Source organism: Aotus nancymaae, unplaced genomic scaffold (assembly GCF_030222135.1).
Source record: "Aotus nancymaae isolate 86718 unplaced genomic scaffold, 86718_ANA_hifiasm-v0.15.2.pri h1tg000014l, whole genome shotgun sequence".
Lineage (NCBI taxonomy): Eukaryota > Metazoa > Chordata > Mammalia > Primates > Aotidae > Aotus > Aotus nancymaae.
This window is the reverse complement of record NW_026988425.1, coordinates 107485616-107629794: the sequence shown is the minus strand read 5'-3', so window position 1 is coordinate 107629794 and position 144179 is coordinate 107485616. Positions and strand designations below refer to the sequence as shown.

Sequence of the window (144179 nt, the reverse complement as noted above, 5' to 3'; positions counted from 1 at the left end):
GCAGATGAGGAGCAGATGAGGTGGGACCCTTTGGGCACCTGGGACTTCCAAGTACTCAGGTAAGTGAGGGGTAACCTCCTTCACCCTGCTCACCTGGATACCACTTCCATTTTCTCAACAAGACTTTCATGTCATTGCAGCCAAAAGGATAATGGTTTTGTGCCTCCTAAGATCAGAGAAAAAATAACAGTCAACAGGGCTTGGTGCAGGAGCTTCTTAAATATGAGCTCTTCAGGGGCCTCCATGGGAGGGACATGGTGAGAGCAGGTGGAACTGACTCCTTCCCTCCTTTATTCTTCAAAGAAATTCCTTGCTTTTCCTTTTTTTCAGTGTAAAATGTTTGACAAGAGGTTTTGGTCACAAGAAAGGTGAAAAATGATGGAGGAGCTAAAGCTCTCTGAAGTGGAAAGAATCTGGGTTGTAATCCCTGCTTCCTGGAGCTGAAGTAAGTTCAATATGCAGTGGCTAGAGTAAGCTTCAATGCTACATTTGGCCAGAGAAGATTGTATCCTATAGCTGCCTCCCAGCTCAGCCTACACATTTGTAAGAGCAGGAACGTGTCCTTTCCATCTTCAAGACAGGAAAGATAATATAGATGGGAAAGACTCTTTCAGTGAACATGGAAGATGACTGTTGTAAATGACGTTATATTTCAACTAACTTCTCAGTCCTCAGTTTCCTCATCTGTAAAATGGTAATGCTGAAAGTGACTTCACAGAGTTGTGAGGATTGAGTAACATCTGCAAAACCCTCTGCCCAGTGTTTGGCCCACAATCAATGTGCCTAAGTGTCAGGCATTGTCATTAAGTATATGCCTTTCTGTGTCACTCTCCAGTCTCTTCATGAATGATCCGCTCCTCCCAGCTAGACAGGAAGAGCTTGGGTCACATTATATTTCTTATCCTAAATCTTTAAACTCCCATCTCCCCACAGCACCCACTACAGTGTCTGGCACAGAGTGGTTTCTCAACAAATACTTGTCAGTTGAGTCATGGATATTGCAGTTGATCATGGACTCTTTTCTTCTGCAGTCCATGAAATAGTGTCACCCGTTGTCCTAGTTTCTGTTTGCTCTTTATATATAGAATCCTACCTTTATTTCTAAGCACTTTCTGACTTTAAAAAAAAAACTTCCTGCAATTTGATCTTTTGATCTACCTACATACAATACAAAGGAAAAGAAGAGACAAAAATCAAGTTCTTCTGGGGCTTTTAAATTTTACTTTGAGCCAACACAATAAGAGCTTACATTTTCTGCTCTTAAACTATAGAATATTGGAAGAATCTTTTGGCTTTACTTTATTTATATTCTACATTTATGAAAAGAGGAGAAAATCACATTATGTATACCCTTGGAATGCTACAGTTTTTTTATAAGATTAAAGAGGTAAACATCAATAAAGATCAACTACATAAAGTATATTCAATAGCAGAAGAACACTAAAAATATTACATTCTCTTCCTCTATTGGGTTGATTTTGAATTAAAAATAAATCTAAGACTAATTTTTTAATTTACCAAGTGGTAAAATAAACAATTTGATTGAATTGTAAAATATGCATGATAAATATTGCAGTTAATATTGAATAACAAAAGTATTTTCTTATTTAACATATACTTTAGAAAATAAATAGAAATAAAATGGTACAGTCACTCTGGAGTACAATTTGGCAGTTTCTTTCAAACTAAACATGCATATACTGTGTGCTGTGGTTTGAATGTATCCTCCAAATTCCATGTACTGGAAACTTAATCCCCAAGTTTATATGGTGATTAGAAGTGGGCCTTGGGGAGGTGATTAGAATTAGATAAGGTCATCAGGATGGGGCCTTCATGATGGGACTGGTGGCTTTATAAGAACAGGAAGAGAAATAACAAAAAAAGAAAAGAGAGAGAAACAAATAATAATTAGAAAAAGAACAGGAAGAGAAACCTGGGCTACCAGACACACATGCTCTTGCCCTCTTGCTATGTGATGCTTTCCACCATGTTGTGACACAGCAAGCAGGCCCTCACCAGATGCCAGTGCCATGATCTTGGACTTCTCAGCCTCCAGAACTACAGGAAATAAATTTCTTTTCTTTATAAATTACCCAGTCTTAATTTTCCTGCTGTAGCAACAGAAAACAAACTAAGACACCATACAGCTCAATAATTGCACTTTTGGACATTTATCTCAGAGAAATGAAAACTTATGCTCACACAAGAACCTGTACATAAATATTCATAGCAGCTTTACTCATAACACCTGTAAATAACCCTAACATCCTTCAGTGGATGAATGGTTAAACAAACTGTAGTACATCCATACCATGGAATACTACTCAGCAATAAAAAGGACAAACTATTGATACATGCAACAAGATAGATACACGCATGGATCTAACAGAAATTATGCTGAGTGAAAAATGCCAATCTTGAAAGGTTACGTAAAGTGTGACACCGTTTGTGTAACATTCTTAAAATTACAAAATTATAGAAATGAAGAACACATTAACAGTTGCCAGATTAGTGTTTAGGGAGGAGGGACATAACTATTAAAGGATAGCATGAGGGACTTGTGTAGATGAAACAGTTTTGTGTCTTGATTATGGTCACAGTTACACTAATCTACACATGTGATAAAATTGCATAGGACTATGTAGGCACACACACACATACACACACACATATGTGCAATTAAGGACATATAAAACTGGTAAAATCTGAATAAGCTCTATGTGTTTTACCATTGTCCCTTTCTTGGTTTTGATGTTGAACTACAGTTATGCAAGAAAATACAAATGGAAGAATCTGGATGAAGGGTACTCAGGACATCCCTGTCTACACACTTTTGTAACTCCTCATAAATCTATAATCATTCACAATAGTTATAATAAGTATAATTAATTCAAAGCAAAAACAAAAATAAATAAATAAAATAGAAGTTCTGCACAAAATATATTTCCATTGCACACAATAGTGTTTTTTTCAAGAGACATATATAAAAAGAGAGCCCTATGGCAGTACAAATGATGTATAGAGAGTGAGCATTGAGGAAACTTTAGATTCAAAAAGTAATCCAAAGGACCTCCTCTTTGACTTAGCTTCTTAACACAGATGAAGTAGATCTTATCATAAAATGTATGCTCTCTAAAATAATGTTAAACTTTAACTCCAAATATTATTATTAATCTTTCAAATATCAAAGAGTTCCTGGCATGGCTATAAAAGAACACATAGTTATCCATATTTTTAGAGAAAGTGAAGCATAAAGGTTCTCACTATATGCATACAACATGCTTCAGAATTTCTGTTATCACAGGAATTCTTAATTCTCTACAATTCTCTGCATTTCTTTCCCTTGTATTTGGTCCTCAAAATAACTGCATGAAGTATACAGAAGAAAAAACATAAGCAGAAAAACCCAGGCTGAAAATACCACCATTCTTCTAGGAACTGCCAAGGCCAACACATAAACCTAGTCACAGGTGTTTCCTGTAGCCCAGAGACTTCAGATATTTCCTCAACTATTATACCAAAAGGACACACAAATGCGGAGTGACTTGACAACTCCTCCAAAGCATTGTGCTGATACAATTGTGCTGTCGGTTCATTTCATTCCCCAGCATTTTATTCACCAACAATCCTATGAGGTAAGCATCTTACAATGTGTCAATGAAGTCTACGGGTGACTAAGCATGGGTTTGCCCTGGCCCAGCCACATTCACAGTGAGTCAGTGCTTGGCTTCTAGTGTCACACTGTGTGAGTGTGAAACTCAGCTCTACAATGTCTAAGCTACACTGTCTGGGGCCAGTTACATGATCTCTCTCAGCCACAGGTTCTTAACCTTAAATTAAAAATAATAATAACAATCAGGGTGTTTTGAGGATTAAATAAGTTCATATATGTCAGTCATGTAGATCAGGGGTCATCAAACTATGTCCTGTGAGTCAAATCCCACAAATCCCACCATCTGTTTTGGGAAATAAAGTTTTATTGGAACACAAACACCCTCATTCCTTACATAGTATCTGTAGCTGCTTTCTCATTACAACAGAGCTGAGTACTTGTGACAGAGATCATATGGCCCACAACACTGAAAATATTTACTATCTGGTCTTTACAGGAGAAGTTTGCTGACACCTGATTAGATGATGGCTTGGCAAAAGCTAAATGCTCAGTGTTGACTATTGTTCTTACTGTTATTATAAAAGTTCACCTGATGTCTTGGAGAACAAATCTGTCCCATATTAACAGCCTGGTACAGTCATACTCCAAATAGTTTATCCTTCCATCATAATTCTGAAGTCTCTCTCAGAAAATCCATACATGTTTTAGGCCTGTACCATGAAGGCAATAGCTTGGTATAATAAGGCTTCTACTTTCAGGGAAAACTACAGAGTCACTTCAATTAATCATCAGAAGGTCTTGGTTTTTGGCATAGCTGCAGCATGGCTTTTCTAGGTCAGACAAACAAATATGTTTGGTAGTAATGCATGAAGCAATGGGCTGATTTTTCCCCTATCCTAGGTCATTCTGGGCATGTTGCCTGAGGTTTGGAAAACTTATTACCTAAAAAAGCCCTGCTATTTCAGGAGGTCAAGTGTAAAGATGAGAAAGAATAATGAGAGAGATCATAAACTACCCTGGATTTGTAATAAAATAGAAATAATAATTCTTTTACTGACCCAGGTAAAACTACCAGTTTAATTGGTGTCAGTGCAAAGTACAAGGCTAAAATGGATCTGTTCTCCATACAGTATGCAGAGTAATCTTTGAAAACACAAATCAGATTGAAAACACAAATCAGATTAGGTACCTCCCTTGACTAAAATCTTCCAGCAGCTTCTTATTTTAGCATAAGGTCCAAATTCCATGATCCTGCTCTGTCTCCTTCTCTGACCTTAATCTGCCACCCTTCTCCTCTCACTCATTTGAGCCAAGCTCATCAGCTTTCTTTGATTTCTAGCACGTGCCAAGCATGCTCTGCCTTCAGATGTTTGCACCTGCTTTCGTCTCTTCTCTCTGCCTCGAAGAGCGTGTCCCTGCATCTTCACAGGGCTGACTCCTGCTCACATGCTAGGTCTTGGCTCAAATGGCACTTCCCCAACCAGCCTTCTCTCAAGATGACCCATTCACATTCTCCATCACATCTTCTCATTTTATTTAATCACAGCCCTCATCACTAAGTGAAATTATCTTGTTTCTTCATTTGCCTCCTTAATCTTTGTTCATCTCCCTCCACTAGTACATAACCTTTCTGACTACCTGGATTATCTTCCTGTACCTAATAGGTAGTTAATTGTTCAATGAATGGATGAATGAAACAGCAGGATTTTTACTCTAAAACTAAAAAAAAAAAAAATGTCAGAAGTAGAAAATAAGAAAATTTTAGGGAAAATTAAATCAAAGAGTAGTATACAGTCAGAATACAAAAAATAAGTGTCTAGTAGTAGAACTATTCAAAATGTGCTTTTGAAATGCATTCTACATGGGCCCTATCTCCTGCCATTTAGGCAACATACTTGGAAAGTCTATGGGAGGTATATTTTAACTAACAATTACATTGTTTCTTGTCAATCTTCATCAACCTGTCTTTAAGGCCAAAAAATGAAATTCTCAAGTGCTGAGCTCACTTAAACACCTGGGGGTAATTTTTCATTTCAGTTTCTCTGGGATCGTGGTTAAAAAGTCAAGTATTTCTTTCAGAAGAGAACAAAAATCACTGGTAAACACTCTTTGAACTTTTTGTTTATGGTTCCCGTTGTAGTTTTTTTTTTTTTTTAATACATGAGAAGCTATTAACATACAAAGCCTAGTAGGGAAAATAGCCTTGCACCTAAAACTAGTTCTCCAATATTTTCACAAAAAATAAAAATAGACTTGTCACATGGAAGAAATGATGTCATTTGTCCTTCAGAAGACCTCTAACAGACATTCATTTGTACTGTTACTAAACTTAGACAAACACTCCACAAAAGAATGATAGACCTAAACAGCCCCTTAAGTTACCTGCACACAGATGAACTAAGGCTGCTGTTCAGCAGACATCATACTCTTCAGGTTCCACTCCTAGGACAAAACATTTCATGCATTAGGCAGTAGCACATGGATATTATCATTAAAAATGTACTTATATGTACATAAAATGTAAATGTACATAGTTCATGCATGTAAAAGATTCTAGATTTAACTTTAGAGATGAAAAAGGGAGGAAAGTTAAAATACTTTATTGAATTTAGAGAAAAACTCTTATTACATTTAAATGAAAGACACTTAACCTGAATGCAAACCTTATTTTCTAGCTCAGACATTATTTTCTTAGTTGAGTAGTAAAAACCTTTTTATTCAACGATATCTTATTAAGAACCTATTATGTACTAAGTGAAATTCCAAGACTGCACAGAGCTTATGTACTAGTGGATGCAAAGAGACAATTATAAAATAAGCGACTAAATTTAATTCCATATTTAAATCTGGAAGTTCTGAATGTCAAGCAAGATCTCTGAAATAATATCTTGACCAATCCTTACTATTCTTCACGTAGATTATTTTATACCTATGACAGATCTAGGAAACATTAACTCTAGCAAGAATTCAGAATCTCATTAAGACACAGATCTGAGTGAGATATGTAGAGCAGATGAAAAGTATGTCTTCCAGTAGGATTATATTTTTATTGAACTGAAAGAGGATTGTGCCCAGATTTTACTGAAATAAATTAAATATTGGACATTTGTTCTAATCATGTAACAAAATGCATTTTCTAAATGGAGTTTGTGAAATAAAATAGCTTTTACCTATTTGGTGGATTAGAAAGATTAGTGTTCACGGAGCAACACATTTTGTTGTTCACATGGAGAGCATGCCCTGAGACCATCTCTGAACACACACATACATAGGAAAACTCTGGGCTCTACCTACTGACTACACAATATCTCCCTAGTGCCAGGAACTATTACTTCATTTAAGCCTTGCAAACAACCTGACGAGGCAGGTAAGAAAACAGAAACTCAGAGAGTTAAGTAATATGCTGAAGATTCACACAGCTAGCAGGTCAGTGGGAAAGCCTAGATGTTAATGTAGGTCTGACTTTAGAGTCCATAAACATTCAATGACTTCACTGGGGCCTCTCAGTTGAGAAATGTTGTTTAAATATGAATCTGAATCTGGGAGGTATTATGGTCCACTTGACTGTTTTCCTAAAGTGAAGTGCCTAGATCCACTGGACAAACTCCAGAGCATTTGAGGAACTCATTTTGACAATGCCCAGCAAAGATATTTGATCTTAGCGCTTCTGTTTTTCACTCTGAACATGATTTCTGTATCACAGGAGGGATCCTGGACAGTTAGGAGCCATTTACACTAAAGAGACTTCTAATTTAAATTTTTAACTAGGAAATATTTCAAACAAACAGAAAAGTAAAGAAAAGTAATATAACAGATCCATATGTAACCACCTCCAAGATTAGGGAAATGCTAACTGTTGGGGTGGAGATGGGGTGCATTTTAATGTACTGTAATGTTTGGGAGCAGGAACTACTCATATCTCTTGATGTTTCCTTCCTTTTGAGAGCATGCTTGCCCACAGGGTACATAGGCTCTTGATTGCTTTCTGCCATGTGACAAGCTACATTTCAAAGGCGCCTGTGTAGGAGGGCTAACCCTGTTGGTGACTGGAGAAGCACTCCTGTCTGTTTCTATGGGTTCAATATTTTGAATTCCAGATCCAAGCCACATTTGCATCATGTATTTAACTAGTAATAAATGTGGCATTTTGTTGTACACCTATCTGACTTCAACTTCCTTCTATTTGGTCCAGAACTTAGGTGGGAAGAAGAGTGCTATTTTCAGGGACTCCTCAAATCCCAAAATTAAAGTTTGACCATACCCAAAGCCTTCCTTTTAAAAATGCATAAATGTTAACATCATAGCTAAAAATTTCCTCCATCCCAAACCTTATTTTCTTCTTCTTCCTTCCCTAGGGCTACCCACTAACCTGAATGTATCCTCCCTATACATGTTTTGATCATTTTACTGTATAGTTATATCTATAAACAATCTTATATTGTTTTGTATGTTTGAAAATTTTGTAAAATGGCATCATCCTTCTCACATCCTTTTGAAACCCACCTTTTACATTCCATGTTATTGTTCAGATTTTTCCATACTGATGCCTATGTAGATCTAGTCATCTTAACTACCATATAGTACCTCATCTTATGAATAACCCACAGTTATTCTTTCCTATTTTATCCTCAGAGTGAACTATACTATAGTTAATTTTATTGTATGTTTCCTTGTATCTGAATTTTTCAGTGGTAGATATCTAGATGAGTTAAGTCTAGCTGATGTGGTAAATAAACTCTGAAACGTCAGTGGTTTAACATAATGAAAATTTATTTCTTACTTATGTAAAGCCCAGGTTGATGTGGGGAACAAAGAGAGAGCTATCCACAGATCCAGTCTGAAGGATGTTCTGCCCCTTTTCAAAATCAGCCTGTTTATCAACATCCAGCCAGAAGATAGAGAAAGAAAAAGTGAAGCTATACTAGCCCTTTAATCTCTCTGGCTCAGAAATTTCACGCATTACTTCCACTTACCTTCTATTGGTATGTGGAAACAGTAGTACAGTTAAATCCTATCCAGCTAAAAAATATTGACCCTGATTGTGCAGCCTTATTCCCAAGACTACTCTACCATGGAAAGGGAACATAAATGTTTACAGGATAGCTGACCATCTCTGCCATAACACCTAAAAGTGGTATTGCTGATTCTTTCAAAGAAGAGTTATTCACTATAAGGTTTTTATTCTCTGGCCCTTTCCTTGTACGAAAGTGTGTTGTTATAGACTTGTGAGGTTTGTTGATAGCAGAAATAGGTGGAATACTACTAGCTTCTCTTTCTTCTCATCAGATCTGGTGGCAAGAGGGAAGAGAGCCATTGTTGGCTGTTAATTGGTGGTGGGGGCGTGAGGGAAGCGTAACACAGCAGACTCCTTTCGCTGTCACTTTCCCAGACTTTGACAGAGCCTTTAATTACTGCAATGCCTATGACCTCATTAGAAAAATTGTATTAAATCTAAAGGAATAGACTAGAAGAATCAGATTGGTTTTGCCAAAACATTATACCAACAGAAATTCCAAGGGCAGATTTTCTGAGGCCAAAACAGCTAAAAAACTTCTTGGGCTAGGATAGAGATGTCGTTTGGATTCTTGCCTTATCCTTGTGAAACTCTGGCCTGCCTTCAGACCGCTGTGTACTGTCTGGTCATCTAACTCTGAGTGAAAACAGGAAACACAATCCTACTAAAACGTCTTGGGAATAACATAAAACCAATCCTACACATATTCAGATGAAGTAATAATTGGTGCCAAGAGGACGGAAGGTATTTGGGAAAAAATGGAGTTTTAAGTCTCTCTTTTAAAAAGAGGCTTTAAAAATATGGGGAAAACTAAAAAATATCCCACTTTTAGCAAAGTACCTTCCAATCATCTGTAAAAAGGCATTTTCTATAGAAAATCCCTCTTCCCACCTAAATTCTAGACCAAATAAAAGGAAATCAGAGTCAGACAGATGGACAACAAAATGCTTTTGTACAGGTGATTACTATTTGACTAACTGCAAATGCTGCCACAATCTCTAATTCTGGGTTGACATAATTAGAGTTGACAATTACATGAGACTAAGGAAAAAGTAATCATAATGACAGTTTAGCTAAGAGATTGTCAGGTTCTCTCTTACAATCAAATATTTTGCAGCCATCAAAAAGGATAATCATGTGCTGATACAGAATCATCTCTAAGATATTTAAAAAGCATGTATAAACAGTGTATGTATTATGTAAATATTTGTGTAAAAACAAGATATATGTATATATAAATGCATACACATGTATTTGCTTATGTAGGAAACAATATCTCTAGAATTATTTTTAAAGAGAAACCTGTAACAATAGTTACTTCTAGAGAGGGGAGTGGATGTCAAGGCAGGGAGGTCAACTAACTCATCACCATACACTCTGTTATGTTTGAAAGTACTGTATAAATATGTGTATGTGTATGTGAATGTGTTTGTGCTTGTGTATTTGTGTGGAAGCATAGAGAGGTACAGTAGTCAATTCCACACCCCACTGAGAATAGAGTTTCAAATTAAGGATTAAAGTCTAGTGAAAGTAGACATAGTAGTTATCATTTGAAATTAAAAGGGAAGGAAAGCCAAATATTATAAGACCTAGCCTCAATAGTTTTTAAGTTTATGCTCCTCAATCTGATTTTGACCCAAAACACATTGAGGGATCCATGTTGTTCAAGAACAGCCACCTCCTCTTAAAGGTGAGTCTCAGTTTAGGGCCACATACTTCGTAGGACTAGGACAAGTAGCCTTAAACTTGTTCCAGGGGCCATTGGCAGGGATGGGAGGAGCAGAGTATTCCCAAAAATGTAATAACAGAATAATTTGCTTTAAAGGAACATATCCTTATAAAACTATTAAACATGCTTTTGAACCATGATTGTTTTCTATTCCCCTATAATAACCAAGATAGAATATATGTTCTGCTTAGGGCCATCTTGCCAGCTCATGCATTTTACATTAAAACGCTTCTGATCAGCCTCACCTAAACCCAATACTGGATCCAGTTTCTTACCCCTCTTAATCGAAAGGGTAGCATATGAAAACCTTGGGGAAGAACAGGGGAAGTACTATCCTTTGGCGATTCTGATACCAAGTCCAATTTAACATCTATACTTACTCAGGCAGCCATTCTTGGTAAATAAATTGTTCAAAATCAAATATCAAACTGGTGGCCCATTGGGTCATTATAACCTTCTACTGGAAGGGGAAATTAAACTAAATCAAAGGAAAGTTTCACCAGATTTTTCTCAATATGCTAAAAGGAACAAAAACTACCTTAATAATTCTAAGAATTTGTGATCCTAGCATAATACAGCCATGACTTATTGGGACATAAGTGAACATTTTATGGAGTGACACTTTCCAAAGATTTCTGTGAGCTTTTAATTTTTTTTCCTATAAATTCACTAATCACCCTTATCAAAAGGAAATTATGACATAGCTCAATACTAAGAGTCCAGGGAACAAAGTAAGGGCTGGAAATACTGACCTTGTTTCACTGAAAATTGCAGGAAAGTACTGGTTTATAGGTCACTGGTTTGTGTGTGTGTGTGTGCCAGAAATGTCTGACTAAATTAGGTTACATCCTGCAGGCCCTTCACCTGTCTCTCACGTAAATAACATTTCCCAAGGGTGTCCTTTCAGCCCTACTCACGACTGGCATAAAAACATTTCAGCCCACATAAATTACCTTTTTTCTGGTTGTGTGAGAAACTTGGCTCCCTCAAATGGCTGTGATAATGAAAATTCACTCAAAACTAAAGGTGAATGATAAAATAGGCTCTAAAAGGATACTTATAACTCTAAAATTCAAGAATTCTATGATTCTAGGATATGGTATAAAAATTAATGGAATCTGTTTCACATAAGCAAGCAGATTTAGGATTAAAAGTATGTCATAACTTGAAGGCAATCCAAAATTTATTTTTAGGCTACATGAATCTTTCAGAGTTCCTGATTTCAGACAATAAAACTCACTCTAGCTAGTTTAGGCAGAAAAAGGAATTTTATTAAAGATTTTAACCAGTTCTCGGAATCTCAGCGAGGGCTAGAGAATAAACTATTGCTCTGAGACTGGGAGCCATATGCAAGTTACACAGCAGGATGGCTCCAGGGGGCACTCTATTGCTGCCGTGCCTGGGCACAGACAAACCAGCTTTTGCCCCCAGTGGTGAACACTGGAAACTCTGGCTAGAACCTCTGGCAACATATCTGGAAGGTGGAGCTTCTCCTCTATCTGCCATGATGGATTCTGTGAGGTGCCTCACTTCTGCATGGAGGTCTCAATCAGATGGGTCTAATAGGCAGAACCTAGACCCTAGATCCTCAAATCTAAGATGTCAAGAGTTTCTGACTTCATCTTTGAAGAACAAACTCTCAGAAATTAGGACGCTCTCCAAATATAAAATGGGCTCAAAGGTAATGGGTAGCAATGCCCACTTCAAATGGTATAACCTTAGCTTCCCCTAGCCACCTGGAAAGCCTGGGTCACATCATCCCAGGGAGTTAATGCCATGGACAGACTCCTGACCAGAGGCATATGTAGAATGAAATGGACTGGCAGATAAATTCTTTTCCCTTCCTCTCCCATGATGGGCTGCCTTGAGTTGTAGAGTTCATTTGGCCTTACTGAACACATCCCATGAGATGGAACATTAACTATACTTGTTGCCAACAAGAGGCTGACTTAAGCTTTCCTCATGTTTTCCCCTTTTCCCTCACTTTTGTTTCCCTGGGAACGTACCTCCCAAAAAAGATGGCAACACATATATAAGCCTTTCCTTTAGGCAATGGTTTCTAAGGGTACAAAAGCATCTTATTGCAGATGCAAAGTATTCTTATTAGAGCCTTTGCCTGGTCTCTATGACAAGCTTCAATTATTTTTCCTAGAAAACTAGTAATAGAAGCTCATGCCAATTTGTAAGCCTGAATTTGACATAACTGTCATTCATGCTAAAAAATTCTTTTCTGCTATCTCTAATTTTGCCTTACGTGCAAAAAAAGAATTATTCATTGGGGGTTCAGGTTGTGAGTGAGGGATAGATGAATTAACTGGTCAGTTCTCTCAAATTGACTGAGTCTCCTAGCTGGTACATCAAATGGCATCATGCTTTGTTACAGCCATGCTGAATTTCTTCTAGCTCCCTAAACAAACCATTGTGTCTAGTTGCCCTGTGTTCTCTCTCAGCTTATTTTATCTCCTAAGAAGCTACCTTCCGTTCCACTATTACTACAGCTAACTGCATCTAGTCCTTGAAAACTAAGCTTGGGTGTCACTTCTTTAAAGAAGCTCTCCCAAAGAAGCCCTCCCACAATTCTGATTTATACCAAACTGTATATTCCTATAATACCCTGTGCATTTATGTGGGCCAAACTGGACTTGAGCTATTGGTCTATTGACCTGTCTTCCTTAACAAGACAACTGCTTGAGAGCAAGGATCATGCCTCATTTGGTTTTGTAGCCCTAGCAGCAAGCACTGTAATTGGCACATAATTGATCCACAATAATGATCATCTAATTAAAAGCTGTTTGAATGAATGAATGAATAATGTTTATGGAATAACTGAACTGTGCCAGTCAGGGTCCCTATGCCATGTTGTGGTAGTGGCTAAAAAACAAAAATCTATCCAAGCCCCTCCCTGGGTTGAAGAGCTGCTTCATCCTTCCACCCACCTGTGAGATACAGTCAATAAATGCACTGAGCCATCCCTGTTGAAAAATCGTATAATTTCCCTAGGAAAGAACACCCCATGAAAGGGCTCAACATCATGTTTTTGGTTAATTCCTGAGTGAGTGAGTGAGTATGATAAAAAGAAAATTACTATTGAAAAAAAATAAGTGAAATGTATCCACCTAGGACTTGTCTTATAGATGACCAGTGTTTTCGTCATCTCCTTCTCACTTCATCAGTGAAACAAAAATAGTTGTTAAGAAATGACTTTTAACTGCCCCCATATTTAGAAGTTGTCTGTCCCATATATCTGAAGCTGATCCTCATTTCAAATACTTGTCCAAATATGTCCTAATTTTTAGTTTAGAAAATACATATTTATTCATGAATCCATCTAACAAATTCCAATTGATGCCTAAGATGGGCTATCTCAGCTATAGATATTCGATAGTAAATGGAACAAAGATCATCTCTTGTGGAGTTTGCATTCGAATAGGGGTGGAGTATAAACATTATAATCTGTATTCAGGAAGTCGTTCCTTCAACAAATATTTATTAAGTGCTCCTATGGATTCAGTGCTGAATAGCAGAAATACAGGGGTGCCCATGCAGATTGTTTTCTAGAAGGGAAAGGGTATTAATCAAATCATCACACAAATAGATAATGAATTATGACAACTGTCATAAAGGAAAAAAATCAGATTAGAGGGGATGCAAATCTAGATGTAGGTGGAGGTGGCCAAAAAAAGGCTTCCCTAGGAACCAACGTTCAAATTGTGTTGGGAAAGATTGTGACTAATAAGATAAAGGGAGGGTTAGAGGCTCCCTCCAGACGGAACCACTAATACAGGCTAAGGGATGCTGGCATGTTATGAGAGCTAAAAAAGCCCAGAGCAGCTAAAAAAAAACAGGAAAGATGGAGAGTGAAGCAGGAAAAGTGGTCAGGGACCAGATCATGCCGAGTTTTACAGGTCATTTAAGAAGTCTGTTCAAATGTTTTAGGGAATAACTAATTACAGAAGACTGAATGAGATTGTTGGTAAAAATTAGTTCATGAACTTCAAATTTGCTAGTTCTATTCTTTTGATTTATATTCTGGTATAAGTAACTGAGGTTTTTTTTAATAAACTATTTGTGTCACATAAAAATTGGGTGGCATTAAAGACTATTCTAACCATTTTTACTAAAAATAATTATTAGCTGTAGTATAAAATTTTGGGAACAATCTATTTAAGAAACTAAACATCAGTTGACCATATTTGTGAGTCTTAATATGAAAGTAAATGCTGTTATTTATCTGCCAGGATTTCAACTGGTTTGCTCTTACTTCTATTACTGATCTATTTTAACAAGTATATTCTAATTTTCACACATAAAAGATGAAAATATTTTTTTCTTTTGTAAAGAATCAAATATGAACTGTATGTTTTCTACTGTTGCTCAGGTGACATCTGGTGGATAAAAACTGATATGCAGTTTTATGTAGTTTAAGATAAAGGTAAGCTTCTCAAATTCCATTGGAAGGAAGTCGTTAAAGAAGTTGAGCTTAATTGATAATTAATTTTGCTTATATTTTTGGCATCCTATTATTCACAGTAAGTAGAAATTGTGACATGAGATTTGATGGAAAGAACATTTCAGTGCTCTAGTAGATTTGGTAGGCTTTGGGTCCTGCTCAAACCTCTGGCAATAAGTAGCTAAATGGCCTGACTTAATTTTGTTTTTTAAAGAGTTTTCAAAGTGAATAAACAGATTAGCTACAGATGGAACAAGAGTCAGATTAATATCTGACCTCTCAGTGACAATAGTAAATAGAAGAAACAAGAGAACAATATCTTAAATATTCTGAAGGATATTTTTACTCTGTCTAGAGTTCTCTGCTGAGCCAAACTCTCCAACAGATGTGAGTAAAATAAAGGCATTTTCAGATATGCATGGGTATGAAAGTTAACCTTGCATGAGTTCTCTTTGAAAGTTACTATTTAAAATGCTATCTTTATCATATACTCAATTGTCAAATGCTTCTACTTAGCGAAAGTATCCACTAAGTATTTATTAGAGCATGTCTCTCACTGTTGTTTATTTTTGCTGAAATTTTCTGGATTTTTTTAAAACTTTTTATTATAAGCTATAGACCAGCTTGTCTACTTAAAATATTTATATTTTTGTTGTATTCTTTCACATATTCAGAAAACATAACAGTGAGCAGGCAGGCAAAGTCCTTTCCAAAATGGAGCTTACGTTTCAGTTTATTTTTAGTTTCAGTTTTGTTTTGTTTTACTATTTCAAACTGGGTCTTTATTTCCATTATGTTTTCAAACTGCTTCTTGTTTGTATGGATGGTGATTCATTTTTGCACACTAATTTTGTGCCCATCCATTCCACAAGTTTTCATATTGTTCACAACAGAGGTATAATTGAGTTTCTTGGGACTTCCAGGTATACAATGATCTGTAAATAGTGATATTGTACCTCTCTTCCAATGTTTGTAACATGTATGTCTTTGTCTTGTCTAATTGCATTGATTAAACCTCCAGAACTACACCAAGTACTAGTGACAACTGCAGACACAATTGTCTTGCTGTCTATTTTAATGGCAATACTTTTAGTGTTTCCTCATTGAGCAGATGGCTGGCTTTTGGAAAATATCCATCTTTCATCTTTTATGGGGATTTTTTAAAAAATCAAGTATGGATATTGAAATCTATTGGATGCCTTTTCAGCATATTTGGAGAAAATCATACATAATTTTTTTCTCTGTTAATCACTTTTATCAGGCAAAGTTCCGGCACAGAAAACAGAAAAGGGTTTAATACAGGGAATTGGCTGCATATAAATCAGTAGAAAGCTGGAAGAGCAGGCTGTCTAGTAGTAGCTCCCAGAACTATATTGCGAAACTGGCCCACCCAGGGATCTGCCCGCTCTGTCACAGTCAGGAAGTCATGCTCCCATCCTATAGCTCTTGAGCATGTCATCTGAAGGTGATCTGGGAATGAGAGCCTGCCACCACAATTCTTAGCTCCAGGAACACACCTTCTTATCTTTCACCTCTGGATCAGAAAACCAATTTTGTCAGCTCCAGAGTCTCACTATGTCTGCTACAAGCTACCCCAGCAAAATGGCTGCCTCAGGTGCCACCAATTGTATTCTGAAATCAAGTTTCACACAAGTGCATCTATCTGATTGTCAAATATAATTCACATTGAAGACCCTGGCTGCAAGGGAGCCAGAGAAATGAAGATTCTGGACTTTCCAGCCTTTATGGTATAGGATGGCATACTAAAGAGAGATTGGGGTAGATGCTGAATGAACCAGCTGACTGTACCTGACCACTTATAATAGTGAATAATATTAAATCATTCTTGAGACCGTAGGGAAAATATTCTTTTTCCCTTAATTATTCTAAGATACTGCTTGAGTCTGTTTGCTAAAACTTTGGTGAACATTTTAAAATCAGTATTCATAAGTGATTTTTGTGCTGTCAGTTTTTGGTAACAAGCGTATGCTTTTCACTATTAGAATTTGGAAGCTTTCCTCTTTTGCCTCTGCTCTGGAACAATTTGAAAGCATTAGATGCCAGTCACGGTGGCTCATGCCTATAATCCTGGCACTTTAGGAGGCTGAGACAGGTGAATTGCTTGAGGCCAAGACTTTGAGACCAGCCTGGGCAACATAACCAGACCCCATCTTTGAAAAAAAAATTTTTAAATAACAGGGCAGAGCTGTAGTCCTAGCTACTCAGGAAGCCGAGGTGGGAGGATCGCTTGAGCCTAGGAGTTCAAGGCTGCAGTGAGCTGTGATCATGTCATTGCACTCTAGCCTGGGTGACAGAACAAGACCCTGTCTCAAAAACAAACAAACAAAAAAAGCAGTAGAGCCTATTTATTTCTTCCGTAAAGATTTTCTAAGATTAGGCTGTGAAGCCCTCTGGGCCTGGTACTCTCTGGGAGTCTACTTCCTTGACATCTGTTCCCTTTTTATTTTTCTTGGACTTTTAATATTTAATGTTTAGATTTTTAATTCACCAATTTCAGTTAATGGTATTTTCTTTGCAAAAGGATTCATTGAATCTAAATGTTCAAATTTATTTGCAGGCAGTTGAGGGAAATAGGTTTTATGATTATTTTATTTTCCTTTATATCTTTTTATTATGTATTTGTGTGCCACCTTAATTTTATTCTTGATCAGGTTAGCTAGTAGTTTATCCATCTTAATTTATTAAATGTATTCATTGGGATTACCATTTTTCTTAGTTTTATTTTATTATTTTCTTTCATAATTCATTTTTCCCAATCTCCTTTTTGGTATCCGCTTTTTTTCCTCTATATTTTTTAGCTGGGTAGTTAATTTATTTACTCCATTCTTTTGTATTTATCAATATAATTATTGAAAACCACTGTTTCTTCTGAGGGTTACTTTAATTGTATTCCATGGATGTATGTAGTGTTATCAATGTTTTCTAATTTAGTTTTGACATCATCTTTCATTCTAGAGTTTTAAGAGAGTTTTAGAATTCCATGTAATAGGGTCTTTTTGTCTTCTCAGTCGATTTCCTTTGTGATCAATGAAATATATCTGCATTATTTCTGTTTTTTGGCATTTACCGAGGATTTGGGGCCTAAATTTTTGTGAATGTTACATAAGTGTTAAAAAAAAGAAGGTATTATCCTTGTTTTTGATGCATAGAATCAATATGTGTCAATTAGACCTACCCTATAAAATATATCATTTAGTCTGCTCTATATTGAAACCCCACTCTTCATACCCTTCCTCAGTTGGTCTCTGCACGGTAGCCTTAAAGAAGATCAGCAATTTTGTGACAGGTGTCTTATAACAGTTACAGCTTCAACCTCTGCCAAGGGAGTGAACACTCCTGCCTCCAATATTAAGAACCAAACCTTACAGAAATATTGGTAGGAAGAGAAAAAAAAATCAACAAGTCATTATCTCTCATTCATTTGCACTCACTGGCAGCCAGGTCAAACGCATGCTTGGATTTACATATTATACAAAACAAAACCTCTCCCACTACACACACTTTTTTTGCTTTCTCTTTTGATTCCACCAAGGTTTCTACTAGGCACTTTCCTCAGACTGACCTGTAATACCCTAAGTAGTCTCTCAGCATGGCCTGCTTCCACACCCAAATCAGGGTGGGATGTCCACTTCCTTGTATTTCTCTGTCGTAGGCAAACTGGTTTGATATCTGCAGTCGTAATCCTTGATAACAGTCTAATGTTAGTTGATTTTCTTTCCAATATGAACAATCTGTAAGACGTTTCTGTGCTCCAAATTGCACCCATCACTAGACATTTCCTTCTTGTTACATTTTATAGGTCCCAGTTAATGTTAAACTATCAGTTGGGATTATTATATCTCAGACTATGTGTAACAAAAATCCAAAAGCAGTAGTTTAAAAAATAGTTGATTGCCTTTCTCACATAAAAAGTACATTAGAAGTAGCCAGTACAGTTGTTAAAATTAATACATGATAATTGTGAAAAATTCCCAACATTACCAAACTCCCAACCATCCACTGACATTTTATCATTTCTTGAGGTATAATTTCTTACCTTCTGTATTTATATATATGGGCCTCGTTTTTATTTAAAATTCTCAAGCAAGAGTAAATAATTTAAAATTTATTTTGTACCTATGAGATAGAAGTTTCTGAGAATTTTCCTGTCATCCAAAGAAATATGTAGAGAGATGATCTACTATATGCATTTGATTTTGTAACTGTAAAATAAATGACTCTATAATAACTTTTCTGGATCTTTTAGGCCCATCCTCGGGGAACTATAGTTTGTTAGAGAAAGTCTGGTTAGGGAACTCTAACATTACCAAGGAACTGTAAAATAGAAGCTAAATGACTGGGAATTCTTTAAATAACTTTCTCTTTTTCATATCCAGAAATATAGTTTAGTTTAAATAACAGAATATTTTATATGGAAATAGTGAAAACTTGATAGAAGTTCAATTGTTTTTAACTGCGAGTGCAAATTGTGGAGGGAGCTATCGCCCTATATGTAATATTGCTTAGCTTGCGTTGTGATTTCACTAGCAAGCGTATTTCCTGCCCTGTCTATTTATACTGGTAAATTCTAGCGGGCACTGTAAAATCATCCATTTGTTGGTGTGTTTGAAAGATTAATACAAATATTTTGTTATAAATAAGCCTTATTTTAAAATCCAGTGCCCAGGCATTTGAAGACATTTGATTTTGGCATAACTCTCTGGAGCAATGCCACCCATTTTCAGCATATTATTCTGTGACCTTAGGATAAGTCATAACTGTCTTACCATCTGTTCAATTTGCAATAGTGATTCTTATGTAAAACATTTGAAAATCACTAGTTGCAACACCCGGCAACAAGTTCATTAATTGGGTTGAACTCCTTTGGTTATAATTGGAAAATAGCTTCTTTTTTTCTCTTACTGATTGCTTTAAAACTTAATCTGCTGGATATCTCTTCCTTCTCTCAGATATCTTAGGAGCCCATACATTTTCTGATCACTTTGAGTATTACCCATTTTCAGATATTGAAAAGTCAGTGTTACCTAAATAGCAACCATCATATATATCATGTCGATCATAAAGCTTTTATTTATTCCTGACCCAGAATCAGAAACCAGCAGTGGATAAGAGAGGTATAGTCTCTTCTTTCACTCTCCTTGACCTACCCGCTTTCTGCATTCAACACACTGCTACTTCAACACACTGATACTTCAAGGTCAAGAAAGGTTTGAGGAGCTAATGAAAAGTCAGGAATTGGTGACAGTTAATATAAAGTATTTATTTAAAAAAACTAACAATGAAATAGAAGGAATAGAATAAAATAGAAGGCTGTGACTTTACTCACATAGTGGTCATGGAACAATGTTCAATTATATGGTGCAGATTAGAGCCAGGCCTAAACAAAGTGATTGTAAAATGTTGTAACTACAAGGCTGGGCAAAGGCATACTAGAAAAACTGCAAACAAAAAGAAATCACCAGACAGTGACTTAAATATAAGATAGAATTCAGGGCAAAAATCATTAAACAGGAAGTATACTTTACCGTAATAACAGGTGTAATACACAATGAAAATCTAAGTTATATATTCTATACCCTAAATAACACAGCATCAACATTCATTAGAAGGACTACAGGAGATACAAGAAGAAGAAGAGAAACATAAGTATCAGGAGACTAAGAATTCAAAAAATTAAGTGAAGATTTGTAGGAAATACAATAGTGTGCAGTAAAACTGACTATAAAATATTTTCAAATAGTACTTTAATATTAAGTAGACTTAGAGGAAAAATAGGCTTGGACCCAAATCTATTTTTATGAACCCTATGAACCAAGAAACAAGAACAATTGAAGACTGGCTGGAGTGACAGGCAGTTTTAGCAACTAACCCACTCATCTTCATAACAACCCCAATAAAGCACATTTTCAGGATGCCTTGTAGCTAGGGGTGGCTGTGTGATTCAGTTATAGTGAATGATACATAAATGGAAGGACTCATAGAAAAGCTTTTTTAAAATGTGACAGGTCCGCTGTCATCTTCCTTTTGCTCTTTGCCTTTGTAGCAACACACTGTAGACGTCCTGCCTCTGAGTTCACCCATCCACACTGACCACCTCCACCTGTGTCCATGCTGCTCCGCTTCTTGACCTAATAGCTTTCTCTAGAAGCTTGTTTAGTCATTGTATGGGCAGCCTATAAATGCTGGTGTTTAATGTCCCCACGGCAACCCTCAACCAATGAGGTTTGGGATTTGGTAGATAGATAACTCAGCTTTCCCATCCCTTAGTGGGGAAACTCTGAGGAATGTCCTATAAGATTCCTCGGAAGGTCCCGAGCTGGAATGAGGCCAGTTGCCCACAGCAGTAACCACTAAAACCCTCTCTACTGGCTTTTCTCCCTTTCCTATCTCACTTTCTCCACACCTTCACTTGGCTTCCTGAGATCACCTACCAAACAACCTACCTCCTGTACCCAAGTCATTGTCTCATGATCTAATTTCAGGGGAACCCACACTACGACAGACCTTTTCCTTCTTCCTACCTAGAATCTAAGTCTGAGGACTGGATAGAAAGAAATAGCATGATACCTATTTTCAGATGGTATATACTATAAATGGAAACCCTAAGATAATCATTCTAAAAATAATACCAAAATTTTAAAAAGTGATCAAAATAGCAATAAAGAAAAGCAATTATCTTTATATATTCAAACAATAATAAGCTAGAAGATATAAAGGGGAAATCCAACTTACAGTTGCAATAAAAATATTGTTAAACTCAAGAATGAACTTAAAAGAATATGTTTATACTTCAAAGATGCAAAAGTGGACTTGAACAAATGTAAACAAATGTAAATATGCTATGTTCGTGGGTAGGACAACTGCACCTCATACACATGTTAATTCTTTCCAAGTTAATACATTTAATGTGATTCCAGTAAAAATGCTAAGCTTTTTTTCCCCAAAGTAGACTATTGATTCAAAGTTTCTATGGAAAATGAGCAAGCAGGGAAAGCTAAGAAAACTCCAGAAAAGAACAATGAAAGGAACTAGTCCAATAAGCTATTAAAACATTTCATAAAGTCCCTATAATTTAAAAAGTATTCATTAATACGTAAGTAGACAAATACAATGATAGAATAGAAAATTCAGAAGAAATGGGACAATCATACATGAAAAGTTAACTGACACCAAAAATTACCACTGAACATATACTTTTTAAGAATAATGTTGGAATAACTAGATAGTCATTTGGGTAAAAGTAAAAACTGGATCCATATCTTACACTGAATATCAGAATGAAATCCAAATAACCCAGATATCTAAATGTGAAATGGGAAACCGCAGAAGAAAACAGGAATTTACTTCATTATAAACATGGAGTAAGAAATGCCTTTCTAGAGATGATTACAAATCCAAAAGCGTAAAAAAAAAATAAAAGACTGACAAATTTTACTACATAAAAATAAAAAGAACTTGTTCAAAGCAAAAAAAGTCATAAAACAAATTTAAAACCTGAAAGAAAATATTTGCAATTTATTTCACAAAGTATATCACAATCTTCTAATTAATAAACAGCTCTTAAAAACTGGGAAGAAAGATACCAGATATCAGTTGGGGAAAGGTGTAAAGAAACAATTCATTAAAAAATGATAAAAAAAAACAAGCAATTGTCCTTAAACTTATGAAAAAGGCTGACCTTCCTCATAATAACATAAAGGCATACAGACATCCCTCAGAAATGTTGCAGGAAATATTACACACAAATTTGAGGTTTCCAAGTGCATATAAAAGTTATGTTTACACTATACTGTAGTCTATTAAGTGTGCAATAACATTACATCTAAAAAAGCAATGTACATACCTTAATTTTAAAATACTTTATTGCTAAAGATGCTAACAATCATCAGAGGCTTCAATGAATTGTAATCTTTTTGCTGGTGGTCTTGCCTCTATTTTGATGGTGGCTGCTGAAGATTGGGGAGACTGTGACAATTTTTTGAAATAAGAAAATGGAAGTTTACCACCTCAATTGATTCTTCCTTTCGCAAAAGATTTCTCAAACAGCATTCTATGCTGTTTGATAGTTTTACTCACAGTAAAACTTCTTTCAAAATTAAACATGGAAGAATGGCCAATTGGTAGAGTATTCAGAATATACACATTTATTGAGTTCAAGGTCTTATATGGGCATGCTTCATTATGTCCTAAAACAATTAAAATAGTAATGTCAAAGATCATTGGTCATAGATCACCATAACAGATATAATACTAGGAAACAAGTTTAAAATATTGTAAGAATATTTTGAGAAATACCATCACATTAGCAAAATGTGACACAAAGATGTAGCGAGCACATGCTGTTGGAAAAATGGTGCCAATAGATTTGCTTGACACAGGATTGCCACAAACCTTCAATCTGTAAAAACTGTAGTGCCTGCAAAGCACAATAAACTGGAGCACAATAAAAAAAGGTATGCCCATATTAAAATTACTGAGAGATACCATTTTTTATCTCTTTAGATTTTCAAAAATCCAAAAACTTAAATACTAAGATGGCAAGTAATAAAGAAGCAAGCACCCTCACACATTGTTAGTGGGAGTGCAATATGGTACAACTCCCATGAAGAGGAATTTAGCAATATCTAACTAGGTTGCATTTGCATTTAACCTTTGACCTAGCTATTCTATTGAAGATAATCACTTTCCCAAATATGAAATACTTATAAATCATTACTTGCAACAGCAAAGGATTAGAAATTACCTAAATAAAATAATGGAGAATTATGCATTTATTTTTTAAACTTTAGGAAAATTTCTGTGAACTGACATGAAGCAAATTCCAGTATATGTTAAGCAAAAATTTCAAGGTGCAGAGTGTTATATATGTGTTGTCAGTTGAATTGTGTCCTCAAAAGAGTTATGCTGAAGTCCTAATCCCTGGTACCTATGAATGTGACCTGATTCGGAAATGGGGTCTTTGCAGATGTAATCAAGTTAAAATAGGGTCATACTGCGTTAGAATAGGCCCTAAACCAATGACTGGTATTCTTATAAGGGAAATATTTGGACACAGAGACACAGATACATGTCGTGTAAAGATGGAGGTAGAAATTGGAGTAATGCTTCTATGAGTCAAGGAGTGTCAAGATTGCTGGCAATCATCAGAAGCTAGGAGAGAGGCATGGAACAGATTTTCCCACTAAGACCCCAAGAAGAAACCAGACCTGCCAATACCTTGGTTTTGAACTCTGGCCTCCTACACCGTGAGAGAAAAAAATTCTGTTGTTATAAACTACCTAGTTTATGGCATTTTGTTATGCAGCCCTAGAACACTAATATGCTATATGTTTTTATAAGAAAAAATAAAAATAAAAATTTGTGCATTTACCCTTTTTTTTGCAAATGAAACATAAAAGAACCAGAAATGAATACAATTGTTTACCACAGAGGATTAGTTGAAAGGGCACGGAGAGGATATGTTGAGGAGTAAAACTTCTTTAAATATACCTTGCCATAGAGTTTTGACTTTACACATGTTATATATAATTTACATATTCTTTAAAAGGTAAAATGAAAGAAAACAGAACAAAAAATGAAACAAATTGCACACAAATGTAATCAAAAGAACTGAAATATATATCAAATTGATTCCATAGCACATAAAGAAATGGGTGATTTCAGAAAACTTTTGAACACAGTACTCTGGATATCCTATATAAGATATACTCTAAGGACAATAGGAATTGCAAAATGATCTTAGACTACATTTTATTTTTAGTGATAGTATTAAAATTGTAAAAGACCACTCAACTCAGATTGTTAGTTGACTTATTTTTTTCCAAGGCTGCAAGATAATCTGGACTAACAATTACATGAATTCAGACAGTGCTACAGTAACAGTGCTCATTTGGATAAAAGGTTAATACATAAATTAGGAAAGCTTTACCTTCTCAATACACCCAAGCGTCTTACTTCCTCCTACTTCACAAAAGGGTGCGGAGGTGAAGGCAGCTGTCTCCTCCCTCCAAATCTCCCAACCACCTCGTGCTGCAACCCATGTGTGCAGGACTCTTTGGCCTCCCCACACTCCCCACCCATTACCTCCCTGTGTCAGAAGAGTCTGTGCTTCTATCAAAGACCTCCCACCTGTGCCCTGGACTCCATCAGTCTTACTTTCAAGAGGGTTTGACTACCTATCTCCTTCAGCATCAAACTTCTGTCTTCAAAATATACTACAAGGCTATGGTAATCAAAACAGCATGATACTGGTACCAAAACAGAGCTATAGACCAATGGAACAGAACAGAGGCCTCAGAGGCAATGCCACATATCTATAACCATCTGATCTTTGACAAACCTGACAAAAACAAGCAATGGGGAAAGGATTCCCTGTTTAATAAATGATGTTGGGAAAACTGGCTAGCCATATGCAGAAAACAGAAACTTGGACCCCTTCCTGACACCTCACACCAAAATTAACTCCAGACAGATTAAAGACTTAAACATAAGACCTAACACCATAAAAACCCTAGAAGAAAACCTAAGCAACACCATTCGGGACATAGGCATAGGCAAGGACTTCATGACTAAAACACCAAAAGCATTGGCAACAAAAGCCAAAATAGACAAATGGGATCTAATTAAACTCCAGAGCTTCTGTACAGCAAAAGAAATGATCATTAGAGTGAACTGGCAACCAACAGAATGGGAAAAAAATTTGGCACTCTACCCATCTGACAAAGGGCTAATATCCAGAATCTACAAAGAACTAAAACAGATTTACAAGAAAAAACAAACAAACCCAGTCAAAAGTGGGTGAAGGACATGAACAGACACTTTTCAAAAGAAGACATATACGAGGCCAACAAACATGAAAAAATGCTCATCATCATTGGTCATTAAAGAAATGCAAATCAAAACCACATTGAGATACCATCTCACCCCAGTTAGAATGGCAATCATTAAAAAATCTGGAGACAACAGATGCTAGAGAGGATGTGGGGAAATAGGAACACTTTTACACTGTTGGTGGGAGTGTGGAAGACAGTGTGGCGATTCCTCAAGGACCTAGAAATAGAAATTCCATTTGACCCAGCAATCCCATTACTGGGTATCTAGCCAAAGGATTATAAATCATTCTATTATAAAGACACATGAACACGCGTGTTCACTGCGGCACTGTTTACAATAGCAAAGACCTGGAACCAACCCAAATGCCCATTGATGATAGATTAGACAAGGAAAATGTGACACATATACACCATGGAATACTATGCAGCCATCAAAAACGATGAGTTCATGTCCTTTGTAGGGACATGGATGAATCTGGAAACCATCATTTTCAGCAAACTGACACAAGAACAGAAAATAAAACATCGCATGTTCTCACTCACAGGCAGATGTTGAACAATGAGAACACATGGACACGGAGGGGAGCTTCACACACTGAGGTCTGTTGGGGAGGACTAGAGGAGGAACAGCGGGAGGGTAGGGAGGTTGGGGAGGGATAACATGGGGAGAAATGCCAGGTATAGGTGACAGGAGGGATGGAGGCAGCAAACCACGTTGCCATGTATGTATGTATGCAACAGTCCTTCATGATCTGCACATGTACCCCAGAACCTAAAGTACAATAAAATAAATAAAAAATTTCTGTCTTTTGTCTCCACTAGATCATTCCCAGCAGCATGATAAACTCCTTCTACTAGTCCCCACCTTGAAACACAACTACAAAGATTCTCTTTGATCACACATCTTTCTCCAGCTACCATTTCATTTCTCTGATCACCTGCACCACAAAATCAATCAAAATCGTGGTGAAAAGATACTGTTTTTACCTCATCACCTCCATTATCTCCTCAATGCAGTCAGCCAGGCTTTGGTCTCCCCACCCCATCAGCACTGCTCTTGCCAGGGTGGCCCATGGCCTCTCTGTTGCCAAATGCAACCATCATTTCTCCCTTCTCACTCAGCCTCTGGGCAGTGAACCACACAGCTGACCATTCTCTTCTTGAAAATCTTCGTCCCTCCACAGACTTCTGGTTTTCCTCCCTTCTCGCAGATCTCTCCATCTCGGTCCTCTTCTCCTCTTGTCTGTGGTCACCATCTTGAGGGCCCTAGGCTTAGTTCTCAGACTTCAATTTATATTCTCCCTGGGTGAGCTCATTCAGTCTTATTTCAAATATTTTCTATATGAAGGCCAAATTCATATCTTTAGCTGGCTCTCTCCTGGGCTCCAGAGGCATTTATCCAGCTGCCTGTTTTATGTCTCCACCAGGATGGTCTCTGGAGTCAGCCTGCCTAGATAGGTATCCTACCCTCTAACTGTGTGGCCTTGTGATCCTTAACTTTATCACTGAAATGGAGATGATAATAGTACCTACTTCACTAAGTTATTTGTGAGAATTAAATTCGAAAGTGCACATAAAGTACTTATAACAGCACTGGCACAAAGGAATTGCTCAATAAATACCTATTTGTTTACTTGTTTAAACTCCCTACTAGAAGTAATAGAAGGAACCTTACCTGTGTGTCTAATTCAACAATGAATTCCCGAGGCCTAGAACACTGCCTGACATATGTTAAGAGCTCCATACTGATTGAATGAATGAACTGATTCCTGTAAAGCGGGGAAAAGGTAGTACCTACAGAAATCAACTCAATTGTCACAGGTTGCCTTGACTGAGGAGTCATCTGTGGCTTTTTTTTCCCCAACTTCTCAGCACTGTATTTTTGGAATCTGTCCTCTCATTGACCAAGTCCTAGGAATGCATCTGTGGCATTCCTGCCTCTGATATCTGGTTCTGTGGAGCATGCTGGGTTTTATTTAAAAATGTAAAATAAGATTTATTGTTAGAATCTATTGATAATTTTTTTTGTAATAAAATTTGCTGATTTATTATTAACTTTTAACCCAGAGTCAGTCCTTCATACAGGGAAGATCCTCATTCTCCAATAGGATAAATGTTTCCTGAGTTGAACTTTTAAAGAAACAAGCTAGTGCTCCCTGATTTGTATTTAACTGACACATGCCTGGTAGGCAATTGATGAGTGCTCCTTGAACGAATAATCATTTAACTTATTCACTCTTTGTTTGGTTCCCCATGTATCCATCCATGTTCTATGAATTCTTGGAGTTGGTACTATACATTATATCACAGCAGTGAGGAAATTCAGGCCAACCTCACAATACATGAACTCTACTTCTTGGCTGCTGCAAGTCATACAAATTTTGTGGCCTGTGCCTTCTCAGAAGTTGAGCAAGAATATCATTATAACTGTATTATTTATACATTGAAAAGTATTAGTAGGTAAGGGGGAATTGGGCATGATCAGATTAACTTACTGAATTTGCTTCACTGATGAGCTACTGGGCATTGCTAGTCCACTGTGGAATTTTCCAGTCTTTAGAATCTATTTTATTCACTTATCTATCACAGTAAAACAAATACTTAGAACTGTGGCTGTCTTTCATTTCTACACCTCTGTTTAAAACTGGTTTTAAAAATTTGAAGAATTACTGTTATAGGAAATTGAATTTTGTTAATATCCAAGTTGATGAATAAAGGATCAAAAAATTACCTAACATGTATATCAAGCACCAGTATAAGATGCATCTTTTCGTGGCATTTGATTTGGAGTTGTATTGTTAAGTGAAAATATCACCTTTTAATTTTATAGTTAAACTGATTTAATTTTACACAGTGCATTATTTCTAAAACATTGGTTCACAGCATGTTTCTAAACTCTCCAGTCTATTAGTTTTGTTTACTTCTTTCAATTTCCTAAATGTTTAACTATTGACTGTTTCTGGACAAGTGTGAAGCTTATGAATCATTGATCCTTTAATGAATAGGTTAGCAACAATTATGGTCATAAAAGTGGTTTCTGCATCAAACCTCAAAGTACATTCAATAGCAAGAGTGCCTTTATAGAAGGAAGACGTCATCATTCTCAGGTTCATTTGAAAAAGACACACAATCCTGATACCATTAGGCTAAGCACAACAAAAAAGTTAAACTTAACTTTGAAAGTATAACTAGTTGGCCGGACGCGATGTCTCACGCCTGTAATCCGAGCACTTTGGGAGGCAGAGGCTGGCAGATCATGAGGTCAGGAGATTGAGACCATCCTGGCCAACATGGTGAAACCCCGACTCTTCCAAAAATACAAAAAATTAGCTGAGCGTGGTGGAGAGTGCCTGTAATCCCAGTTATTCGGGAGGCTGAGGCAGGAGAATCACTTGAACCAGGGAATCAGAGGTTGCAGTGAGCCCAGAACACGCCACTGCACTCCACCCTGGGCGACGGAGAGAGGCACCGAGACAGACTCCATCTCAGGGAAAAAAAAAGAAAGAAAGAAAGTATAACTAGAAGTGTAACGAATAACCTCAGTGAGCTGCTCACAGAGATAAAAAATGTGTGTAAGGAGGCCTGGGGTAGAGAGATGGGAAAAGAGTAGGAAAGGATACCTTAAAAACAAACAAACAAACAAAAAGCTATTTTAAGGTATTAGCACGAGACTGCTATGGGATAGTTCTTGCTATTTTTGAGTTTGTGCTTTTCTTTAATCATGCAGGTGTTATGATGACTTGGCTTAATGAATGGCCAAAGTAAAAATTCAGCAGAAATGTATTTAGCACAATACCTATTGATAATTTTTTCATTTAGACTCAGTCTCAGCAGCGCTACGTAGAAACCTAGAAAGCGGATGTATATTGGGTAAAAAAAATAGATAGAGAGAGACTATAACACAAATAAAATTTAAGGACAATGTAAGACTGAATTTTCTTGACAGGTTTGGGACTGGGCTGACAGAGCGGATTAAGTGCCCGAAGGTTCTACAAACCCGCGACAGGGCAGAACGAAGCCCCCGCCCCGGCCCCCTCCCTCACAGCCGTCCGCCCCTGAATCCCAACCCTGCCCCTTTCCTGCAAGCACCCAGTCTTTTCCCCACCCCTTCCCTCCCAGCTGGAATCCCGGCCACCGCCTCGCATCTCGGCCCCGCCTGGCACCCCGGTCCCGCCCCTCCCGCAGCCCCACACCCCGCACCCCCCCGCCCCGCATCTCGGCCCCGCCCTGCATCCCGGCCCCGCCCTGCATCCCGGCACCGCCCTGCATCTCGGCCCCGCCCTGCTTCCCGGCCAAGCCCGCAGCGCTGGGAGCTGTCTGCAGAGGCCGTGGTGCGCCGGGCACTAATCCCCCAGGGACTGGTGGCCGCCGGCCCCAGCTGCTCGGCGGGTAAACATGGCTGCCCTGACGACGGTTGTGGTAGCGGCGGCGGCCACCGCGGTAGCCGGGGCTGTAGCAGGGGCGGGTGCAGCCACCGGGACCGGCGTGGGAGCAACGCCGGCGCCTCAACAGGTAAATCTGGGAGAGCTGAGAGCCGCTCTGGCGGCGGGCATGGGGCCGAGCGGCTGCAGGCCCTGGCTGAACAGGTGCCCTCTGTGGGCCAACGGGAGGCGGGAGGCGCGGCGTTCGCCTCCCCTGCCCGGGGCCTGGCACGCGCCGGGCGTTGCTCTTTGTTGGCTGTGCGTTTAACAGCTTTTGCAGAGCCGCCTCCATGTGGTTTCGGAGTCGAGGAAGACCTGGGTGGGAACCCGGCTCTGCCTCTTCCTGGCCGCGTGATAAGAACATATGCTGTCGGCGACTCACTTTCTTCTCTAAAAATTGGGAAGAGTAACATGCACATCCCGAGCTTTGGACTAACGTTATGTCTGGGGAGCCCCTGGCACAGTACTTGGTTGGAGAGGGACTCGGTGCTCAGTAATTGGTGGCAGCTCTGTTACTGTACCGGCGCTGGGAACACAAGGAGAAAAACAATATGGGATGGTCCGAGGCAGAGGTGTTTCCAAAGATCGGCTTAGGACCCCTTTCTCGGTAGTGAGGACCAGGTATCTTTGTTCAGGTGTTACCAGCTCAACGAGACTTTCCATTATCTCTCTAAACTGAATCCGTTTACGCGGCACACCCAGTCCTTGTTTCTGGTTTTATTTTTCTCCACAGCGCTTAGTACCATTTATTATATTACATATTTTATTTTTATTGTTTGTGTTTTTCCTCACATCCCTCACCCTCCCTTGCACCCTCATGAGAATGTAAGCTCCATGAGGGCAGAAAGCGTTGGAAGTTTTATTCTTTATTGTATTTCCAGCACCAAGAACTATGCCTGTTGTGTAGTGCCTGGAACATAGTAGGCATTTACTGAATATTTGTGGATCAATATAAACCTGAAGGAAGGCTGTTGTGAGCTGAGGACAGGTTCCATCTTTTTCCTCCTTTAAGAAATGTCTTTACTCGTAGACCTTCAGGAAATTCCACCTAAAGCAAGTTTTCTCACACATCCTCTGTAATTCTCTTTATTATTCTAACTCTGCCCAAGTATCTCAGGAAAAAATATAAAATATATAAAAATACATAATACATAAAATATTTTTAATTACGATGCTTAAAAAAGTGTGTGACCCCATGTTGCTGGCTTTATATCTCCAAAACATTGCTAGATGTCCTCTAGGGGACTAATAAAATGTCTGAAAGAGGCTGCTGGCATCTAATGGGTAGAGGTCAGAGAATAGCCCTCCCCAACAAAGAATCATCTGGTCCAAAAGTCAGTAGTGCTGAGATGGAGAACCATGCTGTATACTTTCTACCTCAGCATAATGAGGTAGAATTCTTCACGTTGTGTTCGGGCTTTATTAAAAAAAATTAGTTACTGCATGCAATATTATGATAATGTTTAGGAGTTTACATGTTATCCATCTTTGTACTTCCCCCCAGCATATGGCACACACATACCTATACACACAAATTCTACATCCTAACACTGAACTTGAACATTTGTCATATGATTAAGTGAGCAAATACTCCTACTGACTTTCCACCTGATTCTCAATAGAAGCAAAACATTAAAGTCTGAAGGACACATAGGTTTTTTTGTTTTTGTTTTTGTTTTTACCAGTTACTCATAAACATTTATGCTGAAACCAACTAGTATTTTCTTGAGAAGAGGTAATTTTCCAGATAGCAATCTCATGATACTAGAGATGTCCACCAAAATATCTCAAGTTACTGTCAGCTAGGGCTTCTGGAACAAAACACTACAGATTTGGTGGCTAAGACAACAAAAGTTTATTTTCGTACAGTTCTAGAAGATAGAAGTTCACAAGTTGCCCTTAGGGTTGGTTTCTGGTGAGTCTTCTCTTCCTGGTTTGTAGACAGCCACCTTCTTACTGTGTCCTCACATAGTCTCTCTTCTGTGTACAAGAGGACAGAAAGAGATCTCTGGCGTCTCTTGTAGGGACGCAAGTTCTATCAAATTAGGTCCTCACCTTAATGACCTCATTTAATCCACTTTGGGGGTCAGGCCTTCTACATAGGAATTTTGAGGGTACACAATTCAGTCCATCACAGTTTCTTTAAATTACTTTGGAGTAATTATCTCTGAAGTTTTAGAACTCTTTTATATTGTATTTTATTTTACAATTCCTCGGGGCATGGAATCTCATAAATTCCTCTCTTGTTATGAAAAGTAACAATGTACCCTATCTATGCTTTTTAATATTTGTATATTATTTGTTCATAACCCCTATTAGCTATTGCCTTTCAAAACTGAAGACCACAAATCTCTATCCTCCTCTCCAATGTCATTTCCCCTTTGTTCTCAGCTATTCTCTTGTTCATTTTAGTTGTTGAATTATGACATTTTTGAATTATCTCTAACACATCACATTAGTGTGATGCTGGCTTGGTACTAGCATAAGGCTCTGTCTTCTGTTTCGTTTTAAGGACCTTCCCTCTGATGACCGGAATTTTATGTTCCTTGGCTGCCTGAAATAGCCCTTCAGTAATAACTATTTTCACCTGTTACTGTGTAACCTTACATAGTATGTGATTAAATTAAATTCAATATCTTAATTATCTGAGTAGACCTGGAATAATCACAAAGGCCCTTATAAGAAAGAGGTGGGAGGATCAGAGTTGGAAGTAGGAGATATGATGATGGGAGGAAGAGGATGGAGTGATGTGAGAAGGGGCCGTTAGCTAAGGAATGAAGGTGGCTGTAGATGCTGGAATAAAGGTAAGGGGATGGATTCTTCCCTGAAGCTTCTACAAGGAATGCAGCCCTACTAACACCTTTGTTTTAATTAATATTATTTTTAATGTACAAATCATAATTATATACATTTATGGGGTACAATGTGATGTTTTGATATATGTATACAATGTGGAATGATTAAACCAGGCTAATAACATATCTATCACCTCACTTATTTTTTGTGGTGAACCATTTGAAATTTACTCTGTTGTTTTGAAATATACAATACATTCTTATTGACTTTAGTCAACCTACTGTGTAGTAGATCTCAAAACATTCCTTCTGTCTATCTGAAACTTTGCACTGTTTGACTAACAACTCCCTATTTCCTTGCTCGCCCTCCCCACCAGCCTCTGGCAACTATTGTTCTACTCTGAATTAGATTCCACTTGCAGTCTAAGTGAGATTATATGGGATTTGCATCTCTGTGTCTGGCTTTTTTCACTTAGCATAATGTCCTCCAGGTTCACACTTTGATTTTAGACTAGACCTCCAGAACTATAAGGGAATAAATTTGTGTTGTTTAAGCTACTACATTTGTGGTAAACTAACTTGTGGTGAGTTTGTTACAGGAGCAATAGGAAACAGCAGGAAAGACCTAAGAAGGCTCTCAGTCCTCATCCTTGTTTAACTTTGACGCACTATGATGGCAGAGAGTAAAGACTAAGGTAGGGTTTTAAACTGCCTGCTTACATGTTGGAGGCATGCTTCAGCATGCATATAGACACCCTTTCCCAAAGGAAGCACAGGCTAGGACACATAGTGGTTCAAAGCATCTAAGGAATTCTCTCACCAATTACTAGCTGACAACTGAGCTAACCAGAGATTTCACTGCCACACCTGACCAAGACTACAGACTTTTCAGAATTAATTCAGGAAAGTCATTATGCAAACAGCAATGAAACAAACCCTGAGAAGGGGAGAGAATTTCATTTTTAGAGTTGTCACGTTATATTATTTTAAATGTCCAGTCTTTAACAAAATTATGAGACATGGCAAGAAAGTATGGTTCATACATGGGGAAAACACTAAAAAGCAGCTGTCTCTAAGGAGTACTGGCTATTGGACGTACTAGACAAAGACTTCAAAACAGTTATTTAAATATGTTCAAAGAACTAAAGGAAACCATTGCTAAGGAACTAAGAGAAAGTGTGGGAATTATGTCTCATCAAATAGAAATCTATAAAGAAATTAAACATATAAAAAAGAATCAAATAGAAATTATGGAGTTAAAAAATGCAAGAACTCAAATGAAAACATCACTAGAGATACTCAACACCAGATTTGAGCTGGCAGAAGAAAGTATCAGCAAACTTGATAGGTCAATTCAGATTATCCAGACTGAAGAACAGGGAGAAGAAAAATGACAGAGTCTGAGATCTCTGCAACACTATTATGCATGCTACCATGTGCATAATGAGAGTCCCAGAAAGCAAGGAGAGAGAGAAAAAAGGGAGGAAATGGATATTTGAAGAAGTAATGGCAGAAGACTTCCCAAATTTGATGAAAAACATTAGCCTACGTAGGGATGGAACTCAATGAATTCTAAGTAGAATAAACTCATAGAAATTTATATCTCGACACATCATAATAAACCTCCCAATAAATATAGGCAAAAAGCCTTGAAAGCACCAAGAGAGAAGCAATTCATTACATATAAGGAATCCTCAGTAAAATTAACAGCTGATTTCACATCAGAAACCATGGACAACAAAAGGCAGAGGGATGACATAAAATAGAAAAAGACTGCCAGCCAGTTATTCTTTTTGTGCAGCAAAATTATTCTGTAAGAATGAAGGAGAATTTAAGACATACTGAGGTAAACAAAAGCCAAAAGAATTTGTCATTAGCATAATTGCCCTACATTAAAAGGAGTCCTTCAAGCTTAAATAAGAGGACACTAGACAGTAAGTAGAATCTACATGAAGAATAATGTGAATAGAGTACTGTAAATATATAGGTAAATATGAAAGCATAAATGTATTTTTGTTTGTAACAAATGTTTTTCAGAAAATAGAGGAGGAAGGAACATTTTTAATGAACATTCCTTATTCTGTAAGGCGATTATTACCCTGATACCAAAATCAAAAGAAAACATCACAAGAAAGAAAAATACAAACTAGTATCTGTTATAAATACAGATGTAAAAATCCTCAACAAAATGCTAGCCAACATATCTAAAAACATGAAAAGGATTATACACCATGATCAATTGGAATTTATTCCAGACATGCAATGTTGGTTTACTATATGAAAATCAGTTAATATAATACAATATATTAATAAAATGAAGGGCAAAACCACATAATCATCCCAGTAGAAACAAAAAAGCAGTTGACAAAATCCAGCACCCTTTCATGATAAAAACAGTCAACAAACTATCAATAGAAGAGAACTTTCTCAACGTGACAGAGGCATCATTAAGTAATGTATTACTTTTTTTTTTTGAGACAAAGTCTTGCTCTTGTTGCCCAAACTGGAGTGATCTCGGCTCACTGCAACCTCCACCTCCCAGGTTCAAGTGATTCTCCTGCCTTAGCCTCCCAAGTAGCTAAGATTACAGGCGTGCACCACCATGTACAGCTAATTTGTTGTATTTTTAATAGAAACAGGGTTTCACCATGTTAGTCAGTCTGGTTTCAAACTCCTAATCTCAGGTGATCCGCCTGCCTCGGTCTCCCAAAGTGCGGGATTACAGGCTTGCACCACCACTCCCAGCTGTAACATATTACTTGATGATAAAATATGGAAAGCTGTCTCCATATGATCAGGAACAAGATAAGGTTGTCCACTCTTAACACTTTGCTCACTGAAAGTTCTAATTAGGGCCATTAGGCAAGAAACGTTAATAAAAAGCATTCATATTGGAAAGAAAGAAGTAATGTGATACTTATTCACAGATGACATAATATATATTAAAAATTCTAAGGAATCCACACAGACACAAAAAAAACTTACTAGAAAACTAATAAGTACAGCAAGGTTGCAGGATACAAGATAAATATACAGAAGTCAATTGTATTTCTATACACTAGCAATGGACAATTCAAAAATAAACTTCAAAGCCACAGTAATCAAACTGTGGTACAGGCATAGGGATAGATAATGGACAAATAGATCAATGAGAGTCAAGACATAAACCTACACATTTATGGGCAGTTGATTTTCAAAAGGGTGCCAAGACAATTACATAAGAAAAGAATAGTCTTTTCAACAAATGTTTGGACAATTGAATAACCACATACAGAAGCTGAACTACCTTATACTATATTTGAAAAATCTCTGATCTGATCAAAGACCTAAATGTAGGTCTAAAAAACTCTTAGAGTATAAAACTCTTAGAATAAAACACAGGCCTGAGTCTTCATGACCTTTGGTCAGTCAGCAGTAGTTTCTCCTGCATGACACCTAAAGCACAAGCAGCCAAAGACCAAATAGATACGTTGGAGTTCATCAAAATTAAAAGCTTTTGTGCTTCAGGCCAGGTGCAGTGGCTCATGCCTGTAATTCCAGCACTTTGGGAGGCCCAGGCTGGCAGATGACTTGAGGCCAGGAGTTTGAGGCCAGCCAGGACAACATTGTAAAACCCCATCCCTACTAAAAATAAAAAAATTAGCCCTGCATGGTGGTGTGCATCTGTGGTCCCACCTACTCAGGAGGCTGAGGCAGGAGAATCACTTGAACGGGGGTGGTGGAAGTGGAGGTTTCAGTGAGCCGCGATTATGCTGCTGCAAAAGAACATTATTAAGAAAGTAAAGAGGTAAGTCAGAGAATGGGAGAAAATGCTTGCAAATTATACGTTGATAAGGGTCTTACATCTAAAATACATGTCGAACAAAGTCACAACAAATTTAGTTCAATATAGATCGAATAGGCTTGTATTTGCAATTCATGAATCAGGGTAGCTTCCTATTCTATAAAATAGAATAAGAATTACCATAGGGCATGACAGAACAGTGGATTCTGTAAAGTAGGAACAGAAAACCCAGAAACAATAGAAAAAAATGGGGATCTCAGCAGCTGGGGTGGCAGGAGGAGCAGCAATAGCCAGGCATCCCAGCTCCAGAGGCTCACACACCAGGGCTTGCAAGCACAGCACTGGGTAGGTACCTTTCCTGCTGCCAAGAAGCCCAAGAGGAAGGTCAGTTCAGCAGAAGGGACAGTGAAGGAAGAGCCCAAGAGGAGATTCATGTAGTTGTCATCTAAACTTGCTCCTACAAAAGCAGAAATGAAGCCAAAAAAGGCAACATGAAAGGATAAATCTTCAGACACAAAGTGCAAACCAAAGGAAAAAGGGGAGTAAAAGGAAAACTGGCTGAAGTGGCTAAACAAGAAACTAAAGACTTACTTGCAGAAAACAAACTAAAAACCAAGGAGAGCTTTGATGAAAGCTGAGGGAAAGAAACCAAGTCTGTCTGGCAATAAAATGAGTTTGATTTAAAAAAAAAAGGAAGCCAAGTCTGATTAATATCATTTACTGTGTCTTAGTAGTCCCTGTCTCCCTCCTTGTACAATCCAGAGGCATATTTTTATCAACTATCTTGTAAATGCAAGTTTTTTAGTCACTCTGAGAACATTTTTAAGAAAGAATCCTACCTCATCCTATTTTTTAAGTGTAAATGTTTTAAGAGGTGAAATCATTTGCAGGTTGTTTGTTTTTTCGTACAACTACAAAATAGTGTGGAATATTAAATTACAGGAGGCTTTGACTGTCTTGCGTGTCAGCTTAACATTCCATATTTAGGGGGTTAGTTCTTATATCCTCTAATACTAAGCAAACCAAATGACAATATGGAGTCACGGTCCTGCATTTAATGTCTTGAACATTTTAAATTACTTCCATTCATGTGTTATTATTTAGTAGAAATGTTTCCTTATAAAAACTACTCTTTGATCATGGCTTTCCCTGTCAGCATTGTGTGCACTCTGTGACGTCTTTGGTTATGGTAATCCTATATTTTCCTAATAACGTTGTTAGTGTGTTGTGAAAGATTGAAAATTAGAAGTATATAGTGTATGTGGTATTAAATTATGAGTTGCTGGGATGTGTGTAACAACTTATCAACATGTGAAGATACTGGTACTTGATCGCCTCTTAAGGAAAAATTCTCTCCAAATTTAAGCTAGAAAGTCACTGGAATAACTTTTAAAAGTACATGGCAGCCAGGTGTGGTGGTTCATGCCTGTAATCCCAGCACTTTGGGCGGCCGAGGCGGTTGGATCGCCTGAGGTCAGGAATTCGAGACCAGCCTGGCTAACATGATGAAACCCTGTCTCTACTAAAAATACAAAAATTAGCTGGGCATGGTGGTGGGTGCCTGTAATCCCAACTACTCAGGAGGCTGAGGCAGGAGAATCACTTGAACTCGGGAGGCAGAGGTTGTAGTGAGCAGAGATCGCAGCAATGCACTCCAGTCTGGATGACAAGAGTGAAACTTCGTCTCAAGAAAAAAAAATATACATGGCATTTTAGATTTTTGGTACCTATGTTAAAAATTGTGTGCAAATTGAAATGTGTGTGTACTGATCTTCAACACAACCAATACAATCTCAATTATGAAAGAATGTTTTGAAGCTAAAAGAGCAAAGCAGATTGGAGTTGAGCACAGTAGCATGTGCCTGTAGTCCCAGGTACGCAGGAGGCTGAGATGAGAGGATCACTTGAGCCCAGGAGTCCAACCTGGGCAACATAAGACCTTCACCACTTCAATTAAACAAAGAAAGAGGATTGGTTAACATCAGTTTACTTCAGGTAACTTACGAGGGTAAAAGTAAAGAGGCTTTCCTTATTACTCGGACTCAGGTTAACTGGACCCTTTCTGATTGGTTGCTGTGCATCTCTTCAGGAAAAAAATGATCAATTGGGGAAATTTACCTATTTCCTTAAAGTTTCATTTTGATCATGTGGCACTTAGCATGAATGACTCTTTTTATTTTGTCTGGTGTGTAAGGGCCTACTGCTGGACCTCTGTCCAAAACAATAGCCTCCCATAAAAGTTGAGTAACATATGTAAATGTTACAATTCAACAATAAATAACCAAATTTTTTAAAAGAGAAAGGATTTAAGTAGACATTCCTTAGAAGTGGCCAATAAGCACATGAAAAAATGCTCACCATCAATAGTCATTATGGACTAATCAGAACCACTGTGAGAAATCACTTCATATACGTTTAGATGACTGTAATAAAAAGACAGACAATAACAGTTATTGGTGAATTTGTGGAGAAATAGAAATCCCTATACATTTCTAGTGAGAATGTAAAACGGTGCAGCCACTGTGGAAAACAGTTTGGTAGTTCTTTAAAAAGTTAAAAACTTTTGGGCTTAAAAGGCATTATCAAGAAAGTGAAAAGAAAACTCAGAGAATGGGGGGAAATATTTGCAAATCGTATGTCTAATAAGGGACTTTTACATTCAGTATATAAGGAATGCTTTTAACTTCACAATAAAAGGGCAACCACCCAACTTTTTTTTGAGACAGTGTGTTGCTCTGTCCCCACAGGCTGGAGTGCAGTTGTGTGGTCATGGCTTACTGCAGGCTTGATCTCCTGGACTCAAGAAATCCTTCCACCTCAGCCTCCTGAGGTGGCCTCCTGGTAGCATCATGCCACCATGCCTGGCTATTTTTTTTTTTAACTTATTTTTATACAGACAGGATCTTGCTATGTTGCCCAGGCCGGTCTCAAACTCCTGCGCTCAAGCTGTTCTCCCACCTTGGCCTCTCAAAGTGCTGGAATTAGAGGCATGAGCCACCAGGCCTTGCTATGCCACCCAATTTCTTTAAATGGGAAAGTAAAAAGATAGTTACTTTATGATCCAGAAATTCTGCTGCTAGGTGTAAAATGAAGAGAATTGAAAACATATATTCCCATTAAAACATGTACACAAATATTCATAGTAACTTGGCCAAATAGTTGCACCCCAATTGTCCATCAGCTAATGACTGATTAGTGGATAAACAAAATGTGGTAGATCCATATAATGAAGTATTATTCAGCCGTAAGAAGAAATGGAGTATTGATTCATGGTACAACACAGATGAATCTTGAAAACATAATGCGAAGTGTAAGAAGTCAGACAGACAAGGCTACTTATTGTACTAGCTCATTTATATAAATTCTCCAGAATATGCAAATCCATAGAGTCAGAAAGTAGATTAATGGTTGCCAGGAGCTGGGAGGAAGGGGAGTGGGGAGTGACCGCTAATAGGTATGAAGTCTCTTTTTGGTATGATGAAAATATTCTGAAACTGGATAGTCATGATGGTTGCACAGCTTTGTGAATACACTAAAAACCACTGAATTGTACACTTTAAACAGATATTTTATGGTATGTGAATTACATCTCAACTTAAAATATATTTCCTAGATTTAGATTTACTACTATTTTTTTTTCTTTGCTCCTAGAAATTTAAAGCCTTGTTTCATTTTCTCCTCATCTCCCACAACCTATTTTTGTTGCTCAGCAATCCCTCTTGGTGATACCTCCAAAATACATTGAGTCTTATTTCCTATCAGCCTTGTAGTGCTGGACACTGTCATTCCTTGCCTGTATAGCTGTACCAGGTACCTCATTGATCCTCCTGCTTTTATTCTTGCCTCACTTCATCCCCACATCTCTCATCAATTTATTCTCCAAGTAATTGCCAGAAAATTTTTCTTAAAAGAATTAAATGTACCATGGCATTTCCCTGCTCAAAACTCTTCAATAAAATTCAGACCCCCCTAAGTGACCTAAAATGTCTGTATGATCTGGCACATACCTACCTCTCTACTTTTATCTCCTACCAAGATCCCCACTGTTACTAATCTTGTGTCACAATTGGCCTTTCTCTGCTTGAACTTGGCAAAGTCTTTCATGTTCTAGGGCTTTTGCACATGTGGATCCCTGTGCTTAGAACACACTTTCCTACTGCTCCTGTGATGGCTGGCTCCATTCTTCCTTAAAGTCATCCCCTCAAATAGACCTTCTGTGGCCATTGTAACTGAAAAAGCAAACCCTTGCTCCACTTTCTCCATCTCAGTCCTTATGTTTATTTTCTTGGTAGCACTTATTGCACCTGGTGGAGTTTCCGTTTTATTGCTTATTTACTCTTTTCTCTTTAAATCTGTTTTTCCTCACTAGACTTTGAGACATGGGCCATATTATTATGGATCATCACTGTTTCCTTAGTGTCTAATACAGCCCGTGTCACTTTGTAGTGTTCAATACATATTTGTTAAATGACTGAATGAATGAATTAGATTATTTTGCATATAATCCCTGGATATTTAACATTTCTTACTTAGTTTAGCATTGTAAGATAGATATTCCTTCATTTGATAGGTATTCCTTCTTTCACAAATGTACTTTTAAGAGTTAAATAAGATTGGCCCCAAAGCAAGAAACTCAACTATTGACATTTTATCTCTCTGAAAAAATTCCACATTTATGTCTTACTGTTTTCATTACTATTAAGTTTTTCTTGTTCTCAATGCAGAATGATGGCTGTTTTAGTACTTCAGGTGGAATTCGTTCTTTTCATCTTCAAAACTGGAAGCAGAAAGTTAATCAGACAAAGAAAGCAGAATTCATACGCACAGCAGAAAAATTTAAAAATCAGTAAGTATAAGAATATTATCTTCAAATAGCATTACTAGCCATTTTATAATGGACATTAAAAAGTTAACTATACCCTACCTAGTCTTACGTTAAGCTACAAAATTTTAATCACTAGCCTGTCAAATATAACAAGAGAAAGATGGGAGATGTGAAATGAACAAATGATAATAGGCTGTTTAATGTAAAGTTAATTGTAACTAGAGTTATTTCGATTTTCTCTATTTTTGCCATTTTGTATCTGTGTATTTCACAGGAAACAAAACAGCTATTTCTTTAGATTTTGTGTAACACATAACAGATCTAATATATTTTCACTTTATAACTATAGTTAAATGCCTGGTAAATATTTTTGAGGAAGTGAATTTTTTTATTATGTATGTATGAAAGTGTTTTATAAATGACAAACATTATATATTTAAATTGTTCTTCTTCCTATTTTACAAAGGATGATGTTGAGAATCATAGAAAATAAGCATCTTGTCATAGGTTACATGGTTAATAAATGGTGTTTGAGGGACTCAGTCTGGCTCCAGCCACTCTGAAAGCCATTATTATTCTTACTAACCAGTGTTGTTCACCAGCAAGCCTGTTTGAATACGTGGGTGTGATCTCACGAAGGAAGACAGTGAATCATTTTAATGAAAAGTCTGTACTCTTATGTTTTTTTTTTTTTTTGAAGTGGCTTTTTAATTGATCTCGCTTCCTTGGTTTCTGCCCCTTTCAAAGCCATTCTGCACATATGACCAAGCTATTTGAGAAGCTTCCATTTATTTTAAATTTTCACTATATATGAACTTTTTGTTTAAACAACCAGTAATATTTATTGAATGTGTAATGTTGTCAGCAGTACCATCATATGATAAATATGAGGAATGTTAAAAAGAATTAGAACTCAAGGCACCCCACTCTGCCCTACAGTTGAGAGCTTTATCAAAACGTTGCTTTGAACCTGCATGATGTTAATTTGCCAGAGAACACAAGAGAAAGGGAATCTATTGTAAGGAAAGGTCTCTGGATCAGAATAGGTGGCAGTTCTCTATTTAGAAATTCTACCAATGAAAAAGTATATTGTTTGAATTTTGAAAAGCTATGCCATATTGTAGCTTTTGGAGATTGAATTCTCCTTGCATTTATATATTACTTTCACTTCCCCCCCCCCAACTTTATTGAGGTATAATTGACAAATAAAAATTATATATATTTAATGTCTACAGTGTGATGTCTGGATGTACATATACATTGCAAAATGATTACTACAATCAAGCTAGTTAACATATCCATCACTTCACATAGTTACCTTGTGTGTGTATGAAGGTTTGAGAGTATTTGAGATCAACTTTCTTAGCAAAGTATTTTCATTATGTTAAGTGAAATAAGCCATACACAGAAAGACAAACAATGCATGATCTTATTTATATGTAGAGTCTTAAAAAAGTCAAACTCGGAAACAGAGAATAGGATGGTGGTTACCAGGAGTTTGAGGGTGATGGGGTGGAAGTGGGGATAACAGGGAGATGTTGGTCAAAGGATACAAGTAATAAAACAGAAAAGATCTGGAGACCTCACATACAGCATGGTGACTATAGTTAATAATAATGTATTGTATACTTGAAATTACTAATACCTGTATCTTTAGTATCCAGAATTTGAAAAAATACAATTTTTAAACATTTCCAAAATGCATTACTCTAGATAGAATTAGATTCTAGGTTAGAGGTTCTGTTTTATGTTTCTTTCTAGATAGGGCAATGTATACCAGCTGGTTAATATCCATAGATGCAGCAACCAGTGTGTCTTAACAGTTCTGAGAAGGGTTCTTCACCTCCTGTAAGGCATTGGAAAAACTCACTGAAAGAATATTAGAAAAACTCATTGGAAAAGTGTTTCTATCTAACAGTTCACATAAACACAAAGGAAAAAACACAATCTATAATATCATTTTGTTTTATTTTTAGAATATGTAATATAGTTCAAAAATCAAAACATATCAAAGGGCAACCAGGGGGAAGTCTCAGTTTTAGCCTTGACCTAAGCCACCCAATTCCTTTCCACTAAGATAACCCAGTACTATTAGTTTCTTATGTATCCTTCCACAGATATTTTATGTGTTTATAAAGAAATAGAAATATATACTCAGATTTTTCCCTTTTTGTGTCAATGGTAGCATACTGTCCACATTGCTCTGCATCTTTTTTTTTTAAGTGTATGTCTTAGATAACAAGGAATTGTAGATTTTGCTAGGTACAACAATAGTATTATAGTTAGGTAAGTCAAATATCTATAATCTTTAGAGACACACACAAAAGTATGTTGAGGTGAAATTGCATAATGTAAAGGATTTACTTGAAAATAAGCTAAGCTAAGCAAAGATAGATGTAATGGATTTACTTTAAAATACTTAAGCTAAACAAAGCTAAGATAGATGGATAAATGAAATGAGTAAAACTGCAGAATCAGGGTGAGATAAAGGGCATATCATACGGGGGTCCATTTATCATTCTGTATTTTTTTGAGTATGTGTAACATTTTCCTACAAAAACTTTGTTATAAAAAAAGAGTTATCTTGGAGGTCTTTTCCTGTCAGTACATAGAACACAGTACCACTGCATCATATTCCAGTGTATGAATGTAATATGATTCATTTAACCTGCCCATATTTATGGACATTTAGGTTATATTCAATATTTTTAATAACAAAGAATGCTGCAACTAATTGCCATACCCACATAGGTCAACCCTGTGAGTATATCTTTGGGATACATTCCTAAAAGGAAATGCTGGGTCAGAGATAAATGAATTTGTAAATGTGATAAATACTGCTAAATTGCCCTCTGTAGACAACTTAATAGTTCCACCAACAATGTATGAGAAGACCTGTTTTCTCACAGTTTTGTCAACAAAATATATTACATTTGTGATATTTTTTGCCAATCTGATAGGTGTGCAGTGTTACTGTGATATAGTTTTAATTTGCATTTCTTCTATTGAGGAGGTTGAGCATATTTTCATTTTTGGCAACTTGTCTCCATTAACTAGCATATTTTGAATATCCTTATAGGTTAGTATTTCTAATCCAGAAATTGCAACACATAACTTACTGTGGTAGCATATCCTGTGTCCATAGCAGACGTTTATTTTTGATCATACTAATTTCCCCCATCTGCAACCAGAGCCTAGATGAGCTTCTCAGTCCTCAACACAGGACTCCATATCTGTCCTCAGTCCATGAGCGTTGCCATGTGGACTGATAGCTATTTGATATCTTTATCTACCCATTACTTCTTCTCACAAATATACTTCTTATATAAGCCACCTAAACACACATGCTAAGACATGATCCCCTCAACCTTTGGAGCAGTGTGGTAGATTCTGGGGCAGTCTCATCTGTCTACCCCCTCATGCCTTATGAACATTAAATTTCTCTCTATGGGCAACCAGATGTGGTGGCTGGTGGCTCATGCCTGTAATGCCAGCACTTTGGGAGGTCAAGGTGGGAGGATTCCTTGAGGTCAGGAGTTTGAGACTAGCCTGGCCAACATGGTGAAACTCTGTCTCTACTAAAAATATAAAAATTAGGCCTGGCGCGGTGGCTCACGCCTATAATCCCGCACTTTGGGAGGCTGAGGCGGGTGGATCACGAGGTCAAGAGATCAAGACCATCCTGGCCAACATGGTGAAACCCCATCTCTACTAAAAAATACAAAAATTAGCTGGGTGTGGTGGAGCGCACCTGTAGTCCCAGCTACTCAGGAGGCTGAGGCAGGAGACTTGCTTGAACCAAGGAGGTGGAGATTGCAGTGAGCCGAGATTTCGCCACTGCACTCTAGCCTGGCGCCTGGTGACAGAGCAAGACCTGTCTCAAAAAAAAAAAAAAAAAAAAAAAAGCCAGGTGTGGCAGGTTTATATAGTCTCAGCTACTCAGGAGGCTGAGGCAGGAGAATTGCTTAAAACAAGGAGGCAGAGGTTGCAGTGATCTGAGATCATGCCACTGCACTCCAGCCTGGGTGACAGAGTAAGATTCCGTTTCAAAAAAAAAAAAAAAACACAACTTCTCTATGTGTGGCAAAGTGGAAAAGATTAGGAAACTCTGTGGTATAGTTGCCTCTCCGGTTGTGTGAATTAAGTCAATGACCAGAGATGCTCCACCACTTACTTAATCCAAAATTAGTGGAGAAATATTCATATTAATTTCTACCTTCTGGGAGAAAGAAACACATTTAGAAAATTAATTTGGCTGGACATAATGGCTCACACATTTTCGGAGGCTGAGGTGGGCAGATCAGTTGAGCTCAGGAGTTCAAGACCAGCTTGAGCAACATGGCAAAACCCTGCCTCTACCAAAAAAATTAAAAAAAAAAAAATTAGCTAGGCATGGTGGTGCGCCCCTGTAATCCCAGCTACTCAGGAAGCTGAGGTTGGAGAATTGCTTGAGCCAGGGATGTCAAGGCTGCAGTGAGCTGAAATTCCACCATGGCACTCCAGCCTGGGTGACAGAGCCAGATCCTGACTCAAGAAAACAGAAGAGTAATTTGAAAATTAATTTCTTTGCCCAATCAAAAAGTTTCTCAGTAGTGTTTTATTTTGTTTTTGTTTGATCTTGGGGTTCAGACTAACAATAGGAACTCCTCACTGGTGGATGGACTAAATCCAAGGAGAAAAGATCTGCTGTAAAAAGCTCTGAAGTGAATGTAGACAGTAGCCATTAAATACACGAAATTTCCTGTCTTTGTAGATGGTTAGTCACTTGAAGTTTTAGTTCTATTAATATTATTAATAACTTACATTTCCATAATGTACTGTACAGAGATCTCCCACTTATATTAACTCATTTGATGTGAATAATAGCCCTATCAGATAGTGGAGAGCTATTATTATTCACATTTTAGTGATGAGGAGGTTCATACTAGAAGAGGTTAATAATCTTGGCTAAGGTTACAAAGTTAACAGTATCTACTATTGAAAATAGTTATCAGCAGTGATGACCATTTTCAGGCTCCAGTGAGATTGACTTGGAATTGATAGCCAAATGTTTATGCATTTTCAAAGCAAATGTATATCCACATTTTCTCAAATTATCATTATATGATTTAAATAGCAGTTCAAATTACAGTTGTTTTTGATTGAAATTAACTCTTTTCTAACTACTATTTTGACTAATGTTTTGACTCCTTAGCCTTATTAACCAATTATTTTTATTCCATAGATGAATTAATTCAGATATAAAATACTCACTATTGAGTGTCTTCATGTTTGAAACAATTAAAAAATATATTTAAATCATATACCATTTGTTTCTTTTCCTAAAGAGTTATTAACATGGAAAAAGATAAACACAGTCATTTCTACAATCAAAAAAGTGACTTCAGAATTGAGCATAATATGCTAGAAGAATTGGAAAATAAACTGATTAACAGCAGGAAAACAGAAAGTAAGTTGAGTTTATGATGAACTAAAAACTGTTGAGCGATATTAAGTTGTAGCTTTACCCTGTGCTTTGTCTTTGTGCACTGACTGTGTTGTGTTCTCTATTAATGGCGTCAGTTCTCTATATTTTAGTTGGTAAAATTTGTGTTACATTCTCTATATTTTAGTTGGTAAAATTTGTCTTTTAGGGACATGTGTTTATTCTTTGGGGTCACTATTTAGTCATACTAACTGGATTGTTTTCTGTTGTTTCTTTCAATTTAACAAGAAAGAGGATTTGGGAGTTGTTTTTGGTTGACAAACCAGCAAATGCTATTAAAATTTCTTAAAAGCATAGTGATTTTTCTGGGCTATCTGATGTTAGCTCATCACCCTGGCATTGTTGACTGAGCCCTGGACTCAGTAAGCATCAACAGATTCAAAACTATAATTAGTAATTGTATGAAGTGATCAAGTCAGATAATTGCATAAACTTAAGTTTCCTTGTCTACATTCTAAAACCTATCATTTCTACCTCAGGAGAGCCGTCCTGCATCTGATGTGATAATATATTAAAAAGTACCTTATAGATAGATTGTACATAACTATGTTCTGTTGTTTGTTAGGAATAATAATCATTGTCAATAGTGTACTAAATGTTATCCTTAAAGAATTCTGAGAATAACTGTTTCATTGTAGCATTAGATGCTGTATGTTGTAAAATCTTCATAGTAAAAAAGCTACTTAACATTTCTTAAAGGAAAAATAATGGTTATCAAATAACTAAGATTTATAAATATTAAGATTTACTTTGTAGAGATCAGACTGCTTATGGTACTCCCTTATCACCAATTAAAATAAATTCCTAGTGAATTTTTTCTTTCAGAATATAAGATTGCACGATTTTTTAAAAGACGAGATTACACTACTTTAAAAAGTTATCCTTTGTCAAGCAGTGACAGGAATCATTCTCCTTCTTTTGTTGGAATGATAGCAGGACCCAAAATAAACACCAGATTTCTAGTTATCTCTTCTCTTTGATACATTAAGATATCTAGACACCCCTGATTCAATATTTCTTTATTTCCCTCAGTTCTTTTGTAGACAACTGGGAGGCTGATTTTTCTATGTCTCAGTAATGCCAGTAAGTAAAATTTTGTGCAAATTTTAGGTCACTTGATTTTCCCTTTATTAAGGCAACTTTATTTGTACCAATTTATTTTCCTTTGTTCTACAATTTAGCCATTCTTTAGTAACACTTCATGCTTGTCCTGTCTAGGAGAGGAAAGAATGCTTGTCTTAGTATAAAGATAGAGAGGTTTTCCTTTCATATAATACAGCTAAGTTGTAGAAATACCTATTTCTTACCTCAAATATCATGCCTCAATTTTAGCTTGCATTAATGTCATATTGTACTTAAATGATTTGTCTATATATCCAAATAAACAAATAAAATAAAGATTATTAGCCCTGTAATGATATTTTAGTAGCTGATCAAATTAAAGCAAAAATAAAACAACAAAAAATACTAATTACTTTACTGAGAAGTTTCTTGACCTAAAATTCCAACAGTGAATAAGACCCTACAAAGTTTCTGCCTTTATGGAATTCTTGAATTTAATGAAAAACACAGAACAAGCCAAAGCTGTCATATATGTATTAAGAGGTGTGTTTTGGATATTCACAGACTGCAAACCTATAAGTAAACTTTTTCTTTTAAAAAAATTGCTTTTAAGGACTTTTGTACAGAGCCTTTAGTGCTTCGTGCTCATTTGTGAAAAAGTTGCAAAAACAAAAAAGAGGAGGGTGCATAAAGTACCCCAAGATGATAAAATAATAATATTACTATTATAAGAATGCATTTTGATATTAGCCTAATAATTTATGTAAATATTAAAGTAAGATTATTCCTTCAGAAAAAAATATGAAAGAAGAATCCAGTCTTTCTGCTGCTGATAAAGACCATCTGAAAACATTTTTCCGACTCTCATTTACTTTTCAGGTTTTACTGTGGCCCTAACATTTTACCCCAGGCTGGCCCTTTGGTTGAGCTTGGCAACCTGTGGCACAGTACACCACTGAATGATATCCAAGGCACCTCCTCAGGGCCGTGATAGTGATATCAATGAGTATCATGTGCCCCTTTCTTAGAGGATTTGGTTAGATGAAATTACTTGTCAATGGGAAGTTTCTGAGTATTCACAGAATTAACTAGACAGTTTTAATATTCCCAGAATAAAGTTTAAGACCAAATTCTATTTCCATAAATTATAGCAAATTAAAAAGAAAAGAAACACTATTAAAGACAAAACAAACCATGTTTAAACTGCTAATCTTTACATCTAAAACAATGCCCAATAACTCAGTCTACACAGAGGGGAGAAAGACATTTCCTAAGCACAGGCTGTATTAAGACTTAACCCATTATGCTTTTAAATATTGGAAGAAATCAAAAGATGCTTTATTTAGAACAAAGGTACTTAAAGTATTAATATTGTTTTTACATAAATAACTATCTTTTGTTCTTTATTTAATTGTTCTTGGCTATCTTTTACTGATAGTGATCAGTCTTAAGTGTAGAATCCTGAATTGTAACCACATTTGTCACAGAATTAATTTAAAGTGCTTACTTCCTTTTAGGAGCAAAAATCCAGCAACAATTGGCCAAAATACATAACAACGTAAAGAAACTTCAGCATCAGTTAAAAGATGTGAAGCCTACACTTGATTGTAAGTAAATTTAAATGCTATACTCTTTCTTACCTGTTAGCATTTTCTATTTGCATTCATGGAGCTAAACTCGGTTAACACTTAGTAAGTTTACACTGGAGAACCGTAATCCAGCATTTCAGTGTGGATCCATTAAAGTATCATCAAATCCTTACAAATTATAAGGTAAGCAGAACACACATACTAGTGTCATTTACAGGATTGGGAATCTATGTTATAGAAAGGTGTAAAAACAACTAATTAAGGGGAAAAAAAGATTGATTTCCTTAATCCTATCTCAGTGTTTTTCCTTCATTTGTTTTTTGAAATAATTACCTTTCAGAGGCATTTCTAATACATAAGGAAAGGTTAAACTGATTTAGGACAAATGCTGATCTTTGGAAAAAAATCCCACAAATTATATCCTTACATCTTTGCCTACTGTAACATTCATTCCTGAGACTCAAAGCAACAAATTAAAGGGCTCAGGGTGTGTGGACTTAGGAATTAGACAGGTGTTGGGTCAAACCCTTGATCTTTTACTTGTTAGCTATGTAATTTTAGGCCAGTTACTTGATATCGCTGAGCTTTCATTTCCTCAGCTCTAAAATGGAGATGATAATGATATGAGTGTATAGGGAAAAAAATCTGTAATGAGAAACAATTACAATAATAAAAATTCACTTTTGAGCAGAGCTTTCTTATGCCTTAGGCTAAGAAATGTTTTAAAATTAAAGGAACATTCCATTTTTTTCCTAATATTTAACTTTTAGCCATATGAAAATATGACACAAAATAATTTTTCCATGTTTGTTTCTTTTACAGTTGTGGAGAAGCTCAGAGAAATGATGGAAGAAATTGAAAATGCAATTAACACTTTTAAAGAAGAGCAAAGGTTGATGTATGTTTTAAACTCATTTTAATATTTTAATATTAAATTATTGACCTTTGTCAATAACTGGCCCCACTAGGTTTTAGTATATAACACATTCTGTTATTATGTATTTGAGTCTTACACAAAAGATATTACATAATATAATATCTCTCTTGTTTAAGGGTTTAGGTGGCTTTTCATAAAGTGCATTTTTATTCATGGTTACTATAAAATCCCAAATAAGAATTTGAAAGATTGTTTTTATCTCTGAGGAGACTAAGGCTTAGATTTATAAATGTTAATAATGTTAAGTGGAGAAGATAATATAAAGTCAGGCAGCTTAAATTTGATGGAAACTGAAGGGTTAATATGGATTGTCTTCTTATTCAAGCTTTATTTTTAAAATTTTAGATATGAAGAGCTAATTAAAGAAGAGAAAACAACTAATAATGAGTTGAGTGCCATATCAAGGAAAATTGACACATGGGCTTTGAGTAATTCAGAAACAGAGAAAGCTTTTAGAGCAATCTCAAGCAAAGTTCCTGTAGACAAAGTAACACCAAGTACTCTTCCAGAAGAGGTACTAGATTTTGAAAAATTCCTTCAGCAAACAGGAGGACGAAAAGGTGGCTGGGATGATTATGATCACCAGAACTTTGTAAAGGTGAGAAACAAACATAAAGGGAAGCCAACATTTATGGAAGAAGTTCTAGAACACCTTCCTGGAAGAACACAGGATGAAGTTCAACAGCATGAGAAATGGTATCAAAAATTTCTGGCTCTAGAAGAAAGAAAAAAAGAGGTAATAATTATAATAGCTATTATTCACTCTGTGTTTCTATGTTCTAGGCACGGCACTAAACACCTAACATGTCTCATTAACTTTACAGCAATCTCATGAAGTATGTTTATAGTTCCCGTCCCCTCACAATCTAATAGGAGATGAAACTGAGACATTGAAAGTTAAGTAATTTTGGCCAGGCACAGTGGCTTGCGCCTGTAATCCCAGCACTTTGGGTGGCTGAGGTGGACGGATCTCTTGAACTCAGGAGTTCGAGACTAACCTGGGCAACATGGTGAAACCCCATGTCTACAAAAAATACAAAAAAATTAATTGGTGTGGTGGCACACACCTGTGGTCCCAACTAGGAAGCTGAGGTGGGAGGATTGCTTGAGCCCAGGAGGTTGAGGCTACAGTGAACTATGATTGCACCACTGCACTCTAGCCTGAGCAAGACTTACTCTCAGAATATAAAAAATAAAAAAAGAAAGTTAAGTAATTTTACCCAATTAATAGAACTACAGTTCTATGACTTCCTCAGAGCCAAACATGTCTCCCTTACAAATAACACAATGGGACAAAAAGCCTCTGATTATGGGTACAGTCCTCTATACCCACTTCTCAGAAATGTGAGTAATCCAGATCCACTGAGACTTTTGAAAAAAGTCATCTTACCAGCAAAGGCCACATTGTTTTAAATAGAAAAATCAACAGACAGTAGAAAAAAATGCTTTGATTATTAAACGTTTCTTTGAGATTTTTATACTTGAACCTTATTGCTTATTTTAAAGACTCAAAATGTTGGATACCCTAGGGAAAAAAAATGACATTTGATTGTAGCAGATACCTACAAAGGTTTATTTTTACAAAAATGTTACTCTGGCTTTGGTTTACATCAAGATTTCTTAACCTTGACACACTATTGACATTTGGAGCTAGATAATTCTTTGTTATGGGGGCCTATTCTGTGCATTATAGGATGGCATCTCTGGTTTCTAGCGAGTAGATGTTTATAATATCCCCTTAATTATGATTCTCAAAAATGTCTCCAGCCAGATGTACCCTGGAGGGGAAAAATATCCCCTGGTTGAGAACCATAGTAAATCAGAGTCATATTTTTTTTGTAAAGTTCAGCAATGATGAAGTTTGACTTACCTGGTTTGACAAAAAAGTTGTGTTTATTCCATAGATGGCATACCTAAGGAGCATTAAAGAAATAATTAAGTCCATGCTTAGTCTAAAGTTTTAGAGGAAATAACTGCATCTTTGTTGTTGTTGTCATTCTCCCAGCCACCTCCCCCAGAAATAAATTGAATGTAGGGAAATTGACTTTTTGGGTTTTAAGAAAAATGTTTGAAATATAAGTCATTTGGGCGTTTTTACCCCAGGATACTGAAAACATGGAATTCTCAAAGTGGTCCCTAGACCAGCAAAATCAGCATTACCTGGGGCCTTACTTAGCCGGTTCCAACTCCAGACCTAATTAGAACCGTGAAGGCATAGGGCCCAGCAATCTGTGCTTTACCAAGTCCTCTAGTTTATTCTGCTAGTGAAAATCACCTCTTAGGAAAAAGAAACAGATACACTGCTTCTTGTGATAAAAGTAAACCGTTCAGATTCTAGCTTATTCTCCTTCTTCCCATCTGCTCTATTTCTTGATATTTGATGACTGATATATCATCAGTTTGATAGGATATGAGCAGGATGTAGGGGTGAGATAGAAGGAGTAGTGAAAGTGGAGCTGCCATTTACTGAAGTAGGGCATGATAGAGAAGGGAGAAGTTTGGAGGAAAATATCAGGAGTTCAGTTTTAAATCTACGGAGTTTAAGATGTTGAGTAGGAAATTTACCATTTTTATCTCCCACTTCCTTTAATATAGCCTGTGTTTTTCATAAGTGAAGGTATTATACTTAAATTTTCAGATATGCTCTGAACTTTCTGACCTGAATGCCCTTGCTTATCTTGTTCTTTCTGGAACCTCCATTCTTTCTTTCCCCCTCCACTCCGAGCTTATCAAAATCAGCCCAGATCAGATGTTGCCTCCTTCTTGTCCACCCAAACATAAGTAGCCTCCCTCAAGATTTCACTAACACTTACACTTTTTATATGATGTGTTGTGGCATGCCCATGTTGTATTTCACCTAGAACAGTGCTGCTCAGCCTTGGTCCATGGACTATATATGGGTTTGCAAACCATTAATGTTTATAGTAGGGTAAAATGGTTGCACCAGAATCAACTACCCAATGAGCACCGTTTAGTTCAATTGACTTTTTTTCCCATGGAAAACTTTCACATTGAAAGAAGCAGCACATTGATTTGCATTTTGACACATATTGCTGATATTTTTGCAGACTGGTACTTTGAGTAGCACTGTACTAGATGGCATTTGGTATAGTTTTAACATTATTTTACTGTTCCTATCACATTGCCTTGTATATAGTATGTACACATACCATAAAGATTTATTAAATGGAACAAATGATACACCATAAGGAAAGATAAGGAAGTAGTTTCTTGACTTGGGGGGAAAGTAATTCAGTGAATATGCCCTAAATGACAAGGAGAAGCCTGCTAGAATTTGAAATAATTTTTACATACCCATATGTACCCTCTGTAACTATTGAGCTATTTCATTTATTTATTTTTATACTTAGGAAGCACTATGTGCCAGACATTAACTCATTTAACCTTCATAACAACATTATGCATGAAATACTACCTACCACTTTATAGATGAGCAAAATGAAGACAGAGAAGTTTAGTGGCTCATCTAATGCCACACCTAGTAAATAGCAAAGCCAGGATTTGGTCCCAAATAGTCTGGCTTCAGCACTCATGTTCTTAACTACCCTACTCTTAATTCCTCTTTGGATATTTGACCAACTAAAGATCACTCAGAAAGTATTCTAAGCCTAGAAAGAGAATTTGAAAGCAGAAATGAGATGATTAGAGGAAAGGGATGTTACTCATGAAAATAAAAGAAGCAGGTGGGCCTGGTGTGGTGTTTCACACCTGTAATCCCAGCAGTTTAGGAGGCCAAGGCAGGTGGATTACCTGAGGTCAGAAGTTTGAGACCAGCTTGGCCAACATGATGAAACCCCATGTCTACTAAAAATACAAATGATTAGCTGGGCATGGTGGCAGGTACCTGTAATCCCAGCTACTTGGGAGGCCTACGTGGAAGAATCACTGGAACCCGGGAGGCGGAGGTTGCAGTGAGCTGAGATCATGCCACTGCACTCCAGCCTGGGCAACAAGAGCAAAACTCTGTCTCAAAAAAAAAAAAGCAAGTAAAGAGGAGAAGGATAGTTCGTGAGTTGTAGTCCTTGTGAACCTGTTGATTAAGTGAGAAAGAGAAAGGCAAAAAGGATAACCCATTATTCAGAGTTTTAAGAGACAGTAATTTTTAAGAAACGGAAGTAGAAAAAGAATTACATTGGTTAAAAACAAAACAAAGCCAAAAAACCTAAGCATCCAGCATCCTGCAATCAGTATTCTTTCTAGAAAGATGAAATCAAAGCCATATTTTAAAATACTTTTGGTTATTAAAAAATGTTTTTCCCTTGCTTTCTTTTTTTAAAAAAAATCATTTAGTCAATTCAGAGTTGGAAAACTAAAAAGCAGCAAAAAAAGGAGGAAATTTTCAAGTTAAAGGAAAAGGCAGACAACACACCTATGCTTTTTCATAACAAACAAGAAGATAATCAAAAGCAAAAAGAGGAGCAAAGAAAGAAACACAAATTGGCAGTTGAAGCTTGGAAAAAACAGAAAAGTATAGAAATGTCAATGAAATGTGCTTCCCAGTTAAAAGAAGAGGAAGAGAAAGAGAAAAAACATCAGAAAGAACGCCAACGCCAGTTTAAATTAAAATTACTCCTAGAAAGTTACACCCAGCAGAAGAAAGAACAGGAAGAATTTTTGAGACTTGAAAAGGAGATAAGGGAAAAGGCAGAAAAGGCAGAAAAAAGGAAAACTACTGCTGATGAAATTTCCAGGTTTCAAGAAAGAGTGAGTAGATCTTTAAAATTATTTAAAATTTTTAAATGCTACACATGGAGGTATTACTTCCAAATTCAGTTCAGCAAAAATTGAGTACTTCTTGTATATTGGACCTGTACATAGCATTAGTATACCAAAATGAGTAAGCCATGCTCCCTAACTTCTAGTAGGTTATAATCTAGTAGGAAAGATATGTGGAAGTAAGAAATTACAGTATAATGTGTTAAACAGTGTGGTAATTGAGGTATGGACAGAGTACTTAGGAGGGAGTACAGGGAGGATACTACCACAGCTATGAGTGGCAGAGAGAAGGTGATACTTAGGTTGAATCTTGAAGAAGAAGAGAAGGAAAGGTGAGGTCTTTCCTAGCAGAGACAACAGCATGGATAGCAGCTTGAAGGAGTGTTAACAGTGTGGTTTGTGGGGGAAGCTATTAACACTTCAGTATTCGTAGGGCATTGAGCAAGAGAGGGGAACCAACAGATGATGAGACTTGAAAGGTAGCCATAGGCAGGCTCAATGGTTTGTCTTGTCTGCCAAACTGGCTGGCTTTACCATATAGATGACTTGCTTATTTGTTCATTTCCCCACCATAATGTAGGCTCCATAAGGGCATTAGTGGTGTGTTTTTTGAGTACCCCTGTACCCTTGAGTTAGGTGCATTGTAGATACTTGTCTAATTAAAGGAATTGAGATTATTGCTGGGTGGTCAAATTAAAGGTGATTTTAAATAAACATATACAAGAAAAAATACTAATAAAGACATACTGGTGGAATTCATTTCAAAAAATATTAAACAAGACAAGGAAGGGGACTTTAAAATGAAAAAGTGTGCAAATGAGATATAACTTATGAATTGTTACGTGCATGAAAATATATAGCAGCAATGTTTGTAAAGCAAAAACTAAGGGAGGTATAAAGAAAAATAACAGACAGAAACACAGACAAAACACATTAATACTACGTATTTTAGTTCTATTCTTTTAGTTCATATGTAAAATTCTTCCTAAATAACAAAAGTTCCCATTCCTCCTCATATCCCCCAAAATAAGCCAGACATGTAATAAAAGACATGGAAAAAAATAAAATCCACAAAACAGAAAATATAAAATAATAAAAGAGCTCTGAAATCAGACATACCTGTATTGATGAATGAAAATGGGCTTATCTCACTTATTAAAAAAGAGTTTTAGGTTGAACCTTAAAGTAAAACAAGAGACACCGAAAATAAACTAATATAGAAATGATATGCATGTGCTAACATTATATTCAGAGAAAATAAAGCTCTTAATATTTGGTGGAAAGAGTTAATATTGAAGGAATATTAATAGGTAAGGTAATTTAATTTTACTTGCGAACAACTAAATTTTGAACAAATTCTATTTCAGGTGATTTCTTAATGCTATGGGGTTTTTTTTGTTTGTTTATTTTTAAGGATTTACATAAACTTGAATTGAAAATTCTAGATAGACAGGCAAAGGAAAATGAAAAGGCACAAAAACAAAGAAGACTGGCAAAATTAAAAGAAAAGGTACTCTGCACTGAGATTATTTTTATTGTTATTGTCCTAATTCCTTGATTTGTCAGATACTGACACCAAATCTAATTCCTTTATATCTCACTTTATTTCTGTAACATCTGCTTTCAGTTTCATACTTATTTATATATTAGCAAGCATAACTTGGTAAAATTTAACTATTTAACTTGGTAAAATTTAACTTGGTAAATTCAACTATTATTTGAATTCTGTCACTTTACATTATGTCACTTTTTTTCACTCTGAATTCTCCCTACTTGTCATTTTTTAAATTTTTTCTATATGAACCTCTACTTTAGATCAGTGGCAGCTATGAGCATTGCTTAATCTCTTGTATAGTACTCAGAACTAAGGATGTTGGTGATCCTCATGGATAAAACAGAAGACTTATTGGTGGTTACTTATTCTATATTTGTTGTCTGGCTATATCACAAGCATAATTAACTGCATTACATTTCTCTCATAACAGAAATAGAAAAATAGAAATAGAAGAACTAGAAGAAATAAACTAACAGTTTATGAGTAGATTGATGTAGTCTAAATTTTCTTCTAGCTATGTGAGCCCAGTGAGAAGTTTACCGAAGAGGTTGTTAATGGTTTTATTAGCCAGTATCACTCATGTCTTTTAAAACTGCACTAAGGCTCTTACTCACTTACTCATACGAACTGAATTTGTATAATTAATTGGTACTACTTTACGTCTGATTACAGGTTGAAAACAATGTTAGCAGAGATCCCTCTAGGCTTTACAAACCTACCAAAGGTTGGGAAGAACGAACCAAAAAGATAGGACCAACAGGCTCTGGGCCACTTCTACATATTCCGCACAGGTAAGAAAGAGTTGGAATGGGTGTTCATTTAATAATTTAATGGCTGCATGTTTATATTTTATGCATTTACTATTTATAAATTATATTTTTCATATATATGTTTGCCTTTCAGGTCACTTTTATTTAAAAATAAACAGTAGATAAAAGTAAAAGTAGTACTTGATGCTTTATTGTACTTGATATTACATTCATGTTAGTAGATGCCATTCTCTTTCTTTTTCATATTAATATTTATTTTAATAAGGAGAGTAATATTGAAAAAGAATGAATGAAAGATTGATAGATTAATACGTAGATTAACTGATTGGTTTGTCAGTCAATCAGAGAGCAATTTGAGAGCAAGAGCCAGAAATAAAACCTTAATGAGGTTTGCAAACCTACATGACCATATGAACCAGACAAACAACATGCAGTGCAGGTTATATGTATATTTTAAAGTTAGCATTTAATCAGGTGGGTTTTTTTTTTCTCTTTAATTTCCTATATATTTACAACACTTTTCTCTTTTTCTCCTTAGGGCTATTCCAACCTGGAGACAAGGAATACAGAGAAGAGTATGAGATAATAAAATTGCTACTCAGTTGATAAGAATATTAACATACTAAGTTACACCAGGGAGAGTGACTAACCATGTTCTTTAAATATAGCCTAGTCAGATTGATTATTGTGCTGTATTGTGAATTGAGAGGTATTAAGTTTCATGAGGCTTTGTCATTAGTATTCCTGCTTTTACCAAGAAGGTATTTAATATATATTTTGGCCTATTATTGACATAAAAATTATTTAAATAAGTTAATGTTACAAACATTATTCAATTTAAATACTCAAAACATTTCAAAGATATTTTGTTTTTGTCATAGCATAGAAAAATAAATTACAACAATCATACAATGACATTTTTAAACCAAAATTTTGTAACTTTTATAACTTGGAGTTAAGTCAGTTTGAGTAACAAAAGGTAAAGTGGTTTTTGTTTAGAGTTATGAAACGTTAGTACTTTTTCTATGTTTAACAAATTGGTAGTTTGTCAGTTACGACATTTTTGTGTAATAAATATTTTGTATTTGTTTGAAGCATGCTTTGTTTTATATAGAGAATATTTATTTTAAAAATATGTCTCTCATATACCCTATTAATTGTATTATTGATATAATCTTTTTGGTTTCCTTCAGCAATTCCAAATTTTCCTTCAGGCTTTCTGGATTTCACCTATTTATAAAATCTTTGTGTCTTTCACATCTTCCTGGCTAATGCAGTTTTCTTTTCTGCTTCTTTTTGCCTCAAAATAGGAAAATTCTTTGTTCTGAAACATCATCTGAAATAAGCCAGCTTTAGAATACTATGATTTCTCCTGATGGCACTTAAAATGTTTTAGGTGGAGCATGGTTTTTCATGCCTGTAATCCCAGCAGTTGCAGAGGTCAGTGTAGGAGAATTGAGGCCTATAGTTTGACACTGGCCTGGGCAACATAGGGAGACCCGGTCTCTACAAAAAAAATTTTTTTTAATTAACTGGGTACGGTGGCACAAACCTGTAGTCTCTGCTACTTGGGAAGATAAGGTGAGAGGATCACTTGCAACTAGGATTTCCAGGTTGCAGTGAGCTAAGATGGCACCACTCCACTCCAGCCTGGGTAAGAGTCTGAACCCTGTCTCTAAAATGAATGAATGAAGGAATGAATGAATAAGGTCTTTTAAAGCTCTTGGATTAACATATTTGGTCAAAATACTTAGTTCTGAAATTTCTAAACTTTTATATATGAAAACACAATGTAATTTAATACAGTTCAACTTTTCATATTATAAAATATTCCTTTCTAACTTTAATTTGTTCCCATCTTATGGGAAAGATACTATGTACATAAAAACATAGGAAATTTATTTCTTATAATTTTTATCTTAGATTATCTTTATTGTTAATGTGATACATTTAGGTTAAATGACTCAGTTAGAAATGTACTATAAATAGCAGTCAGAATCTTTTCTTATTTTATAGTTAATAGAGTAGATGGCTTTCAAATTTTAGAAACTAAATTCTGATTTATATAATTATTGGTGCAAAATGAGAAAATTTACATAAAAGATCTTTAAACAGGAGTGCTGGTTTTATTTGTTACTTGTTTTCCAAACTTATTTTGTAATAATTTGAAGTAGTTTAGAAATAAAGAGGCTGTGTACGGTGGCTCAGGCCTGTAATGCCAGCACTTTGGGAGGCCAAGGCAGGCACGTCACTTGAGGTCAGCAGTTTGAGACCATCTTGGCCAACATGGTGAAACCCATCTCTACTAAAAGTACAAAAATTAGCCCGGTGTGGTACACTTGTAATCCAAGCTACTCAGGAGGCTGAGGCAGGAGAATTGCTTGAACCTGGGAGGTGGAGGTTGCAGTGAGCTGAGACTGCACCACTGCACTCCAGCCTAGGCAACAGAGTGAGACTCCATCTCAAAAAAATAAATAAATAAGATATAGAGCAAGATGAGGGAATTTAAAAGCAGAACTGAGAAACTACAAGATACAGAAAATGTTTTTTACATGTTGCTTTTTTACATGTTGCTTTTTGTTGCACGCAAATGCAGCTTTCAAATTCCTGTGTCTAAGGTAAGCATTCTGGATGATGTGATTCTTATGGCTTTGTTTTTTGATTTGTTTCTTTTTTAAAATAAAAAAAAGTATGGAAATTCCTCTGAAGAAATCAGTCTTTCTAGCTGAATCTGAAATAAATGATGAATTTATTATATAGATCCTTTATATAAAGGATGTAAGATAAACACAATTGATAATGTCTTCAGTTGCAGAGTTCATAGACATTACAGGTTCATAGACAAGATGTCAAATAAACATTTCTTATATTGGTTTAAAAAGTACATTAGCTTCTTCTCAAGAAAACACCAAATGGCAGATGACGCCAGTGCGGTGGGGGGGGCCTGGGGGGCCCTGGGATGGGGAACTGGGGTTGCAGCAGTGGCTGGGGCTGGGGCAGGCTCACGGAGCTCATGGAGGCAAGGCCGAGGACAGGAGTGGATGTCTGTCAGCAAGCTGGGCCACCTGATCAAGGACATGAAGATTAAGTCCCTGAAGGAGATCTCTTCTCCCTAGGGACCCATCAAGGAGACTAAGATCATTGACTTTTTCCTGGAGGCCTCTCTCTAGGACGAGGTTTTGAAGACATGCCAGTGCAGAAGTAGACCCACCCACACCAGCCAGTGCACAAGGTTCAAGGTGTTTGTTGCCATCCGGGACTACAATGGCCACATCGGGCTAGGTGTTAAGTGCTCCAAGGAGGTGGCCACTGCCATTCGCAGGGCCATCATCTTGGCCACCCTCTCCATTGTCCCCATGCACAGAAGCTACTGGGGGAACAACGTTAGCAAGCCCCACACTGTCCACCATCCCTTGCAAGGTGACAGGCTGCCATGGTTCTGTGCTGGTGCATCTTTGCCCAGGGGCACTGGCGTTGTCTTGGCCCCCATGGCCAAGAAGATGCTGATGATGGCTAGTACTGGTGACTGCTACACCTCAGCCAGGGGCTGCACTGCCATCCAGGGCAACTCACTAAGGTCACCTTTGATGCCATCTCTAAGGTCACCTTTGATGCCATCTCTAAGGTTACCTTTGATGCCATCTCTAAGGCCTACAGCAACCTGACCCCCGACCTCTGGAAGGAGACTGTATTCACCAAGTCTCCCTATCAGGAATTCACTGACCGCCTGCTCAAGACTCACACCAGAGTCTCCGTGCAGAGGACCCAGGCTCAGGCAGTGGCTACAATATAGAGTTTTTATACAAGAAAAATAAAGTGGAGTAAGCCTGAGGAAAAAAAAGTACATTAATAAGAAATATAGAAAAAAATACTAAAGAAGAAATATAAAAAGTACCCATAATTCCAGGGTAACTTTTTCAAAAAACATACTTACATATTTTAAAATTATTAGTCATATAGTACATTAATTACTATGCTGTAATTGCATTACACATTTTCCTATGTTTCTACATAACTCAAACGTGTAATAGCTAAGTAATATTCAATTAATATATGTTCTATTATTCCCATTCTGTTATGCATATGCTAAAAATCTTGTATGGCTAAAATCACTCATGGAAAGCCTTTTACTGACCTAGGAGGCATACTATATTATCTCTCAATGAGTCCCACATAGCAAATTTTTCCTCCAGATTTGGGTCAGATTACTAGTCCTTGAGCTGAGAATCAGAGGAAATATTTGGCTTCCCTAACTTAAGGGTCATGTTTATTAGAATTAATTTTCCGAGAATGTATAAAATATCCATAGCTGATTCCAGTAAGTTAAACGTGTATAAGACTCCACTTTCAACATATTCAGGCATTTGGGGGTATGTGTGTTAAGTGTGAGATCTTAATTGTAGTAACAGTTAAAACTCCAGACTGGGCACAACTGAAGGGCCAAGGACTGTAAGCTCCATATTTGTAGGGAAGTACCGAGGACAGCCTAGTATCCATCTCTGGCTGTAAAGACATGCAGGAATACCTGTGAATAAGTATTTACTAGTACCAAAAATTATTCAGAGCACTTTGGATTGTTGAATAAGTGTAAGATCACCCCAGCCCACAGAGCTGGTTTTTTTTTTTTTTTTTAAGAAATACATTTTCTGGCCGGGCGTGGTGGCTGACGCTTGTAATCCCAGCACTTTGGGAGGCCGAGGTGGGTGGATCACAAGGTCAAGAGATGAGACCATCCTGGCCAACATGGTGAAACCCCCGTCTCTACTAAAAATACAAAATAAGCCGGGTGTGGTGGTGGGTGCCTGTAGTCTCAGCTACTCGGGAGGCTGAAGTAGGAGAATCGCTTGAACCCGGAGGCGGAGGTTGCAGTGAGCTGTGATCGCGCCACTGCACTCCAGCCTGGCGACAGAGCGAGACTCCGTCTAAAAAAAAAAAAAATTACATTTTCTAGGAAAGCTAACAAAATTATACTAAAAATTCTATTAGCTAAGTTGATTACAGGGAACCTAGTTTAGTTCTATTATTGGGTGGATTCCACCCCACCTCCACCCCCACTACCCAGGAATGCCTCATGAAAGTTTAAAAGGCACAGTATAACGGCTAAAGCAACTTAAATCCCTATTGTTAGAAAACAAAAAACTAGAAGCATATTTAATTTTTTTAGTATGCAGGTAATTGCAGAAGATGGTGGACTTATTTTGCTGTTGCAGATTAATGCACCATTGATTCTTGATAACACGTCGACTCAAGGAAAGTAAACTCTGTAAGATTTGTAAAAGAATGAGGCAAGCAGTCACACAGAGGTATGAATACACCTGTTGTATGTGTGTGTAGCATTATACACATTATTTGTAATTGATTCCTGGTATTCAGAGAGAATTAGGAAAGTCTCTGAACTTTTGTAGTGTCAATAAACATTTACTTCCACTGTTTTGTTTTTGCTTTTTGTTTAGTTTCCCTAACCATTCAGCTTAAAACTGGTCCTCCAAAAATGAATCTGTTAGCAAGTTTATACTGATCCATCCCCGTTTTCAGATATACCATTCTCACGTTCTACAGAGCTAGAATTGTCTCAAAGCGAACTTGGTGCTTCTGATCTTGCGCTTCCCAAGATAAACACAGGGATTTGTGGACTGGATTTTCACAAGGCCTGCGAGGTGTTTGCAAGCCTCGAGGGCTTTGAGTAGAAAAGGCTGGATCATGCGCTAGCTAGGGAGATATCGGGGAGTGGAACTGTTGCACAAGACCCAGATGACAGCGGTTTCAAATACTGGCTTAGTCTGCAGCAGGCGCAGGTCCCCGCACCAGGTTACTCCGGGTCAGCCCAGGAAGGTGGTTTCTCTCCGCGCGCCAACTGTTTCCGGGTTGCGGCGGACGTCGCTTCCGGAGCAGCATGGCGGCCACTGAGGACGAGAAGCTAGCGGGGAGCGGTGAGGGAGAGCGGCTGGATTTCTTGCGGGATCGGCACGTGCGGTTTTTCCAGCGCTGCCTCCAGGTTTTGCCGGAGCGCTATTCTTCGCTCGAGACAAGCAGGTAACTCGTGGCCACAGTCAGCCAGGCTGGCACAAGGCCCGGGCCCCCGCGGAAAGGCGCGGCGGAGTCGGACCGCAAACTGGGCGCTGGAAGGGGGCTGCGCCGCCGCCCACCCGGCACTGACTGATTGCAAGCGGGCTTGAGGTCACCCTCACTCCCCCGAGGTACGGTTGGAAGGTCTGGAAGACTGTATGTCTAGGGCTGTGGAATCTCCAGTTTCCGCCTTTTTCACTTCGCATTTTTTCTGGCAACTCTGAGCTGCTTTTTTACTCCCTCTTCTAGAGCCTGTCACTTTGCCTCATTACTTCCGAGTGTAAAAGGAAAAGGACAAAGTTTGTCGTCGTATTTTTAGATGAATACTCTCCTGTGCATCCCTATCCTCTGTAAAGTCATTAACTCTTAATTGAGCGTCTGTATGGTGTTTTATGTGGAGGAGCGGCAGAGAACCTCTAAGGTCTTAGAAACTTGCTTTACGGGAACTATAATCTAATGGTAGGCGAAAGAGATGCGGTGTTGCGTGAAGCAGCCTGTTACAAGTGTATTGCAATAGCTGAGGAGTGTGTTGCGGCAGAGGCTAAGCGACTTCGTTCACAGTAAAAGCTGGGGATGAGAAGAAAGAAAGGAGATCTTTGGTCCGCATTGCTGTGTTTTGAAGTGAGGCTCAAAAGCTGTGTGAGACTGGATAGGAGGAAAGAGCAGACTGTTTTTGCTGTGTTCTCTCTCCACGTTTTCTGAATTCTGAGTTGCTGGTGTATTTTGAACACTACATGACTGGATCAGTTTGGGGAGCTTTGTAGATTACTTCTGCACACTTGGTCAAGAACTATATTATGGTAGATGCTAGAGTACAGCTGAACAAGAAAAGCATTTGTATAGAGTCTTCTGTGCTATATGTTAGTGTAGGGTTCGTAGGAGTATATAGACAGGCATGTACACAATCCACATTTCTTTAGAGAAGCCTTCCTTAAACACCCTTCCCAAAGGGACCACTTTCAATTACCACCTTACATTACGTATTTATTGGCTTATTTGTTTAATGTCTTTCTATTATACTGAATTATAAACTTCACAAAGGTAACATTTTTGTCTATCTCGTTTACCTCTATACTTAGGACTGTGCTGCCCTGTCCAATCTGATAGCCACTGCCCACATTTGGCTATTAAGATTTGAATTAATTAAATCAAATTAAAAATTAAGTTATTCTGTTTACAGTTGCCACCACATTTCAAGTGCTCAGTTGCCATATTGGCCAGTGGCAGTTTTTTCTATTTCAACATTCGCAACGTCTTAGTCCTTTTGGTCAGCATTTCACTAGGACCTTAAATAGTACCTGGTATATGAGAAGCACTAAGAAATATTTGTTGAACAATGTGAGCTGAGTCCTGAAGGATGAAGAGATTCTTAAAAAAGGAAGATTTCCAAACCGAAAGATTATGATTGTAGCGATATTGGATATTTGAAAATGTTGATAAATCATTTATATCCTAATGGGGATTAATTTTATGTGAATTCAAAGCATTTGGATAAAAAGTCTTCCATCGTATTTTTGTTATTGATACATAATATGCATATTTATGGTGTACATTTGCTGTTTTGATACATGCAGTGAATAAGTCCTGTTGTTAAATTGTGATTGTTATGCAGTTGAGTTGAACTTTGCTTTCAGCTATCACTGTAAGTCTGTGATTGCATTTTCAAAATGCCAGTTTGTTTGGCCTGTTCTATAAAATTCCAGCTTGGACAAATCCCTATAGAATAATGCACATTGACATTAAACTGTGTAATTCTGCTGACGGCATAAGTTAAACAGCACAAATTTTCTGACTCAATCTTTTAACAATTGATTTAATGACTAAGCATAGGATTGACACCAGGTGTCATATATTAGATAATAGCTGTATAACACCTTGGTGCATTGGTTAAGCAATATTATATCCCTTTATGTCTAGTGTTCGTCACATGAATATAATTTTTATGTCATTTTGGTTTTCTTAGAGCTCACTTAATAACTGCATTTAAGATAACTGCATATATCAGTTTCTGTAGTGATTTTAAGTTTTTCTCTTTCCTGACTCACAGTATTTTCTTTAGTTTAGCGCTAAGTTCTTTGGTGGTACATGTGATTCAATACTAAATTTAAGATGCTTGTGAAGAAGCCCCAACCTTTTCAGCAAAGGTGACTGGTCACAAAGTTTCTGCTGACTTGTAAGAAAAACAATACATTGGGCAAGCCACAAGTCTGAGGTATTGCACTTAAATTCCACAGTCATTTATAGAGTGCCTCCCCATGTGTCTAGCTACAGGGATACAGTGTTAAACCAATGATTCAGGTGCTCCTCTGTTCATTTTTTTTTTTAACTAATAGGTATGAAAAAGCTGGCCTTTGAGAAGGCTAATATTAGACTGGATATTTAGACACTTATTTTCTGACTCACCATTTTGGCAGAATTACTCTATTTCCCTGTTTCTTTTAGCCTAATTGGAATAATTTTTACCTTTCTAGTAACAGTAACTTTATGAAAATAAAGTGTATTTTCTACTGTTTCTTGAGAGATTTTTCTTTTATATTAACTTCTTAAAATGATAGTAACTAGTTTATAATTCAAGTAAATATTAAAACTTGGATTGGAGGCTTTATCAGTTACCAGATTTCTTTTATAAGTAGTTTAGGAAGTTTTGTGTGGTTATGAGTTATTGTGCCATTTGTATTTGGGTAATAGGAATTAGAATAGTCCTTTTTATTAAGGAACAAAGTATGACAATTTTCTGTTATTTTGCAGATCCAGCTGTTCTAGAAGAAGGGTTTAGGCAATTCGCTTTTATTTCACAAGGCATTAACAATCTAACTAGGCTTTGTATTCTCATGTCCCTCTATTTTCCCTATGTGTCCTGTGTTGTAACCGCTCTGCTGCCTCCCATTCTGCAACTACTTTTTTCTTTATTTCCTCCCTTATGTTAAGTATATCACAGTCTAGCAGTACATCTTTCAAAGTGTGGTGGTGGGAGGCTCTAAGTAATGACTTCTGTCTGCTTATAAAAATGCCCCTTCCCAGACCTTCATTGGATTCTGTGTGGGCCTTGAGAGTCTGTCTTATAACAAGCATCTCAGGTGGTTCTAATGCAGGCTAAAGTTAGAATCTGTTTGCCTTATAGGAGAAACAGATACACAGTTTTTACAGCAGTGATCCCCAATCTAATGTGCATGTGAATCACTTGGGGATCTTGTTAAAATGCAGATTCTGATTGCATAAGCCTGGGTTGTCGTATTTTTAGATGAATATTCCTGCGCATCCCTGTCCTCTGTAAAGTCATTAACTCTTAATTGAGTGTATGGTGTTTAACGTGTAGGAGCAGCAGAGAACCTGAGGTCTTAGATATTTACTTTATGGGAGCTATAAGTCTAATGGTAGGCCAAAGAGGTGCGGTATTGTGTGAAGCAGCCTGTTAAAGTATATTGCAGTAGCTGAGGAGTGTGATGTTGAGTGTGAGTCTGAGATGCTGCCATTTCTGACAAGTTCACAGATGATTCTGCTGTGTTTAATCCCCTGACTACACAAAATAATTGTGATATTCTGAGGGCATTCTGGAAATAACTAAGTAGCTCAACCTAAAGAGAGACAGGGACCTAGAGAAGGCTTCTTGGAAAAAGTAACCCTAAAACTAAATCTTAAAGAGTATGTTCCAGTGTTTTTTGTTGTTGTTGCAAATGGACAATAAGAAGAATAAAGCCGGAGAAGTGAGTGTTGAGCAGAAAACTTCACTGAGTTCTCTAGTAGTGGTTCAAAATGTAGAGGGATATGGTAGGAATGTGATCTGAAGAGGTAGGCGTGCATCCGATCATGGAAAGCTTTGTGTGCTTGTCTAGAAACTTGAGTTAGATATCATGTAAGTGACAGGAATAGTCAATAGTCGTATATCACGTGGTACAGGACCAGAACTAGGGAGACCAGTGAGGGCACTGATATGGTAGTCCAGGAGAGAGATGCTGAGGCAGTGGAAGTAGAGCTAGAAAAGAGGGGATGAAGAAGGAGTCGTCGTCCCAGGATTCCTAAATGGGAACAACCATCCCATCTGGAGAATAAGAGGCAAAAGGAGCCAGTTTAGAAAGGAAGAAGATGACTTCTATAGTAGCACTTAACATGTAACCTCCTTAAGGTTAGAAAGCTTTATTTATTTATTTTTGTCATGACATCTAATCTGTAGTAGGTATTCAGTAGATGTTTCTTACTGAAAAATTAGGATAGTAGAAAAACTATTTTACAAGTTAAATAATTGCACAGATGTGTACCTGTACTTAAAAGTATTTACCAGATGAATCAGCCATTGAAAAATAATTCTAAATGAAGAATAATGCTTAAAATTCCAGAATTCATGCAGTCTTTCAGTCATTTGTTTCCAAGTATTATGGCAGCATCTATGTGCTAGTATTTTAATTTCATGATTAATTCTAATGTATCCTGTAAAGCTCTCTCTTCACTGACATGGTTATCAATTTTATTTGTGTTCTTATTTCTTAATATAGCTGCTTATTTATAATTTTAGAACTCTGCAATATTTTGTAGCCATAGGCCCATCTGATATCTAGGCAGAAATGTAGTCCGTTGTTGAAGACACTTGGAGAGGCCAGTAAAGGATGGGGTTGCACCAGAAATGGTCAGGGCAAGGGATCCAAAGTTTTGGAATCTAGTCAACTCTCATAAATTAGTTTCCAATATATTTCCAAATTGTCACTCACTACTCTAGCATAACAGTATTTGTATTATGTCAGTATGACTAAGTTGGTTTTCCACTGTCCAGACTATAGACTGTTTTACATTCTTTGTTGTTATTGTTGTTGTTTTGAGACAGAGTTTTGCTGTTGTTGCCCAGGTTGTAATGCAGTGGTGGGATCTCTGCATACTGCAACCTCCGCCTCCTGAATTCAACTGATTCTCCTGTCTCAGCCTCCCAAGTAGCTGGGATCAGGGCATACGCCACCGAACCCAGCTAATTTTGTGTTTTTAGTAGAGGCGGGGTTTCTCCATCTCTGTCAGGCTAGTCTTGAACTCCCAGCCTCAGGTGATTCACCCGCCTGGGCCTCCCAAAGTGCTGGGATTACAGGCGTGAGTCACCACCCCTGGCCTTGTTGTTCTTATTTAATCTTTAGGGTATGTGTTTCTTAAGCCTGGAATATTTGACATCTTTTGGAGACACTTAGGTTAACCCTCTTGTCTGTGAATTGATTCTTTGGTAAAGCAACTTGATTGGGGTTTGGGGTTGTTACTTTTTCATCCTTGTAAGACAGACTTCTTAAACATATTGTTCAGAGTGGGTGAACAGAAAGATATTGCTTGCTTATGTCCACTTCTCAGGCTGGAGACTCAGATTGAGTTCTAGGGAAAAGAAGAAAGAGAATAAACAAATATTCTCTGAAAGAAGTAATAAAGTAAAAATACTCCATTGACTTGATTTTAGGTGTACGTGTTAGCACAGTTACCCCTCCATACACTTGTCCTGAGTCAGGTTGCCCAGCAGTTTATTCCCAAGTAGAAGTCATCAAGGAACCATAAAACCCTACATTATATTATTTCTCTCAGAGGCCCACAGCCCAGAATTCCTTTGTGTTTTTTTGTGGCTTGTTTTAATTATCTCTCTTTCAGTTTTAGGACTAGTTGAGGATTCTGGTGTGATCGGAAGAGGAATGGTTTCCCAGACTATTTTAAAGGGAGGCCAGACATTTGCCCCAAAGTGACATATTGGTTCTATCTGCCAGGCACTTCTGATGGGACCTGACTTTATAAAGAAAAGCCCCACTATAACTCATAACCTTACGGTCTCAACCTAGGTCTTCACCTATGAGTTGAAAATGCTGGACTTTCAGGAACCCTTAATAATTAAATATGCAAGATTTTAAAATACCATCACATGGCTGATTTTTTGTATTTGGTACTTAGACATAAATAAAGTGCATTCGTATTCAGGAGCAAGTAACATGACAACAGATCGCTTAAATAACATATACAGATAACAGTATGATTTTAGAGCAGATTTTCTCAACCTCAGCGCTACTGACATTTTAGGCCAGATAATTCTTGGTTGTATGGACCTGTCCTGTGCATTGTAGGACATTTAACAGCAGCCCTGGCTTTTACCCACTCCATACCAGTAACTCCCTCCTCCACTATGGCAACCAAGAATGTTTGATTATGATGTGTTAGATTAGGGACAGTGTTCCCAGTAGAGAACCACTTAGAACAGTGCTTCTCAAACCTGCCTGCACATTAAATTTACCTGGGAAGTTAAAAACAAAAACAAACCCAAAGTGCCTAGCCCCCGCCTTACACCCATAGATTTGATTGTGAAGTAGGACCTTGGTCTCTCTGTGTTATGTTGGTGGTGTTTTGGTCATTTGTTTTTAAGCAGATTCTAATGTGCAGCCAGGTTTGAGAAGCACCCTGGTGGAGAACACCACTTTGGGACCTAGACTTCTTGAGTAGTTTTGATTGTCTAGTATTGAAATCTCAAGTAAGTTAGTTGAATTTTTTGGACTTAATTTTCTTCAGTTAGAAAATTAAAAAGAGGGGCTGGATTATTTCTGAATTTCTTAATTTAGAAAAAATGCCAACTTATTTTTAAAGCCTTTTGCATAAATTCTTACTACATAGCTTTTACTGATAGGAAGATCTTTTTTTTGTCCATTATCCAAGCTTAAGTACTTCATGTTTTTCTCCACTTTTGTTGCTGTCTTGTTTTTGCTCTTTTCGTCGATAATGTTTTAATAAACCACATTAGTAGATGCTTAATTGTATCTAACTATAAAGATAATCATTCACTTTATGTATGACATTAGAACCAAAAACCCTGTTAGAGCTCTCCAGAAGGGTTAGATTTAATATTGCAGGTCCTTTATTAGTTAGTTCAGTAAATATTTGAGTGCATACAAACAAAGAGGACTTTATCTCATGAGACGTAATTACCACCAAGAAGAGCAGTGATTGTCAAACTTTGTTGCTCATATGGAGAGATTTTTCCTATGTCTGAAGTATCATTGTGTTTAGGAGAAGCATGTTCCTCTGGGGAAAATCATTGCAACCAAGAGTCTATGGAAAAGGCCTGTAGCATTATAGAGTGTGTTTAGATCCTAAAGTCGTTGTTACTCCTGTTATCATGGCAAACACCAATGATAATGGCTTGCATTTATTGAGTGCTTAGTGTGAGCAGGTAAGCACAATAGCTGTATAAGATATAGTAATGATTTATGTTATTATTGGAAGCTGATTAGAAAAATTGAGGTATCCTGCCCAGAGTCATGTGGTCAGTCTAGTGAAATTGGCCAACTTCGAATTTGAACCCAGCTCATTTGACTACAGAGTCTGAGCTTTGAACTACCATGCAACACTGCTTCCCACATAAAGGAGTTCCACAGCCTTAATATAATCCTGATCTTACCTAGATAAATGACCTCTCTAATGCAGATAGATCTCACTCAGTGTGTTGTTAGGATTAAATTGAAATAATGTATGAGAAATTTCCCAGCTCAGTGTCTAATACATGGTAGTAGTCTCTCAATCATATGATTCCCAAATTTTTATTGTTCTTAAGTGCACCCAAATCTCTTTAGTTTTAGTTTTTGCCCTTAAGCTTTGGTTGGAATTAAATTACTCTCTGATATCTCCTCCTGTTACCTAATGGATGCTAGTCTTTTTTCCACCAGGGATCAGAGAGATAATTACGCCCTAAAAAGAAAAGAAAATAAATCACTATTTTCTCATTTCTCCCGAAGTTAGTACAGGTTGAACATCCCTAATCCAGAAATCTGAGAGGCTCCAAAATCTGAAACTTTTTGAGCACTGGACATGACTCCACAAGTGAAAAATTCCACATATAAGTACTTAACGCAAACTTTGTTTCATGTATAAAATTATTAAAGTATTATATAAAATAAGCTTTATGTGTGTATAAGATGTATATGAAATTTAAATGAATTTCATATTTAGACTTGGGTCCTGTCCCAGTGGGATATTATCTCATTTTGTATATGCAAATATTCTAAAATTCAAAAAAATCTGAAATCTGAAACAGTTCTGGTCCCAAGCATTTCAGATAAGAGATACTCAAACTGTAGTACTAGTCTAGATAATACTATTCTTGAGGCACAGGAGAGAAGTAAATTTATGACAGACAGTGGATACCTCAGAGCATTAAGGCTTCATTCTTTCTTAGAATCTTGATTAAAAAGATTATAGAATACATCAAGTAGCTCTGCTGTAAAATTTTAGACCAGATAATTTGAAGTATTAATTTATTACTATTAGTCATATGAATTGTTAGATTATGGGAATGATCTAACACTACTCAATCAAGCTATACTATAGACTGCTTTTCAACATGAAAGGAATTTTATATAACAAGTTCTTTGTGTTCAAAGCAATCGGTAAGCTACTGATTTTTATATGAAAGCATAGGTTTAGATTTCTGATTTATAATGTACAGTCTTAGAAGGGGAAGGTTTTGCTTTATAGTTTTTCATTCCATCAAAGAATGCTCCTTTCTGGGAAAATAAAGTGTAAGTACATTTGTGTTTTTTTAATGTTTCATATTTCTCAAAACTTACAAATATTTTCCCAAGGAGTCATGTTGTTAACACCTTTGAATTAAGATATTATTCTCATATTCCTCCAGAATTAAATGCCAGCTACAAGTATAATTGATCCTGACAAATTAGTGAAAATTGACATTTTAATATATTTTTAATCCCGGTGCTATTTGTACTGATTAGTTGTAGAGAATCCTTTTTCAAATCTACTTCTAACCTTCAGTTTGCTGATATTCTGGCTTCAGTGTGTCATGTCTGTGGGAAAATAAATTGGGTAGGATTTGTTTCTTAACCCCCAAATGGCCCCTTTTGAAAAATTGAAACAAAGGCTTGACTGGTAATATTAAGTTACAAGAATACTTTTTTTTTTTTGGCTTTTGCAAAGTGGGAGTATTGTTTAAATTATTAGAAAAGTAGAATGATTTTATTGTTTTTCTAAATGAGAAAGACTTCAGACTTAAGTGGTTTGATAGTTAAGATGGAATTTTACATTTTTTTCTTTTAGGTTGACAATTGCATTTTTTGCACTCTCCGGGCTGGATATGTTGGATTCCTTAGATGTGGTGAACAAAGATGATATAATAGAGTGGATTTACTCCCTGCAGGTCCTTCCCACAGAAGACAGTGAGTGAGTTTTTAGCATTTTATTTTTAGTGTAACTAGTTATACCTGACATAACATGCATTGGACTAGAAAATCTTAGTACTTACTCATATACTGTTAACATATTTTATTTATCTGTGATTTCCCTATAACGTGGCATTGCCATTCTGTTGAAATACAGTACTTAGCAAATCTGATCATAATCATTTAAGAAAATAATTTGGAGTTATCTGGAATTAAATAGAGATTCACCGTTGTGGCACCATATTGTGTTGTACACTTCCACATTGATGACTACTTGTTGATTATTTGTAGTCAGTATTTATGTTTGATTAGTTCTGTAGCATTAGCTCTTTTTTTCATTCCCAACAATTCTTTTCAGTGAAAAACTCCTTGCCATCAAAAGTTTTCTTTCAGTTTCCTGGTTATTTTCCCTCCAGTGTTTTATTAGCGTTCTTAATGGTTTCTTAGAGCTCTTATGTATGCTTCAGTCTTTTTTATACTTCTTAATACTTTAAAATTTTTGATTAATTAAGTGAATTCTGAGTTCATAAATTACATAATCAACTACAAATATGCAAGTTTTACTAACTTTTATTCACTCTAGTAAGTATAAAATATCTAAGATATAACTTATACAGGTTATAAATTTTAACCTTAAAAACATCAAACTCCTAGAAAATCGTGCTGTGTGTGTGTGTGTGTGTGTGTGTGTGTGTGTGTGTGTGGTCACCACTTATCTGTCTTTAAAGAGTCAGCAGTTATAGATTAGCAGTGTGGTTCATTGGTTGGAGAAATCATATGTAAATCTCATCCAGTGAACTTTGGAGAAATAATAAGCTAAAAGTTTACTTAGAAAGATTTTCTCTATTTGACAGATGATCTTGGACATAGTTTGTGGCTTTCTACTTTGTTCTTGAAGTTTATAATGTTTGTCTTTATATACTTTTTAAATTCTATGCCTATTTACAAATTCTTATTTAAAATGATTAAGCATTTTGAACTAGGTTTATCAGAATTAAATATATAAACATCTAAACACTTTTTTACCAGCTTCATGAGAAGCATATATAAGAGTTTGATCAAGAGTTACAGATCTAGCATGTTGACAAGTAAGCTTTATTGAATTGTCTGCGAAGAGTACTACTCCTCTAAACCTATAGAGAAGGGCTATGATAAGTTACAAGATATGGTCCTCATTTTCCAGGAGCATATGGCTAAGGCCGGGTCATAGTCCTAGTCACTTGCAAAATACAAGTCATTTGTTGTTTTCCCTTTTTGCCAGGATGTTTTTTAATAGTTTGAGTGAAAGTCTGGGATTTTTTAAAAAGTTAATTATTGGACAGATGTATGGTAGTATTATTACAGATTGTGCTTTGTATTTTTTTTTAATTATTAGTATATGCCCGTATCCAAAATACACTGCAGGTTTTTTTTTAAAAAAAAATGTATCTTACATGCTACAGATAGGAAATCACATACGCTGTGGCACATAGAAAAGCTGTTTTCTAAGTTCTTGCCAAAATATATTTTTATATTATTTTTTAATTAAAAATTTACTGATATTCATTCTCCTGAAATAAAATAGCTATTGTGTTTATAGAAAAGGATAGACCATAACATTTAATGAGAGAAACCAAGCTGTAGGTTATAGTTTCCAGACCATTGGTCACTTACCATGTTCCTACTTTCTGTCTTTTCTTCTATTTCCTCCCACTTTTAAGGACTATCTGGAGTCTCTGTGATTGAGCAATTTTTTTGGTTTCTTCTTTAATAAGTGTTTACTTCTTCCTATCATTTTATTAATGAAATGAGTTCTTAAACACTTTTGTATCTATATTGTTTTAAAAAGCTACATACTTCTCGTTATTTAATCTTGTGTTATGAGAGGTGCTATTATCTGAAGTTTCATATAATCCATAATAATTTTGTTACATAATCACCAGAATGGCTAAAAATGAAAAAGATGGAAAATAACAATGTTCACAAAAATGCAGCAAACTGAAACTCTCATTCACTGCTAAAAGAATTTTACAGCTGCTTTGGAAAACTGTTTAGTTATATTTACTAAGGCTGAATGTATGTATGTTCTATGACTGAACAATTTTAGTATATACCCAGCGCAAATGAAAACATGTTCCCCAAAAGATATGTTCTAGAATGTTTGTAACAGTGTGTTTCTAAGAACGTAGAACTAGTAATTATATAGTCTACCGACCCATCTTCAGTATAATGGATAAAGGATATATTAGCATATTCACAACATAGAAAATGATACAGTAATGAGAATGAACACTCTACAGCTACGTGCGGTTGTTTGAATGAGTGTCACAAACGTGTTTTTGAGAGAAAGAAATACATTGTATATCATCCAGTTTTTACAAGATACAAAAATAGGTAAAGCCAGTCTGGGCTTTTGGGGAGTACTAGAAGGAAGTGGGAAAGGCTTCTGTAGTGCTAGTCATGTGCTTTTTCTTGAGCTGAGTGCTGGTTATACAGGTGAGTTTATTTTGCAAAAGTTCATGGAGCTGTTTACAATAGGAGTACTTTTCCTATGTTTATTATACTTCAGGGAAAATTTAAAAATTTTTTGGAGTGGGAGTTGCAGCTCACTATCCCTTTTGAGACCCATCAGAATTCTCTTTTCCATTATACTGTCAACTCCATGGACTTCATTGGTTTGAAGCTCATGGCTATTTTTTTTCTTCAGTCATTGCTGCTTAAAAGTTACTTAAAATATTTTTGCTTCCACCTGAATTGTAAACTTCTGGAAGGCAGACAGAGTGAATGTGTCTTCTATTTCTTTTCCCTCTCAGTGCTTAAAACATTGTTGTGTATCAGTAGTTGTTAGACTGTTAAACTACCTGCCCCTTATCCAACTTTTCTCTTCCTCTTTTATATATTTTCATATTTAGCCTAGGACCTCATCTAGCTTCTCAAATATTTTCTAATTCAGAAAGCATTTGCAAACTGATAGAATATGCTTTCTGCAATTCATAGGTCTGTACTTGTCTTACTTCAAGATACCACATAAGATCTAGGGAATTATAAAATTTAAAAATGTTAAACAAAACCTGAAGAATATAAAGAAAAAATTTGATAGATTTGACTAAATAAATATTTAAATAGTTTATGTAGTAAAAGATAACAAGTGATGTATTTGCAGTAAATTATGGCTTGTATAATAAAATATTAACATCGACTGTAAAGAATTGTTAAAGATTCAGAAGAAAAAGATACATTGTCCTTTAGAAAACGACAAATTTTATGAGTAAGTAGTTAAGAAGTACAGATAGTCAATAAATACATAAAAAGATGATTAACCTTAATAGAAATCAGGGAAATTCAATCAAAACAATGTTACATTATTATTTGTTTTAATCTAACATTTCAGTTTTGCAAAAAGTTGCTGAGAATATGGGGGAGAGAGTACTTTAATATTCTGTTGATAGAGGTGAAAATTATTACAACCTTTTGAAGGGCAGTTTAGCAGTATAATTTTTTTTTTTTTTTTTTGCGCTATCTGCCATATTCTCATGTATGCTGTAATGGGTTGAATAGTGGCCCCATAAAGCTCAGAACCTCAGAATTTGACCTGATTTGGAATAGTCTTTGCAGAGGTAATTAGGTTAAGGATCCTGAGATGAGATCATACTGGATTTAGGGTAAGCCCGAAATTCAATGACTGGTGCATCATGAGTGAAAGGAGAGAGAGATTTGAGACACAGAGGGGAAAGACTGGATGAACAAAGAGTCAGGAATTAGAGAGATTCATCAAGCTAAGGAATGCCAAGGATCCCACAGCTATCAGAAACTAGGAGGGAAGCACAAATCAAATCAGATCCTCCCTCAGGGTATCCAGAAAAGCTGCACTGTAACACCTTGACTTTGGACTCTGGACTCCAGAACTGTGAGAGAGTAAATTTCTGTTGTTTTGAAGCATCAAGTTTGTAGGAATTTGATGCGACCTCTAGAAACCAATACATGTGCACAAAAGTATATATAAGCTTGTTTTGGCAGTGTTTGTTACAGTAACAAATTAGAAACAAAATAACTGTTCATCAAAAGTGAAAGTTACATAAACTATGGCCTAGTGAAGAATATTATGCAGCAAATGAGGTATATATGTATACAGACATTAAACTGTCTATCATGTATGATTAAGTGATAAATTTAAAACATATACAGAGGTGGTTTAACAATCTATCAGAAAAACTCAGAGAGGATACATAGAAAATCTTTGTGGGGGAGAAGTAGATGGGAACAGAGGTGGGGGATGGCAAGATAAGATACTTTACTGTTTTTCTTTATATCTGAATTGTTTGAATGATTACCGTAAATATATTTCTGTATTTGAAGTTTTAAATTAGAAAAATACTTAGCTTAACCTCTCTTCAAAACATGGAAAATAAAAACTAAAAGTTACATAGTTATACATAAATAGTGATTTGTGAGTAACCCCCCATATAGGCACTGAGGAAGGAGAGCTAAGCAGAATTCTGGCACAATTAAGATCTGAAGAATATCTCAGTTTATAGTATTACTACTCACTTATTTCCTTTTATATAATTCTTTATATAATCATATATTAGTTTATAGAATTAGGGCTTGAAGATTATCTCAGTTTATAGTGTTACTACTCAGTTATTTCCCTTTATATAATCTTTTTTTTTTTTTTTAATTGCATTTTAGGTTTTGGGGTACATGTGAAAAACATGCAAGGTTGTTGCATAGGTGCATACGTGGCAGTATGATTTGCTGCCTCCCTCCCCTTCACCTATATCTGGCATTTCTCCCCATGCTATCCCTCCCCAACTCCCCACCCCATCGCTGTCGCCCCCTCCCCTGCAACAGACCCCCGATTATAGTGCTCCCCTCCCTGTGTCCATGTGTTCTCCTTGTTCAACACCCACCTATGAGTGAGAACATGTGGTGTTTGATTTTGTGTTCTTGTGTCAGTTTGCTGAGAATGATGTTTTCCAGGTTCATCCATGTCCCTACGAAGGACGTGAACTCCTCGTTTTTAATGGCTGCATAATATTCCATGGTGTATATGTGCCACATTTTTCCTGTCCAGTCTATCATCGATGGGCATTTGGGCTGGTTCCAGGTCTTTGCTATTGTAAACTGTGCTGCAATGAACATTCGTGTGCATGTGTCCTTATAGTAGAACGATTTATAATCCTTTGGATATATGCCCAGTAATGGGATTGCTGGGTCAAATGGAATTTCTATTTCTAGGTCCTTGAGGAATCGCCACACTGTCTTCCACAGTGGTTGAACTAATTTACACTCCCACCAACAGTGTAAAAGTGTTCCTATTTCTCCACATCCTCTCCAGCATCTGTTTTCTCCACATTTTTTAATGATCGCCATTCTAACTGGCGTGAGATGGTATCTCAATGTAGTTTTGATTTGCATTTCTCTAATGACCAGTGATGATGAGCATTTTTTCATATGTTTGTTGGCCTCATGTATGTCTTCTTTTGTAAAGTATCTGTTCATATCCTTCGCCCATTTTTGAATGGGCTTGTTTGTTTTTTTCTTGTAAATCTTTTTTAGCTCATTGTAAATTCTGGATATCAGCCCTTTGTCAGACGGGTAGGCTGCAAAAATTTTTTCCCATTCTGTTGGTTGCCAATTCACTCTGTTGACTGTTTCTTTTGCCGTGCAGAAGCTGTGGAGTTTGATTAGGTCCCATTTGTCTGTTTTGGCTTTTGTTGCCAATGCTTTTGGTGTTTTGGTCATAAAGTCCTTGCCTACGCCTATGTCCTGAATGGTTTTGCCTAGGTTTCCTTCTAGTGTTTTTCTGGTGTTACGTCTTATGTTTAAGTCTTTAATCCATCTGGAGTCAATTTTAGTGTAAGGTGTCAGGAAGGGGTCGAGTTTCTGCTTTCTGCATATGGCTAGCCAGTTTTCCCAACACCGCTTATTGAACAGGAAATCCTTTCCCCATTGCTTGTTTTTACCAGGTTTGTCAAAGATCAGGAGGTTGTAGATATGTTGTGTTGCCTCCGATGCCTCTGTTCTGTTCCATTGATCTATATCTCTGTTTTGGTACCAGTACCATGCTGTTTTGATTACTGTAGCCTTGTAGTAGAGTTTGATGTCCGGTAGTGTGATGCCTCTCGCTTTGTTCTTTTTGCTTAGAATTGACTTGGCTATGTGGGCTCTCTTTTGGTTCCATATGAAGTTTAAGGTGGTTTTTTCCAGTTCTGTGAGGAAGGCCATTGGTAGCTTGATGGGGATAGCGTTGAATCTGTAAATTACTTTGGGCAGTATGGCCATTTTCACGATATTAATTCTTCCTAACCATGAACATGGAATGTTTCTCCATCTGTTTGTGTCCTCTCTTATTTCGTTGAGCAGTGATTTGTAGTTCTCCTTGAAGAGGTCCTTTACATTCCTTGTTAGTTGTATTCTAGGTATTTTATTCTCTTTGTAGCAATTGTGAATGGCAGTTCGTTCTTGATTTGTTTCTCTTTAAGTCTGTTATTGGTGTATAGGAATGCTTGTGATTTTTGCACATTAATTTTATATCCTGAGACTTTGCTGAAGTTGCTTATCAGTTTCAGGAGATTTTGGGCTGAGGTGATAGGGTCTTCTAGATATACAATCATGTCGTCTGCAAATAGAGACAATTTGACTTCCTCCTTTCCTAGTCGAATACCCTTTATTTCTTTTTCTTGCCTGATTGCTCTGGCTAGAACTTCCAGTACTATATTGAATAGGAGTGGTGAGAGAGGGCATCCTTGTCTAGTGCCAGATTTCAAAGGGAATGCTTCCAGTTTTTGCCCATTCAGTATGATATTGGCTGTCGGTTTGTCATAAATAGCTTTTATTATTTTGAGATACGTTCCGTCGATACCTAGTTTATTGAGAGTTTTTAGCATAAAGGGCTTTTGGATTTTGTCGAAGGCCTTCTCTGCATCAATTGAGATAATCATGTGGTTTTTGTTTTTGGTTCTGTTTATGTGGTGAATTACATTTATAGACTTGCGTATATTGAACCAGCCTTGCGTTCCCGGGATGAATCCTACTTGATCATGGTGGATAAGCTTTTTGATGTGCTGTTGTAATCGGCTTGCCAGTATTTTATTGAAGATTTTTGCATCTATGTTCATCATGGATATTGGCCTGTAGTTTTCTTTTCTTGTTGAGTCTCTGCCAGGTTTTGGTATTAGGATGATGTTGGTCTCATAAAATGATTTGGGAAGGATTCCCTCTTTTTGGATTATTTGGAATAGTTTCAGTAGGAATGGTACCAGTTCCTCTTTGTATGTCCGGTAGAATTTGGCTGTGAAACCATCTGGGCCTGGGCTTTTTTTGGGTGGTAGGCTCTTAATTGCTGCCTCGACTTCAGACCTTGTTATTGGTCTATTCAGGGTTTCGACTTCTTCCTGGTTTAGGCTTGGGAGGAGGCTACTGTCTAGGAATTTATCCATTTCTTCCAGGTTTTCTAATTGATGTGCATAGAGTTGTTTGTAATAATCTCTGATGATGGTTTGAATTTCTGTGGCATCTGTGGTGATATCCCCTTTATCATTTTTTATTGCATCTATTTGGTTATTCTCTCTTTTCTTTTTTATTAGTCTGGCTAGTGGTCTGTCTATTTTGTTGATCTTTTCAAAAAACCAGCTCCTGGATTTATTGATTTTTTTGAAGGATTTTTCGTGTCTCTATCTCCTTCAATTCTGCTTTGATCTTAGTTATTTCTTGTCTTCTGCTAGGTTTTGAGTTTTTTTGATCTTGCTCCTCTAGCTCTTTCAATTTTGATGATAGGGTGTCAATTTTAGTTCTCTCCTTTCTTCTCATGTGGGCACTTATTGCTATATATTTTCCTCTAGAGACTGCTTTAAATGTGTCCCAGAGATTCTGGTATGTGGTGTCTTCGTTCTCGTTGGTTTCGAAGAACATCTTTATTTCTGCCTTCATTTCAGTGTTTATCCAGTCAACATTCAGGAGAAAGTTGTTCAATTTCCATGAGGCTGTGCAGTTCTGGGTTGGCTTCTGCATTCTGAGTTCTAACTTGATTGCACTGTGGTCTGAGAGACTGTTTGTTATGATTTCCATTCTTTTGCATTTGCTGAGGAGTGATTTACTTCCAATTATGTGGTCAATTTTAGAGTAGGTGTGATGTGGTGCTGAGAAGAATGTATATTCTGTGGATTTGGGCTGGAGAGTTCTGTAAATGTCTATTAGGTTTGCTTGTTCCAGGTCTGAGTTCAAGTCCTGGATATCCTTATTAATTTTCTGTCTTGTTGATCTGTCTAATATTGACAATGGTGTGTTGAAGTCTCCCACTATTAATGTGTGGGAGTCTAAGTCTCTTTGCAAGTCTTTAAGAACTTGCCTTATGTATCTGGGTGCTCCTGTATTAGGTGCATATATATTTAGGATCGTTAGCTCTTCTTGTTGCATTGATCCTTTTACCATTATGTAGTGTCCTTCTTTGTCTCTTTTGATCTTTGTTGCTTTAAAGTCTATTTTATCAGAGATGAGAATTGCAACTCCTGCTTTTTTTTGCTCTCCATTTGCTTGGTAAATCTTCCTTCATCCCTTTATTTTGAGCCTTTGTGTATCCTTGCATGTGATGTGGGTTTCCTGGATACAGCACACTGATGGGTTTTGGCTTTTTATCCAATTTGCCAGTCTGTGTCTTTTGATTGGGGCATTTAGTCCGTTTACATTTAGGGTTAATATTGTTATGTGTGAGTTTGATCCTGTCATTTTGATGCTAGCTGGTTGTTTTGCCCATTGGTTGATGCAGATTCTTCATTGTGTTGCTGCTCTTTACCATTTCGTGCGTTTTTGGAGTGGCTGGTGCTGGTTGTTTTTTTCTATCTGTAGTGTCTCCTTCAGGAGCTCTTGTAAAGCTGGTCTGGTGGTGATGAAATCTGTGAGTACTTGCTTGTTCACAAAGGATTTTATTTTTCCTTCACTTATGAAGCTTAGTTTGGCTGGATATGAAATTCTGGGTTGAAAGTTCTTTTCTTTAAGGATGTTGAATATCGGCCCCCACTCTCTTCTGGCCTGTAGGGTTTCTGCTGAGAGATCTGCTGTGAGTCTGATGGGTTTCCCTTTATGGGTAACCCAACCTTTCTCTCTGGCTGCCCTTAGTATTTTCTCCTTCATTTCAACCCTGGTGAATCTGACGATTATGTGCCTTGGGGTTGCTCTTCTAGAGGAATATCTTTGTGGTGTTCTCTGTATTTCCTGGACTTGAATATTGGCCTGCCTTGCTAGGTTGGGGAGGTTTTCCTGGATAATATCCTGAAGAGTATTTTCCAGCTTGGATGCATTCTCTTCGTCACATTCAGGTACACCTATCAAACGTAGATTAGGTCTTTTCACGTAGTCCCATATTTCTTGTTGACTCTGTTCATTCCTTTTTACCTTGTTTTCTCTAATCTTCCCTTCCGTTTTATTTCATTGAGTTGATCTTTGACCTCTGATATCCTTTCTTCTGCTTGGTCAATTCTGCTGTTGAAACTTGTGCATGCTTCGCGAAGTTCTCGTGTTGTGTTTTTCAGCTCCATCAATTCACTCATATTCCTCTCTAAGTTGTCCATTCTCGTTAGCATTTCATCAAGTCTTTTTTCAAGGTTCTTAGTTTCTTTGCATTGGGTTAGAACATGTTCTTTTAGCTCACAGAAGTTTCTTATTATCCATTTTCTGAAAGCTGATTCTGTCATTTCATCACACTCATTCTCCGTCCAATCTTGTTCCCGTGATGGTGAGGAGTTATGCTGCCTTGGAGGAGGAGAGGTGTTCTGGTTTTGAGTGTTTTCATCCTTTTTGCGCTGGTTTCTTCCCATCTTTGTGGATTTATCCGCCTATTGACTTTGTAGTTGCTGTCTTTCTGATTTTGGTAATTTTAAGTCTGCAGCAGCTGAACTCATAAACCCCCTTTTCTTCCCCCCAGGTGTTCTGGCCCAGGGGGTTAGGGCTTTATGCTTTTCAGCTGTGTTGCTACCATTTTCCCTGCCCACAAAGTGGCAGTCTAGTCACACTCAGCCTGCAGAGGCTTCGCTGAGCTGCTGTGGGCTCCGCCCAGCTTCCGTGTGCGCTTCCCTGCAGTCCTGTTTATATGGGTGTAGTTAGAACTGCTTCGGCTATGCTGGCCCGCCCCTGTAGTGACGGAGTCTCTGTAGTGGCGGGTTGTCTTGGTTACAGCAAATTGCCCCGGGAACTGCAGGGTGTTTCCCGATGGAGGACGCCCCTCCCCCACAGAGCTGGACCGTCCCAGGTTGAGCCGTGTTTCCAGTGGGACCCTCTTTGCCCAGGAATCTCTTGGCTTGCCTCCTTGCCTCAACTCCCCTTGCCTCCTTGCCTCAGCTCCCCTTGCTGGCCCAGAGGGGACACAGTCTTGTTCACTTTGCTCAAGGAGCCGCTGCTCCCTGCCCCCGGTGCAGGCCGAGCGGCTGCTCTGGTCCAACCAGCGGCGCTGGGAACCCGTGGAGCTTCTCCGCCTGTGAATCTCCTGGTCTGTGGGCAGTTAAAATCTGCTGCCCTGTGTGCCGCTGCGTCAGCCGAAGCAGCAGCTCTGAGATTCGTGGCGCGTCCTTGCCCGGTGGTCTCCTGGCTTGACTCCCTGCTTCAGCTCCCCTTGCTGGCTCAGAGGGAACTCTGTCTCTCTCGCTCTGCATGAGAAGCCACTGCCCCCCGCCCCAGGGTGTAGGCTGAGCGGCCATGCCGCTCAAACCAGCGGTGCTGGCGACCCGTGGGGCTTCTCCTCCTGTGAATCTCCTGGTCTGTGGGCAGTAAAAATCCGTCTGGAAATGCGGCATCCACTCACCCTCTGCACCTTCTCTCGGAGCTGCAATCCCGACTTCCTCCTAAGCGGCCATCTTGGATGATTCCTAATCTTCTATGTATAATCATATATTAGTTCACAGCATGAGTGCCTAAAGAATATCTCACCACTCAGTTATTTCCATAATATATAAAACTATATCTTAATTCATAATCGGAGGAATGCCTAGAGTAGACATGGTACAGAGCATGAATTAATATAAGCAGCTCATAATTGGAGGAATGCCTAGAGCAGACACAGTACAGAGCATGATTTAAGGGAAAAACAGTTATACCAGGACAAGAATCCATGGCCCAGGCAGTAGCATTCAGTATCGTAAAGATACCCGCTGTATGGCAGGCTTGGGGCAAGAGCCACTCATTCTAATAAGGAGTTGTAGGACCTTGCTCCAGTTCTTGTGGAAGTCTGCCCTCTGACCGGCAATCCCTCGAGTATCCGAGGGCTCAAAACTCCTCCAGATAATCACACCTTGGTGACTGTGAACTTTATCAGCTCTTGTTAACTGTGCTGCTCGAAAAGCATCTTCCTATAGAACTCATTGGAAGCTGCCAGCAGGTGGCGGTAACCCTGACAGCTCTGTCACTGCTGTGTGACTTAAAGCATCCTCCTATAAATCTTAGAAGTAGCTTGCCCATAGATAGAGGTATTGCACACTGCACCCTCCTCACTGTGCATGGCCCATCTCCATGCCTCAGTGACCTAAGGGGGATGGACCCCTTACTGTACACAGCCCACTTCCTTGCCTCGATGACCTAATGGGAATGGACCCCTTGCTGCGCACTGTCCACCTCCTAGCCTAGGTGATCTAATGGGGGTGGACCCCTTGTTTTATTGCTAACGACCCTATCACTATCCTTAAAGATGACTTCATTCACTGCCCTGCCCCCTAACCTATACACAATAAATACTGCCGCTTCTGGACATTTGGGGTCTCACCTGACTCTGATTCTAGGTGGCTTGGCCCCAATGAGCCCAGCTGCATTTTCCTTGTACTTCTGTGTCCTGTCTCTCTATTTCTCAGATCCTGCACCTCAGCACAGCATAAGGGACACCCCACGACCCTGTGGGGCCCTCAGCCCTACAGTGATTTTTGTTAATGGAAGAAGTAATGCAGTACATTATTAACTATTTTATAATTTTTAAAGCACTGCCAAATACATAATCAATCAAATAGATTTGTTCTTCATCTGCCCTAAGAGGAACTGAGGGGCAAAGTGATTCAGAGACCTGCCTGAAACCTCACGCAGATGATAAGAGATAGAATTGGATTGACATCTGGCACTTCTGACTCTTAAGTTTCAGTGTTGCTTTACTGTTTAAGTATATGGGTCCCTAGTGGAGACCATCATGTTTGGCATATAAAGACATTGTGAATATTTAATCAAAATTAATCCTGGCCTCCACTTAACTCCAGGATTATAAAGACCTTAATGGTTTCCTAGTAATAAGTGTATGGTGAGACCATTGGAGGATCGGGTCCTTCTCATTAACTTCAGAAGGGAAAAATTAAGGAAATACAAGGGGTCAGGTTGGGAATTGTGTGTGCCTTCTTTGAGGGCACAACCAGAGAATTTCAGAGTTTAAGTGAGGAATATTACAGTCCATCATTTTACAAATGAGGATATTAAGGTTCAGAAATATTGATAATTTGTCCACAGTAATACAGCTAGTTAATGCTAGAAACAAGATTAGAATGCAGTTTTCCAATCCTTTGGATATTTTACTTACATGCTGATTCAGTGCAATAGGTACTCTGTTTACCATGCATGTTTTTCTGTGAGGTACAGATTTTTCTCATGGGAACTTGGAGGCTGTCTTACAGCTTTAAAGGAAAACTGAGTATCTTTTCCTTAATAGATCCCATAAAGTATTAGGATTAAGTGTTTGGAAACGTAGATAAGGTTTAATATTAAAGGGTAAGATATTTAATGCTATCATTTTTTTTTAGTGGATTCTTCAGATTGCTCACTTTTTAAAAAAAATAACGGGAGAAGTAAGTATGGTTTCATGTGGCTAAGTCAAGCATGTTGCGTGTTTTAAAAATTATAGGTCATCTGTTTTGGAAATTTTATAGATTAAGAAATTTTGGCAAAAATAGTTTCACAGTGTTCATTTATATATCCAGCTTTCCCAGGTCAGTTGTCTGGTAGACCATTCCACAGACCTTTTCACAGTTCAGCTGCAGTTCTGAATTCTAAATTTGTGATCTTGTTGAGGGAAATATTATTCTCTAATCTCTATGAAAGACTATCTCCTGTCTGTCTTTTCTTTAATTGGGTAGGTCCAATTCTAAAATCTGTGAAATTTGGAAAATATATTAAAACTTTTTTAGCTATAAAATTTTTCATTTACCTTGTCTGGTATTTTCTTGACATCCTTAAACAAGTTGTGTAAGGTGTGTCTTCTTAGGAAACTGTTTCTTGAGATTTATAAAGAATTCTCTATGCATAAAAAATAAAAATAGCTCACGCCTGTAATCCCAGCACTTTGGGAGGCCGAGGCAGGTGGATCACGAGATCAAGAGATCGAGACCATCCTGGTCAACATGGTGAAACCCCGTCTCTACTAAAAATACAAAAAATTAGCTGGGCATGGTGGCGTGTGCCTGTAATCCCAGCTACTCAGGAGGCTGAGGCAGGAGAATTGCCTAAACCCAGGAGGCGGAGGTTGCGGTGAGCCAAAATCGTGCCATTGCACTCCAGCCTGGGTAACAAGAGCAAAACTCTGTCTCAAAAAAAATAAATAAAATAAAAAATAAAAATAAAAATGTTCCTTTTAAAATCAGAAAGTATCCACATTCCTCACTTGAATTCCACTTGCTTAGTGCAAAAACTTTTAAAATGAGGATTAGAAAGTTAACATGAGCAAATCAGTTTTGAAATATATTTAAGCAGCATAATCATCATTAATAGTATGGTGATATTTTGGCCCAAGAGTTGTACTTTATTATACCTAAATATAATTTTGAATGTAATTTTATATTTCACAATACAGTATATTACTTTTTAAGAAAAGCAACTCCAGTACCATGCTGTTTTGATTACTGTAGCCTTGTAGTATAGTTTGATGTCCGGTAGTGTGATGCCTCCCGCTTTGTTCTTTTTGCTTAGAATTGACTTGGCTATGCGGGCTCCCTTTTGGTTCCATATGAAGTTTAAGATGGTTTTTTCCAGTTCTGTGAGGAAGGTCATTGGTAGCTTGATGGGGATAGCGTTGAATCTGTAAATTACTTTGGGCAGTATGGCCATTTTCACGATATCAATTCTTCCTAACTATGAACATGGAATGTTTCTCCATCTGTTTGTGTCCTCTCTTATTTCGTTGAGCAGTGATTTGTAGTTCTCCTTGAAGAGGGCGAAGGATATGAACAGATACTTTACAAAAGAAGACATACATGAGGCCAACAAGCATATGAAAAAATGCTCATCATCACTGCTTATTAGAGAAATGCAAATCAAAACTACATTGAGATACCATCTCACTCCAGTTAGAATGGCGATCATTAAAAAATCTGGAGAAAACAGATGCTGGAGAGGATGTGGAGAAATAGGAACACTTTTACACTGTTGGTGGGAGTGTAAATTAGTTCAACCATTGTGGAAGACAGTGTGGCTAGTCCTCAAGGACCTAGAAATAGAAATTCTATTTGACCCAGCAATCCCATTACTGGGTATATATCCAAAGGATTATAAATCGTTCTACTCTAAGGACACATGCACACGAATGTTCATTGCAGCACAGTTTACAATAGCAAAGACCTGGAACCAACCCAAATGCCCATCGATGATAGACTGGACAGGGAAAATGTGGCACATATGCACCATGGAATATTATGCAGCCATCAAAAACGATGAGTTCGCGTCCTTTGTAGGGACATGGATGAACCTGGAAACCATCATTCTCAGCAAACTGACACAAGAACACAAAATCAAACATCGCATGTTCTCACTCGTAGACGGGTGTTGAACAATGGGAACACATGGACACAGGGAGGGGAGCACTATACATTGGGGTCTGTTGGGGGGGAGTTGGGGGGACAGCAGGGGGTGGGGAATTGGGGAGAGATAGCATGGGGAGAAATGCCACATATAGGTGAAGGGGAGGAAGGCAGCAAATCACACAGCCATGTTATGCACCTATGCAATAGTCTTGCATGTTTTTCACATGTACCCCAAAACCTAAAATGCAATTAAAAAAAAAAAAAAAAAGCAAAGCAACTCCCCTGATTAAAATAAACCTCTTTAAACTCTCAAACTTTTATATTCCATAGATGGATAATCATTTTTAAAGAATATATAAATGTTCTGTCTTTTAATGCTTGACATATAGTTGGTTTTATGAGCTTAATAGTAAAACACTAAGTTTTTTTTGTTTTTTTTGTTTTTTTTTTTGAGACAGAATTTCACTCTTGTTACCCAGGCTGGAGTGCAATGGCGCGATCTCGGCTCACCGCAACCTCCACCTCCTGGGTTCAGGCAATTCTCCTGCCTCAGCCTCCTGAGTAGCTGGGATTACAGGCATGCGCCACCATGCCCAGCTAATTTTTGTATTTTTAGTAGAGACAGGGTTTCACCATGTTGACCAGGATGGTCTTGATCTCTTGACCAGGATGGTCTCGATCTCTTGACCTCGTGATCCACCTGCCTCGGCCTCCCAAAGTGCTGGGATTACAGGCATGAGCCACCGCGCCCGGTAACACTAAGTTTTAAAGTGAGATACGGCTCAGTCATCAGGCAAGAGTCAGCTTAATAATTTTCTTTCATGTGTAGACATGCAAATAAATGAATTATTTTTCTTTATAGTTGATAACTATAAACATACTATCTAATGACACACCCCCTGCATACTTACACATAAACACACACATTACATCCATGTACATATTCCCATTTTTGCTACCTCTCATCTACCCAGTTTTCATTTTTCTTAAGTAACCTCAATTTTTATGATATATCGCTATCTAAAGTACTTATATTTAACAACATAAAGTAGTTTGACTCTGTGGTTCTACAAAAGTGGAAAACACATTTACCAAATCAGTAGTTCTTGATTCTGACTGTGTGTCAAACAGGGATTTTTTTTTCTTTTTAAATACAATTTTCTGGGCCCTATCCTCATGCTTTTTATGCAGGCGTCGGAAAGGGGATGCAAGAGGCATCTATGCTTTCTCAAAATAGGCAGTTGATTCTGATGGGCAGCCACACCACACAAAAACATTTCAGTTTGTCTGTTAAATAGGAACACTAGATGGTGCTGTTTGATAACCTGGAGATAAATTTGTATTGTACCCAGAGTATGCATTCAGGGATCAATTTAGAATGAATTGCATGTGTATACTTCCTTAATTATCATGAAAAGGTAAACTTACTAGAATTATAAAGGAAAGCACAAGAGCAGACAAATCTTGACAGAAACCAGAAAAGAGTGCCTAATAAAATTTTTTTTTTTTTTTTTTGTGAGACTGTCTCGCTCTGTCGCCAGGTACCAGGCTGGAGTGCAGTGGCGTGATCTCGGCTCACTGCAACCTCAGCCTTCCGGGTTCAAGCAATTCTCCTGCCTCAGCCTCCCGAGTAGCCGGGACTACAGGTGCACACCACCACTCCCAGCTAAGTTTTGTATTTTAGTAGAGACAGAGTTTCACTATGTTGGCCCGGATGGTCTGGATCTCTTGACCTCGTGATCTGCCTGCCTCAGCCTCCCAAAGTGCTGGGATTACAGGCGTGAACCACTGTGCCCTGCCATAAATTTTGTAAGTGGTGAAAATTTTTAAGTGCTGAAAATGTTACCTCTTAATAAGCATCATTTTTTAAAACTTTAGGATTTAAGGGTGTGACTGATAATTTAGTGGATGAGTAACTTTCTTCATTTCTTAGATACTTTATCTTAGCTTTCCATATGAAATAGTAAAACCTCTTACTATAGAATAAAGTATAAACTTTAGAATAAAGAATAGGCCGGGCACGGTGGCTCAAGCCTGTAATCCCAGCACTTTGGGAGGCCGAGGCGGGTGGATCACGAGGTCAAGAGATCGAGACCATCCTGGTCAACATGGTGAAACCCCGTCTCTACTAATACAAAAAATTAGCTGGGCACGGTGGCGCGTGCCTGTAATCCCAGCTACTCAGGAGGCTGAGGCAGGAGAATTGCCTGAACCCAGGAGGCGGAGGTTGCGGTGAGCCGAGATCGCGCCATTGCACTCCAGCCTGGGTATCAAGAGCGAAACTCCGTCTCAAAAAAAAAAAAAAAGAATAAAGAATAAACTTCTTTATCCAGCTTCATATACCACAGGTGATTAAGAAGAGGGCAAGAAATATTACATTATGTTTTCCATGTACTGTGACTGTGGTGCTTAAGATCCGAACACTTTCTTCATGACAGCATATAGTCTTTCTGAAAAAAAGAAAAAGAAAAAGCATTTTTACTTTAAAGAAACTTTCCTTGGTAAATTGCAACAAAAGCTGTTAATTTCTTCCTGTTTCACTTTTGATAAAATATAATTAACTGATTTTGAATGGTTACTGTTTATTAAGCCTTGTTCCACTTTGCTAAGCACAATCTGAACATGTCCTTTAACCTTTACAAGAAGCCTGAACTATATTACTTGCAATACGTTATTGTTCCTAGTTCAAAAATGGAGGGAACTGGCTCAGAGAGGATGTTACTTGCCTGTAGAACTCATTGATAGGAAGAATAGGATCCTGAGTTTGATTCCCAGTGTCCATGCCATAATCTCCTAACCTTATATGATACTTTTGAGTATCAATATTTCTGCCACTTTTCAGAAAAGTTATTTATTTAATCAAGCTAAAAACAGAAGTGAGCAAACAGAAATGTCATTTATTGATTTACCTCTAAGAAAATGAGTAAATTCATTTATTTCACTCAGAAGCAGATATTTTATTGAACTGCTACTCTATGTCTGCCTCTATGTAAAATACCTGACAAAATTGTTTAAGTTGGTGGGGGACTCAAGAAAGGTATCCAGTTAAAAGTATAAATTCAGACCTGACAGATGGTATCAGAGCTGTCTTTCATCAAAAGTAGAAATGGGATCACATTTTTATGGAGGACTGTCAACAAATTAGTAACTTGAAAGGATGCACTTGAAAAAAGGCAATCCCAAGAACAAAAAGAGAAACAAGATTTAAAAATTTTTAAATTATATAGGAAAATATGCCTTTTGACACTGCCCCTCATCCAACTAGAGAGGGATTAAAACAAGTGATGATAAAAGAATAGGCCGGGTGTGGTGGCTTACGCCTGTAATCCCAGCACTTTGGGAGGTCAAGACAGGAAGATCACTTGAGGTCAGGAGTGCAAGACCAGCCTGGCCAACATGATGAAACCCCATCTCTACTAAAAATATAAAAATTAGCCAGGCATGATAATGCCTGTCTATAGTCCCAGCTATTTGGGAAGCTGAAGCAGGAGAATTGCTTGAACCCAGGAGGTGAGGTTGCAGTGAACCGAGATCATGCCACAGCACTCCAGCCTGGGTGACAGAACAAGACTCTGTCTCAAAAAAAATAAAGGAATTCATAATTTGGTAAGAGAAAGATAACTAATGTACAATTTGGAATATGGAGGATGTGTTAGGTAGAATTCTAAAGATGCAGCCCAGTGTAGTGGCTTACACTTGTAATCCCAGCCCTTTGGGAGGCTGAGGCAGGTGGATCACAAGGTCAGGAGTTTGAGACCAGCCTGACCAACATAATGAAACCCTGTCTTTACTAAAAATACAAAAATTGTGGTGGCTCACACTTGTAATCCCAGCACTTTGGGAGGCCAAAGCGAGCGAATCACCTGCGGTTGAGAGTTCGAGACCAGCCTGACCAACATGGAGAAACACTGTCTCTACTTAAAGAAAAGTAAAATTAGCTGGACCTGGGGGGTGCATGCCTATAATCCCAGCTACTTGGGAGGCTGAAGCAGGAGAATTGCTTGAACTTGGGAGGCAGAGGTTGCGGTAAGCCGAGATTGCGCCATTGCACTCCAACCTGGGCAACAAGAGCAAAACTCAGTCTCAAAAAAAAAAAAATTAGCCGGGCATGGTGATGCATGCCTATAATTCCAGCTACTCAGGAGGTTGAGGCAGAAGAATTGCTAGAACCCGGGAAGTGGAGATAGTGGTGAGCCGAGATCGCACCATTGCACTCCAGCCTGGGCAACAAGAGCAAAACTCAGTCTCAAAAAAAAAAAAAAAATTAGCTGGGTGTGGTGGCAGGTACCTGTAATCAATCCCAGCTACTCAGGAGGGTGAGGCTGGAGAGTTGCTTGAACTCAGGAGGTAGAGGTTGCAGTGAGCTGAGATCATACTGCTGTGAAGGGACTTTGTAGATGGGAGTTAATGCTTATCAACTCATCTTAAAATACAGAGATTATCCATAGGTGATGTGTGTACAGGTGGGCTCAGTATAATCACATGAGCAGCAGAAGAATGCAGAAACGTTTGTCATAGAATTGCAGAGAAAGGGAGCAGAAGAGAGAGGGGAAAGTCAGAGAGGGTCTAATGGAAAGGATTTGAGTGCCATTGCTGCTCTGAGATATGGGGCCCTACGAGAAATGACAAGAGAGGATCTAGGAGCAAAAAGAATACCTAGCTGACAGCCAGCAGAGAAATGGAGACCTCAGTCACAAAACTGCAAGGAAGTTGATTCTGCCAGCATCCTGAATGAGCTTGGAAGCAGATTGTTCCCCCAGAGCCTCCAAATAAGGAAGGTAGCCCTGCTTGCACCTTGATTTTAGCCTGTTAATGCCTGTGTTAGACTTCTGACCTTACAGAATAGTAAGGCAGTAGGTGTTTTAAGTTGCTAAGTTTGTGGTAGTCTGTTATAGCAACAGTGATTAATACAGAGAACAAATTTCACCCTTATTTATATCTCACACCATTAATATTATTTTGTTTATTCCCTTCCAGTCGTTGTTGATATATGCCATTTGCTTAATTATAAACCTAATAGTGCGCATTTATTTTTGGATCCTACCGCTTTGCTTAACTTGATCAAATGTATTTCTCTGTGTCACTACATAGTTTTACTGATTATTACTTTTAATAGGACTATAGTGTTTCTTTGAGTAGATGTAGCATGATGTGCTTAACCTGTTGTACTTTCTAGATTTTCATTATTATTGAACTGCAGTATGCCTTTCCATGCATATGACCTTTCTCATACTTGAAATCATTGGAGTAAATTCTTAGATATATCATGACTGGGTCAAAAGATTATGAGCATTTTTATAACTTCTGTTATATATTGGCAAGTTTTAAGTAACTTATCAATTTGAAAGTCCTTAGTAAGGATAAGAGAACCATATTCACTGAAATCATAATTACCATTAGTATCTTTTTTTTTTTTTTTTTGAGACACAGTTTCACTCTGTCACTCAGGCTGGAGTACAGTGGTGTGATCTTGGCTCACTGCAACCTCCACTTCCCGGGTTCAAGCAATTCTCATGCCTCCGCCTCCCAAATAGCTGGGATTACAGGCGTATGCCACCATGCCCAGCTAATTTTTGTATTATCAGTAGAGATGGGGTTTCACCATGTTGACCAGGCTGGTCTTGAATTCCTGACCTCAGGTGATATGCCCTCCTCAGCTTCCCTCCTGCAAAGTGCTGGGATTACAGCTGTGAGCCACCGCGCCTGGCAGCTAGTATCTTTTTAAAATACATTTTTTGCCAGTAGGGAGATGATAATTGGTGGAGAGTTTAAATTTAGTGGTTCCTAATTTATTCAAAGAATTAATGTGTAAGCTACTATTTTAAGTATTTTGGCGGGGGAGGGAGGATAAGAAGCTGAAAAACTACAGTACCTGATGAAGAAGTAGGAGAGTGCAAAACAGTTGTAATGAAGTTAGTCACATACAAGTCATGATCTCTTAAGAAGATAGCTCTTCATATCAGAGACTATTTTTAGACCAACTCGATTTTTTTATCAGCAGTGTATTTACAGTCTACTGATACTACATTCTTATTTTCTGCATCTATCATGCTGATTTTCGAATAGCTATTTAAACCATAATTATTGTACAGTTGATTGTTCTCTTAAGTTTCCAACTTATATTCCATTAATACCTTGCAAAATGAAAATTTTTAGGTAGAAAAAAATGTATGACTAAAGTAGAGTAGAGAGAGACTAACTTACAGTATTCTACATACTTCAAAGCCAAGTGGGTTATTGGACTCAGAATGAAGTCTAGCTAATACTGAAATATAAAGTACATATTTTCTCTGCAGCTTTATACCTTTAGCTTGCTCACATGTAAAGAAGCAATGAGTTAAAGTAAAATGACAATAAATGGGAAGTTAGGATTCTAGAGCCTATTGTGTTATTAACTGTTACCTCGAACATGTCACTTAACCTCTGGGCTTCTGTTTTCTGTTCTATAGAAAGGGGGATTGAATATGTTGATCACATAAAAATTGATCTTATAGGAGCAGTATGAAAGCACTTTATAGGCAGTGAGGTGGGCTATTAAAAAAAGGTACATGATAGAAATCATTACGTTGTCTGTGACTGGTATGGAAATTAAATGAGGAAATTTCTATAAGCACCTAGAATGGACCTGGCACATGGTAAGCATTCAGCATTAGCCAGTATGAAAATGGAGACTAAAATAGTCTGTTTTTGAAAATTACTGCTTTAGAATCTGTACAAAAATAAAGCGTACTTTAAGTAAGCACGTGCTTTTATTTTCTAGGATCAAATCTAAATCGCTGTGGTTTCCGAGGCTCTTCATACCTGGGTATTCCATTCAATCCATCAAAGGTTGGTTCTGTTTGGGTCAGAAGGAAGCAGAAATGATGTAGGGATGTTTCAGTGAGAGAGAAAACTAAGAAATTACACAGAAAAAAACAGGCTTCCCAGTTTCAATGTGGCGAAATGCTGTCTCTTAATAGTATGTATTATAAACTGAAGCCCTTTAAAGGAAACCTATACCTACTTTACTTCCTCAAAGAAGTGCATTATCTTCCAGGAAGAATACATGCAGCACATAAACCCAGAAATTTCTATTAATTCTTACAAAAAATTGTCTTAATATCATGTATCTGTGTGTAAAAGTTATTGGTGATTTCCTGAAGAAAGGAAATAAGAGTACTGAAGTGTTTTGATGATTGCTCTCTAAGAAGCCAGTAAACTTCATTGTGTTATAGAAACACTCCACATTTGGTTCACATTTCTTAGGAGTAAAAGAAAAAACCCTTCTAAAGGCGGTGATTGAAGACCTAAATAGTGATCATTTAATGACTTTTATGGGAATTGGCAGAACTTCTTCATGGTTATATCCAAAGACTTTGAAACCCACGCATGCCAATATAAAAACAGTGAGTCCTAGTAGAGGGTGGAGCTTTATTTCTTCTTCAAAGAAGTAGACTCAGAAGAAACTTTTTAGGTGTTCCATATGTGCATAAAATACCAATATTTTTCTACAGTAGAAAATGGAGAAAAGCATCATTTTTTCTAAAGAGGCCTCACAACATAGGAACTTTCGTTGTGAGGCCTCTTTATATGGTTATAAGCCAGTATCTTGTTGGGCTGCGTATATCAAGGTTTGTATCCACTTGCAAGGTAAATGGAGAGGTGCCAGTTATTTCCATAATGTGCTTCAAATTTTTGGAATAAATAGCAGTAATTTTGGAGAAGATGACATGCTTTGATAAAGGTACTACTTTGGCTTTCTTCCTCTGCCTTAAGCTGTAAATCAGCTTGCCTGTGTCAAGGTCATACGAATTTACCAGCAGGACTCCAATTATGGGTGCCCATTGCACTTAGCAGGGAATGAGAAAACAAAGGATTCGTAAAATTTGTTACTTTTCATGCCTATCAGATTTTCCAACTTAGGTTAATCCTGAATAAAGGTAATGTCTTAATTTAGTCACAATGAACAGTGTCATGCCATTGGTAATGATGGCCGTTATATAGTACTATACCATATATAGATATTACCTATATTTGTTGGTGTGCTTTAATAACATTACTTTTACAATACGATCCCCTGACTGACTCCTGCACCAAGACGTTTTCAAAATAACAGGAGTAAAATTGAAGAAGAAACCATTATTGCCCTTAGTTCATAGAGTCTCCTGAAACTCCTTTTTGGACCTACAGTCACCTGGGACCCTGTCATCATCTGGGCAACCTAGGTCCCACTTTGTGCTGTATTACCTCCGTCTGAATTCCGGGTGGTAAAAGGAAGTAGATATTTTAAGTGGTATCACATAGAGCTGTCACTGAGAGTGGTGGCTGGGAGTCCAGGAGACAGATTAGGCCGAGAGCATGTGAGGAGGCACTTTGGATTGTCCAGTACAGTATATGAATAAAATACTGTCACTGATTTTTCTTGTGAAACCACCAAACTGCCTATGGACCATTCGTTGACTTACCTGATAAATGCTTGGAATGTTCATTGCCTGCAGAGCACTTTTTGAGAAACACTGATGGATCTTCCCACTGTTCTCACTATTTTCTTTCATGAATCCCATATTCTCTACCACATTTTGTATTATCCTTAATGTGTACCCCAGAATTTTCCATCTCTAATTTGCTTTACATTTCCTTCTACCTGTAATGCCTCTTCTTCACCTATACCTGCGCAAACTCCTCTTCTGCAGAAAAGAATTCCGGTTTAAACCCATGTATCATTATCCCTGCCTTATGACTGCTTATTACATTCTGTTGTAATTATTTGAGTAGACTTATCTTCTGCCTTTAAGGTTAAGGTCCACACTTAATTAATATTTGCATTCCCTACAGTTCTTTCAACATAGCAGGTGTTTAAGTACCAAAAAGTGAAATACACAATAGGAATTCTAAGAAGTCTGTTGTAAATATTGAATAGAATAGCCAGGAGAATGGGAGCTTAAGTTCTAAGGAGGAACTTAGGATGAAAGCTGTAAAGACAGAAATTTGCTTGGACCATTTGTGAGACCATATAACTGTGTATCTGGCCAGGATCCATGACACACACCTGTAATCCCAGCACTTTGGGAGGCTGAGGAGGACGGATCACTTGATCTCAGGAGTTTGAGACCAACCTGGGCAACACGGTGAAACCCACTCTCTACATAAAATACAAAAAAGCTGGGTGTGGTGGCACATGCCTGTAGTCTCAGCTACTTGGGAGGCTGAGGCAGGACAGGAGGATTGCTTGAGCCTTGGAGGCGGAGGTTGCAGTGAGCTCAGATTGTGCCACTGCCCTCCAGCCTGGGTGACAGAGCAAGACCCTATAGGAGGTCAGTATGTAGGAAAATCTTATGATTAAGTCATGGGTGGGTTGTAGACCCTTGAATCTTGACTTTAAAGAACTAGTGGCCCCTTTGATATTTGCCTTGCACTTAATCGTCATTAAGATAGCTAACAACTTTTTAGACAGTAACTTATTTAATCTTCACAATAACCCAGTGAGGTGTAGGTACTAATATCTTCATGTTCTAAGGTTAGGAATATTAAGCAACGCAGTAAGAAATAGAACCAGGATTTTATGCCTTTCAATTATTATAAAAGTTTACATTTATTAAAGAAGGCAGAGGAGTTTATTTTAACCAAAATCATGGTACAGATTTTATCTTTCTACTGTTATAAGCAGTTATTCCAGCATTTGAAGCTATTACTGGTGAACACACACTAAAACGGAAGGGATTCCTATGAGAAGATGAATTAACAATATACTCTTATTCTGTTAAAAGTAAAACTTTTTTAAACTGAGAAATCGTACAATGAAATTTTATATTTTTCAAGTCAAAACATCTTTTAACATAACCAATAAATAGGGTTAGTTGATTATTTGAAATTGATCATAAAACTCAGTGCTTTTGTATGTTTTGGAATGTAAAGCTATTTAGCATAATAAACCATTTTTAATTCCAGTTTTATCTATGCCATTGCCAACTTCCAGGTTCTTTATAGGGTATCCTACAAGGAGTCACATATTTTATTAAGTTTAAGAAATCTTTGATAACTGTAATTCTCTTTTTTTTAAATTTTACTTTAAGTTCTCAGATACATGTGCTAGACATGCAGGTTTGTTTCATAGGTATGCATATGTCGTGGTGTTTTGCTGCTCCTATCAACTCATCATCTAGATTTTAAGCCCTGCATGCATTAGGTATTTGTCCTAATGCTGTCCGTCCCCTTTCCCCCCACCCAGTGACAGGCCCTGGTGTGTGATGTTCATCTCCCTGTGTCCATGTGTTCTCATTGTTCAACTCCCACTTATGAGTGAGAACATGCAGTGCTTGGTTTTTCTGTTCCTGTGTTAGTTTGCTGAGGAAGATGGTTTCCAGCTTCATCCATGTCCCTGCAAAGAACATGAACTCATTCTTTTTTATGGCTGCACAGTATTCCATGGTGTATATGTGCCACAGTCAAATCATTTGGACTAATCTGACACATATTGTGGTAATATGAGTTTCCAAGTGTGACTTCTTTGTTTGCCTGGATAATTGCTAGTCTAATAATCTTTCCTTGGAAGCATAGGATTCATCACTTTTTACAGGCAAAAATCATTTGGGCTCTAAATTTTAAAAGTTACACTATTTTATTTCTAAATAAAATGCAAACAAAAAGAAATACAAAGAAAAGCTCCAAATACTAAATCAGTTTTCTAGTTTTAATTGTTTTAGTATTTGGAGCTCTTTGCTTTTTTGTTTTTTGTTTTGTTTTGTTTTGTTTTTTGCTATTCCAAGAGCCAATGTTTTACTAATGACTCAAACTTTATATTAGAGCAGAATGACAAGATTTTCAACTGTATCCTTTTAAAATTTCTTATATGGCGATCACTACTGTGGTATTTAATTTAGATTTGTACTACATAAAATAAATTTTGTTGGCCAGGCACAGTGGCTCATGCCCATAATCCCAGCACTTTGGGAGGGTGAGGTGGGCAGATCATGAGGTCAAGAGATCGAGGCTATCCTGGTCAACATGGTGAAACCCCATCTCTACTAAAATACAAAATATTAGCCAGGCGTGATGATGCGCACCTGTAGTCCCAGCTATTCGGGAGGCTGAGGCAGGGGAATCACTTAACCCCCGGAGGCAGAGGTTGCAGAGAGCTGAGATCGCACCACTGCAACTCCAGCCTGATGACAAAGCGAGACTCTGTCTCAAAAAAAAAAAAATTTTTTGTTTTAGAAATCTTTTTGTCTGGAAGGCTGTATGCTTTTCTGACTTCATAGACTTATGTTGTAAGTAATAGCATTAATTTGGGGTTTAAATAATTTAGTCAAGTATGGTGGTTTGTGTCTGTTGTAATCCTAGCTACTCATGAGGCTGAGGCAGGAAAATCATTTGAGCCCATGAGTTGGAGGCTGCAGTGAGCTATGATTGCACCACTGCACTCCAGCCGGGGTTATACATAAGACCCTGTTACCCCCGAAAAAAAAATCCAAAACAACAAATAATAAATTATTTGGTTTACCTGAATATCATAACTGCTTCCATAATGCCTGAGGTATCAAAGAATTTAAAAATTAGGTAGCTTGGAATATATGCAATCATGTTCATGTTGAGCCATACATAAAATGGAGGGTTTTTTTTTCCTTAATAAGATGTCTATAATAAGTGTAAGCCACATATAATTTTACTATTTTCTAAAAACGTATGTCAGATTTCTTATTGAAATAAGTTTTCATTTCACTTCATTAATTAGCACTATATTAATTTTGTATTTAGACTCCTGGAACAGCTCATCCTTATGATAGTGGCCACATTGCAATGACCTACACCGGCCTTTCATGCTTAGTTATTCTTGGAGACGACTTAAGCCGAGTAAATAAAGAAGCTTGCTTAGCAGGCTTGAGAGCCCTTCAGCTGGAAGATGGGAGGTATGAGTGTTTCTTTGTTACTCTTTTTGTAATAAACAAAAATATTTTGGAACTAAAAAATGGATACAACACTATACTAGATCTTTAGAGGATCATACTCTATTATTAGAACCACCTAAAGTTTATAAGGTACATAATTAAGTGCATAATCAAAAAAGTGACCCAAGATTTCTTCTGTGAGTGAAAATAAAAGTAATTACAATAGCCAGACTCCTTTCTCTTGCTTTTTAACAACAATGGGTACATAGATAAATGGTTGAATAATTTCAGGATTGGAATCTAGTTTACGTTCTAGTTGAAAAATGGATGTTTTGAAGTATGTATACATTTAGTCTGAACTTCAGTTCCTTGCGATGTTGATTAGGGGAAAAGGGGTGAACATTCGATATGCCAGGGTAGATAGTTTCTATGAAAATTTTAAAAGATAGAAAAGGGAGTTCATATGTTCATTAATATTTGGTGATTCACATGGTGTGTCTAAAGATGAATCTTCCTGGAGTTTTAAGGTAGAAAAAATTAAGTCTGAGAAGAGATAAAGCAGTAGTGAAAAGGCCAAAGACTGCAAACAAATCCTGCTGTGCTGTTAACTCTTTGTGCTCCATCTACTAATAGCTCTGTTTTCCTGTCAGTGTTTTCAAAACACTGCTCTTGATGAGGGAAAAATTAATGGAGACAAGTAGAATAAATTGACATTAATTGGAAACACTAAGAAACTATTTACTTCACATATATGACTTATATCTCAGTGTTTCAGTGTAGTCTTTGATTACTGCTTCCTTATTCTTGTTTATAAATAAATGTATATGCAACACACATTGCTGTCTCTCTACAACTAATATGTAAAAATTAAAATACAATATGATTAATCAATTAAATGGTAATCTCTGTATACATTTAGAAGAAATTTCACATAGAAAAACTTGGGCTTGGAAATTTCTTACTACCCAGTAGGTCTCAGGTTTTACCTTTTACTTTTTCTGCCATTCTCAAGCCAGTGTGCTGCAGCTGTCCCTGGCTGGAAGCAAATAAGCTTATGCTAAGTCAGCATCTGGGAAACAGTAACATGATAGTGTGTAAAACTACCCAGAAGTCGTAAGATTGTAATAGAATAATGATTTAGAGAAAGTTTTATATTATTTAAGTTAGTAATCTTATTCTTTATTGAATAATACAAGTAGAATAATCAGCAATAGATTTTTCTGTCATTAAAGACACAATGGAGGTATTTCTAACCCCCATGCAAAAAAAATCAAACTCCATTGTTCATAGAAAATCATATCATTGTTATTGTTTTCAGTTTTTGTGCAGTACCCGAAGGCAGTGAAAATGACATGCGATTTGTGTACTGTGCTTCTTGTATTTGCTATATGCTCAACAACTGGTCAGGCATGGATATGAAAAAAGCCATCACCTATATTAGAAGAAGTATGGTGAGTCCTATTGATAAAATTGACTATTTAGGTTGGTTTTGCTGGTACATGAGGACTGTATGATAGTGTATGTCTCATCTCTTCCACCAAGAATTTGTAAATAAGGGCATTAAGATTGCTTTTTAGGTAAATTGTGTATCAGAACACAGTAAAGAAATAATCTTAAAGGGCTGATTAACTCCTTGGCCATTAAAATTTAATTTGATTTTATCTAAAGAAGCAGTGTCTTTATAAGAAGGGGATTGGTTGACTTAAAAGAAAAAGAAGTAAAATCCAAAAGTCAAATATTGACAGCCTGTTCTGTAACAGGAGATAGTAGAGAGTCCTGTCAAGCAAACTGGAAGATTATGTTATCTTTGGTGAGACTATAATCTTTTTATTAGCATTAGTAAGGAAAGCTTAGTTTCAGCCAGAACTGTCCTTTGCTCTGCTGTGTCCTCTCTGTATTAAAGGAGAAATACAAGTACTGCGTCCCAGATTTATTATTTCCTAAATACGAAGTTTTTCATTTTATAGATTAGAATATTAGGCTGTTAATTCAACTTTTAATAGGCAGTATTTCAAAATGAAAATGTCTGTGAGTTCCTAAGAAGAATGGAGTTGCATTTAAGCAATTAACTGTGGATCAGATTTTTGTAGAATCTACAACAGCACAAATTTTTGAAAGCCTGTGGATACAGAAAGAAGAGACCATTAAAGGAGTTTTAAGAGGAAAAGAGATTTATGTTTGATAGGAAGGTGAGTGATAAGAATTTTTGGTATGGATAGGACAGAAGTAATACTGTCTTCTCAGTGCACTGTATTTGGAGGTGCAGCAAGTCTATTTGCAGCAAGTCTATTCTGCTCATTTGGTTAAGGTGGCATATGCCAGAGTTTTCTCTGTTAAGTTAATGTTTTCCCTTTTGTAATTATTCAGTATCTTATGGTGAGATATCTGGAAACTATAAATATTCAGTCAGTTCCCAATCAAATTTTTATCCAGTAGTGTTGTTTTTATGCATTGATGATTTTCCAGCTTTAGCATCCTTCTTATAAATATTGGTTAAAATTCTACTGTTTGAAAAAAACTTTCTCTCTGCCTTTGTTTATTTACTTACACTTACTTACTTATTTATATCTCTGTGGACTCTAGATTCTTATTTAATTCAATGGGTTGGAATCTGTTACTGTCATTATTTCGATGCTCAGATTGTCCCGGATTAGGCCTATGGAAACCCCTTTGAGTAGACTCTATGCACTTTTGACATGTTCCCTTTATTCTTTGAAGACCTCCTTGCTTTCTGGCACAAGATATTCCAGGTTTATCTTTTACTTTTCCATCCTCAGCTCTGGAATCAGTCATTTCATTGAGGAGCCTTCTCGTTGGAGGATAGGGTTTAGAAACCAGAATCTGGATCCTAGGTGTGCTCATTAGTATTGAGATGTCATTACTTCTAGGCCTTTTCTCAGGCAGAGATAGGAAATGTATGCATATGTGTATGTATACATAGGCATCCCCTTACAGACACACACACACAATCTATATTTCTGTGTCTATTTATATATCTGTATATTAAAACCGTGAATCTATAATGATGCCTCAAATTTCAGTCCGACACCCACAGGGCTCATTTTAACTTTCCTTCTTCATTTGTGACTCCATTCTCTGATAGTGACCAAAAGCCTGGCTCCCATTACCCAGAATACTTTGGTTCTTTTTGTTTTGAGTCTAAGAATATATAATCAGAATACTGTATTTAAGAAGTACTTCAGTTCTTTTATTTCCCCCCTTTGTATGGTTATGTTATTTATTTGAAATACAGTTAGGTTATTTGTTTCTCTTTGAATTCCATTTTAGGCTTTACCTTCACTTAGCCCTCCCCTGCCCACAACTTTGTTGACTTTATTTACTTGTATGTGAGAAACTAATTTGGTTCTTAACGTCAGAACTATACAAAAATATATATTCAGAGAAGTATGACTTTTTGCTCATCACCCTTCCTGTCTTCCACCCTCTTCTTAACTCCCGTACTTAACATCTCATTCCCTGTCACCCTGTACGTAGCCGTCCTCATTAGTTTTCAGTTTATCTTTCTTATATTCCTAATTGATGAGAAGGTATGTATTTTTTTTTTTTTTTTAAGAAAGAGTCTCATTCTGTCACCAGGCTCCAGGCTGGAGTGCAGTGGCGCAATCTTGGCTCATTGCAATCTCTGCCTCCTGGGTTCAAGCTATTCTCCTGCCTCAGCCTCCCGAGTAGCTGGGACTACAGGCCCACACCACCACACCCAGCTAACTTTTGTGTTTTTTAGTAGAGACAGAGTTTCACCATGTTGGTCAGGCTGGTCTTGATCTCTTGACCTTCTGATCCACCCACCTCGGCCTCCTGAAGTACTGGGATTAGAGGCATGAGCCACCGCGCCTGGCCGATATGTATATTTTTAATTCTTTTTCTTTCTTCGTAAGGTAGCATACCATACTCTTTTTTTGCTGTTTGCTTTTTTTCACTTAACAATATAGCTTGGGACAAAAAACAAAAATAAAAACACCAATACAGTGTGAAAATTACTCCTTATCAGTTCAGAGAGATTTTTCTTTTTTTTCTGATATTATAATACTACACTGTGGAAAAAGTGCCTTTTTTTTTCAAATATTCTACATTCAGAGCATGTATTTTGCAATTACAAATAATGCTGTAATTAATAGCTTTCTGCATGTATATTTATATATTGTTATGGATATATCTTCAGGGTAAATTTCTGGTAGTGGAATTGCTTAATCAAAAGGTAAATGCATATGTAATTTTATTAGAGATTGCCCATTTTCACTCCAACAGGGATAGACCAGTTTGTTTTCCTACCAATATAGGAGAGTACCTGTTTTCACATAGCCTCACCAATAAAAAGTGTTACACTTTTTTTGTTTTTACCTTTTTTTCTGGTGGTAGAAAAATGATATTTCAGTGTATTTTAAATTTTGCTCCCCTCCTCTCATGATTTTTCATTTTATCATTTTTTTTTCTTATGAGTGTAATTGACCATTTTCTTAACTTGAGGGCCATACAAATCCAGACTGCAGATGAATTAGCCTTTGGGCCATTGCTGACCCCTAGTTCGAGTCCATTATTTTGCATTTGCTTTTTTTTTTGGAATTCCATTTTTGTGTCTGTTCTTTTTCTTTGCTTGACCTTCTTTTGAGCCACTTTCTCTTTGACCTTTTTTACTTCTTTATCTCATGTTTCTTCTCTTGGTTGTTTTCTGCTTTTTTCAGTATCCCTTATTGTATTTTCATTTGAGATTATTCTTTGTTAGTCATCCTGTAATTTAGAATTTTTCTTTTTTTTCTTTTTCTATTTCTTTTCTAACACTATTTTTCTTTTTATTTCTATTGCTTGTTCATCTGTTTTTAACTTTTAATTTCCCTTTTTATTTCCTAATGCTTGTTTGAGGATAATGTAATTGAGTTTAGAGTGCTGCATTACAGTTTTCTTTTGATTCATGCCTGTTTCTTGGGAGTAGAGGCAGATTTTCATAGGTGTTTTCATCTCATTTGCTGTGTTTTCATCTCACAGTTACTTTGTATGTTAGTAATTTCTTGGAGTTTTTTTTTTTCTTACAAGAATTCCTAGTTTAAGGTTGCTCTCCTTTCATTGTAACAAAGTATGCTTTCTTTAATGGGTGGCTTTTTTTAGTAATTGGGGTTGTTCTATGATCTTTCTGGTAGGAAAAAGGTTCTCTTTTGTTTCTCAGGTATCTAAATTTTGCTCTTTTGAGTTTTCCTTTATCACCTGATTTTCAAAGTGCTTCTCCTTTCTTTTTTAACTTTATTTACCAAAATTTATACCCTTTGACCTCTGCCACCTTGACTTTTCTTTTAAGTCCCTTCCGCATGGTCAGTGCTGTGTTTACCAGGCCTCTTTCAGAACAGGCTATCCTCATTTTGCATGATAGTGCCAAACTGTAATGATAACCACACAAGCTAAAATGATACAAAGTGATTTTAATCATCAGTGGGAAAAATTATAATTGTTTTGTGACTTTTAAAATTTTTGCCAAAACATCGTAAACTCTTCCTGTCAGTTACAAACGTATAATGTTTTAAATAGTAAAATCAGTATATAGTATGCTATAATTTAAAACATTAGAAATAATGAAAATATTGCCTTCTCATTATGTAAGTTTTAAGATGGATTATTTTTTCTGTGTCTTGGTGAATGATCATAATCTGAGTTTCTGTCGGCTTCTAACATTGTATGTTTTATGTGTTCAGTGTTGTGAAATATCTCTGAGAATTCCTTTTATATGAAGTTTTTTTGCCAGGAGGAATTCCCTAGAACATCTTCATCTTTTCATCTTTTTATCACAACCCCTTCCCCTTATAGATGTTTCACCTTCACTTAGTTCTTCTGACTATATACCTAAGAGTCTCAAACAGCAATATCGTCAACATTCCCATAATAGCTGTTTCTTCTGTAACTGATTTTAATTTCACACCCAGTGTTACTGCTTTTTATTTCTTTACTGCACTTTCATCTTTGTTGGCCAAGCCCCTCTTTTTGTTGTGCCTTTTAATGAAACATCATGTGGGTTTATCACTGAGAGACAAAGAGCCAACACAGCCATACTCTGCTATCTGTGTGTGAACTGAGTAACATATGCAATGACCAATTCCTAACCTTTGAAAAAGGTGGTATGATAGGTCAATGATGGTGATGCACATCTGTTATTTATATAGTGATTTGCAGACTGAAGAGCTGGCAATGAAGGTTTGTACTTTTTGCAATCACAGTTAATACACTGCTTTGGTTACTGAAATTTGAATCATGTTGTGTTATTTAGCTAAACCATGGTAACTGGAATGTGTGCATAAGATAATCGTACAAAGTGAGAACTGCCTTTATTTCTCATATTTAGGGTGGACTTTCTCTTTTAGGCAGTGATTTTAGATCAATCTCAGACCTACCATTAGCTCCCCTCCTCTCATGGTTTTTCATAATTCACCCTTGCTGTCTGCAAAGGGGTATCAGAGATGCACTAGATGGCTTGCTGGGATTGGATGTTTCTTTTTCTGTAGACAGGTAATCTGAAGCTTGAGTGTGTCTTCTTGCTTTGCTAAGGTTTGAATTTTCAAAGTTTTCTTGTTCTTCTGTTTTGATTTTGGAGTGTATGTGGGGAGATTCAAATAATGGTGCCCAATAATGGCTACCATTATGCTCAATGACCCCAAACTGCCTCAGAATAGACTTGTTTCATGTTTATAATGTTCTATCAGTGTGAAATCCTTACATTTTCCTCCAACTCATATATACTTGCAATGGGAAAGGAGTAAGGTTTATAGTTTTTTATTGAGTAGAGATTGAATATGTAGATAACTTTGAACAATCTATTCTTGGAATGTGCCTAGCATATGAATTTAGTGATTTAGTTTGGTGACTAAGACGACAAAAATCAGGTACTTGAAAATGCGTAATTCTACTTGTCCATGGGGAAAAATGCACATTTTGGAAGATATAAAGGAGAAATAAAATTAGAAGAAACCAAAAAAACTTAGTGCAATGGCAACTTATTTATTCATTTATTAATATCATTATTATTTCCCTATTAAACTGAACGATGTTTTTCTTTTTCAGTCCTATGACAATGGACTGGCACAGGGAGCTGGACTTGAATCTCATGGTAAGACATCTTAAATAAGTGAACTTGTAGTTTCTTTTGTTCCCTTAAACAACATCTTGGTGTCTTCAGTATGGAGAACCTCAGAAGTTTTTCTGAACCCTTGGTGCAGCCTAATTATCTTCTTTGTCACTTTCCTGCTTCTCTTTTGACACCGTATGATCTATTTGAAGCTTCTTTGGTCAGTAATAATTCAGATATTATTTAGGCTGGGATGTTCATATGATATTTTCTAGTAACCTATTCAAGTGTTAGCTGTATGAAAATATCTTGGGATTGTTTCTTATGCTATTATTAGAAAACATCAGGTTTTCTTTTTTGGTGTAACTCTAAAAGGCTAGACCAAATACAGACTATTAAACATGAATGAACAAGTTCATGAAGAAATGAAAATTCTTATTTACCTTCCTTAAAAAAGTTATTCCTAGTCATAGTCATGAAACATTTTGCTGCTCAGTGCAAACATTAATACTGCTTTTTCTTTCATGTTTTTTTCTTTTCAACTTGTGGCAGAACCAGAATAATGATGTGATAGTCACTAAGTTTGTCAGCACATCAATAGCCTGAATTCTCTCAAGTGGAAATTTCCATTTGGAAATAAATAATCTTCCATTCTTCTTTTTTAAAAAGAAAGAGGCCAGGTCGTGGAGGCTCTCTGAGTGAATGTCAGTTTCCTCCTCATCACAGCAGTTTTCCGTATGATTATTTGTTATCTCCATCCCTTTGCTAGCATAATGGAGCAGAAAGAACAGATCAGTGTTCTGGTATCAGCCTTGACACCAACTGAGTGACCTTGGCTCCTCACTTAATTTCTCTGAGGGTTTCCTCATCAACAGAGTAATAAGAATTGCATCTTTCTCTAGGATTGTTGTTAGGATTATAAGAGATAGGGAAGAAAGTGGATTTTATAAAATCTGTATAAAAAGATTGGAAATTATAAAACCTTATAAAAAGATATTTTTAACAAATATTCCTTAACCCCATAGCCTTGTATATACTCTAGGATTTTGTCCTACAAGTATTTCCTCCTCTTCTCACCTCTTCACTCCCTCCTTCAATATAGGTAGTTGTAGAGTATGTGTCTCTAAGGGGTATATAGAATACTTCCATGGCGTTTCCTCTGAAGCCATACTATAATTATGACAGCATAATTTTTGTGTGTGCATGAGTCTCTGTGAGATGGAGGTTGGGAGGAGCTAACAGTAAAAATTATGTTACTAGTCATCGCCAGATGATCAAGAGGGATATAGTTATAGTTGCACTCAGAGGAAATCAGGCAGCTCTGAGAATTTCTGAGAAGACAGGATCTGGTGTTCACTATCGTAGAGGTTGTTAATATGCACCCTGGCTGAGGAGTCACCTCACCTGCGCAGGAGACCCGTGAGACAGCTGATATTATTTCACATTGGGATTATATTCTCTGGAGTATTAAACAAGGGGGCTGCCCAAACATGATACTATCTAATGGGTCCTGTCAGGAAGAAAATCTTCCGGGGTTATACAAGTCATGATTTTGAGTTGGTATGATTTGAATAGGTCGTACCCATCAGGATCATCAGTGATGGACTATAGTTCATGCGCAAAAGCTTACATCTTCCTTCTATGTGTAAATTTGGCTTGGTGGGTTTGAGGCCTAAAGCCCTAGAGGAAGGCCTTTTAATCAGAGTGTCACAGTGTACTTGTATACCTTAAATAGCTTATTATACCAAATATAGCCCATTCAGTCTTTGGAGCAACCAAGCAGGACCTGGGTATCTGGAATCCCTGGTAAAGTTGTCTCTGACCAGGAGCATCCTCCTCAGTATTACAGTATGGCCTACAAATACCAAATACTATAAATTTTTTTGTGTGTGCTGTGAGGTTAGCTGGGAAGTACTATCCTAAAGGATTTTGGTTTCGTTTTCTTTCTCCTTCTCATCACTATCTACACTAGAAAGTGAAACCTCCTTCTAAAAAGTAGTCCTGCAATTTGGCCACCTCATCAAGTCATTATGTTCTCTTGTTTTCTTTTTATTGTTAGTCTTTGGAAAAGTGGTCCAAATGTACTATTCACCTTTCTTCATAGATGACTTGTTCTATAATTCTCTGTGTAAGCCTTCAGCAGAATGAAGTTTGTCTTTGAAAGTCATGAGTATTTCAAATCCAGTGTCTTTTTCTCATTCCTCATATTTATTGAAGCATTTTGAGCTATTAACCTTCCCACATCACATTCCACTTGTCCTAATTCCTCATAAATTAGTACTGGTTCCTTCACCATCTTTGTTTCTTCCTCTCATTTCAGCTTTCTTCTTTTCTTTGGATTGTTCTTCCTAAATCTCAAGGCTTTTGTACATGCTGTTTCTTGTACATAGAATCTTCCTCCCTCATCCTCCACCTCCAGCATACACCTGGTTTTCTTTCACATTCTTCAGATCTTGGTTCAAACTCCCTGTTTAAAATTGCAGACCACCCAGATACACACCCAGTGCTCATAATAGAATTGCAAACCAACTATACATACACATCCCATTGTCTAACCCCCTTTCTGGATTTATTTTTCTCCATATCACTTATTATTTTATAAATGACCTATGTTTTATCTGTTTATTGTCTGCTTCTCACTTAAACCTCATGAGAAGAGAGATTTTTGCCTGTGTTACCCACTGATGTATCCCCTACACCTGTAACATGCTTGACACATAGTTGAACAAACTAACAGAAGGTTCTTTATTAATTATCTCTCTGTTGATGGTACCCAAAACAGTGTTTCCCCACCTGTACTGTTGCTTCTGTGCTCCTTCCCATTTGTTAGCCAAGCATCTTTCTCAATACAACTTCAGTATCTCAAACTGCATATTTTTAAAACCATCATTCTCCTCTTCTCTTTCTCCTGAGCCTGTTCTTGCTATTCAAAAATAACTTAGATTTATTGACTTTTTTTTCTTTTGGTTGGGGGAAGCCAGCAATCCTGAATTTTGAGTTTAATTTTAATCTCCTTTTCTGTTTTTAATTTGCCAGTTACACCAGTTGTCCTCCATAAATTACCAATTTATAATCCCTGATCTGCAGACTAAAAGGAAAATAATGTATTTATTAACCAGCTGCTGTGTGCCTACTACCATCTGATACTTTACATACAGTCTCATTGAATCCGCATATCAGCCTCTGAGAATAGACATTTTTGTATTAGTCAGAACTCAGAGAAGTAAAACCACTATGAGTGTTAAAGAATAAAGGCTGTAATAGAAATATGATTTTATAAGTAACTGTGGAGGAAGATGGAGAAGAACCTAAAAGGGATAGTTGGAGGGTCAGGGAAAAATCAGTGACAGGCCTCCTGAAGCAGTGGCACAGGTGGACAAGTCAGGCCATACAGGGAAATCTAAAAGCCAAGCACAGTCATCTGCCAGATTGTGACTGTGGAGAAGTCTGTAAAGAGCTGGTACTCCTGCATCTCTTTGTGGGCCTGAGGTAAGCAGGGCAAGAGTAAGAAGAATTTGGATGCCAAGTATATGGGAGAATAAGGCGAGCTGGACTCTAACAGCACCGTTGCATTTGTTGCTTACCTCCTCTAACCATAACCAGGGTAATGAGTGCTACTAGACTTCCACCTTACAAGTCTCACACAGATTTCTCTAACTTTTGACCATACAGGGAAGGGGATCCTGGGAAACAGAATTCTAGCTTAGCCAAGTTGACACAGTACAAAACCACAATGATTATTGTCATTTCACTCAGAGAAATCACTTGCTTAGTAGGCTCACATATCAGGTAAGTGTCATAACTCACTTTAAAACTCTGTGCTTGTTCAATAATCCCGTCCTGCCTCTCTAGTTTATTCTTCTGTAATCTGATTCCAGTCTAGCTTTGTAGACTCATATATGAGTCATCTCTTCCATGCAGTCTAGGTTATAAGAAAACATACTCTCCAAACATTTGTACATGGCTTTTCACCTCTGGATGTTGTTAATACGCCTTTTGCTTTGCTTGAAATGCTTCCTTTCCACCTGCTCCTGCTTGTTTCTCTTTTCATAACCATCAGAGTTTATCTTTCTATACCTGGTTCCAGGGGTTCCAGTGTCACCTTCTCTGTAAAACATTTCATCATCTTATGGTTCCATCTAGTTCTAAGCAATATTTCCCTTTTCTGTATTCCCATAATACTTCATTAATGTCATTTTTATGGTACTTACCTCTTTATCTTCTTTGCTGGATTGTAAGCTGGTCATGTCATATTCATGTCTTATTCCATATGCCTTTGTACACTGTAGTATTTGATGAATTCGTTATCCTGTTTCCACTTTGCATCTCTTGCTTAGAAAGTTGAATTTAGAATGTGTACTTCTGCTACAGTTTTTTAATTTAGTTTCTTCATGCAGCTGTCTCATTCCCCAATTTAAATATTATTTTATATTAATAAATTTATATATATATATATTTTAATTCAGCTGCTCTCCTCCAAGTGTTACTTAGCTTGGAGCCCATTTTTCATGAAAACTAAACAGACGTATTTTAGCCTTTTAGGCCATGATCATCAAATGTAGTGATTCTCTTTATCTCCATGATTCTCTTAAGAAAGTACATGTTGAGTGTCCCTTATCTAAAATACTTGGGATCAGAGGTGTTTTGAATTATAGAATATATGCATTATGCTTACCAATTAAGCTTCCTTATTCCAGAAATCAGAAATTTGAAATGTTGCAATGAACATTTCCTTTGAGTGCCATATAGGTGCTTAAAAAATTTCAGATTTGGGAGCATTTCAGATTTCAGAATTTTGGATTAGGGATACTCATCTTGTACAGTTTTAGGGTAAAATGTTCCTGTGTTTTGGAAGAATAGGATTTTCCTACTTCGTTAGAGATAAAACTATTCTCTCCCTCACAACTCAGGATTCATAGTACAGAAGTTCTGATGAATTAATTTGGTTCCACAATTCTTTTAAAATATCTACTTCTTAATTATGAAGATAAACGTTGTCTAAATATTCAACTCCCTTGAATTTACTTCACTTCGCTGGGCATGGTGGCTCACGCCTGGTAATCCCAGCATTTTGGGAGGCTGATGTGGGTGGATCACTTGAGGTCAGGAGTTTAGGACCAGCCTGACCAACATAGTGAAACCCTATCTCTGCTTAAAAAAAGAAAAGAAAAGAAAAAGGCCAAACGTGGTGTCACACGCTTGTAATCCTAGCTACTCAGGAGGCTGAGGCAGAAGAATTATTTGAACCTAGGAGGCAGAGGTTGCAGTGAGTCGAGATCGTGCCACTGCACTCCAGCCTGGGAGCAAGACTCTGTCTTCCCCCGCTGCAAAAAAAATTTACTTTACCATTTTAATGTGATGTTTAACTGTAAAATGATGTACTTATTTATGTACCTATTTATTTAATTTTCTACGTTAGCTATATGATTGTTGACTGCCTTAAATTTCAGAGGATGTGGATTCTTTCTGATAACTTAGTATATATAAGTACTAAGGGAATGTTTAAAGCTGAACTGTAAAACCTTGTTGGAACAATAAGTTGTAACTGTTACACTGTTAAAATATAAGTAGATCATAACATAACAGAGCTGAAGTCAGGAATGCCTCCTTTACCCTGCACCTGGAAGAATTGGGGTAGGTTAAGAGAGAATCTCTATGATTCCTTCCATCTGTGATGTTTTATGACTGAGATATCCTGCATTGCTCATTCCTAAATGTAACTGAAGCACATCACTTAGGTGGCAAACATTTAACCATTTCAGATGAAAATCTTTCTTCTTATTCTCCTATTTGTATTTGCCTTAATATTCTTACTGCTATCCTTAAAGTTTTGTTTCTACTGACTTCAACTAAGGCAAAATGAACACAGTTTAACCTTTTCTTGATGAATTCAGATCATTATAATGAGAAACAATTCCAGTATTGTACTTTTAATGATATAATATTCTTGAAGTATTTTGAAGTGTGTATAGATCATTGATCTAACCCTATTTAGCCCCCAAAAAATTCTATTTTAGTCCCTGTGCCTGTTTTTAGATAGTATTTCATAATGTACTTTTCATCAAGATGTCACTTTTCTTGTTGTTTTTACACCTGCCTTTAACACCCTTCTGACATACTGCTACTTTTTTTTTTTTTGAGACGTGGTCTCGCTGTGTTGCCTAGACTGGCTTGCCGTCAAGTGATCCTTCTGCCTCCTCCTTCCAAGTTGCTAGGGCCACAGGTGGACACCACCACGCCTGGCTAATTTTTTTTAATATTTTTTGTAGAGATAAGGTCTCCTTATGTTTCCTAGGCTGGTCTCAAATTCCTGGACTTATAAGCAGTTCTCTCACCTTGGCCTCCCAAAGTGGTGGGATTACAGGCATGAGCTACCATGCCCAGCCTAACATACTACTTTTTATTAAGGATTTTAGAACTAGTTTTTTAGAGATTTGTATAAAACAAGAGACTTTGGGACTTCAGGCTTACCTATTCATAAATGAATGTTAGTTTAAAGCATAGACTTTGTAAATGTTTCTAGCTACCCAGAGTTCACACTAACTTCTGGAGTTGTTATTTTCAAAAACCAATAGTTTGGACAAAGTAAAGAGTGTTTTTACTATGAATTGTGCCAATTTGCTTTCTATTTAATGTTGTAATAAGACTTGAAATCATGGCCCAGTTATCCTGAAAGAGAAATGGAAAGTAGTTGAGTCATTTGAAAAGGAAATAAGATTAATAGTTGCTTAATAGAAGTTATTCTAAAAGGTTGTAATATTTTTTTTTTTTACTTTTCATTTGATTCATCACTAGCATAGATGTCTCAACTAATTCTGAAGATTAAGAAGTTCTTAACTGTCAGTAACACTTCTAATATGACAGCTACCTTGAGTTTTTAGAGGGAATGCTGACCTTTTCTTTGCCAGGGAATACATTTAAGATTTGTAACACCAAGAGGAAAGTTAAGGCATGGGATATATTAGGAACAGACATTTAAATTGCTGAAGTTAATAAAAATCACTATGCAAAGTCATAATAAATTGGAAATATAAGTATTTTCAAATTGTTTGGAGTTGACAACAAATAATGCCAGTAAAAAGTGTTGTTTCTTTTCTTATATGGAAAAAGACTGACTTTTCATTTCGTGAGGAAAGTAATTGCCTTTGTGAGTGTATTTGTTTTGTTTTGTTTTGAGACAGAGTCTTGTTCTGTTTCCCAGGCTGGAGTGCAGTGGTGCAATCTTGGCTCACTGTAACCTTTGCCTCCCAGGTTCAAGTGATTCTCCTGCCTCAGCCTCCTGAATAGCTGGGATTACAGGATTACAGGCATGTGCCACCATGCCTGGCTAATTTTTTTTTGTTTTTGTTTTTGTTTTGTTTTTGTTTTTCATAGAGATGGGGTTTCACCATGTTGGTCAGGCTGGTCTCAAGCTCCTGACCTCGTGATCCACCCGCCTAGGTTTCCCAAAGTGCTGGGATTACAGGTGTGAACCACCGCACCCAGCCCAGTGTATCAGTTTTCTATTGCTGCTGTAGCATTTTAGCACAAATAGAGGGGCGTAAAGCAATACAAATTTATTTTCTCAATTTCTGGCCAGAACTATACATCTGTGACTCAGTCTGAACTAAGACTTACAGGGCTAAAATCAAGATGTCAACTGGACTGGCTCCTTTCTCCAACAGTGGCCCCAGGGGAGAATCTGTTCTTTGTCTCTTCCCAGCTTCTAGTAGTGGCTCTGGCATTCCTTGCCTTTGGCTACAACACTCAAATCTCTGCCACCATAGTTACATTGCCACCTCCTCTCTGTTAATCTGCTTTCCTTCTCTCCTTTTATAATGACACTTGTGAGCACAGTTAGGGCCCACCCAGATAAACAGAATAATCTCCCCATTTCAAGATCATTTAACTTATTCACATTTGCAACACTTTTTTCTCCATATAAAGTAACATTCACAGGTTCCAGGGATTAGGATTTAGATATTAAGGGAGGCGTTATTCAGCCTACCACAGTGGGTATGGATATGTTTTGAAGTCATGCTGTGCATCTGCTTTCATATTTGGTTTTCCTCTTTCCTACTACCGCCACCCCCACTTCACCCACTGCTTTATTCTTTTCTTCCTTAAAATTCTTAAACTGACTAGTTGTAATATCTGCTTATCAGCTTCTGACTTGTTTATGTTATTTGTGAAAACTTGTCTACTGTAGCTTAGGGCTGATGGAACCTCAATTCATAAGCAATAAGTCTTCAACGGGCTTAAAAATCAGTCTCAGGTGACTGGGTCCTGGGGACAGGGAGTTAGTAGTCCCAGATTTTAGTTCCAAATCTGCCATTAACCATGTAATTTTAAACAAGTTTCTTAATCTTATTCCAAGTCTTACTTTTTTATAAGTAAAATGTTTCTTAGAGCTTTATATTATCCTCTGTTTTATCAAGTTAATATTGAAGACTTGTGTATAGTGGTTATTTTAAAATCTCATCTTTTAAATTTTATTTCACTGTTTTCTAGAATTTATAACCGCTTTTTTCACTTGACCATTTTGTACTGTTTTCATAGTGTCTAATTTGAAGTTTAAAACATTGTGTGGTTTTGATTAACAGGAGGATCTACTTTTTGTGGCATTGCCTCACTATGTCTGATGGGTAAACTAGAAGAAGTTTTTTCAGAAAAAGAATTGAACAGGATAAAGAGGTGGTGTATAATGAGGCAACAAAATGGTTATCATGGAAGACCTAATAAGCCTGTAGACACCTGTTACTCTTTTTGGGTGGGAGCAACTCTGAAGGTAAGAGAAATAATAAAAATGAGAAACCTACATTCTGTGTTCATTTATATTGCACTAAAAAGATTTGATCTTTGTAATATGTATTAAATATAAATATTGTTAGGTTTAGGCTAATGAGTTTTTTCTTTGCTCTGCCAAAGCCAGTCTCTACAGTTCTTCCATAGAATTCAGTTATCTCTTTTTTGTTTTTTTTAATTGCATTTTAGGTTTTGGGGTACATGTGAAGAACATGCAAGATTGTTGCATAGGTACATACATGGCAGTGTGATTTGCTGCCTTCCTCCACTTCATCTATATCTGGCATTTCTCCCCGTGCTATCTCTCCCCAGCTCGCTACCCACCGCTGTCCCTACCCTATTTCTTCCCAACAGACCCCAGTGTGTAGTGCTCCCTTCCCTGTGTCCATGTGTTCTCATTGTTCAACACCGCCTATGAGCGAGAACATGCGGTGTTTGATTTTCTGTTCTTGTGTCCGTTTGCTGAGAATGATGGTTTCCAGGTTCATTCATGTCCCTACAAAGGACGTGAGCTCATCGTTTTTGATGGCTGCATAATATTCCATGGTGTATATGTGCCACATTTTCCCTGTCCAGTCTATCATCGATGGGCATTTGGGTTGGTTCCAGGTCTTTGCTATTGTAAACTGTGCTGCAATGAACATTCATGTGCATATGTCCTTATAGTAGAACAATTTATAATCCTTTGGATATATACCCAGTAATGGGATTGCTGGGTCAAATGGAATTTCTATTTCTAGGTCCTTGAGGAACCGCCACGCTGTCTTCCACAATGGTTGAACTAATTTACACTCCCACCAACAGTGTAAAAGTGTTCCTATTTCTCCACATCCTCTCCAGCATCTGTTTTCTCCAGATTTTTTAATGATCGCCATTCTAACTGGCGTGAGATGGTATCTTAATGTCGTTTTGATTTGCATTTCTCTAATGACCAGTGATGATGAGCATTTTTTCATATGTTTGTTGGCCTCATGTATGTCTTCTTTTGTAAAGTGTCTGTTCATATCCTTTGCCCACTTTTGAATGGGCTTGTGTGTTTTTTTTCTTGTAAATCTGGATATCAGCCCTTTGTCAGATGGGTATGCTGCAAAAATTTTTTCCCATTCTGTTGGTTGCCGATTCACTCTAATGACTATTTCTTTTGCCATGCAGAAGCTGTGGAGTTTGATTAGGTCCCATTTGTCTATTTTGGCTTTTGTTGCCAGTGCTTTTGGTGTTTTAGTCATGAAGTGCTTGCCTACACCTATGTCCTGAATGGTTTTGCCTAGATTTTCTTCTATGGTTTTTATGGTGTTAGGTCTTATGTTTAAGTCTTTAAGCCATCTGGAGTCAATTTTAGTGTAAGGTGTCAGGAAGGGGTCCAGTTTCTGCTTTCTGCACATGGATAGCCAGTTTTCCCAACACCATATATTAAACAGGGAATCCTTTCCCCATTGCTTGTTTTTGTCAGGTTTGTCAAAGATCAGATGGTTGTAGATATGTTGTGTTGCCTCTGAGGCCTCTCTTCTGTTTCATTGGTCTATGTCTCTGTTTTGGTACCAGTACAATGCTGTTTTGATTATTGTAGCCTTGTAGTATAGTTTGAAGTCCGGTAGTGTGATGCCTCCCACTTTGTTCTTTTTGCTTAGAATTGACTTGGCTATGTAGGCTCTCTTTTGGTTCCATATGAAGTTTAAGGTGGTTTTTTCCAGTTCTGTGAAGAAGGTCGTTGGTAGCTTGATGGGGATAGCGTTGAATCTGTAAATTACTTTGGGCAGTATGGCCATTTTCATGATATTGATTCTTCCAAACCATGAACATGGAATGTTTCTCTGTCTGTTTGTGTCCTCTCTTATTTCGTTGGGCAGTGGTTTGTAGTTCTCCTTGAAGAGGTCCTTTACGTTCCTTGTTAGTTGTATTCCTAGGTATTTTATTCTCTTTGTAGCAATTGTGAATGGCAGTTCGTTCTTGATTTTGCTCTCTTTAAGTCTGTTGTTGGTGTATAGGAATGCTTGTGATTTTTGCACATTAATTTTGTATCTTGAGACTTTGCTGAAGTTGCTTATCAGTTTCAGGAGATTTTGGGCTGAGACGATGGGATCTTCTAGATATACAATCATGTCGTCTGCAAATAGAGACAATTTGACTTCCTCCTTTCCTATTTGAATACCCTTTATTTCTTTTTCTTGCCTGATTGCTCTGGCTATAACTTCTACTATACTATATTGAATAGGAGTGGTGAGAGAGGGCATCCTTGTCTAGTGCCAGATTTCAAAGGGAATGCTTCCAGTTTTTGCCCATTCAGTATGATATTGGCTGTTGGTTTGTTGTAAATAGCTTTTATTATTTTGAGATACGTTCCGTCGATACCTAGTTTATTGAGAGTTTTTAGCATAAAGGGCTGTTGGATTTTGTCGAAGGCCTTCTCTGCATCAATTGAGATAATCATGTGGTTTTTGTCTTTGGTTCTGTTTATGTGGTGAATTACCTTTATAGACTTGTGTATGTTGAACCAGCCTTGCATTCCCGGGATGAATCCTACTTGATCATGGTAGATAAGCTTTTTGATGTGCTGTTGCAATTGGCTTGCCAGTATTTTATTGAAGATTTTTTGCATCTATGTTCATCATGGATATTGGCCTGAAGTTTTCTTTTCTTGTTGAGTCTCTTCCGGGTTTTGGTATCAGGATGATGTTGGTCTCATAAAATGATTTGGGAAGGATTCCCTCTTTTTGGATTATTTGGAATAGTTTCAGAAGGAATGGTACCAGCTTCTCTTTGTATGTCTGGTAGAATTCGCCTGTGAACCCATCTGGGCCTGGGCTTTTTTTTGGCGGTAGGTCTTAATTGCTGCCTCAACTTCAGACCTTGTTATTGGTCTATTCAAGGTTTCGACTTCTTCCTGGTTTAGGCTTGGGAGGAGGCAAGTGTCCAGGAATTTATCCATTTCTTCCAGGTTTACTAGTTTATGTGCATAGAGTTGTTTGTAATAATCTCTGATGATGGTGTGAATTTCTGTGGGATCTGTGGTGATATCCCCTTTATCGTTTTTTATTGCATATATTTGGTTATTCTCTCTTTTCTTTTTTATTAATCTGGCTAGTGGTCTGTCTATTTTGTTGATCTTTTCAAAAAACCAGCTCCTGGGTTTATTGATTTTTTTTGAAGGGTTTTTTGTGTCTCTATCTCCTTCAGTTCTGCTCTGATCTTAGTTATTTCTCGTCTTCTGCTAGGTTTTGAGTTTTTTTGATCTTGCTCCTCTAGCTCTTTCAATTTTGACTATAGGGTATCAATTTTAGATCTTTCGTTGCTTCTCATGTGGGCACTTATTGCTATATATTTTCCTCTAGAGACTGCTTTAAATGTGTCCCAGAGATTCTGGTATGCTGTGTCTTCGTTCTTGTTTGTTTCGAAGAATATCTTTATTTCTGCCTTCATTTCATTGTTGATCCAGTCAACATTCAAGAGCCAATTGTTCAGTTTCCATGAAGCTATGTAGTTCTGATTTTGTTTCTGAATTCTGAGTTCTAACTTGATTGCATTGTGGTCTGAGAGACTGTTTGTTATGATTTCCGTTCTTTTGCATTTGCTGAGGAGTGATTTACTTCCAATTATGTTGTCAATTTTAGAGTAGGTGTGATGCGGTGCTGAGAAGAATGTATATTCTGTGGATTTGGGCTGGAGAGTTCTGTAAATGTCTGTTAGGTTTGCTTTTTCCAGGTCTGAGTTCAAGTCCTGGATATCCTTGTTAATTTTCTGTCTGGTTGATCTGTCTAATATTGACAATGGGGTGTTAAAGTCTCTCACTATTATTGTGTGGGAGTCTAAGTCTCTTTGTAAGTCATTAAGAACTTGCCTTATGTGTCTGGGTGCTCCTGTATTAGATGCATATGTATTTAGGATCATTAGCTCTTCTTGTTGCTTTGATCCTTTTACCATTATGTAATGTCCTTCTTTGTCTCTTTTGATCTTTGTTGTTTTAAAGTCTATTTTATTAGAGATGAGAATTGCAACTCCTGCTTTTTTTTGCTCTTCATTTGCTTGGTAAATCTTCCTCCATCCCTTTATTTTGAGCCTTTGTGTATCCTTGCATGTGAGATGGGTTTCCTGGATACAGCACACCAATGGGTTTTGGCTTTTTATCCAATTTGCCAGTCTGTGTCTTTTGATTGGGGCATTTAGTCCATTTACATTTAGGGTTAATATTGTTATGTGTGAATTTGATCCTGCCATTTTGATGCTAGCTAGCTGTTTTGCCCATTAGTTGATGCAGATTCTTCATTGTTTTGATGCTGTTTACCATTTGGTATGTTTTTGGAGTGGCTGGTACTGGTACTGGTTGTTCCTTTCTGTTTAATGCCTCTTTCAGGAGCTCTTGTAACGCAGGCCTGGTGGTGATGAAATCTCTGAGTACTTCCTTGTTCACAAAGGATTTTATTTTTCCTTCACTTATGAAGCTTAGTTTGGCTGGATATGAGATTCTGGGTTCAAAGTTCTTTCTTCAAGGATGTTGAATATCGGTCCCCACTCTCTTCTGGCTTGTAGGGTTTCTGCTGAGAGATCTGCTGTGAATCTGATGGGCTTCCCTTTGTGGGTAACCCACCCTTTCTCCCTGGCTGCCCTTAGCATTTTCTCCTTCATTTCAACCCTGGTGAATCTTCCGATTATGTGCCTTGGGGTTGCTCTTCTTGAGGAATATCTTTGTGGTGTTCTCTGTATTTCCTGGACTTGAATATTGGCCTGCCTTGCTAGGTTGGGGAGGTTTTCCTGGATAATATCCTGAAGAGTATTTTCCAGCTTGGATTCATTCTTTTCATCACATTCAGGTACACCTATCAAATGTAGATTAGGTCTTTTCACATAGTCCCATATTTCTTGGAGACTTTGTTCATTCCTTTTTACCCTTTTTTTCTCTAATCTTGCCTTCTCGTTTTATTTCATTGAGTTGATCTTTGACCTCTGATATCCTTTCTTCTGCTTGGTCAATTCAGCTGTTGAAACTTGTGCATGCTTCGCGAAGTTCTCATGTTGTGTTTTTCAGCTCCATCAATTCACTTATATTCCTCTCTAAGTTGTTTATTCTCGTTGGCATTTCATCAAATCTTTTTTCAATGTTCTTAGTTTCTTTGCATTGGGTTAGAACTTGTTCTTTTAGCTCAGAGAAGTTTCTTATTACCCACCTTCTGAAGCCTGATTCTGTCATTTCATCACATTCATTTTCCATCCTGCCTTGTTCCCTTGCTGGTGAGGAGTTGTGATCCTTTGTAGGAGGGGTGTTCTGGTTTCGGGTGTTTTCATCCTTTTTGCGCTGGTTTCTTCCCATGTTTGTGGATTTATCCACCTGTCGTCTTTGTAGTTGCTGACTTTCAGATTGGGTCTCTGAGTGGACGTCCAGTTTGTTGATGATGAAGTTATTTCTGTTTCTTAATTTTCCTTCTAACAGTCTGACCCCTCTGCTGTAGGACTGCTGAGGTCCACTCCAGGCCCTGCTTGCCTGGGGATCACCTGCAGCAGCTGCAGAACAGTAAGGGTTGCTACCAGTTTCTTCTGCTATCTTTGTCTCAGAAGGATACCTGCCAAATGTCAATCTGATCTCTCCTTTATGAGGTGACTCTTTGGATATACGGGGGTCAGGGAACTGCTTGAGGAGACAGTCTGTCCTTTATAGGAGCTCAAGTGCTGAACTGTGATCTCTGTTGTTCATTCAGAGCTGCTGGGCAGGTACATTTAAGTCTGCTGCAGCGGAACTCATAAACCCGTTTTTTTCCCCGGGTGTTCTGTCCTGGGGAGTTAGGGCTTTATTTATGAGTTTCTGTTGTGCTGTTGCCTTTTTTTCAGGGCTGCCCTGCCTAGCAAGGAGGCAACCTAGTCACTGTCTTTCCTGCAGAGGCTTTGCTGAGCTGCTGTGGACTCCGCCCAGCTGCCGTGTGAACTTCCCTTCAGTCCTGTTTATATGGGTGTATTAGAACTGCCTCAGCAATTGTGGCCCACCTCTGTAATGGCAGACTCTCTCTGTAATGGCGGGTTGCCTTGGCAACGGCAGGCTGCCTCAGCAATGGCGGACTACCTCCGTAGTGGTGGAGTGCCTCTGTAATGGCGGACACCCCTCCCCCACAGAGCTGGACCATCCCGGGTTCAGCTGTGCTTGCTGTGAAGCTCTCAACCCAGAGGGTTTCCAATTGCTGTTTTTTTTGTCGGGGGGTGGGACCAGCCGAGCCTGATCACCTGGCTCCCTGCCTTAGAGCCTTTTTTTTTTAGTTGAACGGTCAGCTCTCTCCCAGGTGTTCTAGTCGCCTGTTGAAAGGGTGCCGGGATCTGTGTGATTTCCCATGCGGCGACCCACTGTGCCGGCTGAAACAGTGGCGCTGAGATTCATGAGGCTTTTTTGCCTGGGAATCTCCTGGCCTGGCTCCCTGTTTCAGTCCTCTTTTAAATCAGATGAATGGGCGACTCTGCCTTCCTGGAGCTCCACTTGCCAGCTAAAAGGGCACCCAGACCAGTGTATTTTGTGTGGAGAACCACCATGCCGGGGTGCTGGCCAAAACAGCCGCACTGGTGACCTGTGGGGCTCCTCTGCCTGGGAATCTCCTGGTCTGTGGGCAATAAAAATCCGTCTGGAAATGCGGCGCCCACTCACCCTCTGCGCTTTCACTGGGAGCTGCAATCCTGAGGTGCTCCTAACCGGCCATCTTGGATCCTCCGAATTCAGTTATCTCTTGTGCTGCTTGAAAAGTTTCATTTTTAGAAAACTCAAGTAATCCAGAACTTGAGTTTTATGCCTACTTACTTTCTTGTAGGTATAAGGTAATAAAAAACTTGTAACTGGAACTGACTACTTTATATAAATCAAGGATCTGTCTGAAAATGATAACAGTAAAGATAATACGGGAAGGTGTTAATCTTAAAAAACAAACCATGGGTCATTCCTTCAAAAGGTTATTTAGTCACTAAATACAAGTTTTTTCTATCTTAAAGATGCCTTTTCAGTTTTAAGAATTTGTCTTTGTTCTCATATTCTAGAATCTAACAGGAGTCTGTTAGAGGAGTCTGTGTTCATCTTCTTTATAATACCCTAATTTTTTCTCTTAAAATTCATGTATAAGGTTGAAAAAAATTGGAAAAAAATGATTTGAAATAATGACAGTAGTCTCCCTGTCTCTCCTTACTTGTAGTACCATTTCTCAGGTGCATCATTTTAATTTTTTTTTTTTGACTGTGGGAAATTTCAAGCACATTCAAAAGTAGGGAGAATGGTGTGATGAACCCCCATGTGTTCATCAACCATTCTCAATAATTATCAACCCAAAGCTTTCCTTGCATTCACTGAATTATTTTAAATCAGATCCCAGATATCATTTTTTATATTCTCTGGAAACTTTTTAATATAATCTCTAAATGAAAATAACTTTTTATAAAAACAGAACCTTAGTGTCATTATCACATCTTAAAAAAAAGCCGTAATTGTTTATTATCATTAAATATCCAGTGATGATGTATATTTCCTGTTGCATCACATCAAGAGGCTTGTAATATCCAATTGGCTCTCCTTATAACCAAAGAGCTCCAGAGTTGAAAATATACATAGCATATTATACTTATCAGTTTAAACATTTGTAAGTGTACAGTTCACTAGCATTAATTACATTTACAATGTTGTGTAATCATCACCACCATACAAAACTTTGTCATTATATTTAACATAAATCCTGTACACATTAAACAGTAATTCCCTATTCTTCTTTCCCCTCAGCCTGGTAACCTCTCCTCTACTCTCTGCCACTATGAATTTGTCTATTCTAGGTACCTCCTATAGGTAAAATCATACAATGTTTGTCCTTCTGTTTCTGGCTTTTTTCACTTAGCATAATGGTTTCAGGATTTATTTATGTCATAGCACATATCAAAATTTCATTTTTTAATGGCTGAATAATATTCCATTGTATATAAATAACACATTTTCCTTCTTCATTTATCTGTTGATCATCTCTTGATTTGTTTTCACCTTTTGGCTGTTGTGAATAATACTGCTGGAAACATGGTTGTATAAGTATATGTTCAAGTCCCTGCTTTCATTTTTGAGAGGTACTATATATATGTAGGAGTAGGATTGCTGGGTCATATGGTAGTTCTTCATTTAACTTTTTGAGGAAATGAGAAACTTTTCCACAGTACCTACAACATTTTGTATTCCCTCTAAGCAATGTATGAGATTTCCAATTTCTCTGCATCCTCACCAACATTTCTTTTTTCTGTTTGCTAAATAAATATATATATATATATAAAATAGCCATCTTAATTGGTTTGAAGTGTCATTTCATTGTGGTTTTGATTTGTGTTTTTCTAATGATATTGAGTGTCTTTTTATGTACTTATTGGTCATTTGTATATCTTCTTGGGAGAAATGTCTATTCAAGCCCTTTGCCTATTTTTAAATCTGGTTTCTTTTGTAGTTACAAAGTTGTGGGAGTTCTTCATATTCTGGATATTAATTCCTTATCAGATATATGATTTGCAAATATTTTCTCTCATTCCTTGAGTTGCCTTTTTACTCTGTTGATGGTGTCCTTTAATGCACAAAAGTTTTTTGATGCAGTCCAGTTTTATCAAATTTTTTCTTTTATTGCTTGTGTTATTGGTATCATGTCCATAAAATTATTTCTGAATCTAGTGTCATCAAGATTTTCCTCAGTGTTTTCTTCTAGTAGTTTTATGGTTTTAGGCCTTAAGGTTAGGTCTCATCAGTTTTAAGTTCATTTCTGTATGTGATGTAAGTTAACCTCCTACCTCATTCTTTGACATGTGGATATCTAATTTTCCTAACACCATTTGTTGAAAAGATTGTCCTTTTCCATTAAATGGTTTTGGCACCCCTGTCGAAAATCAGTTGACCATATATGTGAGTTTTGTTTCTAGACTTCCTATTTTATTCCATTGTTCTATATGACTGTCATTGTGGCAGTAATATACTGTTTTAATTGTAGCTTTGTAGTAAGTTTCAAAGTCAAGAAATTTGAGACTTCCAACTTTCCTTTTTTAAGATTGTTTTGGCTATTTGAAGCCCTCTGCAATTTGATATGAATCTGGTAATTGACTTTCCCATTTCTGCAAAAAAGTCTTGAAATTTTGATGGAAATTGCATTGAATCTGTAGATCACTTTGGGTAGTAGTGATATCGTGACACAGCTGAGTGTTCCTATCCTATCCATAGGCACAAGATGCTTTTCTATTTATATAGGTTGTCTTCAGTTTCTTTCAGCAGTGTTTTGTAGTTTTTGTCATACAAGTCTTTCACCTTTTTGTTAAGATTTAATTCTAAGTATTTAATTATTTTAGATGCTCTTGTGAATGAAATTGCTTTGTTAATTTCCTTTTGGATTGTTTGTTGCTAGTCTATAGAAACTATCAACTTTTTATAGAATGGTTTTAACAGGCATTAAGGATCATTGCTTAAATCAGTTATGGCATTATGAAATTACAAAACAGTGATATTCTTTCATTCCTTCTCAATTTATTAACTAGCATTCTTTTTAAAGAATAATTTTACCTTACCCTGAGATATACTTTGTACAGAGAAGGACAGATAAATACCAGATTCTTTCTCTTAATAGTGTTCAACAAAATGAGTTGGTTCCCTACCATCCCCTCAGTTTTTCTAATGAAATATTAGGTTTCGGAGTTTGGGAGTTTTTTTGAGGATCATTGTGAACACATCGATTTTAACAATTTTTTAGTCGTGTGTGTGTATATGTGTGTTTTATGCTCAAATTGTCCCATCTTTAGACTATAGGAACCCTTTCAAGTTGTCCTAAGTCTTTTTTTTTTTTTAATTTCCCTCTAGGTACTGCTTTAAATGTGTTCCAGAGATCCAAGTCTTTTTTATTCGACATCAGTAGTATTTGACAACTTTCTGAAGGCAACCACTTTTAAACTTTTTAAAAATGTTTTAATTCTCTTGGACGTTACCATAACTTTAAATCACAAACTGACTTCTTATCACCTTTAGATATTATCTGTGATTCCCAACTATGAAAAATTAAGATTTAGCCTCTCTCTTTTCCAGTAAATTGTTACCCATTATATTTAGTTCTGAATCTTTTCCTTATCTTGTACCTTCCAATGCTATATGGTTACCTTTATTTTTATAATGTTAAGTTAGGAAACATTCATATTTTTGTTCAGTAATAATAATTGCATCTTTGGCTTTGCAAATAGGTTGATTATAAAATTTGAAAACCAGTAATCAACACTTATTATGATAGTGCAAATATTGTTTATTGCTAAGCCAAGTGCAGTGTTAAGATTATCATTTCTTCATTTTTTTATAATGACCAGTTTGCCACTTGATGGAAAATGTTTCTAACATCAAGATTCTAGAAAGGTCCTTTTCCTTATATTCTATTAATTAAATCAATGTTAATGAATAAATTTGTTTCTTGTTTGTACCATAACTTTCTTATGGGATTAGCTTTTGTTTTTGAAAAATAATGCTTCTTCATCAATCACTAAAAGCTGTGGCTCTCTCTTTGATTCATTAACATACATTAAATTGCTTTGTATCATCAGAAATTTCTTGAACCCTCTTATCTACTGCATACTTCATCTTGAACTTCACAGTTTTATTTACCTGTCTGTGTTTTACTTTTATGGGATCTTGAGAGAAAGAACAAGTATATGTCCTAAATCATTTAAAAGTTTATACTTTTTAATGTTGCAATCATTTTTGTCTTACCTTTTTCTTTCCTAAGTAAAGAGCTATAATTTTTTACTATTTTCAAACTGTCTCTAGCGTCTGGTTAGTCATTTTTGTTTGCTCTTTTTTAAAAATATTTTTAGTTCCAATTACTACTAGTTTATAACTAATACCTCAAGAGCTTATCATAAGAATTAAAATATGGATAGATGAATTTGTACTTTTTTAAATGACTGATTATATTGAGTGGATTGTAGTCTTTTGAATTTAGCTTAATGTGATTCAAAGGGTTCAGCTGGCCTAATTCAAAAGAAGGAAATAGAGGGTCGAGAAAAGGAGAGTAGATTGGATAAGAAAATAAAAAAGATAAGGTAATTGACTCATTTCAAGTTCTCAAGGCCCCAGAGATTTGCTCTGAGCCCCTTAACTAAAGAAAAGCATATCTAAATGACACATATCTGAAATTTGAGCCAAAGGTTGATATAAGTTTTATGTCAGCAAATTTTTACTTGTCATGTCATTGCAGCTTCTAAAAATTTTCCAATATACTAACTTTGAGAAAAATAGAAATTACATCTTATCGACTCAAGATCGCCTCGTAGGAGGATTTGCCAAGTGGCCAGACAGTCATCCAGGTAACTTATTTTCTGTGTTAATCTGGAACAACCATTATTTCTTCTTCAAGCATCTTTATCAGAAAAGGCATATGATAGAAAATATATCCACAGTTGCAAAGTTGCATTAAATAATGTTTTTTAAAAGGTAGATTGTGTAAACTTAGGATAGATTTAGCGTGTTGGGGAGTATAAAGGAAAGAGTTTATTATTGAGATGCTTTGGTATATTGTGCATTTTTTCCCAAATATTTTACTTAGTAATGTTTTATTTCATTTGCAGCAGTAACGTAGATGTTCTGAATGATTCCTTTCCAAAATAGAGGATTATTTAGCCCATCCAAAGTCATTAAGATTATTAGTCATGACTTGAGCTAAGTAGAATAAATTACCCTCAATCCTGAAGGTAATCAGTTCTTACTCTTTTCAGAAGTCATTAAATAGGCCAGGTGCAGTGGCTCACATCTATAATCCCAACACTTCGGGAGACCAAGACAGGTGGATCACTTTAGGTCAGGGGTTCAAGACCAGCCTGGCCAACATGGTGAAACCCCGACTCTACTAAAAATACAAAAATACACTGACAGTTTTGATAAGCAAGTAGTTAAAGAATTAGTTACGAATATGAAACTAGACACAAGGAATAATTGTTTATGCCAGTATTGCAATAGAGTCATGGTTTTTATTATCAGTCCAGAATATACCTCATCAACTCGTCTTCCATCGTAGAACTGCTGTGATTGGAATGTGTACTTGAATCAAAATATAAATGAGCTCATGAAATCATACTTTTATATTTGAAATGAGCAGGAATATTTCCTAACACCCATACCTACCTGTATTTTCATATAAAACATGCTTCCTACGTCAGGTGCATTGGCTCACACCTTTAATCTCAACACTTTGGGAGGCTGAGGTCGGTGGATCACTTGAGGTCAGAAGTTTGAGACCAGCCTGGCCAACATGGTGAAAACTGCCTCTACTAAAAATACAATAATTAGACAGGCATGGTGGCAGGTGCCTGTAATCCCTGCTACTCAGGAGGCTGGAGCAGGAGAATTGCTCGAACCTGGAAGACACTGGTTGCAGTGAGCCAAGATCATGGCACTGTACTCCAGCCTTGGCAATAGAGCAAGAGTCTGTCTCAAAAAATAAAATAAAAAGACCGGCACAGTGACTCATGCCTGTAATACCAGCACTTTGGGAGACTGAGGTGGGTGGATCACTTGAGGTCAGAAGTTCGAGACCAGCCTCCTGGCCAACATGGCAAGACCCCATCTCTCAAAAAACCTCATCATACAAAAAATTAGCCAGGTATGGTGGCGTATGCCTGTAGTCCCAGCTACTTGGGAGGCTGAAGCAGGAGAATCGCTTGAACCCTGGAGGCAGAGGTTGCAGTGAGCCAAGATCACACCATTGCACTCCAGCCTGGGCGACAGAGCATGACTCCATCTCAAAAAACAAACAGACAAACAAACAAACATACATGCTTCCTTAGAAAAAGTATACAGTGCTTTCAAAGTTGTAAGCCAAAGTGTGTTTTCAGAAGTTAAGTTCTCAAGCAAAATAATATTTTGAAATTTTTGGTATCTCTAGTGCCTCAAGAAAACTGAGAATTATTTTGGTCTTGATCCCATTTTTTCAATCAGTGCAGGTTACTGTTTTAACAAATAGTGGGAAAAGGAAAATGACAGTCTCTTAGAAAACATTTCTTATATAAACATACTTGAAATACATTCAGTATTTTCAATAGCTTTTTTAAAAGAAAATTCTTGAGGCTTTTTTCTAGAGCAGTCAGTTGCTAACTTTAACATTTGTGTAAATATTTGGATGTACCACTTACTTTTTACAGATACATGACAGTGTTTTCAGAGTATGCACTAGAAAACATAGAAAGTCTTTCATAAATTTAATTTATGTGTAAAGATCTGGTCCCAGAACCTTTATAATCAATTTACCAAGATTCTTTAAGATTAAGCTTATTCTTGGTTCTAGTAAATCTAGTAGCAAATTTGACGTAAAGGGATTTTATATACATTTATGAAACTTCACAATAATTTATTATGGAGTAAATATATATTTCAACATCTAAAGTGCTTCATTATGGAGTAAACCTCTATTGCCACATCTAAAGTGCTTGTACATTGCCACTTATGGATAAGGAGTTTAAAAAAAAAAAAAAAAAAACAATTTGAAGCTTGAAATAATTGAGTTCTGATCTCATTGGCTGTTACAAAAATCTTTTTGAGAAAAAAAGTGTTTTATTTGTTACTTTATCCAGAGAGATTTTAGTTTTACACAGTTCTATTTTATGTTATTATGGATATATATCTTCTGTTGTACTTTTTCATAGAAAAGTTTCCTAGTTTCTAGAAAACAAAGCTTAATGTTGCTTTGTACCCTTGGTAGTTTTAGAATAACTATACGGAATGATGTGATATTACAGGAGAAAACAAATTTATTTTTTATAGTCTGAAAGTCAAAGGAAAGTGAGCCAGAAGAAACCTAAGTATTTACTGAGAAGGTCTAAAAGGTGATCAACATGGGCCTGTATTAGTGAAATAACTCTTCACAATGGCATTGAGTAAGCACAACTAATTGTCATTTCTGTTTTGAAAAATAAATGATACTCTTGTAAGTAAAGCTTTTTCCTTAACCCTTTTGGCATAGTTTGACTTGGTAAGATGTTTTGAACTTTTTATTGTTGTTGTTTTGAGACAGGGTCTCATTTCGTTGCCCAGGCTGGAGTGCAGTGATACAATCATGCCTCACTGCAGCCTGAACCTCCCTAGGCTCAGGTGAGTCTCCCACATAGCCAGAACTACAGGCACACACCACCATACCTGGCTAATTTTTGTATTTTTTGTAGAGATGGAGCTTCACCGTATTGCCCAGGCTAGTATCAAACTCCTGTGGCTCAAGCAATATTCCCTCCTCGGCCTCCCAAATTGCTGGGATTACAGGGTGAGCCACCGCACCTGGCCTATTTTGAACTTTAATAGCTCTAAAGGCCATAAATGTTGACCAGTTCAAAAATAGAAAAAGATTATTGACTGGTACAAAACTGTCTTTGTAGTGTTTCTATAACTGCAAAGCTCTGAGCTCTTCACAATTCTACATAAGACTTCTAGGCAAGAATGGCCATGTGATTTCATTGGCCACTTTAATAGAAGAGGGTTCCTGCCCCCTGAAAGATGGGAAACTGTGAGCCAGTGCAGAAGAATTGTCATGGTATGAGCACTCATATTATTTCAACCAAATAAAATGTGAGTTTGTTTTTATTGTCAGATTAGATATTCTTAGAATGACTGACATTACCTTAAATAGGAGGATTAAATATGGCATAGCATTCCAGAATGGATTATTTTTGCTTAAGCTCCTTTTATTTAACACAGTCTTAGAATAGTACTGTATATGGTTTAGGAACTTTTAGAGGTAAAACGTGGAGAGAGGGGTATTGCAACTTAGATTCAGAATTTTGTTGTCATTTAAAAAAAAATTTTTTTAATGATGTAGCACTGAAGCTACTCGTTTCCATGTTCTCTAGTAAGCAAAAAGGGAAACTCCCTAAAGTGACAAGTCTTATGTATTACTGCTGCTTCTCCTGTCTTTTAGTCACAAAGGTTATTGAAAATATCAAGTCCTCAGCTGGAAACTGTTTTCCTTTGTTAATGATATTTTAATGAATAAAATATTTTATTTTGATTATCTGGGTTTTTTTTTTAATAAATTGGTGTTTGAGACTTTGAGAAAGCAAATATTTTTAGAACTATATTAGCATTTCTCTAAACTTGCTTTTAATGGAGTGATGGGCTGGTAAATATGTAGCTAAAATATTTTGAAGAATGTACAAGTAAGAATGCCTATTACGATTTTTTAAATGCCTTCTTTTCAGATGCTTTGCATGCATACTTTGGGATCTGTGGCCTGTCACTAATGGAGGAAAGTGGAATTTGTAAAGTTCATCCTGCTCTGAATGTAAGCACACGAACTTCAGAACGCCTTCTAGATCTCCATCAAAGCTGGAAAACCAAGGACTCTAAACAATGCTCAGAGAATGTACATATCTCCACGTGACTGACTTTAAATTGGGAGGGTGGGGGGATTTGTAGCATAACTGTAGCTTAAGTTTAAAAGCCATGTATAACCAAGTGTGCTCTTTTTTTAAAAGGTAGAGTCTTACAATCAAATCTCCTGCTGATGTCACTTTGGGATATGGTGTTGAACCAGTAATCTTTGTACTGGGTTTCAAGAAAATCTTTGTTGAAGTTTGAACCACATCTTTGTCGTGGTTCTTAAATGTTTATATTGTGTTTCTAAGAAGTTGTTTGAGGCAAATTAACTGTATGTGTGTAGGTTATCTTTTTAAAATCTCTTCAGTGCTAATTGTATCTTACTATAAAATGGACGCAAATCTTCAAAACAAGTTTACAATTCATATAGCGTTGATAATCTTCAGGTGAACACTTAGTGATCATTTGAAAAGCTCACTGTTGATGGTAAAAAATTTGCTTTAATGAATTAAGTATCTGGGATTATTCTTTGAAAACAGATGACCATAATTTTTTTTAAAGAAGAGTGACTTATTTTGTCTTATTCTTAAGTAAAGTGTGCCAATTAAACCTATGTGGCCTATATAAATGAAATTAATAACTAAATAGTAAGAATAAATAGGTTTAACTAATGTGATAGTTTTCTAAAGGGAGATTGTTTGAAGACAACTATTACGTAACTGAGAGAAAAGCAACTTAACTGTATGTGATTGTGAATGAGAGTTTTGTGCTATCTGGGTCATTTATTTAGACATTGCTGTGGTGAATATCAGTTATGTTTGATTTTATTCTCAAATCGTTAGTTGTCCTTTTTTGCTTTCTGGGAAGAAAGCAATCTTTTTTTATATTGAAGGAAAGATACTTTGTGTTTTTATTTTTAGCCATTTGATTTTTTTTTTAATTTGTTGCCCCCAGTGTGTTAGCTGCTCTAATTTCAAACTAATACTTTTCTAATTTTTTTCAAATTAAATAAGTAAAAAATTAAATACAAAAACAGAAACTCTCAAATAGATTCAGTGGTGCAACTCTATACATGGTCATTATTTTCATATGATCAGGTAAATGAGAGGAAAATGTAACCATTTAGAGGGTAAGAAGCTTGTTTTGTTTTCTTAAGCCTATGAACTAGCTAATTATAAAGGAGATTGTATAAAAACTCTTCATTAGTAATTTATCAATAAGTCACATCCATTACTTAGTGACATTCAGAACTATGAGTCTAGTACAGAAATGGAGAAAGAAATCTCTTCACTAAAGGAGTTGGGTTTAAGTTATCCTTGGTGATAATAAACGTTGAAATATTAGTGCTACAAGCATCAGTACAAAATCTAGATTACTGGTATCACTGTTTAGGCATTGAAATATTTTAAATGTTATCTTTTTTCTAAATTAGAGGAAAAAAATGTTGGAAAAGTAACAGTCGTTCCCAAGGGAAACACTGTGTACTTGGAAAAATGATTTATTTATTATTGGCATGCTTAGTTTTAAACCTGAGTTTGCCAAAATTAACTTAGGTTTTTTAATTAGAAATAAAATAAATCTGATGGTGGGGGAAGAATGAGCTTAATGATAGATGTTCTTCTTTTATAGGTTATTCCAGTTGCTACTATTTAAATCCTAGCAAATTAAGACATTCATATCTCAAACTAAGTCATCTGTTAGACATTGGAAGTTGAAGTAGCATGTATATAATGCCTTTACGACTATATAAAAAGCCCAAATTGTTTTTTCTATGTCACCAAGAAAGGTTACAAGGTAAGAAAGGTAGTAACAGTGACTGTATTCATAAATGAAAGAGAGAAATTTCAATCTAAAAGTATTTCGTAAGGCTAAATATTTTCTAACTTCTTATAATATAATACCATAAGATTATAAATTATAGTATGCTTCTAACTAACATGCTTGTGGGAGACTTTCTTGTGAAACTTTATGGACTAGTAAATGTTCTCATTCCACAGCAACTTAATTGACCAAAAAATAGGCCAGTGTGAATTGTGGAGAAATTATTTCTAACTTTTCTAGTTATTTACAAGAAAAGTATTTATCAGTTAAATAAATTGTAAGCAATATTTCACATATATACTTTATTTCTTAGCAGGAGTGATATAATGAGGGGAAATATGAAGTCCAAAATCTCAAAGAGCTCTATTTCCTATTCCCTGCTCGTCTCTTTCCCACCCCCTACTTTTGTGGCATTTTTTTAAGAAGGTAGTAGGAGGAGCTTTGTTTTGAACATCTGCATACAAATCAAAGTAATCAGATCATATGGCATAATTTAACCTGTTTATCATTTACAGTGTTTTTAGATTTGACCTATAATAGATAGGTGTTATTAGAACTTTAAATAGTTACTTATAAGTATTTAATCTAAATTCATATAGAAATCTTGCTGACAGTGATATATAATTTGAAAACTGTTGGACCTGATCATTTTTGAGAGACAGTTAATGATGAGGTGCTCTGGAATCAGAGACCTGGGTTTAAATCCCAGATTTGCCAATTCAGCAGCATGATCTTGGACCCTAACTCTCCCATTGATAAAATAAGGAAAATTGGAAAACCTAACTCACAGGATTGTTTTAGGATTAATTGAGATCAGATAAAGCACTTAGGATAGTACCTGAAATACAGCAGATTTCTAATTATAGGTTTCGTTGTAATGATTATAAAATTATTTGTTTTAATTAAAGCCTCTCTTCTACAGCAGAACAAGGTTTTAACAGTTTAGACTCAGGGAAAATGACAGCAGTGTTTTCTAATCTCCCCATAACAACACAGAGCAACTAGGGTAGCCACAGACTCTATTACAATGCTGGATGACAAGGTATCTCTAAGAACTTGAAAATACAACTGAGTGAGGAGAAACCACTGACCCACATGGTTTCAGTATCTGTGGGAGGAAGTAGAAGGAAGGCAGCTAATTTCTGACAGCTCTGCAAATTGGAGAACTACAACACTCCCCACAGTTTCTCACTACAAAGTGCGGTGGGCCAATCTAAGAACAGATACTGAAACTGGGAAGTGTTCTACAGAATCCCATTTGCAGGTGAATGTTAAAGAAGTATGATAAGGTCTGATGATTGCATTAGAGCAGTCTGGGTTTTACACTGTATGCCCCTTGAAGCTAATGAGACAAAGCCCAGCACTGAGGACAAACTTCCAGAATTAGAATCCAAATGAGTCAGGATGGGTAAAATAGGACAAAAGAAAGAGAAGGTCTAGATAAATATTGGGAAGAAAGGCCAAGATACAGAGACATTATATATATATGTATATGTATTTTCATATACCTATACAAACATATATAATCTTTTAAATCACTGTGAAAATGAAAAGGGAGCTCTAAGGCCATGAAGCTGGAAGTCATCCTAGAGCCACTTTTCCATCCTAAAAGTACAGAAAAACTCATTTCAGTTAAGAGGAAAAAAAGAGTAACTGAGCCAGTATTACAGTCCAACTTCTTTCAATTTAGTATAAGAAATAAGAGAATAAATAGAGTAACATCCTCACAGACAATGAAAGCACACCAGAAAGACATGACCACAAGACAGATAAAAACAATATTTGCCAAAAAATAAAAAGCAATTATGACAGGAAATGTATAGCAAGTAGTACAATTATCAGTAAAAGTAGGAAAAGATGATAATTAAGCAAGTACCAAACACTTGGAGTAAAAAGCAAACCAAAAGAAAGCAGAAGGAAGGAATTAATAAAGATAAAAGCAAAACAAAAGGCAATAAATCCAAGTTGGTGATGGGTAGTGTGGAGAGTTGAGTGAGATAAACTACCAACTAACCTATTTAAGAAAAAAAGGAGGAAGCACAGATACAAAAATGTAAATGACAAGGGTGAAACAGTAAAACAGGAAATCTGTTTAAATTGACTACTTTCAGCAGTTTTACACAGTAAATTAGAAAACTAAGAAAAATGCAAATTGCCAAAATTTACTCTAGGTAGATAAAGTCACAACAAATCAATTACCATAGAAGAAACAAATAGCTGACAGTACCCCTTACCAAAGAAAGCATCAAGCCCAGATTGTTTCAAGGGAATTTCTACCAAACCTTTAAATAATCCCATTCTTGCTTAAACAATCTAGAGACTAGGAAAAGAATCTTGAACCTCAAAGTGCCAAAAAAAAAAAAAAAAGAGTGAAACTCTTAAATTCATTTTATAAAGTGAATGTAATAATGTTGATTAAAAAACCTGACAAAGATTGTACCAAAAAGAAAATTACAGACCAGTCTCATTAATATTAATGAAAAGTTTTAATGATATATTAGCAAACCAACAGCACTTTCAAAAGGTAATCCTGACTAAGTTGGATTTATTATAAGAATGCAAGGGTAATTCAATACTGGAGAACCTGTTAATGTTCATCATGTTAAGAGTTTAAAAAATGATATGATTTCATCTTTGTAGAAAAGACATGATAGAAATTCAGCACTCACTTATGTTAAATATACTAAGTAGAAATTGATGAATAATCTATTAACATTGTACCTCTGCCTAAAAGCCAGCATCTTGAATTTCAAAGCAGAAGAGACTTTCCAGCTGAAGACAGGAACAAGACATATGCCTACTATCTCCCCTACTACTTAACAATGTGTTGAGAGTTTTAGCCAATGAAGTTAGATAAAATAATGACGTGAATTGGAAAGGAAGAGGTAAAAGTATTTGCAGATATGAATATATATCTAGAAAGGTCAAAGGAACTTGTTGAAAAACTAAACAGTAAAAAAAACTTAGTAAATTAGCTGTTAAACACAATTAACATACAAATATCAGTAGGCTTTACCAGACACAAGTGCATACTTTGATTCCATTACAGTGAAGTTCAAAACAGGCAGCATTTATGTATGGTGTCAGAAATCAGCATCCCCTTTCAGTCACTACCTCTCTTCCCAAAGGTAAGCAATATCAAAATCACCGTCAATTAGTTTTGTCTGTTTTTGAATTTTATATAAGTGGAACCATATAGTAAACATTATTTTTCAACTGGCTTTAACTCAGTAGGACTGAAAGAGGTTCCAAGGGGACTCTGTGGTGCTGGTAATGTTCTGTTTCATGATCTAGGTGCTGGTTACATAGGTGCATTCACCTTATGAATATTTATCAAGCTGTATATTTGTGCACTTTTCTGTATGTATAATTATAGCTCAATAAAAATGTTTACTAAAAAGTAACAAGACTGTATATATATATATACAAACCTAAACTAGTTAGAGGATACTTGAAGAGAAGACCTCCTTTGTGATAGCAAAAGTAAAGTAAACTTAAGACATGGCTAAAAATCTATGTGAGGAGAAAAAAAAAACTCTTGAAAGACAAATGTAGATTCCAACAAATGAAAAGATACATGATATTCTTAGATAGAAAGAGAACATCAAAACATGGTTTTCCCCCTTAGGGGGAAATTCAGTGCCATTCCAATAAAAATTATGTTTTCATTGAGAGAACATACTAGAATAACCATGGAAACTGAAAAGAATGAGGGGACCAGCCCTATCAGACACTAAAACATACTCTAAATCCTCCATGGCAGAAGCTGTCAGAATTTTTTGGCCCAGAGAGTCTGCATCTATAGATTTAGCATAAAGAAACATGCAAATAGGCAAGAGTACATTTTCACACACTATAGAAATGATCCCTGAAAGTATAGTCTTAAGAGTACATTTTCAAGCATCTCACTGCCACATTTTTGTAATTGTGACAAATAAGATACTGATTATGATACATTTATGTAACTCAATACTATTGTAAGTATGGATATTGGAGGGCATTTGTAATGTTAAATAAATGAAAAGTTTTGTATTGGTGCATAAATAAGAAGTCCAGTGGAAAAGAAGAATTCCAGAAATGGACTCAATGGCATATTAGAATACAGTAAAGACAGCATCTCAGGTTAGTGGGAAAATGAACTTTTAAGTAAGTGCTATTGAGATTACTGGTGCTTAATTATTCAGGTATTTACATTCTAAAAATACATATAGCTTATTGCACTTTGAACCTATTATTTTTAAAATGAACATTTAGTTTTATAATTTAAAGAAAAAGTGATAGTTTTCTCCCGATCCCAGCCTGTATTATACCCACAGCCTGTACTTCCTGGAGATAAACACCACTGTTGCATAAATCTTTCAGACCTTTAATCTCTGCATATAGAGATATAAAAATAGAGAATATACTTTAAATGTCTGTACATTTAAGCATTACTTATCGCAATACAATATATACTTATACAAACATAGATACATGTATGTATACTGTACATAAAGATCTGAGGTGCTAAATATTGTGTTTTTTTCATTTAACAATATATTATTAATGCCTTTCAATATCCATATTTTAATAGTTGCATAGTATTGCATTGCATAAATGTACTAGATCAGTGCAAAAGTAATTGCAGTTTTTACCATTTTTCACAATTTAAAAATATTGCTGTGAGATATTTGAAAATGTATCATTGCCCATTTGCATGTTTGTTTAAATTTATAGATGAGGAATACCTGGGGCAAAAAGTGTGCACAATTTAAATTTGATAGGGTTTTTTTTTTGTTGTCCAAACTGCTTTCTAAGAAGGTTGTACTAATGCACACTTTTATCTTGACACTAAGATTTTAAATATGATCAGAAAATGGTCTTCTGATAGTAAAACACCATCTACTTGTAATAATTGTGGCATTGGAAAAAACCATTGTGACTTAGTTCCTCAAACTCATTTACAAATTATAAATCTGAGCTCCAAATATGAATTAACTCACAAGATATTTAATTATTAGTAGCAGTACTGTAACTAGAGTGCAAGTTTTTTGTCTCCAGAAATGGCATTTTTTATGGCAATTTTTTTGAAGTGATCATTTTCCATTCTCTTCTTTCCACATTTTTTCATGTTTGTTCCACTAACTTTTCAGGAAAGATCTTGAGGCTCTAACTAAATTAAGGGTGGCCATTAAAAGTATGTGTGGGATTCCCTGAACCAACTGGTAATGCACTACCAGCATATAAGGTGTCCTCATTGAAGCAGCTGGTGACTGGCACGTGGGACCTCATGTTTGTCTGCAACTTCTTGTGAGTCTATAAATGTGTCAAAAAGTTTTAAAGTATGAATGGGAACATGAAAGACATGTAATTCACTGGAGAAATTGTGAAGTAAAAGTAAAAGATTATGAATTTAGGCTCAAAGCCAATTTCCATCTCATTTAATCCTGCATGAGCAAGTCAAGGAGTTTGGTAGAGCTTTATGAAATCTCTAAGGAGTGAAGAAAAACAATCATTAAAATCAATTTGATAAAGAGCTACTAAGTAGTATGCTAGCCTGTTAATGGATTTTCATCTTGTCATTTAAATTTTAGCAATTGAGTATCACACTAGAACACCCACAAATGAGATTCTGTTACAGAATATCTTTTTTGTACTACAGAACATACTGTAGACAGTTATTCAGTGGTTAAATTATAGAAATAATCAGAAGATGCTTTTTACTTTTATGACTTGATACATTTTAATATTTCTCATATTAAGAGAAATTTAGGTTATTTATTTAAAACTCACAAATGTTGCTGTGAACATTTATTCACTTATTTATTTTATAGGATTCCTAGGAAGAAATTCGTGGACTAAAGGATTTATGCTGTAAAAATATTGGTAGTTACTGCCTAGAATTGCTATCCAGAAAGTGTAGCCATTCATAAACACAACAACGGGTATTAGAGTACCTGTTTCCTCATATCTTTTGCCACGCTGGATTTTATCAGTCATAAAAGTTTTTCATTCTAGGTGGGAGAAAATGGTATTCCATTATTGATAATGTGTGGAGATCAAGTTCTAATAAGTTTGAAGGGAGGTTAATTCTTTATATGTGCTGTATGAATGAATGCCAATTGTATGCCTGTGAGAGTGAAATCAGAATAATGTTTCTCCACTTAAGCAGGACTTAGAGCACTAATTTTCCAAGTTTGGTCTGCAGATGGAAACATTAGCGTCACCTGGGAATTTGTTAGAAAGTGCAGATTCTCTAGCTGTACCTTAGACCTCCCGAATTAGAAACTTTGGGAGTGTGGTTAGACATTAGTGTTTTAAACAAGCCCTCCAAGTAGTTTCGATGCTCACTCAAAGTTGAGAACCAATCACTGATAGAGAAAAAGCAGTGTGGGTAGAAAAAGTAGTGGAGACCCCCATAATTATTTGCAAATTTATATTTTTAAAAGATACGAGTCTTAACAGTAAGCTTAGTATAAATCAACAATGTGATCTTTACTCCTACCCCCAAAAAACTAACATGATCTTAGTCTGTGGTAGCAGGATCGGAACCATAATAAATGCTCCAATATGCAAAGAAAATATAACATTTGTTTTCTCAAATGGATTTCATTTTTATTTACCCATATCTTTGGATATCAATGGATGAGAGGAGACTAAGGAAAAGGACCATTTGAATGTGTTAGCTAACAATCTCAGTCTCTTCCAATTTCAACAATGGCTTTTTTTTTTCTGCTTCTTGCTGTCTGGGTATAGAGTCTTGGTGGGGCGTGGGAGGTCTCTGTTGCACACTGCTACTATGGACTGGTCCCTGGACTGGTGCCTACTGAGGTGTCTGCTGCTAGTGTGGCCTTTTGAGGTGGGTTACTATTTGCCTCTGATTTCAACTCTATGGCCTCTTCACTCCAATCCCAGGCTTCTTTCAAGCCAACTGATCTTAGTGACTCCATCTGGGTATCCTCTGCTCTTCCCAACTTCCCCTCCCCATTCACATTTACTATCTGGCAAATGCAGAAACTCTTAGATCTTGTTTATGTCTGAAGTACTGTCTCCTCTTCCTATAGCTACCTCCCTTCCCACTTTAATCCTACCTGGACACCCTGGATATATAAGCCAAAAGTCTGTTTCTTTTAGGACCACAGCCTTTTCTAGGCTATGCTTGGAAAAGCACGTCACAGGGCTATCCCACATTACCACGTCTGAATATTTTTAAGTTACAAATCAAACTAGCAAATTCTTATCTTCTCTATTTTTAGGTTGGCAAATATAACTCCATAATGACAGAATTGAAAAATAGCAAGGCATATCAAATAACTGAATAGCACAAATTCAAAATTAACTGCATTTTCCACTCCAGGCCATGATTTGGCAGTGGCTGTTGCTGGGCTGGAGCAGAGTAGACAAAGCAAAGAGATTTCTTCCTGGCTTGTTGACTTGCCAACCCTGGCTCCCTACAGTCACTGGGCATATTCACAGGATAAACATACGCTTTCTCTTCTTGTAGAGGGGGCAGTGGTGTGGTCCCTTCACTCCTGCTTAATCTCTCTTTGCCCATCAACACCCTCTTCATCTGGGCACAGGCTTCTTTATACTCTACCCAGCCGGAGTCAGGCAACCTTCACTCACAACATGTGACCAGCCTCCAGCCCCCACCAACTTACCATTTAGGTGCTTTAAAGGATCCCAAAGCTAGAAGGCCAGGTTCCCATTGAGAAATTTTGGCCTTATAAAGTTCCCAGCCCACTGCTGGCTCTTGTATGCCCACCCCAGAATCCTTTCCACACCTCGAGAGCTCCCTTACATTTGTGAAGGAATCCTAGTCCCTTTGTCTAAGCTCCATGTTACCTCCAGCTCCCCTAAACTGCTCTTTAATCACACCTTGGACCTAGGGGACCACATACTTTGGCAGCCTAATCAAAAAATGACCCAGGGAAGAAGCCCAGGCAGGTTCTGTAAGTGGACTGGAGTAGGGAATTCCAGGATCTCTGGCACTTGGGGTATAGTCTAGAAAGGGGCCCCACTGATTCCTAACCTTATGGAGAGAAGCACCAGAATGGGATCCTCTAAAGTGCAGAAGACCCTCTTGCCCAACTCTATGGGCAGCACTGGCAGGCCACCAGCCTCTGTGTTTTTAAATTCCTTTATGCCTGTCTAGACCTTTTTACTTCCACACATCTCCTCTCCTCTCCTCACCTTTCATCCTTCCCACATTTTCAAGGGATGGGAGAAATATTTCTTCATTTCCTGAGTTCTCTCTGCTACTGATTTTCATTTTAATTGGAGTTTAAGAAACAAAAAATCATTTCTCAAGTGACAAAATCTGACTATAATTCTTGTTTGCTGCAAACTCAGATGCTGCATATTTCCTCTTTTTATCCTTGCTGTAATATTCTAAACCTCTCAAGGTAAATGAATGCCTCTGATGGAATGGGAAATGCAGAGATAAAATACACATTAGACTTTTTCAAATTTTGTATCCCTGCCAAATTAATAGAAGTAGGGTAGCAGAAATGAAGAGGGTGATGATATCCAGTGTCTGCTGTACTGTCCGGGTACCACAAGAGGTTCAAGGTGCCACACATTAAAAAGGTCAGAGAAGAGCAGGCTTTCCAGGAGGGCAAGGAGAAATTGACTGTATTTTCATATTCAAATATATAAAGGCCTGTTCTCTGGAAGAAAGTTTACATTCAGTGGCAACTTTAAAATTCCTGTTTAGGAGGGGCTTAGGGGTGGCCATCAATAAGAAGGTGAAGCCTAGAGGACTTACCATGAAGGTGATTTGCATATAACTGTACTCCTTATTTATTGTGTATTTGTGGTGGCTTTTGAGAGAGCAGGTGAAGATTGCAGGTTAATCTTGATTGGACATCCTTCAATGGCCACACTTTGGCTTCATCAGTAACTGGACTTCTTAAAACATCTAGCCATATTTAAGCACTATAAAGAACTTTGCAACATTAGAGCTGCATTAGGCTGGAATGGGTAGCCTTGGTAAGATCTCCATTACTGTTGCTGCTGGAGGTGAGGCTTATTCTGGAAAGCAGGAAAAGAGCACCAAGACTGCAGGCTAGCAGTCTCTTGGCTTGACTCACTTTCAGATGGCATTTGGTTTTGGCAGGGCAATGTTCACACACACACACACACACACACACAGGCTGTAGAACATCAACTCATTTCTCTCTATACGTGTGTGTGTATGTATTGCTCGTTTTAAAGAAAAACATCATCCTAATTATAAGGAAAGTTTCCTTTTCCAGAAGTCTCAGTTGATAAATGGAGAAGTAATGATGGGGTTAGAAAATAACTATCTCACAAATGCTAATAGACTTTAGGCTACAGTAATCAATGGATACTGAAACCATTAGGAGAAAGGGTTGATAGAGAATTTAAAAGTGGAAGTCTCAAGCTGCCACCACCTGAATCCACTGATCAATCCTACCATCTCTAAAAGTGACTCAGACATTGCATGCCTTCTGCTATAATGCAATGTGAGGTACACAAGGTCATCTATAAAATATGCTTGTCAAGCTGAGACTGAACCTGGTCAGTCTAATAGCTCTAACATCTAGATCAGGGGTATCCAATCTTTGGCTTGCTGGGGCCACACTGGAAGAAGAACCATCTTGGGCCACACATAAAATATACTGATACTAATGATAGCTGATGACCTAGAAAAAAATTCTCAATGTTTTCAGAAAGTTTATGAATTTTGTGTTAAGCCACATTCAAAGCCATCCTGGGCTACATGCAGCTCGCAGGCTGTGGGTTTGACAAGTTTGGTCTAGATCTAATAAGTGAAATGGGAACAAGTAAAATGACACCATGAGGAAGCAATCAGCCATATCCTAAATGTAGACTTCCTAAAGACAAATCTGGTATCTTCAACAACTTAAGGAAATGAAGGGCTGACTGTTCTAGAAATGTGAGACACAGAAATCAAATACAACATATGGATCTTGTTTGGGGCCTAATTTGAACCAACTTTTAAAACACTTGAGATAATTAAGGAAATTTGAATATGACCTAGCTATTAGGTATTAAAGAATTGTTTTTAACTGTTAGCTGTTATAATCATTTCTATTATATAAGAAAAATTTCTCATATTTTAGAAACATTCAGAATTTGGACTGGCATGATGTCATAGCTTTAATTCAAAGATTAGTGGAACTTCTACTTCCAACCAAGATGGAGTAGCAGGACTGGATTTTCCTCTCTTCTTAAAAAAAAAAAAAAAAATACCTGGATTAAGTATATAAACCAGTGGTTATGAAGACATTGAACATAAGGCAATGGAAAGTGAACCCTGAGAGACAGAGAAAAAATAAGGTAAGCCCATGATTGCCCAGCTTAGTGCCTAGAGAATTTCTAGGCCCTAATACAGGGATAAGAACCCCAGATGGAGAAGGTGAAGCTAAGGGTTCTGGTGTCCAAAGTGGCTACAGTTCACAAGGCAAAGTGTCAGGAGAAAGCTGCACAGAGAGTGTATATGGATATCTGCAAGGCATCCTTTTTGAGTATTCAGTGTGTGTGGGAAGAAGACTACCCAAGACCAGAGAGGAAAGAAAAGAACATTATCTACAGCTTACCCAGGTCCAGAAATAGTTTCTGTTCCAACCAGACTGACTGGAAAACTTTCAAACTCAGAGAATTGAGAACACTCCAAATGATCTTGCCTCAGTAGTGGCAGTAATTAGCTATTGACTAAATGCTACTCTAGTTCCACCTACTAAATCTCAGAAATAAGCCCCTAAACACCCAAGCTGTTTTCAAGCAATTTAACTGCATCCCAGAAGGAAGCTTAAAAATATTTGTAGAAATATAAAAATATCCAGGACTCAACAAGGTAAAACAATGTCTGGCATTAAGTCAAAAATTATCAGACATAAAAAGTAGAAAAATATGACCCCAAAAGGGGAGGGAAATTGATCAATAGAAACTGACCCAGAAATGACACAGATGGTAGTATTAGAAGACAAGGACATAAACATAGTTATTTTTCTATATTCCATATGTTTTAAAAGCTAGAAGAAAGATTGAACATATTAAGTGGAGACATGGAAAATATGAAAAAGACCCAAGTCAGTCTTCTATGTTAAAACTATTGTGTCTGAGATTGTTTAAATACACTGATGGTATTCTCAGGATATTAGATATTGCAGAAGAAAGGGTTAGTGGAACTGAAGGCATAACAAGAGAAACTGTAAAATGAAATGGAGTGAAAATTTTTTTTAAGTGAAAACAACCTCAGGTTACCAAGCAGTCTAGTGTACATGTAATTGGAGTTTCAAAAGAATATTTGAAATGGCTAAAATGTTCTCAAATTTGATTAAAAAGTGTAAGTCAACAGATCCAAGAATCCTACAGACTCCAAGCACAAGAAACAAATTGCTCAAAGCCAGTAATAAAAAGAAAATTTTAAAAACAGCCAGAGGAAAAATACCTTATGTATAGAACAAAGTATGAAAGATTTCTCATCAGAAACAATGCAAGTGAGAAAACAGTGGTAGAGCATCTTTAAAGTACTAAAAGAAATAAACCGTTAGCCAAGAATTTTATACCCGATGAAGACATCTTCTTAAAAGACTATAGAATGAGAAAGAAGAAAAAAGAGATTGATGTAACAAGTATGGCAAAATATTGTGTAGTTCTATCTGTGGTCTGCATGAATGGGCAACCATTATACCATTATCTCTGTTTGAAAACTCTGATAACTACAAAGTTGTGAAAATATTAATTTGATTTTGTTAGACTCCAGGCTCTTATCATTCTCAATTTTACCACTTTCT

General features: G+C 37.0%; 2 protein-coding genes across 7 annotated transcripts; both read left to right on the top strand.

Annotated features, from left to right (window-relative positions):
* The first annotated feature begins 29945 nt into the window (after positions 1-29945).
* CCDC112 (coiled-coil domain containing 112) lies at positions 29946-58876 on the top strand. 3 transcript variants are annotated; one of them, XM_012438730.2, is made up of 10 exons: positions 29946-30171; positions 41384-41505; positions 46812-46933; positions 49549-49638; positions 50443-50518; positions 50903-51293; positions 54869-55282; positions 56709-56804; positions 57522-57640; positions 58158-58876. In XM_012438730.2, the coding sequence occupies exons 1-10, from the start codon at positions 30055-30057 to the stop codon at positions 58198-58200; spliced, it is 1590 nt and encodes a 529-aa protein (XP_012294153.1). In that variant the 5' UTR covers positions 29946-30054; the 3' UTR covers positions 58201-58876. The 3 variants fall into 3 exon arrangements, with proteins under 3 accessions (XP_012294153.1, XP_012294155.1, XP_012294154.2); XM_012438732.3 differs by lacking the exon at positions 56709-56804; XM_012438731.3 differs by lacking the exon at positions 29946-30171 and having other exon boundaries at positions 41422-41505; positions 50443-50512.
* Positions 58877-63500: 4624 nt separating this feature from the next.
* Positions 63501-135821, top strand: PGGT1B (protein geranylgeranyltransferase type I subunit beta). 4 transcript variants are annotated; one of them, XR_001105147.2, is made up of 10 exons: positions 63501-63652; positions 72734-72852; positions 94348-94415; positions 99321-99472; positions 100770-100902; positions 106511-106556; positions 115097-115281; positions 126494-126602; positions 129052-129164; positions 130476-130566. XR_001105147.2 is itself a non-coding variant. In XM_012438717.2 (10 exons), exons 1-10 carry the CDS (start codon positions 63513-63515, stop codon positions 130779-130781), a joined length of 1065 nt encoding a protein of 354 aa, XP_012294140.1. In that variant the 5' UTR covers positions 63501-63512; the 3' UTR covers positions 130782-135821. The 4 variants fall into 4 exon arrangements, 3 of the variants coding, with proteins under 3 accessions (XP_012294140.1, XP_012294138.1, XP_012294139.1); XM_012438717.2 differs by lacking the exon at positions 129052-129164 and adding an exon at positions 130752-135821 and having other exon boundaries at positions 130476-130558; XM_012438715.2 differs by lacking the exon at positions 129052-129164 and adding an exon at positions 130752-135821 and having other exon boundaries at positions 130476-130639.
* The last annotated feature ends 8358 nt before the right edge of the window (positions 135822-144179 follow it).

What these genes read in the sequence shown, in the direction of transcription:
- CCDC112 (XM_012438730.2), top strand. Translation starts at nt 30,055, where the DNA reads ATGGCTGCCCTGACGACGGTTGTGGTAGCGGCGGCGGCCACCGCGGTA. An exon ending in AAAGAAGAGCAAAGGTTGAT is followed by an intron (nt 50,519 to 50,902) that starts GTATGTTTTAAA and finishes TTAAAATTTTAG; the next exon opens with ATATGAAGAGCTAATTAAAG. An exon ending in TAGAAGAAAGAAAAAAAGAG is followed by an intron (nt 51,294 to 54,868) that starts GTAATAATTATA and finishes AAAATCATTTAG; the next exon opens with TCAATTCAGAGTTGGAAAAC.
- PGGT1B (XM_012438715.2), top strand. Translation starts at nt 63,513, where the DNA reads ATGGCGGCCACTGAGGACGAGAAGCTAGCGGGGAGCGGTGAGGGAGAG. An exon ending in TCTTCGCTCGAGACAAGCAG is followed by an intron (nt 63,653 to 72,733) that starts GTAACTCGTGGC and finishes TTTTTCTTTTAG; the next exon opens with GTTGACAATTGCATTTTTTG. An exon ending in TTCCATTCAATCCATCAAAG is followed by an intron (nt 94,416 to 99,320) that starts GTTGGTTCTGTT and finishes TTTTGTATTTAG; the next exon opens with ACTCCTGGAACAGCTCATCC.